At 46.8% G+C, this 121,896-nt stretch overlaps 4 protein-coding genes and 2 long non-coding RNA genes across 12 annotated transcripts; 2 read left to right on the top strand and 4 right to left on the bottom strand.

Annotated features, from left to right (window-relative positions):
* Positions 1 to 5,258: 5,258 nt before the first annotated feature.
* MYH9 (myosin heavy chain 9) lies at positions 5,259 to 74,632 on the bottom strand. 5 transcript variants are annotated; one of them, XM_040544782.1, is made up of 42 exons: positions 74,494 to 74,629; positions 69,735 to 69,998; positions 59,442 to 59,794; positions 53,950 to 54,106; positions 43,548 to 43,575; positions 42,690 to 42,783; positions 37,382 to 37,474; positions 36,645 to 36,708; positions 36,009 to 36,107; positions 35,014 to 35,157; positions 32,911 to 33,006; positions 31,851 to 31,969; positions 30,591 to 30,743; positions 28,619 to 28,792; positions 28,150 to 28,323; positions 27,465 to 27,579; positions 24,873 to 25,066; positions 24,644 to 24,765; positions 24,197 to 24,266; positions 23,068 to 23,228; positions 22,234 to 22,342; positions 21,127 to 21,258; positions 20,262 to 20,468; positions 19,609 to 19,746; positions 18,996 to 19,119; positions 18,013 to 18,184; positions 17,224 to 17,436; positions 16,622 to 16,766; positions 15,859 to 16,065; positions 14,883 to 14,987; positions 13,442 to 13,594; positions 12,832 to 13,080; positions 12,213 to 12,425; positions 11,312 to 11,524; positions 10,829 to 10,990; positions 10,012 to 10,140; positions 9,571 to 9,659; positions 9,245 to 9,368; positions 7,986 to 8,194; positions 7,437 to 7,545; positions 6,961 to 7,133; positions 5,259 to 6,787 (listed from the first exon to the last, which is right to left on the bottom strand). In XM_040544782.1, exons 3-42 carry the CDS (start codon positions 59,772 to 59,774, stop codon positions 6,667 to 6,669), a joined length of 5,886 nt encoding a protein of 1,961 aa, XP_040400716.1. In that variant the 5' UTR covers positions 59,775 to 59,794; positions 69,735 to 69,998; positions 74,494 to 74,629; the 3' UTR covers positions 5,259 to 6,666. The 5 variants fall into 5 exon arrangements, with proteins under 5 accessions (XP_040400716.1, XP_040400715.1, XP_040400717.1 ...); XM_040544781.1 differs by lacking the exon at positions 69,735 to 69,998 and having other exon boundaries at positions 74,494 to 74,632; XM_040544783.1 differs by lacking the exon at positions 69,735 to 69,998 and having other exon boundaries at positions 74,065 to 74,593.
* A 14,283-nt stretch (positions 74,633 to 88,915) lies between these two features.
* Positions 88,916 to 95,188, top strand: LOC121063929. Its single transcript, XR_005816224.1, has 2 exons — positions 88,916 to 92,073; positions 92,224 to 95,188. It is a non-coding gene; the product is annotated as an uncharacterized LOC121063929 (long non-coding RNA).
* TXN2 (thioredoxin 2) lies at positions 94,657 to 102,424 on the bottom strand. Its single transcript, XM_040544883.1, has 4 exons — positions 102,280 to 102,424; positions 102,018 to 102,178; positions 100,818 to 100,941; positions 94,657 to 95,406 (listed from the first exon to the last, which is right to left on the bottom strand). Exons 2-4 carry the CDS (start codon positions 102,176 to 102,178, stop codon positions 95,290 to 95,292), a joined length of 402 nt encoding a protein of 133 aa, XP_040400817.1. The 5' UTR covers positions 102,280 to 102,424; the 3' UTR covers positions 94,657 to 95,289.
* Positions 102,425 to 103,155: 731 nt separating this feature from the next.
* FOXRED2 (FAD dependent oxidoreductase domain containing 2) lies at positions 103,156 to 110,647 on the bottom strand. Its single transcript, XM_040544800.1, has 9 exons — positions 110,524 to 110,647; positions 109,707 to 110,234; positions 107,945 to 108,196; positions 106,974 to 107,243; positions 106,075 to 106,241; positions 105,258 to 105,423; positions 104,501 to 104,742; positions 103,971 to 104,141; positions 103,156 to 103,709 (listed from the first exon to the last, which is right to left on the bottom strand). Exons 2-9 carry the CDS (start codon positions 110,219 to 110,221, stop codon positions 103,459 to 103,461), a joined length of 2,034 nt encoding a protein of 677 aa, XP_040400734.1. The 5' UTR covers positions 110,222 to 110,234; positions 110,524 to 110,647; the 3' UTR covers positions 103,156 to 103,458.
* A 130-nt stretch (positions 110,648 to 110,777) lies between these two features.
* On the bottom strand, positions 110,778 to 118,391 carry EIF3D (eukaryotic translation initiation factor 3 subunit D). 3 transcript variants are annotated; one of them, XM_040544811.1, is made up of 15 exons: positions 118,254 to 118,391; positions 117,889 to 118,023; positions 117,551 to 117,596; positions 117,023 to 117,159; positions 116,836 to 116,921; positions 116,260 to 116,332; positions 116,014 to 116,129; positions 115,662 to 115,794; positions 114,904 to 115,051; positions 114,501 to 114,631; positions 113,929 to 114,014; positions 113,623 to 113,752; positions 113,017 to 113,159; positions 111,766 to 112,046; positions 110,778 to 110,898 (listed from the first exon to the last, which is right to left on the bottom strand). In XM_040544811.1, the coding sequence occupies exons 2-15, from the start codon at positions 118,009 to 118,011 to the stop codon at positions 110,885 to 110,887; spliced, it is 1,647 nt and encodes a 548-aa protein (XP_040400745.1). In that variant the 5' UTR covers positions 118,012 to 118,023; positions 118,254 to 118,391; the 3' UTR covers positions 110,778 to 110,884. The 3 variants fall into 3 exon arrangements, with proteins under 3 accessions (XP_040400745.1, XP_040400746.1, XP_040400748.1); XM_040544812.1 differs by having other exon boundaries at positions 116,014 to 116,126; XM_040544814.1 differs by lacking the exons at positions 110,778 to 110,898; positions 111,766 to 112,046; positions 113,017 to 113,159 and adding an exon at positions 113,333 to 113,418 and having other exon boundaries at positions 113,562 to 113,752.
* On the top strand, positions 117,549 to 118,824 carry LOC121063935. Its single transcript, XR_005816231.1, has 2 exons — positions 117,549 to 117,625; positions 118,764 to 118,824. It is a non-coding gene; the product is annotated as an uncharacterized LOC121063935 (long non-coding RNA).
* The last annotated feature ends 3,072 nt before the right edge of the window (positions 118,825 to 121,896 follow it).

The raw sequence follows: 121,896 nt of genomic DNA, 5'->3' as shown, positions 1-121,896 counted from the left end.
ATTCCCTGACTGCGTGGGGGACACCCGAAACCCGCGGCGGGGCTCGGGGCTGCCCCTGCCCGCTCCCCCCGCGGGCTTTATTAATGCTTTATTAATGTACTTCATACGAGTTACGCTCAGATGGGAGCTAGGGTGGGTTGGGTAACGGGCCAAAATGTGGAACAGAGAAATTGCAACAGTCTCCCAAGTCTGCGCTATAAATTCAGGCAATTTAGGGCGGAGGGGAAGGCCGGGAGCAATCCGAGCGCATTCCTCAGCAGTGGGAGCGTGCAGGTAGGGCACCTAAATAAAGGTGCGTGCAGCGCCAGCCCATAACCGTGTCACTCTGAGGGGGTCAATGCTGTTTTAGCACCCAGACGCACTGCTGCTGGTTTTTTGAAGAGGTTTTCTGCCCCCGGTTTCCATTCTGCAGCCGCCGCCAGCTTGTTTGGGTGCCTCAGCTGCACGCCCGCCTTCCCTTTGCGTTTGGCCTCAGCGCTCCTCCTGCAGTGTTTGCTCAGAGGTTAATCACAATACCCGCGTGACGGACTTTGCCCTGGATGATATCCACGCAACGCAAACCTACGTACACGTGCCTGTACGCACGTATATATCCGCTTACATCTAGTCCAGCTGGGGGCCAGCCGGCAGGAAAGCAGCTCGGCTGAAAAGGAGCTGGGGGGCCTGGTGGACACCGGGCTGGACATGAGCCTTCAGCGTGCAATGCCACAAAGGCTCGGGGTATCCCGGGCTGTGTTAAGGAAAGCACGGCCAGCGGAGCAGGGAGGCGCTCATTCCCTCTGCTCGGCGCTGGTGAGGCCGCACTGGGAGCGCTGGGCCCAGCTCCAGGCTCCCAGGGACGTGCTGGGGAGAGGGGACAGCGAAGGGCCAGGAAGGGCCGGGCAGCCTGCGCTGGGTGGCCCTGCTGGAGCAGGGCTTGGTGGCCTCCAGGTCCCTTCCACCTCAGCCACCGCAGTGCTGTGACTCTCACGTGTACGTGTACGCACCCCCAATGCCCCTGTGCACACACGTACCTGTGAGGGTACAAAAAGCCTTGTGAGCTGCCTTCCTTTCTCATCAATGCTCTCTCCTCCTCCTCCTCAAGGCCCAGCGTGGTGCCCACACCTCCAGGCACGCTGCTGGGGCCTGACCGAGCCCTCAGGTGCTGCTCACAGGTGGCTGGGGACATGGGGACACGTCCTCAGCAGCTACCCCCTGGCCAGGGGCGATGGAAACCCCCGCCCAGACGTGTGGGTGGTGGTGTCGGGCTGCTGCAGGCCCCTCAACAACATCCCTGTGTCTGCTGCAGGGGGATGGCCCCCTGGAGGCGGCACCCCTCGCCTATCCGCTTGTTATTTTTCCCTTCCCTTTTCCTGCAGCAGGAACTTTCCCCTGGGAGCCATTAGTAGGAGAAGGGCCACGAGGAGAAACGGGAGCCAGGGGCTCAGCTCACAAACAGGCACAAATTCACCCCTCCGCTGCCAGAACCTCATCAAACAGCCCCGTGCTGCTTCTCGGCTGCCACGGGGGCCGAAGCAGCCCTTTGTGTGGTGCTCCTGCAGGCCGTAAGGCAGCGCATTACCAAAAGCAGGTGCCACAGCTCCATCTTTCCCTTACCAACACTCAGATTTGCTCTTTAGATGGGGCTGCGACAGCGAGGAAGAGCGTGCGGATGCCTCCCGCCAAGGCTCTTCCCACAGCTGCGCCTGCTCCAGGCGGTTTCCTTCCTCCGCCCCGCGGCCAGGAAAGGCGTTGGCTGCGGTCCAGCGAGCAGGACCATGAAGGATATCTCCAGACAGCACTGCCTGCTTCCTCTGGATGCCCCCCAACAAGGGCACATGGAGCCAGGGTGGCTGAGTGCCCCAGGAACCCCTCCAGAAGCTCACCTGCCCTGCCCTGGGACCCCATCGGTCCCCAAGAAAAGCTGTGTGATCCCAATCCCGCTGTGCCTGCTCGCAGGTATGCTGGTGGCGGGGCCGGTGCTGCCCTGCGTGGGGACCTGTTACAGCTTCTTCGCCGCAGCGTCCTCGCAGTGGCCTCCCAGGTGACAGAAAGGGCAAGCCGTGCTTCGGGCCAAAGCTGCCTAAGATGTTTTTATCCGTGCCTGACCCACGAGGGCACATCAGCACGAGGCAGCTGGGTGCATCGTGCTGCCAAAACAGATGAGCCAGCGGCACGCAACCACACTGACAGCAGAGGGGATCAAAAGCCCGCACAGCAAATCGGGCTGCCCACTACCTCGCTAAAACCTCTTTGGCTGTGCCAATGCCTCCGCTTCAAAGCCTGCTGCGATTCCTAATGACAACTTCAGCGCTTCCTGCGCGAGCCGAGCGCCTCGCCTGGCGCGGGGCCGCTCTGTCCTCCCGAGCTGAGCTCCTCGCACGTGCGCTGCATCTCAGCAAATCTCGCCCAGAGCCCCAGCAGCCCCCTTCAATGGGGCTTTGTCCCCACTGGGACTTTTTACGTCCAGAAAGCCCTGCTTTAGCGTGGTCTTGTGTGAGATCAGGGTGTGGAGCGATGGCTCCCTCCCTGTAAAAAGGCTTTAAGAGAGCAATCCGTTTACCCTGAGTGATAGACCCTGCCATAACACCCTTTCTTCCAGGGGGTTTCACACAGTTTCCATCAAAAGTCAATTAAGGCTGTGCTGAATGAAGCCACCCACAGCACAACTCCAGATTAATTAGCAGCACAAAACTAAATTATGTGTAACAGAACGGCGAGGCCAGCCGCTCCATCATCATCACTTCTGTCTCCATTTTTACTGGCTCAACACGGCAGCAAGGTCTGGAGCATCACAAATTTAGGAGTGGAGGTTTGGTGTGTTTTTTTTTTTTTTTTTTTCCCCCTCCTTTTCCTTCTGCTTTCATTTTAATTATTGGCATCAGGGGAAGGAAAAAAATGGTCCAGACAGACAGCGAGCTGTGTTAGCTGTCTGTCCAGGAGCTGGGAACGCTGCCTCCAGCTGTGTGTGAGGACGAGGTTCAGCAGAAGGTGCCCCAGGCAAATTTCACATCCAGGGCTCTTCGGGGAGGCGGCACAGCTGGGTCTTGCCAGCAGGGCTGGGACGAGGCATCTCCAGCACAGGTACCTGAGGCAGCCTGGGGAGGAAATGGAAGAGGACAAAAATGGAGCAGGACAAAATCCCTGCCCTAAACCTGGCAGGTGGCTGCAGCCGGGGCTCGGGGAGCCCAGCTGGAGGCTGTAGGCAACACTCAGCTCCCCTGGGTGCAGGATGAGATGCTGCACGTTTAGCAACTCGCCTCCAGCACCCCAAGGCTGTTTGTCCTGCCCGCTCCGCCACCTCTCTGTTCTGCTGTTACAACAAGCAGGTGCTGTAACCCGCATCGCCACAAGTGCTATTTTTAGCCAGGGTTATTATATTTAATCATCTGGTTTACAGCATGGGCCCACAAACCTTTGTGCCGGCACAGCAGTCCGGTGCGGGAACAGGAATGCTTGAAAATAATTTTACCACCAGCCCCTCTGTCTTCTCAAACCACACCCAGGTGAGTACAGTTTCATTCAGCCCCTTTCCGATGCCCGCTGTGGTCAACCCTGAGGTTGGATCACGCAGGCAAGAGCTCCAGCACCAGCTTTCAGGAACAACCCTTTTGCAGGGCCAACTTAAATCTCTTGGCTATTGTGGCATTTGTAACCACTGAGCTGCTCAGCCCATCCCCAGAATCTCAGGAAAGCCTGTGAGGGGTATTTTAAGCTTTGGAGAGCCACAGAAGAGCAACTAACCGGGGCCCAAGAGAACTTACTAGCTCAAGGCTGCACTCCACCAAGCAGAAAATGTTGTGGAAGACTGACTTCTGCCCTTCCATGGGGATGCACAGAGGTGGAAAGCTGAAGGAAAGTACTGTGCCAGTGGGAAAAAAAAAGCACACGTGCATCCTTTTCCATCTCGCATAGGACAGGGCAGCACCCAAGCAGCACCCCGAGTCACGCACAGCTACACAAAGGACACGAGAAGCAGCCCGAGCTTGTAAGGATCAGCAGGCTGTCAGCACACAGGTGTGCAGGCGGCTCTGGTCTGCATCACAGCAGCGCCTGGCGTTATGTCAAGAGGAGCCTATGATGCAAAAGCAATTCCAATGTGATTTGAAGGGCACGCTGTTCACAAAGCTGGATGTTTCTGCAAAATACTTTGGAAGGAGACCAGAGAAAAGTATCTGAACGAGTAAAATTTAAGTAACTCAAGTCCTGGTTTTGACAGTGTCTGTCAGTGCAGCAGTGCCTGTGTTCCACGAGCCGTGACCACCCCTGTCCCTTTATTCTGTTGCTTTACAGGGCCCCAAGAACCGCACCTCATGGGCCGCTGCTTGATGGTTTGGTTCTCAGTGAGACTTTTTCCCCTTCTCAGCATTTGCTGAGACCAATGCACCCTCTGGGGGCAGCAGACTTCTGTGCTCGCCCGAGCTGGTGAACACCAGCAGCCTTTCCCCTCTGGCTGTTGCTCAGGCTTGGATTTTCTCACCAAGGCTTAAATCTCTGCCAGCTGGGGACGATTTCAGGCCCATGGGTGAGCTGTAAGCCCAGGTCTTAGCCCAGCTACAGGTGTGATGCTGCAGACACAGCGGTCAGGGCCCCAGAAGCTGCTCCAGCATCCTCAAGCTTCAGCGCAGCCTTGAATGAGGAGGTCACAGGGGCAGGTGCTGGTGCCACACGCTAGGTTTTTATGCCTTTCTATACCAAAATTCAGGGGTATCTGGGGCAGTTTAAGGGGCCTTGAACCAGAAGACGAATACAGCCACACGTTCCTTACTCAATTCTAGCCAAAATGTTATAAAATTCAAATTTCTGCTGGAAACAGGCTGGAAGATGAATGAAAGGCAATTTTGCCAAACCATTGATGCAACATACTTCTAGACATCTATCACCTCCTCCACTAACTTCAACTTCCAGTTAGTCCAGAGATATAAAAGGAAACAAAAACAGGAGAATTTGTTTGTAGTTGTTAGTTACTGAATCAAAAATACCGTCTTCAGCTCAAGAACCAGCTCAGCCCAAGTTTGCAGCCTCATGTTTTGAACAGTTAACTCCGAAAGCACACCCCCAAGGCGAGTTATCTTCCTCCGAAATCCCCGGTATTGGCCACTGCCAGCTGCTGAGGTAGTACACCAAGGACACGGTGACATCCCATTTCAGCATCAGGCAATCCTGCAGCTCTGCTGCCCGGACAGGCTGCTGCTCTGACGCCACGACCTTTGGGCAGCTGTGCACACGATTTTCACGGCATCTAGAGAAGGAGGGAACGGCAACACAGGCACACAGACTGCAGCACATGGATAATCTTTATTGGTAACATCAGTGGAGCACCAGTAATCCATTACTGACTGTAGTGGTGACACACAGCTGAGGCACATGCTAAGGCACTTGTACTATATAAAAAAAAAAAACATTTTTTAATTTTTTTTTGTGACAGCAATTGGGACATGAGGCTCCTGCATTTAGAGCGCTTCAGGCATACAGTATGGCGCTTCATATTTAATTATTTTTACTTTGCTCCTAAGTAGGTCTAAATGCAGCATATACAATACGGTTAGGAATACACGTAAAATCCAGCAACCAGTGTACGGTGTAGAAAAGTAAAGACTATCTATATATAACCATGGTCCCAATAGAAAGGCAGTGATAAAGACCTTTATTTTTTTCTTAATTACTTATTACGAGAGATACAAAGGCCTTACATATATCTGTGCAGATTAAAGTTTTTTTTTTAATATACTCTTAGTCAATGGTGCACAATAACTAATCCCAACCCCTGGTTATAGAGCAGGTGCAAGAGGCTTGGACATGTCAATAAAAGAGGGATTTCCCTCCCCTCATCCCCACCCCTCTGCCCACTACCCTATTAAATTCCCCTAGATTCTATTACCATTAAATATATTTGGTCCCCCAGAGATTCTCAGACAAGCACAAGGACACTGTTCTGCTTCCCCAGCCTGTCATTAACTACTGGTCCACACTACCTTAGATGAAACCGCTCAGAGGCAGAGACACTAACAGGACATCATTGCACTTCAGAGATCTGTCCAGACAGTAAAATGAGGAGAAAGGAAGGGAGGAGTTAAAAAAAAAAAAAAAAAAAAAGACAACTTTGGCAAGTCTGCCAGGGAGACTTGTCCCAAGAGGAGCTTCCCTCTTCACCTCTCCCTGGAATCATGTGAAAGAAGGGTGAATTGCCATGGCCAAAGCACACCGTTTTTCCTGAAACTGCTCCCAAACCATGTGGGTGGGCAGATTAAAAGTCTGAGGTCACTGAACATGATTGCCGAAAGCAAAGAGGGAGGGGAAAGAATACAGGAAGGAGCTTCCCTGCAGCTAAGATCTGAAAACAAAAAGGAGATTTACAGCAAAAATCTTTCCCTCACCCCGCTCCCTCCAAATCGTGTAAGGATTCACCAGCAGACATGGCACAGACAGTTCTAGAGGACTTTGCAGTTGCCAAACTGCTGGTCAGATTTCAGAGCACTGACTCTTTGGCATTAAATACAAAGAGGATTAGGAAACTGGAAAGAGGAGGAAACTAGGAACACAGACGCCCAATGGCTCCAGATACAAAGAGCTGGGCTTACTCTGCTGATCCCTGGCCAATTAAAGAGGGTTTGCAGAAAGTCCAATGAAAGAGGGGAGGGTGGATGGGTCACTCCATCATGCGTAACTTGGGTAAAATGAGAGGACTTATTCAGTAGCTTTGGCATCACCAGCATCTGCCTTGCCATCCACTTCCTCATCGGAGCACTCCCCTGCTGTACCCTTCCTGACAATTCGACGTGTCACAACAAACGGCAGGTCCCCACGCCTAGGGAAGGACAGACAGCATGTCAGTAAAACGAGATTTCACTGAACTTACCAGACATGGCAGGCTTTGGAAAAACTAGAGGAAGTCCCCGGCTGCACCGCTTACTGTGGACAGCTAGAGCAAGCCTGTGCTGCGCTGGCTGCCACGGTATCGCACAAAACGCTCTGCCTTACCTGAGTTTGCTCTTGAGGGAGCTGACCTCTCTATTCATCGCATCAGCTGTTTCAGTGGCATCCTCCAGTTCACGCTGCAGCTTTCTGCGGGATGCGTTGGCTCGCTGGGCCTCCTCCTCTGCTTCCTCAAGCTGGCGTTTCAGCTGTTTCAAGCGCATGTTCGCCTTGTCCGCCTGAGGACATATGGGAAAAGAGATCAGCATTTAACCAGAGTTACAGCATAGTAGTTACACAGCAAAATAGCAGAGTTTCCCAAGCCTCCCCTCCCTTCCTGAAGGCAGCTGCCTAAAACTCCACAGCTCCAAGCTTTTCCTTAAAAGCATTACATTTTCATCTTATTATAGTGAGGGAGAAAGAAGAGAAACCCATCAGAAGGTTAATGCTAGAACCCTCTTAAATACAGACGATGCCTCGATCATAGAAGGAAAATCTTCCCACCAGAAGAGTCAACAACGCTGCAAGGTAACTATACGCACCTGATCTTTGAATTGCTCAGCGTTACGCCTCTCATCATCCACCTGCAGCAATATATCTTTCAGCTTCTTCTCGGCACGGCGCACCTGCTTGCTGGCAGCCTGGCGCTCCCTGCACAGAAATACAGTGACAGCTCAGACAAGAACTTTCTCCTCTTGTGCCCAACCAGAAGACATGGGTAAGTTAAAAAAAAAAAAAAAAAAAAAAAAAAAGAGAGCAGAATTCTATCGTAGAAAAGAAAAAACTAAAAAAGAGGATGGGAGGCAATTTTTCCTAGAGATGACAAAAAATTCTGATGTCACAAGACACGACTTGATACTGAAGCTACAGAGGAACAGCAAGAACGTATCACAGCTGCACCTTTACAAGTTTGGTCAAAGCTAAAAGTCTCTGTAGTGAGAAACAAGGAAGGTTTGTCAAGATCTTACTTCTGCACTACCCAGTACCTACGATGAAGCCCTCGTTCAGACAAATCAGAATTTGTTCAGAAGGGTTTAAAATCCCAGAGGGGAAGGAGACTCAAAACAACTGGAGTTTCCGCTAGGACATACTTTGTCTCCATGTCCAACTGCTCTTCCAGCTGCACTATCTTGGCTTCCAAGGCTGTGATGGTAGCCTTGTACTTGGACTTCACTGCGCTCTCCATCTCCTGCAGTTTAAGCTTAAGCTCCTTGTTCTGGCGCTCCATCTGCTGGCGAGCGTTCTCATTCTTCTGTGCATTGCTACGCTCAGCATTCAGGTCGGCATTCATCTGGTCAATCTGTGGAGAGAAGTAGTACTTAGCATATCGAGTGCTCCAGCCTGAAAGCAGGATTTATTGCTCAGACACATGCTGACATGCAAAGGAAAAGAACCCTCAGGGTGAGCTGAATATGTAGAATAACTCTGCTACAGAAGGAGCTGTCTGTAAACAAGAGATACAGACTACATCTTAAAATATCTTATTCAGATTTTCAAAGTAATTACTTGAAAAACAAGCTTATCAACCTCGTCTTAGGACTAAATTTGCCAACCTTGTACAATGCCCTCTTGGATGAAGGCCATGGTTTGGCACTTAACACAGTAATTACCAGTCCCAGTGAATTGCATCCATCCTGAAGGCAAGTGGATTCAATAAACGTGCTTTCCTAATTTATCACTTATTTGCTCTGTTTACTTTGACTACAAAGAAGCAGCCTAAAACTGCTGACTTTCAAAGGTGAAAGGGCAAGAACTCAATCCACTTCCAATCCAGGACTCTGGCTGACAGTCAGTCAAGTAGAGGACTATGCTCTCTGGTGCAAACAAGCCATTTGGAAAACCATCAGCCTAGCTCCCTGGCTTTAGAGAGCTAACAGAACAACACGCCTGACCCTCAAAGTTGGACAGATAAAATAGAGCAGAGAACAGGCAGATTAAGATCATGGTTTCTATAGCAGCCTAACAAATTCCATATGGTTAGTCCGTTTGAAAAAGCATAGAACTGGCAGAAAAGTCACTTTCCAAACACATTGTGGCACTTTTCAGCACGCCAAGTTGGAAAAGCATACTTCAGATCATATTTCTCATAACTCCTTTAAAAAAAAAGAGGCAGGGGTGGCGTCTGGGAATTCCTGATAAACTCTGAAGATGGTTCCAGCTACCAAAATCATTTAATACTCCACAATCAAAATCAGTGAGTTAACATTACTCTGACTGCCCATCCTATTTGCTCTATTGTGGTATTCAGGTGTTTCACCTTGCTCACGTCTGTGGACATTTTTCAGAGCACATTTTGGCAATTTACACAGATCAGTGAGCCTCTGCTCACACAGCCAGCCTGAGCAGGTACCTGAAGATTTGCCTTCTTGAGCCGGTCATTGATTATCTCAGTGTTGCCCTGTTCCTCTTCCAGCTCCTCCTCCAGCTGTGCTATCCGGGCCTCCAGGCGTCTCTTTTCCTCCATGGCCAGTGCTCTGTAAGACACACAGACATTAAAGTGATGTTGGCAGAATTGATGCCTTGGGGGAAAACCTGCTGCTTTTAATTTTATAAAATGAAGTCTGTCTTTCAAAAGCACAGAGAATACAGCCATGCTTCAGTCTGCAGAAAAATAACAGCCTGCGAAGTATTTTCTTAAACCAGCTCCTCCACCCTTGAGCAGGGAACATTACTCACCCTTTACCACTGTTGTTGGCAATCTCATCAGCCAGCTCATCCCTTTCTTGCTGGGCCTGGCGCTTGGCACGCTCGGCAGCTGCAAGTTCCTGGAATGAAAACGAGACGGTCAGTGATGCAATGGGAAGCGACCAACTAATGCAGCCTAGGAAAAAGTAGTTACTGGTAATGGGTGGTACAGTCTCTAGCTAGATCCAGACTTAATTAAAAGACAGTTTCCCTTCCACCCCACAACTTCCTTTGTTTTGCATCACTCCTATTGCTGCTGTCAAGAAAGGGCCAAATTCTGCAATTGGAAGGGGACCCTGTACTTGAGCAGAGCAAAAAATAACGCAAGAGAAAGGAAAAGAAAGGAAATAACCACTCGAGCTTAGACTGCCACACTTAGTTCTTGGCCAAAGAAAACGAACAAACCCTCGAGCTGCATGCATATTCCATTACCTCCTGCAATTGGATCATCTCTGCCTCCATGCTCTTCAACTTCTTCTCGTTTTCTTTGGCCTGTGCCAAGATCTCTTCTCTGGAGGTGCGCGTGTCCTCCAGCTCCCGCATGTAATCCTTCATTTGTGCCTAAAAAGGGAGAACAAAAAAGGATGGATTTCCAAGTCTGTGCACGAACAAATTCAATTTATCTTACAGGAAACATGGGCAGGAAAAGTAGAAAGAGGGACTTCATTAGTCTTCAGCAACCTAAAAGGCTGCTGTAAAAAGAAAAAGAATCATCCATTTTTCATTTGATAAGAAATGAGGAGATGCAATAATGGAAGCAAACAGGGCCGCTTTTTTTTTTGTAAGGGGAAAAGAAGCCTTGTTAGACTGGGGGTGGTGATGGTACAGGAAGCTTTCCAGTGAAGCAGCGGAATGGATAGCCTAAGGGAGGATTTGACATTTTTCCCAAGAACAGATCAGACAAATGCCAGTAGGAATTAGAAAGGTATAACAGAACTGTCTTGGGGCAGAAGGCCTACATCATCTTTTTAAGTCCCTCTAGCTTCGCGACTCCATAATCCTTTCCAGAAACACTGATATGAGGCAAGCACTAGAGTGGACTTTCCCTACAGCTTGTCTCCTATGGAGATAAAAAGGCAGACGAGGGTTAGAAGGGTATTTGAAATGCCAATAAATCTTTCCTGGTAAATTGCTACAAGGTTGCTGCTCTTGTGACACTGATGCATGGTTCTCATGAGGTGAAATCTTGTATCCCATTTCCCGGGGTAAAAGCTTGAAATGGATTGCTAAAACAATTGCAGCTCCTCACCTGCAGTTTGCGGAGCTGCTTGATGGCTTCCTCACGGTTCTTGTTAGCAGTGTCTATATGGCTTTCCAAATCCTTCAGGTCCAGCTCTAGTTTCTTCCTGGCAGCCATAGCAATGGAACGCTGTTTTCGCTCGTCTTCTAATTCCACCTCCATCTCCCGCACCTGTACAGAGAAATTCAGGCATTCAGCTCCTCAATTTCCCAAAAGCCATTTTTCACATCCCCCTTACAACCTGTACCCAAGTACAAGCACGTGACTTGTTTTCGTTCCTCCTGGCAGGGGGACGGGGCTAATATTCCCCACTAATACATCAACATGAATTCTGTAGGTAGACAAAGGCTGTTTGAACAATCATGCACACAGGGAAAAGCTTCTCGCAGCTTTGCAGAGCTGCCTGCAGAATCACCATTAACAATGATCTGTGGATCATTGGACAGAAGTGCCTTCGCAGAACACTTTGAGGATTTACAAAGCAGTTCTTACTTGTCTAATCAGCTGTTTCCTCTTCTCTTCGTTCTGTTCATCACGGCCCTGAAGGTCCCGATCAAACTGAGCCTTCATGGCCTGTTGGTTCACTTCTAGCCGCAGTTTGGCATCCTCTGTGGCCTGAAGCTCATCCTCCAGCTCCTCCAGCTGTGTCTTCATCTCCTCCACTTGCTGCTCCAGGGCTCGCTTGGCCTTCTCCAGCTCATGGACCTACGACACAGCACCACACATGAGGTTTCCTCAAAAAGTACAATTTCACCTGTACTAAGAGTAAAAAGTCTGACAACAGCCACTCACAACAGAATACAAGGACACTGTCTGTCCCCCTTATAACACAGGGATATCCCTCAGTGCCAGTTGCTCACATATCCACAAGCTGCCAACTTAAATCATGATTACCTCTTAGTGCTAGTCATATATGCTTGGTGGTGGAGAGAAGGAGAAAAGTATTTGTTAGCTCAAACCTGACCAACTTACCTGAGGTGGATATCTCTGCTTCTGACAGAATTCAAGAAAGTACTTTTTAGCCTCCGATTTTTTTCTTTTCCTTCCTGCTTATCACCACCTTTCCTGTCTTGAAATATTTGGGTTACTATGTCCCATTGCCTAGCTACTCCCTGCATTTTCCACTCCAGGCTCACATCGTACTTTCTCTGCCACAACAATACTAGACAAGTCTCTGTTAACCACTACCTCGTTCGGGTCATTTCCAGGCTCTCCCAATCCATCTTTCCTGCCTACTAACATAATGCAAATATAACGTTCACAAACTTACTATGTGCTCAGTTTGCTCTACTACATTCACCTGTGTTCACACTAGCATAACTTTTTGCAGTATTAAACTAACAGGATCACCCACGTGCCATTTCCTGCCCAGACATTTTAACTTCATACTTACGCTTTTCCCAACATCATCCTTGGAACTCATCAGGTCTTCCATCTCTGTGCGGAACTGCTTATTGACTCGTTCCAGCTCAGCTTTCTGCTCTATGGCTTCTTCAAGGGCCCTCGCCAGGGATAGGGCCTTAGTCTCCTTCTCACGGGCTTCAGCCTCAGCACGGTCCCTTTCTTCTGCATATTTGGCAGAGATGTTCTTCTCCTCTGCCAGTAGCTAAAAGAGAACAGCATTGGGATTTTGAGAATTTACTCACAATTTTTACGAGGGTAAACATACATCTTTTCTCTTTGTGCCTTCTAAGTAGCATTCTGCCATGGACAAGAGGAATCAAGAAAACATAGCTTTAGTGAATGAAGCGTGCCACCTCACCTTTAATAAATAACTGTGCTGACCCCAAGTGAACAACCTTCTGATTCCCTAGGCCTTCAAGCTATTGTTTCCATCTATGCCTCAAAAATGAGTACTATACCTCTATGAAAAAATATATTTCTGCACTCAATATGCTATGCTCGGTTCAGAAAGAAATACGCATTCTCCAAGCAGCACTGCTTAGATACTCTTAGAGGTCAACTTGGCAAGTCAGATGTACCTAGTCAATGGCCTGAGACAGAAGTCATACCTGATCAAACTTCTTCTGCTTCTTCTCTAGGTTGGAAACTGTCTGTCGCTGATGATCCAGATCCACAGTGATGTCATCCAGCTCTTGCTGCAGGCGAGTCTTCGTTTTTTCCAGCTTGTCATATGCAGCTATCTTCTCCTCATAACGCTGGTTTAAGCTCTCCAAGTCCTTTTGCAGCTTCTTCTTGGCTTCTTCTGCTGACTCAAGGCAGCCCAGACCATCATCCATCTTCTTCCTTGCATCTATTGCCTGAAGGACAGAAAAGATTGCAAGTGAAGCCTCAACACAGATAACACTATATGTGGCTTACTGACACCAGAGGAGTTGAGGAAATAAGTTTGCTCACTTCTGAAGGAATCATCTATACCCAATAATACCATATCAATGAATTCCAAAGGAATTCCTAGGTAGAAATCTACAAGCAGTTCATATGATTATTGTCAGAGGCCTCAGTTTCCTCTCAGTCAAGTCAGCAGGAAATCCCTTGCCCATGAAAGGTTCTGTTACTAGATGTCAATCCTGCATTGAGATTTTACTTCCTTCAAGTCAGACTTGCACTTACATTTCCTCTCCTCTCAAAAGTGTTTGGTTTATGGGATGGGGACTGTACCTGTTGCTGAAGAATAGAGATTTGTTTCTCCAGGTTTTTCTTTGCCTCCTCCTCTTCTTCCAGTTGCTCTCTCAAAGCGTTCTTCTCATCCTCTGTTTGCTTCAGTCTGGTGCTGAAGCTCAGTTTTAGGCGAGTCTCCTCCTGCAGCAGCTCCTACAAAGGAAACACCACAGTAGAACTCAGGACCTCTCCTTGGATTTAAAGGCTCACTGTCTTTACCTGTTCTGTGCAGGGTGAGTACTTTTGAAGTTGAGTTTAAGTACACAATTTATTTCACAGATAAGACAATCGAAGACAGAATTTAAATAACTGTCTTCCAGTGAGTCAGTATAAAAACAATATCAAGAAGGGTCCTATTCTCTCATACACTCTCATGATTAAAGTATACTTTGCCATACAAGAACTGTCTCCCGCTTTTCTCCACAGTCAACTGCAGTCCCTTCTGGAGTCGTCCAAGTAGCATATAAAGCATTAAAAAGCTTTCCCAACAACAGCATGACTGCGTTCTCCTACGTGACTCTCTCATACTCAAATATCAAAGAAACAGAGAACAGGCTAAAGTGATTTAGCATGGTTAAAGACAACTTTGCTCTTAGCAGAATTCTAAGACGGTGGCCATTTACCAATTTAGGGCACCAGCAACATTTGTTAACTTTTACTGCCAGTACTTGAGCTGAGTGACCTGTAGAGACCAATCTTCAAACCAGTGTATAATTGTCATACTGTGCACTATGTCTTTGAGTCTGTTTTTCAAAAAGAATCCAAAGTAGAGAGAACACCAATGGCAGTTCAAGGGTACTTAGTATCTAAGGTTTGGCACACTCTTCCTTTCCTTCCCAACCTTCTGCTTGGTACTCCATGCTTTGCCAAAAGACTTGTATTCTAGTAACAGTAAGCTATTTTTTAATTTTATCCCGAAGTATAAGATTATGTATGGTTTTTCCTAGAAAAAATACTAAAATATTTGAATCTATCACTTTCCCATTATCTATTGGGAAATAGAGTATTCTATTTAACTTTACAGTTAACTTAACTTTAAATTTACTGGAAATCACACACAGAAAACCAAAACAAAAACCAAAACCCTGTCAAACTTTATGAAGATCTAAGACAAGAATTTAGCATTGCAGTTCAGTTCTAGCAATAAAGAACTCTCAAGCAGAAAGGTGAAGGAAGAATCTTGAGGAATCTTAATCCTAAGATATGGAACGTTGCATGCGTTCCACGTACTAAGGAAGCAGAAGGAAGATAAACAGCTTGTGTCTGTAGAAATGCTCTCAATACCATGCAGTACAGCCCCTTAGCAAAAAAGCGTGACCCAATCTTTTGAAGTGCCATATATCCAGTATTTCACGGTGTCCAGGGTGCTTTCTCACTTTATGCATTTGTAACAGACAGTGGATGCAACGCATACAGATGCCTTGGCTTCCCAAGCTCTCACCTGTGTATCCTGAAGCTGTGATTCCAGGGCAGAGAAGTCCTTTGCTAATTTGATTGACTTGCTGTCAGACTGGTTCAAAAGGCCTGTGACATTGTCCAGTTCCACCTGAAGGAGAGATCAGAGTACCAGCTTAGTGCATCATCAAGAACAAAGCCAGGTATGGCTACGAGACCTGAAAGTGAAAACTGAGGCACTTCTCAACAGTAAGGGATGTGTATCGTTTCTCAGGAGAACGAATGTGTCATTTCCCAAGTCCCAGGGATGAAATACGAAGAGTCCAAAAGAGATTTTTACTTGGGATCACCTCTGTTGCAACAGCCTTCTGTCTTTAAATTGCTTTATACGATTTGCTTCAGGACTGTATTTAGATACTCCAAAATACATTTTCATACTCCAGAAGAGTGTGCATGCACCAGCAATGCTAAATGTCTAATGACAGCCTTCAAAAAGAAGGCAGAAGACAACGCTTGATGCGAATCAAAGGGATTTGTTGTTTCTCTTCAGGAGTGTATGAGAAAACCCTGAATTTCAACATCGTCCTTCAGCCCTTCATCACCATCAACCACATTATAAAGCATCAAGATGGGTTCTTCCAAATCAGTCACATATCACCAGACCGTTTGTGTCATGCTAGGTTCACAAGCAGCTGAAAGGTTACACAACTGCTGCATACTGAAGGGGACCAGACATGCTCATACTCCAAGGCTTAAAAAACTCAAATGGCAGCTGGTTACTACACCTTTTCAGGGCTGCTCATGGTAGAGTGACATCAATCATGATGGCCTGCCCTGGCAATGAGTTAAGGAGTTTGCTCAGTCCTTGGGAAGCAAACTGTGGATGTGCTTTTTGTAGGAACTTCATCTCCTGGAGGAACAAGAGATTTTTGAACTATTCATAGGGAGGTACCACCCTACAACCTTCTTTTCTCTCTAGCCCTGGACTGCAACAGAAGCTAAGGAAAACCCATGCCACTCACCTGCAACTTGTTAACCTTCTCAGCCAGTTCTGTCTTCACTCTTTCACCTTCTGTAAATTTCACCTGCAGTTCTTGGAGCTGAGCATCTACTTTTTTCCGCTTGTGCTCAGCATCCCCTTTGCCCTGCAGAAGCACTTTCACCTCATTGGACAGTTCAGCCCTTTCGCTTTCCAGAGCTTGTTTTGCTTTTTCAAGATTTGCTTTCACCTGGAGGGGAGGAAAAATAAAACATAGCAAAACACTTCAGACTGAAGATACAGCAGAATCCTTCCACTGAGTTTTTTTTTCCCCTCCATGATATTCCAGCAAGCAAGCTAATATTGCGTGTTTAACAGCTAGCCTGAGACTGCTTACTCAGAAAAAAACAGTTTGAACACCTTGTCACTGATAAGCAGGAAACAATTTAACAGTCAGAGCAGACAACAATAAAGGAGATAGTCTTGCGCCATCAGATTTCCAAATTAAAGGTTGCACAGCTCAACAAGTGCTAGCAGTGAAAAGAACTAGACAACATATTGGCTAATCAGTATAACATGTCTGATGAAAAAAGTAACAACTGCAACTATTTAAAACAACTGCATATATGCTTCGTAGTGCAAAATGATCTACCAACGTAAGAAAAGCACATGCATCAGAAACCTAGTATCATGAACACTTAATGTCCTTCTGCAGCATTAAGACATTGTTCCAGAGCAGCTATCACTTCAAACACTTCAGAGAGATTGAATGATTTATTTGGTCTTGAGCTTCCTGTTCCACTTACCCGTTTGGTTTGTTCTAACTGTTCTGCCAGCTCTTCAATGGCTTGTGAATGTTTCTGTCTCATCTCTTGGATTTGAGCCTCATGAGTCTTTGCCTCATCCTCAAGGGTCTTCTTCAAAACCGTTACTTCTTGTTCTCTCTTTGACCTGCAAAATTCACAGCCTTCATTTAGATGCCAAGGAACGAATCAAACAGACGTGCATATCCACAAACAGTATCTAATACAGAAAAACACCAAGGTTTGGTTAACCCTTGAAGCTATAAAGACACTTTTCAAAGTTAGAACTTAGCTTTGTAAACCTTTAAATACAATCTCGCAACATTATTTTCAGCCTAAGATGTAATGGTCTGAAAGCATGAATGTTTCAGGGTATCACTACCATTAGGGTTAGGGATCAAATTAACTTTCTTGCATCATACCAGAGAATGCAGTCTCGTACTACAGCTTGCACACTACCTCTTTCTGTAGTCACTGAGGCTGCTAACCAGCCTGCTCTGATAAAGAAAAAGACTTGCTTTAGTGAGAGACTGAATGCATGAACTTTCATTATAAAAGTCAAACTCAAAACTAGACAAGACAGCACAGCCACATGTTGGAGTTACCTGAGCTCCTGCTGAGCAGCTGTAGAATCTAAGGTGTCTTCTAGCTCTGTTTTCAATGCCTCCAGCTCCTCTCCCAGGTCCCGCTTCTGTTTTTCAGCTTTATTCCTGAATGCTCTCTCTGATTCCAGGTCTTCCTGTAGCTCGGTGATCTGGGATTCGAGTTCCCTGATTTTTTTCAGGGCCATGTTCTTCTGAGCTGCCTCTTCTTCCACCCTGTGTTCAACATAGGGTTCTGGTCAGAGCCAGATTTAAACCATACATAAATGAAAACCACCTGTCCTACCAAGAACAATCAAGAAAAAAACTGGTATTGGTCAGCTCTATGTGATTACATTCAAACTTTGATCCATACATCATCTACAAATTCTAAGTTCTAACTCCCAATACTTGAGAGAGCACAATTACTTACCTTAAAGAAGGGGACAGAGAAAGACTGACAACAGAAGAAAGCAGAAGAGAAAGCACCATTTACATTGGAAATTGGACACTTTACTGAATAGATGAATATAACTACCACAGAGAGATAACATGTTGCCACTACTTTTTAAGCCCCTCTGAAATCCTACTGCTCCAGTGAAACATGCACAGCACACACTGCATTCATAGACTAGCTCTGTAAAGACAGTGTGGCAGTAAACAGCAGCCAAAGAATTCTGATGCCAACGACACAGATCTTAACAGTCTGCAGACTAAAATACGCAGATTTCACTTACTCCCAGTTCCAAAGTAGCACAAGACAAGAAGAAATACTTCCTAATAATCTGGCAGGCCCACAGGTCAGGTTCTCACCTAGCTAAGGCTGCCTGTAGCTCCTCTTCCTTCTTGGCCAGCTGCATTTTGAGTTCTGCAATCTGAGCCTGCAGCTCAGCAATCTGGTCATGCAGATCAGTGGAGTCTCCTTCAAGCTTTCGACGAGTCTTTTCCAATTCTTGCCTCTGCTTTTCTTCACGTCGCAGGCGTTCTGATGGAGATGGAGACACAGTAAGTTGCATAGACAACACACAGTCATTCAAAGAACATTGTACAAGGCAGAGAAAAAGCTATTTAAGCAAGTATCTTTTCCAGTTATAAAACCATACAAACTAGCTTCAGTGCACTATTCTGTTAGGATCTATACACGCAGATGGCTCACATATCTTGTACTTAAAACATACCTGCACAATTTTCCTCTCCCTATTCTTACATTCAAATTTCCTTCCCCACTTCATTGTAATAAACAACTAGCACAAAGCCAGTCTCTCCCAACACCCACACTACACAGGCACTCAATAAGTGATGCTGAACACACGGTCCACTCTCCCCTTACTGCAACTGAATCAGCTGTCTCCTGCTGTGTTAACCTAACCAGCCCTGTGATAAAAGGTGCCTCTAGCTTGAACTCTGAAGAACTTGCACAAACAGAGTATCAAAACCCACACTAACCCTGACAGATTGATGCTGCCGGAAGGAGAAAGGTAGAGACACTTCCACAGCAGGAGAAGAAAGAGAACCAGCCTCTCTTCTCCATTGGCCTGCTGCTTTGGAGAGAATTTTTATTTAGACCAAGGGCTCAGCTGACAAGGCATATAACCTTCAGCCAGCCACCGAACAGCTCTGTCAAACTGATCAATAGCATGCACACTACAGACTAGTTTTTAACCCCTCAAAAACTGTAGTGAGACTAAAGCTCTGGAAATGAAACTGAAATTCCACAGATTTTTAACAAGAAACCACCTACAACTGAACAAGCAAGTCCTCTGCAGGATATGTCTTATTAAATAAAAAAGTACTACCTTCCAGGTCTGTGATCATGGCCTCATGTTTGTTCTTGAGTTTGGCTAAGCTCTTGGATTTCTCCTCTTCCTCTGTTAGGTTTGTTGTAAATTCAGACATTCTGTCTTCCAACAGTTTCTTTTCCTGCAGAATTGAGAAGCCAGTGTCAAGGTGGTTGCTGGAATTACAGGAGGCTTTCCAGAGTTGACTGTGCTTAAAGATGTTAGTGTCATTAGTGCCTACTCCTGCTACAAGGAAACTTGGAAGGAAATAAATCCTTTAAGGATTACAGATAGTATCCCAATAAATGGTGATGTACAGATTTGTATCTGACAGCCCTTTCAAAGCTTAAAGGGAAGTCTGTTTATGAAATAACTGAATAGTATTTGGCATAATGCAAGAGAAAAATATTTCCTCACTTTTGTTAGTTAGTCAAGGCTATTTAAGTATCATAACAATACCTGTAAAGAACACAGGCAGCTAGTTTCATAAATGCAGGTCAGATCTGCCAATCACCAGACTGAATTCATTCTTAAGCTTCCCATAAAAAGAGGAAGGTCAGCCTTTGGTGGGTAGCTCCAGGAGAGACATCAAAACATCTTTAGCCTGCATAGGAAGCAGCAGAAGTCTTACCTTGGCCAATTTGAGATTCTGATCTTCCAGAACTATCATATGTTCTTCCAGTTTCTTCAATTTGGCCTCTGTGGTCACTTTTTCTAGCTGCAACTTCTGCCTTGTGCTTTCCTCTTCTTCAAGCTGCTCCTCTAGTTCCTTCACAACACCCATAGAAAAGCAAAGAATTTGTCAGTGCTGCTCACTGGTCAATAAAACCAGCACAGTGACGATACTAGAACTTTGAGTGTTTCTTTACCCTTCCCTTCAAGGTAATATTAATGCTTTCCGGAAGTGACTTCTATCATGACTTGATGCAACATATGGTATTCTAGTAAACAAATTTTATAGCAGAATAAACAAAACTATTTTTCAAAGAATAAAGCTATTGTTCTCAAAAAACCTGGTTAAAGCAAAGACTTGCCCAGTTATTTGACAAGTAGGTATAACCTTCATCTTCAAGAATGGAAGAGCACATTCCAGCTGACTGTCTGAACGCCCCAGGCTCAGCAACAGAATTGCTCTGCCCTGTTAATTCCATGGATAGAATTTTCTATGCTACTTCTTTTATTATTGTTCTCTCTCTCCTGATTCCCTCCAAATGAAGACAAAATAACCACTCTAACCCTTATTATCCTCTTTCCTGACAAGAGATGGCATTCTTAGTGTATTACCTGAATGTTCTGCTGCATTTTCTTCTTTTCAGCCTGCAGATGTTGACACCGTTCTTCCTCTTCCTCTACCCTTGCTTCCAGGTCATGACATATCTCTTCTAGTTCTTGTTTCTTGGCTGTCAGGCGGGCTCTTATCTCCTCAGCTTCAGCACAGAGTTCAGTTTCTGCTTGCAACTGTTCTTGCAGTTGCATCTTCTCTGCCATTAGCTAGGCACAAGCCAGAAATGACCGTAAGACAAGCTCCAATTTACCAAATCACTAAGCAATCTGTATTAATTGAAGTTATGTGGTCCTGTGTTCTGCAGTTATATCTTAATGATAACTGGCAGCTGTCTTCTGCTGCTATTCTAAGGTTAAATGTCAAAATATAGTTTTTAAGTGTTTGGTCGTCTTCACAAACCATGCACAGCAGCCACATATTATTACATTAGCCTTAACAAACTTCTAGAGACTGTGCCCATTTGAAATAAGGAGATTGTTTAGTTTTTCCCTGCAAGAATAGCATAAACATCATCCCTACAGAAAAACAACCTTGCTGCCACCACCTGGGTTCCAAACAAAAAGGATTCCATTAATAATGAGGTTGAATTCAACCAGCCTGCTATAATACTCAGCCAAAGGCGATTTTTCTTCACATAATGGCTGTAGCAGAACAATAGTTATTCATTGTACAAAACGATATGCCAGAGGAACAGAGCTGGAGAGAAGGGCAGGGGACATCGAACAAGATGGCAGCTAAGTCACATATTTCAACTAGCAGGAATCCTGAAGCTTGACCATCAGACCAGTAAAGCAAAGAAGGAGCTCTTAAAGCAGTTGACCCGGTGGAGGGAATGAGGTTTACACATGACATTTGCAAACTCACCTGGGCCTGGAAGGTCTCCATCTCACTCAGTCTATTTTCTGCAGCTAGCTGCTTCTCCTTAACCTTTATTAGTTCTTCTTCCTTGGCCATCATCTCTTCTTCCTGCCTGCTTACTTGCAAAAGGGGCTTCACCTGAAAGGGAAACCAAGGGAATGAGATGTATTTCATGAACATAGAAAACATGAAGAAATGCTCTTGTACTTGATGAGCATCCTATTAAACAACATTTTTTGTACGTGTCGTGTCTGAAGGACTGACCAACTGTTTTGTCATGAACAATGGAAGACTCACAGAGGACTAGATACCATCTGTTTTGCCAGTAACACCCCCTCCTCCTGCCCAACCTTTCCTCCAGGATGGGATGCATCAGGAAAGGCATGGGTAAATTCCATGACCCCCAAGGACTAAGTAATAACAGCAGGATATCGATAAAGTTGCCATGCAGGGGAGCAATCCACAGCTCACAGGTAGGTCAATATAAACAATATACAAACACCACCCATCTCTGCAATCCCCCATCAAATAACATTAGAAGTCATTTCACAGGAAGAAGCAACCTCTGCTCTCAACTCTGATATAGCTGCAAACTCTCCATATTTAAAAAGTAAGAAATCCCATAAATCTAAATTAAATTAAAAGATAATTTCTTCACATGTTCATTGTCTTTATCAAGATAAAATACATACAAGTCTAACAGCAAGATCAGATCTCAGTGCTTTCATTTTACTTTTACAACTCTAGAGAAAGAGACTGCAAACCACTCCCCCCTAACAATTTTTGACTAGTCAAATTGATTACCAAGTAGTAAGGAACTCGTTGAAGTTGTATACCACCAAAGAAAGCAATCCTCTTCTAGGCATAAAATATCAAAAGATGACTTCTGCTTTCCTACAACATTACTTGCACATAGCCTTGCACTTGGTTTATGCAGGCATACTGCACAGATATAAAATTTGTTATGATATTCTCCCCCTAAATTAATCAAGGTGTAGTTGCAAGCCAGCCCAATTGTAATGGAAATGGTTTTTTTGCTCTGGTTCAACCTGAGAAGCTTAAATCACAACCATAACCTCTTGCCAAAATTACAAACGAAAAAAAATATATTACCTTGGTGAACAACCTCCACCATTGCCAGTTCCGCAGTTTCAAGTAGGCAGCACAGTTCCTCTGAAGCACTTTCATAGCTGTCAATTGCTGCTGGCGCTTGGCAAAGGCTCTGCAAGAAAAGTGGAGGTCAGACCACAAAGGAACCCACAATGGCATGCAATTCTCTCAACCAAGACCTCTCACAGATACCTCTAGATTATATTTTTAGAAGGTTCTCTCCTAAAAAAAGCAAAAAAAAATTTGCAGTGAACTTCCCCTAGCTTTTTAAGTCTTCTTCTGCTTAGGTAAGACTGATAATCTTTTCCTTTATTCAATTTTCTCTTTATTTAATAAAGTTTTTCTCCAGGGCCTTCTAATCTTAAAAGCCTCATTATTTTCACTTCACACAAGGAGAAGTGAAACAGAGGTGTGTTTTCCTGACAGGTATTACTCTTGTTTTTAGAACTGTACCATTTGCAGACCTATCTAACAGCTTAAGAGAAATCCCTGTACCTCCTGGATCAGTACTGTGCTAAGACCTTTTCATTATCACATCTGTAGCTTGCAGCTCTTCCACTAAACGTTGCCTGCTGTATAGTGATCCTACAGAGGGGAACAGACTTTACTGCTCTAGTAGTACGTAAGATAGTAGCACATATAGTTTCTTGCAGGTGCTAGAAGTCAAGCATTACAGGGATTGGAAAACTGTAAACCAACTATCAGCTGTTACATAAATCCAAAAATAATGGCTCTTCTGACCAAAAAATTAATTGGTAGTCTGTTTTTGAGGAGAAACTTGTACCTGAATAAGACAAGCACATGTTTACAATGTACTTTATAACATATGGTCCTTACTTCCTAGCCAGATAGCCTCTGCAACATGCTTGGAAACCAATAATAACATCTGTGATCTTCAGGTCTCTCTCTTCCTCAAGATGAGCAAGGACTCCAGCTCTGAAAAACACTTTGCTCTGTCCAATTCGGTAAAGGTTGGAATCCAGCTCTAATGCTTTGATCTAAAATGAGAAAAAGAGAAGAATATATCTATTGCACAGACTGCTTCACGTAAAACATCATAGAATACATGCCTCTCTCCACTGTCAAATACCCCTTCTTCCCCACAATAAGCCACTCTGGCCAGCCAAAGCTGCTAGCTCCTCAAAAGCCCTGTTCCAATTACGGGATTTGGAGCTCAGCCAAGCACAGCATGAAAGAGAGGCAACAAAAGACAGAAAGTACGATAGAAGGCATTGTTTAATACAACAGCACATCTAGTATCCAGAACTACAAGGATGCAGTGAGGAACATACGCCTCATCCCAAGGGTACTCTTCTTTTCCTAAAGGGAACACATCTGTTGATCCTTCCTATTTAATTTTTCCCAGTCCTAATTTTAAAGGAACCCCAACCAACTCTCCCTTCCTTTAAAGGATTTATTGTCCATGCTTATACTAGTTAAGAGGAAGAAAGTATATTCCTTTGAGACAGAATAAAAGGGAATCCCTTATAGTCAAATCCAATTCAGTGTCCCCTAGTCATCAGGCTACAAAGCCAAAGCTTTCCCTTTGAAGCAGGCAGTTCTGCAGAAATTAATGACAGACTTCACTGAAAGCACTTGTCAGCAGCAGGCCATTACAAAAAGTTTGTTGAAGCTTGTACTTAAAGTCCATGTCTAAAGATAACAATGCTTCTAAACATTTTGATTCCATGAACACTGTTGGCATCTCAAAGTATATACATCTGTGGAAACAAAAGGATCCACTTTGCCTATGATTATTAAATCCCATGCTAGTCAAGAGCCTCCAACTGTGAAGCCAAGACACAGCTTTCTGCACCCTCCTTCTCTCAGACAAAACATTTGTCTTTAGACTTTTGGTCTGTGAGTAGAAGACACATTTAACATGCCTATGGAATGCACAACTCCAATTTCCCCACCACATGCATAAAGCTTATTCTATTCAAGTAGAGTTCATAGAATGTCTTACCATCAGAACACAAGCCTGCTTTCCATCCATAAATCCTTTGGGAATTGCATTTGGAGTTAAGATTTCGTATCTGAAGAGTAAAAAGTATCAGATTAGTTACACAAATATTTGAAAAATAAAAAGTGTCAGTAATGAGTTCCTATGGCATTTTGAGTTTGACAGCTTATGGTCTTGTCAAAATTCAAAAAAATGCACATCTAGACAACAGAATATGAAGCAGTAGTCTCAGATGGGGTCCTCTACGCCTCACCTTAACTACATGCTTAGTAAAGAAGACAAAGATGCTTTGGGGAGGCTTTGTGCCAGGAAATAGCAAGGGGCAGATGTTCTCTGCCACTGTTTTGAAAGGCAGTAACAATCTAGTTGCAATAAAGTACTTCAGTTTTCAAACTTATATCTTAACTTTGTCAAGGTAAAGACTAATTTAGGTTCTTTTCCAGTCTTTACCTTTGCCTGAATTCCTGGAATACAACTCTGTTGGGGAAACCCTGGCGACAAATACGGATTCCCTCCAGCACTCCATTGCAGCGAAGTTGATCGAGTACCAAGTGGGGGTCTAGTTTTCCAGCCTAGTGAGGGGAAGGAAAAAAAATTATAAATACCATTAGGGCTTTACAAAAGGGACTTAACACCTCACTTCCCTCCCCCCCCCCTTTTTTTTAATATTCTCCTTTACCTTTTTCTCGTGATTGGGAATAATGCAACGGACGAAGTTGGGGTTGGTGTTCCTCAGGGTAGCCATCAGTTTAGCCAGCTGTTCTTTGTAAAGCTGTCCCACAGTTCGGAACATACCCTTCCTGGTCTTAAAGGCTCCTGGCAACGCTGTTTCTGACATACCAGCTACCTGATCCAGCCCAACAATACGGTCAACTAGAGAGAGCACAAGAAAGTGCATTAAGTTCTGCCACAACCAAAGAAAACATTGGAATGTACAAAGAACATCTGGGTAGAACAGGATAAATGAGAGGAGCTGCAGGATCCTTTTTGCTTCATCTCTACACAGATGTTGACTCCTGTACAGAACTTGTGCAGGGATAGGAGCAGGAAGGAAAAAAAGCAACAGCTCACTATAGGAATTTTGAGTGATGGAATCAAACTTATTCCCAAACAGTCTACTGATGCTCTGGAGGGCAGATCTGGAAGAGCAATCTAGAAGTGTGTTTCAGATGCTTCCACTTGCTTAGGTTATAATGAAAAACCAACAACAAACGAAGAGTTCCAGCTGCTAGCCAAGCAGAGTCAATTATTAGTTAACTCTGATCCAGAAGGGGCCACAGCTAGAGAAACAGCTCAATTTGATTCTTTAGTCACAGGCAGAACCGCCGTGACTGGTGATCAGAAAAGCCACATCTACTTGTCAACTGAGCAAACATGGTAAAACACATGAGAAACACCAAACCTCAAGATACCACTGTTTGAGTTATTTTGGAATACAAGTATTCTATGACTTACAGGCATGAATAATACCACTAGGAGAAAGTCACAACTCCCTGCCCCAACAGTTTCTCCACTATGCCACCATGACATCCAAGCACTGATGAAGCACTATCGTCTCGATGGGTGGACTGCAAGATCCTTTTTTTTTTTTCAATAGAAGCCATCTAGATCTGAGAGTAGCATGGGACAGAACAAACTAAAGCATTCCTTTTTCCCATTGCTCTACGACACTGAGATAAATATTCACCTACCCAACCAAAACCAATTGTATCACTATAAATTCCCACACCCTCAAGTATATTTTCTTAATGGCTTCAAGCTACTAGCTCACTTTACTTTCAGTGGTTGGCTGATGGCCACACTCAGGCTCCCAATCTTCACTTCGGAAAATATATAACTTGTGCTCAATTGGCTTCTGATTAAAAAAAACTGTCAAGAGAAATCCCCACAAGTGAAGAAATAAGAAAGGATAGATGCTCTCATTTACAGCTAATGTTAGTTTACTATTGCTCACTTCTAGATCAGCTATTGGAATAGGGTCAAGGTTGACTTAGAAAGAAAAGAAGGTTATGTTACTAGATGACATCACAGGGAAATCCACAGAAGACTGTCCCAGATTCTGTCTGGAACAATCCTCTTAAAAACTTGAGCCCTGCAATCTACATCAAGATAGCAAAAAGGACGGTCACTTGCAACAGAAGATCCAACTGAGAATAATAAATGAGAACTGATCAGCTGTGGTTCAGTTGACATTTCAGTTCCAAAAGGCATGCGTGTCAACCTCACACAGCAAAGGCCTTGCTAGGCACAAGTTGCTGATGGCCATTTTTCATGCAGTACAAATGCCTTTGCCAAACTAACTTTTCTTTGAATAATCAGCAGCTGAAGTCAAATCCCAGCACCACAATCAATATTAAACTGAATTTCAGTTTAAACACAGTCTCAGAAATCTTCCTTCCAAATCCTGCAATGAAATACAGCCTTGCTGGCTCTATGTTCAAACAGCTGACAGGGATTTGGTTTTTAGTTGTTCCTATGCAAGACTTGCAGGAGCACCTTTAAGCACCTGAATGTGTCCAGCTGTCTTGTATCCACTTGCAAAGTGAGAGTTTTGCTTTAGTTTTACGTCCGTGAGGAGCTACTAGCACAAAGCGAAGGAAATGAACAAGAAAGACAAGCAGGTATGACAAAGGGACAAAGATAAGTTAATGGAAGCATTTCTTGCATGGCTCTAGGATGGCATTACACACGACACAACAGCTGGGTTTCTCAGTCACCTGGTTCTAGATGAAGAATAGGAAAGTGTTGATAGAAATAGGCTCTCTGAACGTTCTGCATCTCTGCAACAGACAGAGACGTCAAAGAAAACCCATGACAGAAAGTGACAGCAACAGTAAGACTCAAAAGCAGATAAACCCAGAGAAGATAGAGTAAAATACTGAACAACACTGCAGCAAGAACACACTAGTTGCAGGACTGAAAACCTAGATTCAACCTCAGATCTTATGTTTGAGTATTGCAGCTAAGCAAACTACTGGGACACATTAGCGCGTTCATATTTTATCCTAGCATTCTTGATTTGGAAAAATAATTGCTATATACACAGTAAGCTTAGTGCAAGTTGATGTATGTGAGCCCTTCTCTTGAGTTAGAGTGATTCTTTAATGCGATATCATGGTATAAGCAAAGGATGTACCAGATAACTCTCATGTTGGTGGCTTAGTCTTCAAGGAAAAAAGCAACATGGGTCGCAACAGATTTTTGGTGATCCGAAAACTCTTCCATGTAAAAACGGAAGAGAAAACATATAAGATTAATTTTAATTACATACCATCTTTCCACAACTCAGACACAAACTTATCCGACGACTGGTGGAGAAGAGTAGCTATGTTATCATTCAGTGGATCCATGTTCTTCATCAGCCACTCATCTGCTTTATAATCCACCTGCAGAAGATAAACATGTCAAGAAACTTTCTGCAGCACAGGATGCACTACGTCATGCAAAGTCTAAAAAAGCAGCATCAAGGTTTGCATAATCGACAGATGACTTAATCATTCTTGGATTTGTCATCTGAGCAAGCACACCTACAAATTCCAAACCCTAACAAACTGCTGAATGTTCTGTTCTGTCAGTAAAGGGAATGGATTTGCAATACCAGTGTGCATCACCCTGAGCGTGAATCAAAACACAACTGTATCACCATTTTTGGTGATGAAGTCTTGATGCAAGGTTTATAAAAAGTATCTCCAATCTCAACAAGTCAAAGAGAACATACTTAAATTGTTGTCAGTTTGTTGTGTCTTCAGCTACACATATATAACTTGCAGGCAAATCTCTTTAGGCTCTGTAAGGTCCACAGCTATGGGACAGCTTTGTGAGGTTCCCCAGTGGTTTCCCATGTTCTCCCATACTTAGCCACTTTGGTAAGTAGCCATTTCTAAGAAACAGTAGCTAAGCAGTGGAAAATACAGCAGATATTATTTGTGTTCACATTTTAGCTACAAATTCTTTACCTTGCCAGCATAATGTATGATACAGAAGTCAGCTTTGTCTTTCAGCTGTTTTGGCTTCTGAAATTTGGGGTGGGTGCCTTGTTCTTGTACAACTTTTTCCACAAAGCTTTTGTCTGTTGCTTTTGGGAACCAGCACTCTTCATCCAGCAGGGCCAGTATACCAGGTGGGCCAGCCTTAAAAGGAGGAAAATATCAACTCATCATTAAATACTTGACTACATCAATGATTAACAACTTTGAATGGCTAGAAAAAAAAAAGGACACTTATACTTGATTCCTATCACATTCACCTGTTCTGTGGTATCAGAACAGCTACTGTCATACTAATAGAAATTATTAATAATATCTCAAGATCCTCATCTGAAATCTGATCATCTTTATAGAAGGTCTCTTTCATGACATTTGTCCCAGTGACACAACTACTGCAGCCATTTCTTGCTGCTCAAGAGTAAGAGAACAAGCTTCTTACCGGCTTCTCTATGAGGTCAATGCAGGGCTGCAGATCCAGGCCAAAGTCAATGAAATTCCACTCTATGCCCTCCCTCTGGTACTCCTCTTGCTCCAGAATGAACATGGTGTGGTTAAAGAGCTGCTGCAACTTTTCATTTGTGTAGTTGATACACAACTGCTCAAAGGAGTTCAGCTAATGGAGAAAAAAGGTAGAAAGAAATTTGAACCGTTGCTTTTGAGGAGGCATCTACTATTCCCTTAGCAATAAAGATCACATCTAGAGTTCAGCAACTCTAAGCTAGTGTTCTGTCAAATCTCTGGGGTGGACAGCCCTTTGGCAATAACCCCTCTTGCTTATGAACTGTATTTCCTGTCACATGCTGCTGCATCACTGTGTCGATCCCCAGGGAAATTCTCAGACACTGTTCCTCATTCTTCGCAGAAGAATGTTCAGTTGTAAACAGCAGCAGAATTACTGCAGCTACTTAACCCAGGAGCAGAAAAGCCTCCGCTTTTCTCACAAACTTAGAGCTGGAGCATCCTCTTCATATCATGAGGAGGCAATGGAAGCCTGAGGACAGATTCGTAACAGTGTATGGACTGGAAAGTCTTTTTTTAATCCTCACATATAAAATCAGAATGAGAAAAGTGAAGGAAACTTCTTCAACACATCCTGATTTCTTCAAACTGTATGGATATGGTTAATAACCAAGGATGTATTTTCATGTTAGACCATACTTAATCTAATGCAGCTGCTGGACAGAATGGTTCTCTTCTACTTCCTCCATCTTCCAGTAATCCCTAACCATGCATTTCCACTCCCTTCACATTTTTATGAGATCCAGCAAACCATTAAACCAAAGGTAGAGTTAGATCAACAACCTGATCAGAGAGAAACAAAGCAACTTTCCTGTGGCTTAGTTTTCCACTTCATGAATAAATTGGTCCAATTAACCTTGCAGCTGCACATGAGCTAGATTCAGCAAAATCAGGTCGACAGGAGTTGCCTGGCTGGGATAATGGGGATGGCAGGACAGATCTTTTCTGGTGGCAGCCTGTGATTACTCCAGATTAAGCATAATGCAACGCCACATTCTGAAATTGTAGTTTCATAGACAATGATTTGGCCTAACAGTTCACTGCTACCTATAGAGGGAGCTCTCACTTCCCCTTTTCCACCTGTCCCTCAACTTTCCTTCAGCTGTTCCTCTGCCACATTTATCTTGCATCAACTTTTGTGCTCAGATCCCCCTTTACAGACTGACTCAATTATAAGCCACCCTAAGAAAAAAATAAATTTCTGCAGTGCTACAGAGGTGAACAGTACGAGAAAGTGCAGCCAGGAACAGGAGAGTGGAAAAGGTGAAAGATCACCCGTTTTCTTCAAGAAACTGTTACATCAGTTTAGCTGTATGTGAAAAAAAAAATCTGATCCCCAATTTTCACACTTCTCACAGAATGGAGAATACACAGGTCAGAATATGTTGATTATGTTTTGGTCTACCCTGTCTTTGTCTTTCCAAAGCTCAGCAGCAGGAAGAATTTCTAACAATTATTTATGATGCCAATAGGTTTCAGTGGATTATCTTTTAAATGTTTTGGGACAGACTAATAGGACAAAACTTTAAGTCCAGTGGTGATCCATAACTCTGTGACATGTTTAAAGACTTTTTTTATAGGTTAGCAACCTCTTACTTAGTAATTTTGTTCTAGAGAGAATCATGAACATCTGAAACTATGAAGTTAAAATAATTGTGATGCGCATGACAAATATAAAGTAATGAGATAAAATATTTGCAGAATATGCAAAATAAGAAAGAACACATTATTAAGTAACCTGACAATTCATATTGGCAGGGATCTCAAATAAAAGCAAAATATACATTCTTTCCAAAACTATCGTATTTTCTTCCAGTTTTAAAGCAATTTCCCTCAGTGGTCCTTGTTCTGTGGTAAACTGTGCTGAGTGCAAGGACCTGACATCTGCTTACCTCAAAAATCTCAAAGCCAGCAATGTCCAGAATCCCAATGAAGGATGCACCCTGTCGCTTGGTCTTATCCAATGCCTTGTTGATACGCATAACCAGCCACCGGAACATACGTTCATAAGTGGCTTTAGCCAGAGCCTCAATGGCAAAGTCAGCCTAAGCAGAACAAAGACAAAGATCACAAGTTGCATTATTATCCAAAGGTGCAGATTACATTGTTTTGACATATAATTGCCTAACTGTAGTCTGAGATCATCTCTCCACTACTGAACTCACTGAAGAAAGCTCATTTCATAGATTATTCCCAATAAAAAGCAGATGGCACAGCGATACTCCACGAACAGGCGTGAAGAATTTCTCATTAAATTAGCATGTCAAAGACACCTTTCAGGACCCTGTCTATTGGAAAAAACAAAGCCTAGTATTCAAGAAAGAAAAAGTGACACCCAGTCCCTTCCAAACTAATACAGCACATTTACGTATGACCAAAGAAAAGCATTAGAATTATTTTGCAATTTAGGATTTGTGAAATTTACTTCCCCCCCTCAACGCTGCTACCCTATGATTGACACAAAAAATACAATATACAGTAAATGTCAAAACAGAAGGGCAGTTAGTGACTATTTCTACATTTCACTCTCTTCCCAATCCCTTTCATGTTATGGCGGCATATTTATATACACTGAAAATAATGATGTTTTCAAATAATGATGCGTTCAAATAATGATGCGTTTATGAAAAAGCCATGCAGGGAGTAAGCACAGAGGTTTTGCTCCTTTTAGGAAGCTACTCGTTCCTAGTTCAGGTTTCATTTAGAACAAGCAGCACAGTCTGATTCAAGACTATTAAGAAACATACAATCAGTTTCAAGGGTGAGCCACAAGTTCTTCCACCCTAGCAGTTGACCTATTCAAAAATGATGTTTTCTATATTACAGCAACTTGAAAATGTCATCCTTGCATAGAGCACTGAAGCAGCTTACTCCCCTGGGACAGCCAGTTACTAAAATTATGGGAATTGCACTCTCATTTTTTCCTCAGATGAGAAAGAGCGCTACAGGGGCAGGGTGACTTCTATTTTTATACAGATCAAGAGAGCTAATACTAGAAGTAATGCAGATGTTACTTCACTCAAGTATGGTTGCCATACATTGCAGCCATGAAGATGACTATTAAATGCTATGGAAACTTCTTACGCATTTGTTAGCTTTGCGGCAGCAAAATTAAAGACAAAAGTACTCATTCACTTATACAGAATGCGTACCTGTTCTTTGGTCTGAGCTTTCTGGACATAATCTCGTCCCACTTTGATACGAGGAGTCAGGATACCTCTGGTGAAATCCGTCACATTGATACCCAAAAGATGAGACACTTTCTGAGCAGCTAAAGAGAGGAAGAGGAAACAACAAAGATATTAACTTTCTTGTTGTTATTGCTTTTCTTAAAGAAAAAGAGAAAGAAAATCATTCCTGCAACTGTATTCCCAAGAGAGTCATGAAATTGCTTTTAAAAAGCCATTAAGTGAAGAGCAGGTTAATGAGACAAAGAAAGTTATCTTCAAGAAGAAAATCTCCCCTAAAAACTCTTGCTACCCATACTAGAGGTTAATGAGTTTCTTTGGAAACCACAGGAGTAAATTTGACACAGTATTCTCATAGTGCTAAGTCATAACCTGGAAGCTTCAGAAAGTTCAGTCTACAATCAATTTAAAGATACCACAAGTGACTGACTTCTTAATCAAGCTAATTGCATTGTCTTCATCTACTAATTAGTTTTTGAGGCAACTCTTTCTATTTCAGATTACAACTCTACTTCAGATTAAAGAGCCAGAGAAATCAAATAGCTTACTCTCCTCCCCAAGATGCCAGTTAAAGCATGTTTTCTATAATAGTCCAAAATATAAACACTTGAAGAGCAATTAGCCACCTCTTACACTTCTGCAGTACATCTACAATGATACTCTAAGATAAGTCTACACTCTACATATTCCAGTAGAGTAATCCTTTTCATCTGGTCACCATCAAGTGTACTTCCTGCCTATGCTTGTCACAAGAACAGTGCCACATTCCTGCCCATGGGTGGCTGCAAACCCATGCATGGTAAAACAATATGTTGGTTGGTTTTTTTTTTTTTTTTTTTTTTTTTTTTTTTTTTTAATATTTGTATGAAGGAGAATGTCAGCTCCTTTGACAAATAATTCACCTGCAGAAAAATAGGACTGCAGCATTCCTTACAAACTATAATTTATTTTTCTACTTGCAAGAACTTCCTGTAGGCTTTTTTCTATGGGGCTTTCTTTGGGGTGAGGACAGGAGATAGGTTACCTGTATTGTCTGGCATAGAGGCTTGGTCTGTGTTGCGCTCCTTCTTGAAGACGATGTTGCCAAGTTGAAGAACACCTGAGATAACCTTCAGCAGACCTTTTGAAACAATAATAGCTCAGTGTCAGACAGCAGCAAAAGCCCTGATATGACCTAGTTAACCATGTCAAAAGGCAAGAGGCTTCTCTCAAAGATCAATTTGGAATTGGGAAAAAAACACCACACGTAAGTAATTTGTCTATGACTCCCATTCCGGGCACAGGACTTTCCCTGTCCCTCCAATGCAAGACTATGCAGCCTGGGAACTTAACCATTCTCAACTTCACTACAGCAAAGCTGGAGACAAGATCCAGGGCCATGCCCCATCTTATAACATTCACATTTTTTGTGAAGATGTTTGTTCTGTTAAACGCAGGAAAGAAACAGTTACGAGTACAAACCAATTAAGGGAAGGAAGATTATGTTCCTTGAACCTCATATTACTTTAAGCTACCTGACCAAGGTCTGTAGTCCATACAGACATACATTACAGTTACAATATATGAAGGGCAGCAGGATGTGAGCAAAAGTGCCCATGCCATAATTATTGCTAATCACATGCTGAATCATCCCTTCCTTTGTTACATGATGTATTCATGTTCTTTGATCACTGCACATCACAAAAGCAGCATCAGATGCTGGGACAGGAAAAAGAATTTCAGTGTCACAGCATCAATTCAATTTTTACCATATATCAATCAAAGCTCATTGCATAGCAGCTTCTAGTTGCCTTGAGCAGAGTAAACTGCCAGTCACTTGCAAAGAGATCTTGGGCCAGTGATTTTTTAATCCCCTAATTTCTACCTATTACAGAAACAGCTCCTTTAAAACAGTATCATTTTGATGGCAGAGCAAACAAAGGCTCCACAGATTCTGTATCAGGACTAACAAAAGAGAAGCATATATGCTCCTAGTGATGTATTTTGAAATCCAGTGTTTTGGCAGCTGAAACTGGAGTCCTGGCACTTGGACATACACCTTGTTTTGATGGTGTCTCATAGATGAAGATAGATAGCATTTAGAGGCTACATCAAAACTAAGCAAGCTTACTGGCCAGCCAGTTACTCCATGTATTTTTGTTTTCAGCCTAAAGGAACATTAGTGCACTTCACACCTTGAACGGCAAGAACAAAATACTAAAGTTATCTTTGCTGCAGTGGTTGGAACCAATAGCTCATCCATGTGGCAGCAAAGACATACCCTAGAGCATACATAAAAAGAAACTCAAAAAACAGAGCGTAGCAGGTCATCTGAATGAGAAATTGGGCTGCCAATTATTTAATTCTGTTTAGGCAAACATGTCTTCACCTCCATATAGCAGTTTCAGTCTCAGATGACTCAGGATTTCAAGAATAGTATTAAGTTATGAATAACAAAAGAATGGATTTATAGCAGACTGGACTGTGAAGAGCAATAGCTAAGGCATAGGCACATATCCCCTACAGTCACAAGAGCTACAGCATCCAGCAAAAGAAGCAGTGACCTTTAAAAAAAACGGATGCTTGCAATATATGGGAAAAAAGTCCTATTTTATAAGATCTTATACATTTAGAAACTGAGATTGGGCAGAACACTGGTTCCCAACCAGTAAGGAAGGTTATAAATGACTGGTGAGTAAGCATCCCTGCATTTTGTGCTGGCTGCATAAAAGGCACTATAACCAGGCCATTCTCAAAGTACTAATCCAGCACCGGCTGGATTTGATACTTAAAAGGCATTATTTAGGAAGTGGGGGAGCACTCATATCTTGGAAGTATTATTCATAAACTGGATAGACAGCCCTCAAACTGGGAACAAAAACAGCAAACAGAAGTTCGTTTTTGTTGGCTGTTTCACTTCTAAGATTAACTGTGTTGGTACATCCTGAGGTGGGTCACTACAAAGCTACTAAGTTCATCGCTTGCACGCTGTTCACACTTTGTAGTGGGGGGAGAGTTAGGAGGAGGGGGAAACCAAGCAACAACAACAAAAAAAAAACCACCCAAGAATGAAACCAAACCAAAAATAAAGCTCCAGAAAAATGCAATCTGTTCCCTCCTTCATTTCCTCCCTTCAGAGGACTCATACCTATCTGCTCTTCATCTGGGATGCCCATGATCCTCATTGCTTCCATGGTCTCCTGAAACATATCTTTGTCTTGCTGACCCGGGATTGTAACGTGCCCATTGGACAGGAAGCGATATTTGTTGTAAGGCTCCAGGAGCAGATCAGCTTAGGAAAAAAAGGAGAAAGAAGTTACTACGGCTTTTTTTTTTAATATATATATATAAATAGACAAGCTACCACTGAGAGCAAATTTCTGCCTTGCACATGCTAGCAGATGCTGGAGGAATCGGAGATTAAGATCAGTTTTACTAACAGATGAACATTTTTCTGCTTTATTTCTTTCAATTCCCTCTTCTAGAATACTCCACCAAAGAAGTGCCAATCATCATTATGCCCTAAGTGCATAAAAAGCACAGATAACTTGAAAATAAATTTGCCTTCATTTTCAGATACCTCATTTGTTTCAAGTCACAGGAAGGTTAGTATATAGCTCTTGAAGTAGTAGCAACTATGAGAAAAGTCTTCTCCTTCTGTTGTTCCTCCAGATCAATTTGCTGCTCTCATACAACATGGACTCCAACTACTAAAGAACAGATTAGGCTGAGGCTTTAAAACTAGGTGCATCCTAGACTTCTAGATTGCTTAAGCGCCAGACACTTTGCTCCATTCAATTAAACACTGAGTACATCACTGTAGGACCATTCCTGCACTAGAAGGGTTTACATCATACAAGACGAGACTAAACACAGGACAGTGATTTAGATAAGGAAGGGTGTAGAGTCATTGCTGGCAAGGAAACAAGTACAGGAATGAACCAGAGAAGCAAGTTTTCAGGAACTGGGAAGTGTAGTGAGAAGGTAAAGGGATATGTGCACGTGCAGAAGAGGAGGAAGAGTGACCATACCTAAAAGGGAGAGGCAAGAAACTATGAAGGAACAGGTGCTAGCATACAAGTGTTTTGGACCCTCTGCCACAGTGCTGAGGAACCCCATAATTAAAACAACAATCAAACTTACTCTTCAGATGTTCCCCTGCCCCAGACAGCAGGTAGTAAAAGATGTGGAAGGTTCTCTCCTCCTTGGCTTGACGGATTGCACGTGACTTCTCCAGGAGATCTTCTGAGAGTCAAGGCATATGGCAGGACGTACAAATCACTTCCTATTCTATGGCAGGAGAAAAACTAGCAGTACCTGATGTTCTTGTGCCCATTAACAGGGGTATTGATTTAGCAATCATTATCAGCCAACAACCCACTGAGCTTCTGGCCTCAGTTCCCTGAACCTCTGACTGATGGCTATGATACGAGAAACTAAACTGATAAACAGAGAAATAGTGGCCAACTATCCGTACTTGCCCTGCACAAAAGTGAGAATGGCATGTGAAATTCCAAAGCTATTCATCTTATCACGGTTTGTTGCTATCTCAGCCTCCTATGATTAGAACTCATTCACTCAGAAGAGATTTCCACCACAGTCACAAAATGCGATATGAAGAGACGGGAGACTACAACAGTAATCTTGCTAGCATAAATTAAAGTGCCTCCTGCCACATTCTCAACCTGGCAAACACAAGTAAGGTCTGATGAGATTGCTAAACATTATTACTGCCACACTCTATAGCCTGTAACTTTTAAGTGGCTACAGAAAGGATACAGGTCTCAATATTGGCTCCAACAATGTAGCCGTTGACATCAAAGTTGATTCTGATGAACTTGCCCTGAGAGGAAGATATTAGTAATAACATTAGCATTCACTCTGTGCATAACAGCAGTGAGCAGCAAAGGCAAATCTGGTGTTTTTAATCCAGGAAAGGAAATATAGAACAGGTCAGGCAAGTTTTATGCAAAACATAAGGTCAGCCAGTAAGCAATGCCTGCTGATCATGACAACGATTTAACAAACAAGACACCAAATACTTACCTGTAAATAAAGACAGGCAGCCTACAATTCAGCTTAATTATGGTTTGACCTAGGTTTCCCACAACCAGAGCATTTTCAGTTTCATGCACTATACATTTTGGATAGTTCTCCCTCCCTCAACCAGCATCAACCATTTCCATTTAGCTCCAGCTCTGGCTTTTAATTTTTCTCTCTGCCACTGTCTACCTCTCCAGATCATACAAAATAAAGATCCCTGTTTGCTTGACAGGATAAAACTGACCGTAATAAATTTAGAATAAAAATTGGTGCAGATGACTTCTCCATACTAGAAACCTACCAGCAGCATTTTCTGGATAATGCACTGAATGAAATTCTCTTCCCAGATTAATTTGAGGTAAGTCTCACAGACAGTTGCCCTATCCCAGGATAGCAATTCACCCAAAAGCATAACAAGTCCTTCCCCTGGAAAATTAAGGATATTGGCAACCATGCTGGATAGTAATACTCACAAATCTGGACGAGTTGTCATTCTTTACTGTCTTGGCATTTCCAAAGGCCTCCAAGATGGGATTAGCCTGGAGTAACTGTCTTTCTAGTTCTCCCTGGAGGGAAATCAGAAACGAATCAAGTAGGTAGCAGTCTGCTGCATTATGCCTGGGTCAAACCAGCACTGGAGTTTCAATTCACACTAGCTTGGCATGTTGTAGAGAAGCCATTTTAAACCTTAGGAGACGATCCCTTAAACCTTCAAAAGGAGACTCATCAGTTATCTGGGTAAAACACGCATTTGCAAAAACACTTTATTCCCTTCTTCAACACACGGGTGTCCCAGTGCTGTCTTTCTGTTAAAAGGCAGCCTTTTAAAGCCACTTGGCCACAGCATCCCACAGACTTCCCAGGATCAAAAACATCATTCCATCCAAGATCAGGCCCCCATCGCAGAAATGTCTTGCCATCTAGGCAGGAAGAGTGAAAAAAAAAAATGCTTTCTTGCTACTGTGCGACAGCTCTGAACTCTGCTACTAGTAGGTTAAGAAGTTAGTCTGAAAAGATCTAGTGTTTGCAAAAAAACAAAACAAAAACAACAACAACAAAATTGCACGAGGAGTCTAGGTCTTCCACAATACAAACAAGCAAAAACCTCCTTTGTAAGGAGGCACACAAAAAAAGGAGAATTAGTGGTATCCCACAAACTGCATGATCGCTTGCATTCTACTGCCATATTTGCACACTCCTCCTACCCTCCAGGAACACAAAATGCTGGAGCTGCAGGAAAAAAAAAAATCAGAACCTTTATCCCTGCCAAGTGCTAGATCACTGGAGCATATACACCTTTCCCTTCAGGCTCTAGATGCCTCTCTCTTTGCTTTTAAAATCACATGTCCTCTGTGTTAAGGGTGTGGAGCATATTTCAAGACTAGCTGAAAAACTTCTAGAAACAGCAAACGATGGTTTAGATTAATGTTTCTCTTTTTAGCAGTTATCGCTAAATACTCAAGACTTTCTGTGCATGAGAGATGGAAACTGAGTTTGATCTGTGAAAACTGGAATGGCAGGGACAAAAATAGTTAAGGGTATGTGTAAAGGAAAATTGTTACAATTCATTTTTAAAGTGTTTTATAGAACAGGTCGGTCCTTACACTGTCCCTCTAAAAATACATATTAAAAAAAACCAGCACTTTTTATTGCATAAATATAAAAAGGGAGTACAACAGAAACCAAAGAAAGAACTAAACTGTTTCTAACTTCCACAATCACCTCACTTCATGCCTGCAAAGTGCAGCACCAAACAAGACTGAGTCCCTGAAGAACTGCAGACATACAGAAGAGGCAGCTGCTGCAAACACTTTCATTCAGAGTGGAAGTATACATAACAAGGGGGTTAGCCCTGGGAAGGCAACCTAAGCTAGGACATCTGCCCTCTCACAACAGAGCCAGTGTGTAGTTTTGTAAAGAGAACACCCTGAAACCAGGGTTCAGTCCTTGAAATTGGGTAGCAGCCACATTTCCCCCTCCTATTCTGGCACATGTACTGATGACAGAACACTCTTCCCTCACCCACTTCTTCCTCTCCACCCTGCAGTGAAGTCCCTGCCCTCTCTTTGTGACTTTGATCTGTTGCTGTGCAAGTGAGAAGTTTCAACAACCTAACATTTAAACCCAACTAACAAACAAAAGGGAAGAAGATCAAAAAGCTCATTTTTTCTCTAAACAGAAGTCAGGCTGAAATCTGTTTTAATAAGTTGGCTAAAAATAAAACTAAGGTCATGCTTAGCTACACGAAGATCAAAAGTTTATAGAAATTTTCACTAATGAACCTCCTGTTAATAACTCCGCAAGAGAATGTTATTAGTGTCAAGTAGGTATCGATAAACCATAGTTCAGAAGTGATTAGGTCTCTTGAACTACCATGATAGCAACAGGTGTAAGACAATGCCAGCTCAGAACACATGGCAATACAGAGCTGTAAGGAAAGGAGCAGGCTAAAGAGTCAGTCACATCGTTACTTCTCAAGACTTGCCTTAGCCCTGTGATACAGTAGGGAGACCAAGTTCTTAGCGTGCCCTGGCAATTGCACATAAGATGAAGTGCTTGGAATTACTGTGATGTATCCATTGGTGTGCACTGTACGTTGTCTTTGCTTAAAAATACAACCCCATTACGTTTAAAATTCTATAGAAGTTTGTGTTTTGGTTGTTTTTTAAACTTAAATGTTGACAGTCACCTTTCATTGAAGAGACTTCTTTATCATTATACAATGGGTAGTTTTCAAAGCAAAAACTGAGTACAACAAAGCTGTCTAGAACAAGCTCTCTAGAAATTAATATTCCTATCTGCTGCTAATTTTCTGACACCTGTAATTGCTAATCTTTGACCTGAAACATTTTTTTTTAACACCTGGCATACATTTGAAGTATATAGAATATTCCTCATGAAAGCAGAATCAATAACAGCCACTGGCTGCTAGTTTTCCAACTGGCGGTTGAGCAGCTCACACTCTTTGGTATGCTCTGTTTTCACTGCTCCGAAGTTACAACACCTATTTAAAGCAATTAAAATCCTTGACATCTATCTTGTACTCTGAATTTCTTTTTTCTCACCTCATACAATTTTTGGAAATATTTCTGTGCAAGAGAGAAGTTTTGCCAACTATTTCTTCTTCAGAATGTACAGAGACAAGCATCCAGAAATCACAGCTACCTTTCACAGCATGAAATTTCTATCCAAAAAAAGTTAAAGGTGTTGTTTCCCTTACTTTTTTTTTTTTTCCAGTTATTTGCTTTTAAACACTTCAGGGATTTGCTTTTGCATTCTTCTCCACAAACACAAGAGATTCTCAAATAACTGGATCCCAATAATACGGGGTTGGTTGGGGAATGAAGAAAGATCATCGATAACCCAACCTTCATTACAAAGATTTAAGCATTTGCAAACACTATGCATGAATTCATGATCAGCTGTGAACGTTCTCATCTTGAAAAGACTACTACGTGATTTAGCAAGTCAGTAGAGGAACAGAGACTAAAAAATGGGAAATCATGAATCCTAACTTCCATAAATAAAGTCTGACTAAGTGAAAAAGTATTTATATAATTCAATTCAGTAGGCTCCAAAAGCAACTTTAACGTGCTTAATATTCACACCATGCAGCTAAAAGCTATTAAGCTGAATATACTAATGCATTGGGATTAGTGGAAGCAGCCACTGCCTCCAAAACAAAAGCATTGGAAATAAAGGATATGCTTTATATAAATCAGATTTTGCTCAGATACTTGAAAAACAGGAGCTTACGCTCAAAACTTCTGTTAGAAGACAGTCAAGAAACCTTCCTGGCAAAAAAAGCTCCACTACTTCCTATACCGTCACTAACAAAGTTCCATGCTTAGTCTTGCTAATCAGTGCCAGCAGTGGGTTTTCTGTCTTGCAGCATAAAGGCTTGACACTGTTATATTCTATCCCAAAGAATAAATCTGCTGTGACCCGAGATCCTCAAAAAACATTAACGCATAATGCCTCGTAATCTGGTTCCATGCTTAAAGTTTGTAAAGAATTGTTGCACAGAGCACTCATTACCACTTAACATTTAAGGATCCAGATCTAAGTCCTCTCTGGTACGGCCAGTGCTACTGTTTAACCACAAAAGTGAAGTAACACATGAGCTGCAGGACTTCTCAGAAGAACCTTTGAAAAATCAAACTAGAGCAAATCACCAGCAAGCCCAACTCAGGACTGTTTTGTTCTCCTATGCAGATCTTTGTCCTGCTTAGGTAGTAGAAATTTTGCGCAAGGATGCACAGTGGAAGAATACTTAGCTCAAGCCCATGATTCTATTTTCCACAGTTTAAAAAAAGAAAAAGAAAAAAGGAGAATGTTGCTAAATACAGCTACTGACAGACCATGGAAAAAGCCTTCATATGTCTGAAAGTCTGGCACGTAGAAAGGTTTTTTTTTGGTTGCATTCCAGAAGTTACTTATTAGAATGTGTGCACACAAACATAGTATGCCTGCGCATAGGGATGCCTTCTTATTCATATACTCTACACACATAAAATATGCCTACACATTAAGCTACTACAGAAAAACTTTTATGTAGAGATACAGTGGATGCACTTGGCATCTGGCTTTTATTACATGGCTCACCAGTGAACATTTCCAATGTGTTCAGCACTGGCTAACAAGCTCACTGTCTTGAAACACCCCGTCTGGAGGGCAGCCTTCCTCACCGACCTCTCTCTGCAACCTACAGCCACATCTCACTGCTGGGAATAGAAAGCTAAATGCCAAGCTACATATATCTTACTAGGAACACCACACATGCTAGATATTCATGGTTCTAGGAAAGCCTGGTCCAGTCATACTGCCCTGGAGGAATACTTTTCCAGATAAATTGTTCATGAAGTCCTGCGAGAAAAGTCTTAAAATGCAAACCAGTATTGAACACAGAACACAAGTATTCATTATAGTACTTTAGTCTCCGATCGAACATCCTGATAAAAAGATTACTGTGCACCACACAAAAAAAAAATTGTGAATTGTCTATGGGTTTGGTTTAGCTGCAGAAAGTGATATTGGTGTGGAGTGAAAAGCTGCTCAAAAAAAAAAAATCACACAATGGGACAGAAAACGCATTCCTGGTGCAGAACGTGCAGTAAACGTGCAGCTCACCTACGAGGATACAACTGATGAATTCGGCAATAGTCCATCGGGGGAGAGGGAGGGGAAAAAAATATAAGTGAGACATCTTCAAAGTCCTCCCACCATCACCACCACCCTCCTTTCATATGCTGCTACACCTGGCTCTTTTCCACCCATTTCATGTTTTCCTACAATTTTCCAGTTCTCAGCTGAGGTTCACTGACTATCCCTGTGTTCTCCAATTTTGAATCAGTATCTATAATAGCTAGACCTAACGTATAAATGTGCAGAAAAAAAGAGACAACTCCTCCAGGGAATGATCAGTTCTAAACTACCTGGACTGGTTATAGGCACTATGTCTGCATAAAAAGATCGGTATGGGTGACGCTTCTTTTATAGTGTCTCTTGCCCATGAATCCAAGAGGTTATGGATGAGGTTATTCCCACTGTAGCTCGACTGAATTCAAAGGAGTTACGACTCTGAACAATGTCCCCTGACTCATGGTTTTTGACTAACTTTTATTATTTCTTAATAAACTGTCCTCCTCAGTCCCCTGACAGCTGTTACCATCCAGACTTTTATTGAGCAATATGGTTTTTACCAAGGACAGCCCATACATGTTTATCATCCACACAGCCAGCACAGCAATAAAGCATCATTAAATTAAACCTAGGTCTTACCTGGTCTTTTTTAGACTTGTGTGAGGAAGCAACATGAGCCAGGTACTGAATGACCTTCTTGGTGTTCTCTGTCTTACCAGCTCCTGATTCACCTCTGTAAAGAAAGTCTGCGATTCATTCACAAAAAAGACATAGGGGGACATGTTTCTATCTCTAATTCCCAAAGGGCTACAGAGCTCCTTAAATCCACTCTGGCTCTCAAAGCCAACAAAAACTGAGTGATACTAGAGCGTGGTATCAATGTAGGCTGGGCTGCAGGATAGCCCTCTGCCAGTTTGCCAGTGGGTATGGGTTCTATATGAGGGCACAAAGGACGGAATGCAAACAAAAACTAGGACACGAAACTTGGACACGAAAATTGCTAAGTGGCAGAGGAATAATCCAAAGGCAACTGTAGAGCTAGGGGTGAAAGGAAACAAAATGAATCTTTCAAAAAGAAACCTCCTGACTGGGTGTCAACTGAATTTGTTGTGTCTAGATAAGAAACTGCTGTAAGAAATAAGAGTATCTATTTGTTACTTATCAGCCTCATCAGTGTGAATACTCTTAAATACAAGAGCTACATCAAATCTTAAGGAGTTCTCGAAGCCTTTTCCATTGACAAAGCCTTAATTCTTCAGAAGTTTGGGCACGAAGGTTCTTTCAAAACCTCCTTCCTTCCTGCAGTTCCCATGAAAATTATTCTGTAGAAAGGATTAAATACATATTGGAGGACCTGTAGCGGGGCCTTCCTTAACTCTTTGTTACTACCTGATTTACTGAGCCCACCCCAGGCACTTATTATCAAGAGAGTCCTCCAATCAAGATTTTTAACACAAACCTTTACATCCACACAAGCTGGCAACTGTATATACTCACGTGCAAAGGATGGACTGATCCTCCCGGTCTAGAATAAAATTTGAAACAGTAGTCAGACTAAGACTTGAACAGCAAATTTCTATGACAGATGCATATCAACATCTAAGACGTAAACAGGAACTAGTAAACTCAACGAGCACTGACAGAAATATGGCCAGGTAAACCCTTTTTGGGCAACCACCCTCCCACATCTGCCAAAGTTAAACTGCAATGGTGCCGTTAGGTTTTCTTCATCAAAAAAGAACATAGGTTGCATCAGTTTTTCTACAAACATACAATAACTCTCCCAGTGAATGTTTCTTTACCACAGATATATACCTGGATGTACATCTCCTAGTTATTCACCCCCATATACCTGGATGTACATCTCCTAGTTATTCACCCCCCTCTCCCCTTCAATTATTCTGGACCCATACTGATGTTCAAAAGCAATCAGCAGAGCAGAGAAAACAGAAGGGAGATAGAGGGCAGGTGGACGCAGGACATGAACCATTAAAAATTCCAGAGTACCAAAAGCTCACATCAAACAGAGGCTTTCACCCCAGAAAGAAACACTGGAAGCTCAGTGAGAAATTGTTGTTACTTGCTTTATACAGGATGGGCTTGAAAGCTAGAACACTGAACAGCAGCCTAAGTGCTGTACAGCTGATATATTTGTGGCACCATCCCCTATAGTATTAACTGAGCAGCTGATAATAGTAGAAACCTTTTCTTTTTCATATTGACATGCCACAAAAAACAGGAATGAGGATGTGGTATTGAATGCTAAACAGTAGACATACTAATTCCTGGGTTCATTTCCCAGCTGTGGATGATGAAATCTTTCCAGTCACAGAACTAACTTCCTTCAACCAGCTTATCCACCACTATCTTCTCCAACATCTGTAACCTCCTTTCAGCTTTCACCTATGATTCTACTTTCTCATAAGCAGCCCCGACTAGTCTTTCCACCATGCCTTCATCCTACTGCTCCCCCAGCACTTTGTAAAAACGCTCCCCTACTTCTGCCTTGATTTCACTTTGCATCCACCCTTCCATCCTGCCTCCCCCTCTGACTGCCCCCAGTCTGCATCACATTCTCCTCGATGCCACCAGGAACCAGCTAGGAGCACTGGGCAGATGTGAGAGTGCCTGTGCCTAGCACAGCTTTCATAGCTTCTTGTAGGAATCACAGGAGAGGTGAGACCTGTCCAGACACTGAACCCTGAGGAACTGCAAGTCATGCACATAGTCCTGCATCACACGAGAGCTACTGAGACACTCACAGAACAGACTAAGCCATCAAATGTATTTATTTTACTTAAGAGCAGAGAACTATCAGATCATCCAGACTGAGAGCCTGAGTATCACAGCAGTTTGATTTCATTTCCTTATTGTTCTTTTTACACACTGAGCTCCAATTTTGTGTCAGACTCAACTCTCATCTCTTAAAAGACAGCAAGCCTCAAACATCCACAAGGAGAAAATATCGCTGAATTCCTCCAATAAATTATTGCAGCAATTGGTAGCTTTCATCAGTATGTTTATGAATGTGACTGTCTCCATATTTTAGCTACTGGTCCTTTCTCTTCCTTTCTCCAGTAGCTTAGAGAAAGGAAGTGCACTCAGTATTCTCCTCACCAGACACACACTTGGATGATATAATTGAGTCACCAAGCTCAAGACTTTTTGTGCGAGATAAAGAGACTGAACTCTAATTAGGGAAGGCTTTATAGTTTCAAGTACTTGGGCTCTACATGACTACTTTCCATAGCCTTTAACACTGCCACCGCAAGTGAGTTTAGCATGAATGCCATATTCAACAAGAAAAATCTCCTATAAACTCAGTTTATATAGAGAAAAGCAATCCAGCTTTTGGACACATTTTCATGGAATACAGAAGGCGGGAGAAACTACCAAATTTGAGATTCGGTCTTTTCTTAAATTATTCTGCAGCTGCTAATGGAGACATTAGATTCATACACTACAAATAAGTAATTCCTGCTCTGAACTTTCTTTACTGGAAACTCATTATATGCAGATGAGCACAAAAGTTTAGAGGAAAATAATCTGCTTTACCACAGATAATACCTCTCTCAGAAAGAGCTGATCAGCCCTAAGACTGGAAGTAAACAAGCAGAAGAAAATTGTCACTCAAATAGTTTGGGCCCAGCAAACAACTAAGCATCCAAAACCAGACAATGCAGCTTTGTTAGCACTGTCCATTCATTTTTTTTCAAGTGCTGAATTTTATTCATTGCCTTTAAGGGTACGTATGTACCCCTTTTGCTGAAGGGCAGGTGAAGAGCAGATGTGAGCCAGCCCCAAAGGCCTCACCCATTCAAGGTTCCCAGCGGGTCAATGGCTCAGCAGGCACACGCCAGCCCTCTGTGTGACTGGGCACTTTGAGGGTGGATCGGGGAATAACTAGTGACTCATTTATGGATTGCCTAAGGAAATGTATTCTGCAGTAGTGCGACACCTGGGTGCAATTCTCTACCACAAAGCAGTTATGGTAAAAAGAAAAGATTGTGCCTCTGCATAACATTTGACCTTCGAAAGCTTGACTACAAACAAGCAGCCCATTTGTCCTAGGAAAGCTTGTCTTTGCATTCAGGTACTACAGAGGCTCTTCTAAGCCTATTAGAGAAAAAAAAAAAAAGAAAAAAAAAGAAGAAAAAAAAAGAAGAAAAAGAAAAAAAAAAAAAGGATGTCTCTAAGGATGACACTCCTCACTCCTGGTAGCCAGCTTCGGTGTTGTAATGATGAGCTGGAGCTCCTCATGCAGGCAGTGAAGCCCTAAGTACCTACATACCACATGCCTCCCCCTTCCCTCTCCTCCAAGATAGGATCCTCATTCCAGCAAAATACATTGATAAGCAGGCAGGCAAACCAAGTGCTGAACAGAAAGAGAGATGACCAACATCAGATAACCCTCAGAAGCTCTTTGGCACCGAGCACTCTGGATCACGACAGGTTCTGCTGTAGTTTGCTGAGAAGCTCTTGTAGAGCCTCACTGCAAAGGGAATAAGAGGCACCAGCTCTGTGGAGCTACCCAAGGAAGTCACAAAGGGATGAACACAGGATCTTTCCACACCCCAACACACAGCGAGGTGTTGCAAGTCAGGAAGAGCCACAGACGGCGTTCAAAAGCCCTCTCACATTGGGCTTTCCTCCCCCAGAGCACTCGCCCGGTGGCCTGCTGCAGCTGCGTTAGTCACCTCTGCTGTAGGGCAGCCAGAAGGTACCTGCGAGTGCAGGCAAGCCACCGGCAGCGCGCAGACGCTGCCATAAAAGGCAACATTCCTGTTTGCAATCCGGGGGAAATTCTTTCCCAGGACGGCAAAGCAGCAGTCATTGGGATAGCTGGAATTCTTCTAATTGTGTACAGACAGACAACTGAATAATGTGTTGAGCAACAGGAAATTGGAGCCTACCAAAGGGCCAAAGAGCTAACAAACACAAAAGCATAACTTTTAGACACGCTTCCAATTAAGACCTGCCGTAAATGCCAATATTTATTCTCCATACAATACCGACTTGTGCCGTCATGAATCTGAACGCTATTGCCCAGACAAGAGGCCACCTCCAACTCCCCCCCCACCTTTTTTTTTTTTTTCTTAGGGGATCATTCAACATGGGCGTACTGCACAGCTTCAGTCAGCACTTGCCTTTACTCCATTGTCGGTTGTGCAAGCAACCTACTCAGCAGAAGAGACTGTGCTGGGCACCATAAACTCAGCTGCTTGCAAGAACACAATCAAGGAACGCCTGATTAAAAGAAATCTGCATCTGCTTTTCCATCCTAAACAGAGTCACTTATTAAGAACAATCCAGAATAACAACTCATTAGTTAATTATAGCAACAGCTCTGTATTTCAGACCAGCTGGCAAGGAAAGCTTTTTATCTAGGGCTCCTCTTTAGCTCCCATCACCACAGTATTCAAGTGATCATAAGAAGCAGCAGCCTCAAGCACCCAAAAATTCAGGAAGTCTGACATCCTTCAAATTTAAGCTATACAGCAGTATGGTACAATAAGATCACTAGATTAATTTTACTGTATTTTTAAAAATATGATATGTAACTTATTATCGACTTCCTTCAGCCCTAAAATAAAAGACCTCATTTTAGACTGCTTCCAGGACTTCTTGGCACACATTAAAAATTAAAATTAAAAGCCAAAATTTAAATTAATTAAAAGCCAAAATTTGTTTTGACAAGACAGACATCTCATATATTGGAAGTCCTCAGCCAAAGACTCTAGTGCAAAATAATGTATTGGAGGGAATTCTGAACTGCTGTGGTGGAATATATTGGCATAAATGATAAATGAACAGAGCCCCAGACTCCTGAATTTTGTTTTTGGATGTCTTGGGATGGGAGAAGGAAAAGGTTGCCAGGCTAGAACTGTGCAATGTGGGAAGTTCTGTAACTGAGATGTGTAGCCTAAGAGGCCTTTATCAGCCACTTCCTCCGCCTGAGCGACTGGTTCCAGGCCTGCTCATGGCCATAAAAGGAGAAGTAATATAGCGCGCACGCTGCGCTGACATCATCTCCCCGGCTAAGAGGAAGCCTAGCTGAAAGGCAAAGGCTTGGCTTGCGATCCCCTGCCTATAGCTGACTCATTAAGGCTAAGAGCTTAACCATAGCGAGGTGGTACCACCCACCGCCTAACCGCCGCGCTCTGGCGCAGCGGAGGAGCCTGGCCCTCTGGGTTTCCGTTACTGCAGCACGCCCCTGAGGGCCCGCGGCCCAGCTGAGGCGTCTGCCTGCTGACCACCTCCGAGTTGACCTGAAGCGAGGAGGAGTCGAAATGTGTGCTCCAGCCATGCTATAGCTTCAGTTCTCGCTCTCCTCAAGCTGCTCTTCTGACCTCAGCGTCGTCTAACAGCCAGCGTCCTTCCCTCAGGGCTCTGGGGCATGAGGAGCTGCAGGCACCTGACACCGCTGCGCTACCCGGAACAACCCCACTGGCATAAAATCAAACATATTCACAGTGGTGCTTTAACCTACATGCTGGTTTGAGTTCCTGACACTGGTTTGAGTGTCAAAAACGCTCCTGGGGAACACCAGAACAGAGCCCGAGAGCTTGCTTTTGCACTGTCATTTAAGGAATGCATTAGAGAAGAGTTTCAAAATGCTAATAACCTATCATTAAGTACAAGGGGAAAAAAATCAAATGAAGGATAAGCATAGCGTATGCAAGACAGCTCTCACAGAGTCGAACTTCTAGATATGAAAAAGGAAAAAGTCATTTGATTTGGCAGGACCACTGCAGTGCCAAGATTCAGCTTTGCTGTATGTGAAGTTTGAGGACAAGCACAAGGAAAAAAAAAGTTTCATTTCAAAAAATGAAACACATCCTACTGGGTCAAATGCAAATATTTATTTCCCCAAGCCATTTCTGGACTAAAGCCCATACCCCTTTCTGTAGCATTCCACAACTGAATCTGGAGATAGCAAAACAGGAAAACAAGTTAGGCTGTAATTTTCGGTTACACAAATGTTTATGAAGTTCTGACAGGAAAGAAAAACTGGTATACGGCCTGCAAAAGCTCAGGCGGCTCACGATACTAGAACAGCGTACAGCAGGGAAACCGACAGAAAGGGCTGAACTATTACATAAGTGACTGCCAGAAGGCTCCTGCTCTGGTTTACAGGAATGAAGCAAAAAGGGTGTGGTAACTACTAAAAAACAAGCGGGCAATGGGACTCTTTTAGCTCCTTGTTCTATTGAAAACCACATTTCAAGACAGATTTTTTTAGAGTTGCATTTAGAAATCTCAAATGATTCAAAGCATGTAAAACATCTCAAGAAAATCAGAAACTACATGCGTTTTCTTGCAATTTGCACACAAACACCATCAAATGAACATCCTCCATATTTAGTATCCAAATTTAATACTGCCCTTTGCATCAGAAATTTGGACAGATCTTGGAAAAAAAATAGTGAAACCACATGCTATTTTCCTTCGGTTTTAGTGGAAACAGAATTTGACCCTTATGTGCAACTTGAAAGAGACACATCCACGCCCCTACCTAATCTGAACAGCTCTCTCAATCGGGTATCCCTCCATTGGTAGGCATGCACAGAGTATTGTAGAGAAAATAAAGACGCATTTTGGGACAGTGTAAAACACAGCGCAGTATAGCAGACAAGTGCTAAGAAGCAACCTGAGAAAGCAGAACCGAGACCCAGAAGTTAGAACAGAAGTCTCTACTAGCTTGGAAACTTAAGAAACATGTAAATGGCTGAGAATTACAAATACTTCAAGATCATGTTCTGCAGGAGCAGATCTAAAGGATGGTTTCTTGTGAAAGTGACAACTGGGTCTGAGGTGCATCTGAAGACCTACAAAAGCAAGCCGTTTGTCTTAAAATAGCTAGCACTGTTTCCTCCCTGAATATAACAAGGCCAGTAAAGATCATGAAGGTGCTATACTTCAGATTTTTTTCTTTTAAACACCAAACCCATAGACTGCCTAAATTCTAAGTGAATACCAGCAAGTTGCTGGCCACATAGGCTCCTTTGCAAACTAATCCATCACAGTCAAGGAGGATTTAATCACTGCACAATGATTTTAAGAGTTTTATTCAGTGAAACATTAGGAGCTCTATACTGACATGTGGAAAAACTGGATGAGAAGTGAGATAGAGTGAATTCACTAGCAACATACAGTCTGTTTTCTCTCCTACCTTTTAGTTGAGCAAGTTGAATAGAAGCTTAAAAAAATGGGCAGAGTACACATACAAGGGAAGAGCTCTTAAGAAAGCATTCCAGAACAACCATACTAATCCAAGCTATTACAAAGAAGTTTCAGGCACTGACAGTAAAATGGCCATCATGCTCCAGACACCAATGAAACTTCTAGCTTATTTCTAGCCTCAGTATTTGACATTAAAAATTCCTTGTGTGCGCTCTGAACAGACAAACAGGTGCTATTTGATAGCTTTAAAATGTTTTTCTTAATAGATCCTCTGGAGAACGCAAATTGAGGTAAAGAATTTACCCCTTCAATGTACATCTGCTGCTTTAGATTAATGATTTGTCTGCTCAAGACACCACTCCACTTACAGGCACTATGCTTCTTCAGTCATCAGTGCCAGAAAAGTAATTCTTCTGAAAGCAGTCAGACCTGAGGCTTCTGGCATCCAGGTTACCCAGGGAACAAAAACATTAAGACAAATGTGTTGTTTTTTTTTTCTCTGAAAACAAAAATGTTTTTATTTTCTTCAGAATTCTGCTCTTGAAACACAAGAAGCATCTCCAAGTACCATTCAGCAAAATAATGTTTTTACCTCATTTCTGAATCTTAATGTCTTTGGTTGGAGAAAGAAGGAAAAAAGAATCAAAAAAATTACTTTTACCACATTCTCCATTATCTTATTGCTTCAAGGAAATGCTTCTGGTGAAGTTTAACAAAAACAATTTGACCTCTTAGGATACATGAATGCCACATGACACTTTTGCAAATGGAATAACCATGGTAAACACAGAAAGAGGACCAAACTTTGTGCATCAGCAGAGATGCCTGAAAAGGGTTAAATAGTTTCTGGATTAGCAGAATTTGGAATAAAACTCTCATCTTCCTCTCCCTTCCCAATTCCTTTCCTGAAGAACCTCCCTTTGAACAGCCTGTTTATTAGAATACCATAAATTGACTGGGGGAAAAAATGTAAAACAGTCCGTATCAATTAATGTGAAAAGCTTTTCCAGTCTGTCAGCTTAAGAGATAACTATACCCCGAGCTGGAAGAAGTTAGTCTCTAGCTTGCTACCCTCCTTCAGACCATGAAGGACTCCTTGTCTTTGGGGCTCTGAAAGTATTGTAGGGAAGGCATCCTAATCCTAAATGCCTCCGGCTCATGTGGAGCACTGGACCCTTTCATGTTCTATTCTCTGTACAGATTCCTGCCATACCGCTGGCTGCTGCATCAAGCCTCCCCCACTGCTAAGCAGAACTGAGAAAGTGGAATAGGAATGTTGCTTTCCATTGCCCTAGAGGCTAGTCAGGGCCGGAGACATTGCAACAACCTACTCACCTTCGCTCCCAGTAGCATACACCAGAATGCTGCTGTTTTCCCTTGAACTAAGGCAGCAAATAACCCTACAGTGATCTCCAGGCATTTTTGATATCAAACACATACATATGAACCAACACACACAGAATTCTACCAAACCTAATTAATTGGTCAAAGCAGGCTACTTCAAAAGATAAGTGGGAATGATTTTCACGTCCAACAAGCATTCCAACCAGACAGCAACAAGGTATCTCAAGCCAGGCAGAGAAGAGCTGAGACAAACCTCTAGATTGTCAGGACTGTTGAGAATATCATGTAGCTAGAACTGTTCTGGAAAAGGTAAACACTCCAAAAGAGCTCATAGCAACTTTCCAGTGCTAGGAAAACAGTGGCAGGGCTGCCACTCTTCAACTTTGTACAACAAAAAATTCAAGACTGGGATTTCTGAGCTTTAGACACCACTCAAGGGGTGGTCTGATGGAGACACCTCTTTTGAAAAGGAGAGGAATTATCCATGTAGACCAACCACTAGCTCTGACCCATTATCAGACAAGTAGATGTCATCTGTTCCTTCTTGCAGAATTGTGGCTGTCCAGATATCCATTGCCACATCCTGATGGTATATGGTAGGGATAAAGGACAAGATGCAAAACTGTGCAGTTCCAAATGGTTTAACTGTTGACTGTGGAAGAAGAAAGACTTATTTGGTCTCTTACAACAATGCCACAGAGCCTGTTTCTGATGCTATGTAGAAAAGATCTTTTTAGGGAACAATAAATTTGGTAGGGTTTAGTCAATACCTCGTTTAAGGAAAATATATGTTGGTACTTCAGCTGACAAGGAGCAGGCAAGAGAGAAGGAAGTAATAAAGGAAGTGAAACACTGATAAGAGGTTTATAGACAATCGTGCTGCTCGGTCTTTGAAGGAAGTGAGGGCATACGCAGATCCAGGTTCAAGGGTCCCCACACACACACTCTGGATACAGCATTCCTTTCAGAGCAACGCTTAAGTAGTATAGGAGTATTTTCTCAAAAGCTGTCATATCTTCCACTAGTTGCCATCAGTACCCTGCCACCGGTCCAACTGCAGCATGTCAGTATGGCTCTCCCCTCCACACCCAAGGCTTTTACCAACACAGCTTAATTTATCCATCACGTTAGCTCTCCGGTGTGCTCTGATCCACATGGCACCACACCTTAGCAGCCTTCTTCAGCGTTGCTCACATGGTAAATTTGTTTAAAGCCATAACTCAGGCAAGTGGAAGAAGTTTTTCTCACTCCCTTTCCACTCTGGATAATCACGTTGTTATAGTTTTCCTATGCTTGGAAGTGCAAGTGGTAGTGAGGGCAGGGAAAATGCAGAACCTTTTAGAACTGAGACTAATTAGAATTGTAAAGCATGTTTATTGTATCTGGCCTTTGTTCAACACCTGAGACTAACGACAGGACATAGAGACACACACCTTAATCATCATTGCTATCTATCAGAAAATACAGGAGTATCTAATTTATACAAACTATGCCAAATCAAACTGTCCTTTAAACGTTACAAAGCGTGCCTCTGCATATAACCTAGCTAAGTACAGGAAGAAAAGCACAGAATACCTCCACACCTGAACACTTTCCAAGTAACCCAAGCACGTTCTCTGTGAAAGACCTCCTCACAGAAGGAGGGATATGCACAGGACCTTCAGAGCTCCATTTTTAAGTTCTCAAGTGACAAACAAGAAGCATGTATTTATGACTTTACTTCCCCATGGTATGCACAGCAGGGTGGCGGGGAAACAGGTCAATCTGCTTACTTTCTTTTATTCTATAAGAAGACAATGGATGTATTTAATATTGCCTGATAGAAAGTTTTATTTTTAACAGAACAAGAATGTAACCAAACAACTCATCATCAGTAAAACTATCACTGATCATCACATTTCAAAATGTAGGGCATACTAAGCTTGTTTCTTCCAACCAAGCTGTATGACTGGGTTTTAATAATTTTGTTAAACGACTCCATCAACCAATACACATACTTGCCCATCTACAGCTATGATTCTGTAAGATCATCACTTAGAGAAGGAAAATTTACTACTTCAGTTCTTCTTGACTACTTCTCTGAACCACATGCATTCATACCATTCTGTCCTTTATGTCCAGTTTAGCTCTTGCTAAAGAATATCAGACCCTTCTTATATTCTGAAGCAAGGTTCTTCAATCCACTGGAACAGGAGAAAGCTATTAAATCACCTGAGCACAAGAGCCAGTACCAAGTAGGTGTCAGGCGCCTGTGAACAAGGAAGTAGCAATGCCTTTTGACAGCAGTGAGCTGTTGTTCTCCTACAGTGTTTTGACTGCAACCTTGATTTGTTATTTCAACAAAAAAGCCATTACCTCAGTCAGCACTTACCTTGCATCATACTCCTGTAGGCTGTGTCTGTGATGGCATAGATATGAGGGGGCATCTCATGTCTCTTTTTGCCTTTGTACATCTCCACTATTTCTTCTGAGTATATGGGCAGGTTCTTGTAAGGATTGATTACCACGCAGAACAGGCCTGAGTATGTCTGGGAAGAAAATGCCCCAAAAATAAAAACAGGAGTTAAAATTTTGTACACTCATGCCTTTTAACAGTGTATTATTTCCAAAAAAAAAGATGCTTTTTAAGTGCTTCTAAGCAATATTAGAATCTCAGCAACACCTGAAGTTATATCGACTTGGATGGTACTCAACCTTTCCAAAGTACACAAAAAGCATCGACTGACACATTAGTCACACTGATAATCAAACTAGCCAACTCCCTAGCTAATTAACAGTCCACTAGGAGTGGCTTTTCTTCATCTCAACATTTTGATATTGAAGTGTCTATTTCATTACATATGATAGGCGCTCAGCTCCTAGAAACATGTATTTTATTATGTTCTGCCTAATGTTTGTCATTCTACTGCATATATTTATCCAGTAATTGCTCAGTTACAACTTAATAAAACTTCACGACAACAAATCAGTTTTCTTACATCCAGAAATGTTACAGATGATGCAGAGACACAGCAAGATATTACAGTAAAGACAATACAGAGATGCATATTCCCTTTCACACATGGCACTCATTAGCAGGATGTACAAGATCTTCTTGCCCATGCTCAACAGTTTTCATATTAACTCATTGCTACTAAACAGGGGAAAGAACAGATAACACAACCCCAAACACTTCCAATGGATGAATGTTACTGGTGGCATCAAACTACTTTGTGAGGTCTTAATGTATTCCTTGAATAGGAGTACAGCTTGCTTATTTTCAGTTATCTCCCTGCTCACTCACACTCGGTGTGCAGTAAGTAGGCAGACGCTGCTCTAGCTGGGAAAGACTAGATGGGTCTCCTTTCTAGAGGGTAGAATTTTACATAGGTTTATTTGAAGAGATGTTGTTCCTCCCTCCTACCCTTTTAATAAAAGCACCATTCCAATGTAGAGAATCAGGCCAAAATAATTCCTAGAGAAAAATAAGACCAGTGTATTCCTTGGAGCTTTTCAAGATCACTGGGCTAGGCTGAATTCAGAGTTGACTCTGCTGTGAATAGGAATATTTCCTAGATTCCTAGATGTTCTAAGAATAGCATTCCAAGACTTGCTCTTGGGGTTTAGAGCTCCCTGATAATTTTAGAGGCAGCTGTTTGAAACATCTGGATATAAGAAGCTTTCTACAGCAACTTGCAATGCTACCAGAAGAGTACATTTGGCACTTTCTGTTGCTACCATCTCTTCTATTGTTTGCTCAATGAAGAGTGCTCTGATGTGGGTAAAGAGTTCTCCACAATGAGCACAGAAAGCAATCAGGTTTAGCCTCTTTAGCTAGATAAAGATAAGGACCAGACTATTGTGATAAGAAGGGTGAAAATAGCATCTACTACACAGTCTTATATCCAGAATTTCTAGGTGCTGGTTTAACCTCAGGCAATTAGCCCACTCTTCTCACACAGCTGATTCAGAATGAAAAAATGATTCACAACAAAAAAATCTGATACAACTTTCACCCTACTTAATGGGCTGTCTTTTTCTTTAATTTTTTTATTTTACTTTTTTTTTTAATGAATTGAGGAAGATTTAAATAACTTAGAGAAAAGCATTTCTTTCCAAAATGGGAAGCTATTAAAGCTGGATGAAACCCTTTCACATAGGACTACAATTCCAGGAAGCTAAACTTCAGTTCAATTCTAGTCGGGTTAGGTTTGAGATAGTGCTGGAAAGGAACTGTTTAAGAAGTTTGCAGAAACAGTCTTGGCAATGCTAGTTCCTTTAACTTCTGCCTCAGTTCTCCAACATAGCAGACCATGCTTTCATAGTACAAAATAGCAGCTGAAAGCCTGGGTCTTTCTTTCCTGATCTTTGACTACACTACTGAAAGACAGGGCACGAACAAGAGGTAGAAAGCGGTCTACTCTAGAGTACCACATTCGCAGTTCATACAATATACCTTTTCCTTATTTTAGGATGGGAATAGCTCACGTTGATAAAACTACAGGTTCTCTTCTAACACTTCATTTGACTCCACAGGAGACTAGATGTGAAAGCAGAAGAAAAGCAGTAGCAAGTGCTGCGGTAATATTCGACATGGAATTTAAAGTCTTTTCATCTGTATTTGTATGACTTTTTTGGCAATGTTTGCTGACAAAGGAGAAATGTCACTTTTCAAATACAAACGGTGTAAGCGTCTGGCAACTGGACTGAAGCAGTCTGCTGGAATAGAGCAACAGTTCAGAAAAAGGAAGGCATTAATTTTGTCAGACTGATGAAGAAGGTTTGGAGGAAAACTCCATCACCTCCTGCCAGCTTCCACTTGCCAGGAGAAACACCTGAGGGAAGTTTCCTTGCAGTACAATGATCTCATCCAGACAGATGCATGAGAATATTTTTGTCCAATAAAGAGACAACTAATCAGCGCTGGGATAGGCAACTGAGGGAGGCCACCGTGTCAAGACAGCTGGTTAAGCACACTGACAGAGCTATGTATAGGAAGCAAATGAGTTACGTTGAGCAGAAGCTGTCGGTCCTACCACGGGGAAGACGAGAGTCATCTTCATCTTATTAAAGCACAAGTAACGGCTTTTGTGCCTAAATACCTGAACTGAACCCAACACTCCAATTGAAAGGCTAATCTATTATAAGCACAGCTGGCTTGGAGATGCGTATTTGTTTCAGACATTACTGGCTCAAAATAGAACTCTGGCATTAACTTAAAACTACTATTTCAAACGACACACTGGAGGGCCAAACAGGAACTACTTTTATTTTAACAGCTAAACTAGCTCTGAAGAGCTGAAAGGACCTTCTTCAGCATGGAACAAAGCTGACAGCATCAGAAAGGATATTTTCTAGCATCTGTTAACTTCAGTGACATAAGTGAAAGACTTAAGTTGAGGTTTGAGTTTCACAGTGAATACCAATAATGCATTCGTGGTAGTTTAATACAGAAGTTGAAAACGATCTTTTGATAAAAGCACTTGGAATGCAAAAGGTTAATATGAAAATCTGCCTATCAGCAAGTCATCTCAGCACGGAACCAATGAGCACACGGAAGTTGCAATTTGGTGTCACATTCGAGTTCTTAGCTCTTGAAATACTTGACCCTCCCTGTGCAAAATTTCTCTGCACCAGCCACAAGATTTCCCCCTTCCTTTGGTAGAATGGGTAGATGGAAAATTTAAATTTGAGGAAAAAAGCACACAGGCCCGCTGGCAAGGAAGGCAGAAAGGCCAAGGACAGAACCCAATTATTCTTATGATCTTTCCATAGACCTTTATACTAGAGATATATCGCATGTACTATTTTCAAGAGGATTAATGATCCACCAACAGCCACTCCAATGAAAGTATTTTAAGCCTTCACGTTAATCCCCCGACTTGCTGAGAACTGCTGACAGGTAAGATCAGTCCGTTTCACAAGTGCACAGTTTTGTGCAACTGTTTTGGCAAGTCTAAGACTCTGTAATAGAGCGTTACTATTGTAAGTTTATATGAGTGGAGGGTGTAGGCTTTTTTTTTTTAATACTTCTTAAAATCTAACTAGAAGAACTCACTTTATTAGAGTCACAAACCATTTCTGAAGTTTTAGAGGATATCTTACAGGATATGTGAAAGTTTATTGCATAGTGTGCAATAAACTTCAAGATGCTGTTGAGTTATTTTCAACTTATTACATAACTTAGCAATGTTTCCTGTTCTAAAAATGTTACACACATAATCTTGCACATCCTATTTCAACACAAGACCAAGATTCTTCCCTCTGACAACAGGTTTTGACCAATAGTCAAGAGTTATTCAGCTACACAGAATAACTAACTGCATCAGCCTCTAATCGTGTTAAGTCTCAAAATTTTGAGATCAGACGGTAACTAAATTTGTATCAGCTTTGCACCTTTCAGATGTTCTCTGATGATTTATGCAGCAGTTGTCTATACGTCCTCATGCACTCTAGAAGAGCAGTGGTCACAGCACTAGACAGAATTTCTTCTAGTTTGTTCGCATGTTCCCTAACTTGGAAGGCAACAGTTCAGAGGTTTCTACCTGAGGGTGAATTCCTGCTATGTGGTGTCACAGATACCACCAGTCTCTGTTAGGGCAGAAGAGATCGTGTACAGCTTGCCTCATAAGATGACTAGGTAAATGACTAGACTCCTTTGGGCAAGATGAAGAAGTAGGCATTCAAAAAAACACCCAAACATACAGAAAGACAGAGCAGAAAGTTTTTATTTATGGTGCCTTTTCCATAGGAAGAAAGAGGCAGCTTTTAGGCTTTGGAATCAAAATGAGGGGAAAAAAACACCTAGACATATTTTCATCTAGGACCTAATTAATATACATGTTTATATATCAAAATCTTTCTCTAATACATCTTATTTTAATAGATTTTCTAATTTACTGTGAAAAACATTTCACAATGCCTTAAAATATTGAATATCCGGCATTTCTACATCCCTCGGGATTTTACTTCAGGCAGATCCGTTTTAATTCTGTAAGCAGTGGGTAGTTCGAAAACAAACAAACCAAGAAACACTGGTTCCTCTTTTAAGCAGCCACTGCATCCAAACTTTGCGTTACCATCAAGCTTATTACTCATTCTATGCCTGCAGAGTATTAATAAAGTAGAGGTTACCAGGACAGACGTCTGAGGCCACCCAAAGAGGAAAATCAGAAGGGAACTGTAGAACCAGTCAAGGTTCCAAGTTCTTCTTCCCCACATTTCCCTACTTATTGCTTTTGGTATGCAGCGAAGCAGTTGTTGCATGCTTTAGAGGGTATGGCCTTTGGGCCCACGCATGGTATCTTTGTCATTTCCATGGCTGTAAGAAAAATCTCTGCTCTTCTCCATTTTGGGTGAAAAAAAATACAGGAAGTATTTCCCATCTGTAAGCTCACATATGCACATATGTCCCTTCTCTAGTAGCACATTCTGAGATCCAGAATTTTTGTAAAAACCAGCTTGGCATTAGCATTCTTTCCCACTGAAGCTCCAGACGTGGGAAAAAGCAACTCAGATGTTAGGTATATTAGGACCATGTTTTTATTATTTGATTCGGTTCAGACTTCCTGTTTACCACTTTCCAACTGCTCTCACTTCTTGGTAAAAGAAAGCTAGATGGCATTCAAAACATTCTGCAAATGAAGACGTTAAAATGTTAAAGACAGATTTACCACAGCATTCCTTGAAAGCTCCAACATTAACTAGAGAGGGATTGGCATAGTTTAGTGAAAAAATTTTAAGTAGAGAGAAGAAGCTAAGTCACATGAGAATTGCGTATAGGGGAAATGAAAGGTTAACACACACTTTAAAAGCAAATTGATTACAGTAAGTTCTCATACTATGTAATCAAGAAGTCTTACCCCCATGGAGAAGATTACTTACATAGATCAGTCCAGAGTAGTATCTCTCCTTCAAGTTGTGAAGCACAGAAGCCTCATTCAGGCACGTCAGCTCTGCCATATCTTCCACTTTAGAGAATTTGGGAGGGTTCATCTTCTGGATGTCATCCTTATTCACCTTCACTTTCTTCCCATTCTCTGCCAACTCCACGATGGCCTCATCTCCTACTTCTTCCTTCAGGCTAGCTGCCTCAAACCCATTCTTCTCTGAGGGAACCCATACCAGCTTCTTAGCTGCCCAGTCAGCCTGAGTCAGGGGGTTATTAATGATGTTTTTGTCCACGTAAAGGTACTTATCTGCATCTCTTTGCGCCATTGTGTTTTAGAATTGGGGACCTGCAACAGGAGAAAAAAAGAAAAAAGTTTTTAAAGCTTCAAGTTGCCTTGCAAATTCCTTGCAGACAGGTACATGCTAAGTACTCTGAGACCCTGGCTGTCAGAGCATGCCTCCCACTCCTTGAGTTTCATGTTAGTAAGCGCACTGGTAAGTTGACCTTATTGGAAGTTTGACAAGGTTTTGCCTGCCAAGAGGATGTGAAAAAACAAACTAGCAAGCAGTTAAAGAAGAAAAAAAACAACAACAAAACACTGACCGTTAAGCATTTGGAAGCCGTTATTTGGCAGAAGAAAGAAAGCACACTAAATGGCAAGCAACAAACAATTCATAAGATGTGCCAAGCATCAGATACTATGTCAGTAACTTTCAGGTAAGATTAGCCCCTCACTGCTCTACTCAGTAGAGCAGAAAAATCACCACAGAAGTTTAATTATCATTTTTACTTCCTTTCGCCTTCTTCTGATAAGCTATGAATCAAAAAATCACAACTTCTTAGAAATGACATATTCCAGTCTAGACAATGCAAGAGAGACACGTTCCTCCTAAAAGACACCACCAGTAATCCTTTTCACCACCAGCTTAGTAGCAACACCCAGCCCACCAGCTGGTATCTCTCTCCTGGTCTACGTTCTGTAGCAAGATAGCTCAAGTCAGTAACAGAAAAAAAAACTGTGGTCAGGAAACTTTACAGCCAAAAATCCTCCACAAAGAGCCTTCCATTTAGTACTTAGAAAGCTGTGGCTGGGTAGAAGATAGAGCTCCATCACCACGTGAAGAATATTTAAGCAGCATACTCAGAAAATGGCACCATAGATTTATTGCTTCATCAAAACCAGAGCACAACTGCCAGGGATTTTCCAGTTAATAAGACAACAACTTTATTGGTGCCATTCAGGAACCCTTTCAATCAAGAGACAGAACTGCGTTGCGTCAAGGCTCATTAACCATGTAACAACAGCCTCTTTACAAGGTCCCATAAACATTACTTCTTGGATCCTTCCTCACAAATATATCAGCATCCTTAATATGTTTTTCATAACTTGGAGAGAAGCTAGAGTTCTTAAGCAAAGAAAGAACAGGAAATTAAAATCTCAATATTTGTGTCATAGAGGGCTGTCAGGAGCTACTGGGGTAACTTTTCTACAGAACATACCCGTATTTACACGCCAGCCTACAAATCAAACAGGTGAAGTCTGTCCATAGATAACTCCAACAAAAAGATATCGAGGGCAGAACAGAAGCAGGTCAACTCCTGAAACGTGTGTGAGAGCAACAATAGGTGTTGGGTCCCAGCATTCACAAGCAATGAAGCCAGAAAAGCATCAGCTGTAATAAAGATGGACACAAAATGCCCACACCAGTCATTTGTAAGCACGCAGGGAAATTCATTTTAACAAACGTATCGCAGTAGGTGGTATGCAACTTTGTGCCAGATGCCATGGACAGCTGTATATTTACAGTCAAAAGTTCTTCAGCAAACAAAGAAAAAAAAACACTCTATAAGTAATTGCTTCCTTTAGCTTGAGTTTAAAATCTTTGTCTTAAGCCTTACAGGAAATGCCAAACAGCTATCCCACACTTTACCTCATCCTTCTTTCCCCAGAGGGTCACTGACACTTCCACCTCCATCACCACAATGGCGATTCTCAGAGCCACTCCACCTCCCTGGCTTTCCACATTTTTATTGAAAAAAATCCAGATTTGGATTGGTACGCATTGAAAAGACTTGCTGCAGGCAGAAGATGTAGCAATCAAGAGCTGATTGAAATGAAAAATCTAATTTGCCAAGAGAACCCCAAAACCAGACTACAGCAGCTAGCCTGACAATGTAAGTAGGAAATAGAGAAGGATAACAATTCAACAAAAGATGTCAAGAGTCCCTGAGAATGCAGAGTATCTTCTGCAGGTTGTGGCCAAAGGGTTAAAAAAAAAAAGAGGAGGAGGAAAAAAAGAAATAAGAATTCAATTGTGTTCAGAGTTGTATCAGGTTTGGCAAGGCAGCAGCTGTGCTCTACCCTCCATTACACAGTTTCCTGCCTATGCAACTCCCAAGAATCTAACCAGTTGCCTTTTTTGGCTATAATCAGGCAGGACACAGAGGCAGCATGCTTCAGCTCAATTCAGTTTCATCATTTCCTGAGGAATCCTAAGTAACCAGCCATCTGAAGTGTCCTGTGTTACACTCAAACACAGTCCTCACCCCCTGGCTGTTAAGAGTCCATGCAGCCAACAAATGTTGGAGATTTGTTCTGGGATAAAGCTCTTTATGGATGTCAAATAAATTAGACCACAAGAAATCTTTCAAGGGGTATCCCCAGCCAGTTCTAGATCCTAAGAACTAAGGAACGATGGTAGCTACAGAGATTAGTCAAATCATTTACAGGAGGAGACCCCCTGAATTATCCCCCTCCTCCCCCCCAAAAAAAACCAACCTGAATTATCTCAAAAACAGTAAGAGAGCATTCTTCACCCCTAAGGGATCACTCTATAGCATCCCCTTTCTTCTTCCCAGGACCGAAAACAACAGCTAGCCAAGTAAGAAGACAAACGGCCTAACATGGCTGTTCTAAGATCTCTGCAAACACTGAGTTTCTTTTAGTGTCAGTGCTACTAAACAGTGAGGAGACTAAAAGAAGGCAGTCTGCACCTCAAACAGACTTGAGAACTACCCTGTGGCACGGCAGCAGAAAACAAGTTTTATTCTCACCACCTCAGACTGGTTTTCTATGCTCCAGGATGGAAGAATCCTCAGGTAGCAGATGTAAGAAGCCGGAGGATCACGCTGAGATAACCTGCTATTAGAGCTATCCTCAAGGCTGACTTCTACCCCACAGGGCCTCTAAACTAGCAATACCACAAACCAACCATTCATTTGCCTCGTCCACAAGATCAGCACCAACAGAGGAATCAGATTCAGCAAGCTCTGTCTCGTGGTCTCCAAAACTTATCCTCCTAGTTTGGGCCACGTGTCACTGGGTACTTCTAAGGACTCCGTAAGCAACAGTTGATCCAGTAAACACCTGCAGCTGACAACAACCCTCTTTTAAATATAAGTTGTTACCATTTTAGGAACAAATTAGGAAGCAATTTGTTTGCCTAGGAGGTTGCATTTTGGGTGTAAATAATTGTATGGGGCAAGGACATTTATCTTCACATGGCTATTGTGCAACCGTCAGATGAGAGTACTGTTAATAATATTATTTTTAATGCAATACCAGCCTACAGGTAGCAGACAAAAAAAATACAGAAGGAAGACAGGTTATCCTTGTTTTGAGTTCAAATGCCTCCTTCCTAGTATTGTTTCCAAAAATGAAATACCAGAGTCACTTCCCTATTAACCCAGTGTGCTCCCTCAGTGTGCTTCCTAGCAGTCTGAAGAACAAGGTGGTCAGGCAGTGCTGCTTTTCCCCCATTTCAGGTGCCCAAAGAGGCAATTAACTAGCTACAGAGTTGCCCCAAAGAAGCCATACAGATGAAGGAAAAGTGATCCATACAGTCATGGATAAGAGGGGGCCAAGGCATTATTTTCTAGTCCACCCTTTAAAAAAAGGAGAGAAACCTTTGCACATGCACTTCCCTGCAGATTCTTTTGAGATGAATAAACTAAATGGTGGCTTTATGTTGAGATGCTATGCATTCCCTTTGAACTAGGCAGAATTACCCCAAACCCTCATTGGAATTCATCATACGAATAGAAGTTTGCTTTAGACTTCCCCACAATTTCATACCTTTAAGGCTCAAATTACGAGACACTTCACACGCTCCTCTCCCTACTTAACGCATCAAGTGCTCCCCAAAAACCTAGAGGCATGCCTTGTCCAGCTTGGAAAGCCCTAAAAGCTGCCTCTGTTAAAGGTCCTCTCCTTTGAGTTAGTGTTTTGCAACTGCTAAAACGTTATCTGTTTGCAATTTAATTTTCCAGAACTATTTGTATTATCTCCCCCCCCCCCCCCTTTGTTTACTCTGTCAGCAGCCATGGAATTGTTGTTTCTGGGACTGAGCCCACTGCTCAATAGGATGAGCTCGTGCTAGGCCAAACTAGCAAGGTAAGGGCTGAAGTGGATGTAGAATTCCTAGTAAGAAGAGCTTTCATGGCAATAATTATAGCATCACGTTTACTAACAGCGTCAGGGCACTAGGCAAGGAAAGGACCTGAAGTTCCCCAAACTGCTGGTGAAGTTGAGATAGCCATGCTGTTCTTTGTAGGTTTCAGACTTTTCTTCAGGTGAGGGTGATGAAAAGAACAAACACTAAATAGCAACGCAAACACATTCGGACTAAACCAAGTGAGCTCTCTTTGTTTACACATCGCACATTTTGAAGCATTTCAAGAACAAAGTCCCCATGTTCTTTTCCATGCTGCCTTACCTTTAGCAGGTTGTGACAGAATAGGCTACAACACAAAAAGCCCTTTCACAGGGTGAAGGAATGTACACCTTTTCTTCGGGCAAGACAAGACTTTTACACTAGGAAACTACAGCATTACCAGTCAGTTACGCTTCCACTTCAGTTACAACTAAACTTTGCTTGGTTGAAGAAGCTTGATTCTTTGTTAACACACAGCATTTTAAAATAATCCGACTTTGAGAAGAGGCTGGTGATTCACGCTAAGTTTGGTCAGGAACATTCATCCGCCAGGAATCCCTGTTAATGTGCAATCCGAAGAGCTAATACTCGCGTTAGTTTTGCGAACTCAACTATTTCACTTTCCCCAGTCAGCTGAACACAGTTCACCAACAGAAACAGTTGCATTAAACGCAACTAGAAAGTACAGCAAGTTGACTTTTTTGGGCCAGGCTGACAGCTGTGAGCACAAACCAACAGCAATAAAAAAAAAAAAAGCCAAATCCCACCCCCGACTCGTTCCCTTGGATTTGCTAGGAAACTGTTCAGTTCTCGCCTGCTTAGGACATAGGAGACAGCCACTTCACAGCTCCCCTTGCCAAGACGTTGGAGGGAAAGGAAACTGTGAAGTTTGCTAGCACCAACTACTCCGCTTGGTAGGTGACTCCTAGACAAAAACCCGAGTCTGAATCACTGCGGGTGAGAAACCAATCTCGGTGGGGAGGAGAGGAAGGGAAGGGGGCACTGAGGGACTGGCGGTATCTGCTCATTTCTCAGTCGCACTGTGACACACCAGAGCCCGATGCTTCTGAAAAAATCCTCGGGGACCATGAATTTCAGCTAGCCCACTGGAGAATACATCAGACAAATTCACGAATTCACAGTTAGCACTCCCTCAGATAGCCCCCTGAGCTGCAGAGGCATTCGGCTACGCTCACCCTTTTTGTTTAGCACGCCGCGCTGCCACACTGACTCATTACTTCTAGTTCAGCTTTAGTTGGGATTGATAATGGTTGCTATTAGGCTTACTGTAGCTCGCTGCTTTCCTCCCGAGTCACATTCTGACGCACAGAATACATTGTTGAAAGACACATTTCACAACTGCAATGCAGATTGCTGGCAATTATTGTTGCACATTCGGTTTGACTGTAGCGCTGCCCAGACTTGCCAGCTCCCGTGTTTATTCCTGTAAGCTGAACACAAGGTAGAGCGCTGAAGCGCTTTCTCTCTAAGCACAGGGCTCCAAGAATGCAGAAAGGAGGAATCCAGGTATCTAAAGCACCAGCGATACCCGTGTTACACAAGAGTGACCTACTGACCAGGCTGCACGTAAGACAGAAGGGAATCGAAGGGGATTCTTTCTTCCAGGTGGCCTAGAGGTAGCTGGCAGATATCAGAACAGCGAACGCAGAATAAACATTTCTCAATTTCTGCACATCCAGTTCTTTTCATCAGCTGTCAAGCACCACTCTCTGGTATGTATGAGGCAGCATTTGCACATTCTGCTATAACAGCTGACACAGGAGGTTTGCTCCGCAAAGCCAGGACTTTTCACGGCAAATTGCAAACACCACAAAGCCACACACAAGGAAGACACGGTCTTTACAAGCCAGCTTAGTCGTTGCCTTTTCTCTCCACCGTTCAAGTGGAGAACAAGATCAGGCCCACATTGCAAACAGGAGCTACCGGTGAAGCGCACAGAGATGTAACACAAATCAATGCTAATCTGAAAAGGCTGGGCTTGGGTACCAAACGTTGGAAATGGGACAGCAGAGGTTTCACCACAGACTATATAAACACAGAAAAGGTCTTGGGCAACTGCACTGCATACTCTAAAGAAATTTAACCACTGCAGGTTATGGGCAAATATGGCCAAGCAAGGCTCCCTAAGTTAATGCTACCTCGCATTTTAATGGCACCTTCTCACTTCAGTGAGGCACTGCCACATTACAAGGTACGTGGCACCAAGAGAGTTAATCAGTTTTAGCTGTTTTAACACCCCAAACGCGGGTTTAGGGAGGGGGAGGGCAGCCTTCTGTTAATTTCAAGTCCAGTCTTTAGCATGACAAAGCTAGGCTGGCTGCCACCCAACCCCATTCACTTTGAATAAATATTCGAAGTTTACAATCCTGCATAATACACTTTCTGCAACTGTTGTTTCTCATTAGCGTGTGTACAGTAAATGCCTTCTCAGCAGAGGAGAGAATTCCTCTTCCAGAGACAGTGTGCCCACAAGGAAAACATTCCAGGGGGAGAACACATTCTTGGTGACCACTCAGCAAAGTAATCCCACTTAAGGAGACAGCTGTAGCTCAGAAGACTGCAGCCCATCCCTGCTGTTCGGGCTGTTTTGCTGGCTGACTTGTTTTCACGAGGCAGAATGGACTGCAAGAAGTTCTGAGCAGGCAGGCAGAATTCCCCAGGGGTGCTGCAGGAGAGAGGGGGGAGAACCTGGAAAGTTTCAGCCCGTCCTTGTTATCTCCAGGTCACATTTCATCCCCTCCCTGATACTCTGATTTAAGGCTAGAAAGATATCTGCCAAGAGCTCTCGGGGGCACAAGGCAGATCCGCCAATGGACGGCTTGATATCAGCTAGCACCCCTATCATCTCTGTCAACTCCAGCTTTCATCACAAGAGGGAACAAGGAATAAAATAATTATATCTAGTTAAAAGACAGGGGAGAAAAATACGGTTTTGGTCCAGTCTTTTGGAGACAAATATTTAGCATGTGTGTGGCTAATACTATCAAGTTATCCTATCAAGCTATTCTAGTTATTCTTGCTTCTTTTAACTAAGAACTCGCTTTGGTCTCAGCATCACTAATCGGAATTTTCTTCCAGCTCATATCAAAAAGAACCAAGAAATACTTCCAACACGCCTAGAAACCATATCAAAAAGGGTTTCTTTCTGGAGAACCAACCTTCCCCAGACACCAACAGCCCAACTTACTGTGCAAAACCATGCCTGTGTACAGACAGCCTTCTGCTATACCTCCTACTTCCTTGTTTCAAAGTCTGCTCCAGCAGTAACAGCAGCTATGGAGGTGGGAGGAGAAACCCTGCCACAGGTAAGTCTTCCACCTCTGCAGGGTCAAAGTTTGACATTCAACTCCTGTCGCTGGCAGGGAGTCATTAATTGGACCCACTTCTGCATACGAAGGCGATCTCGGAGGTGGGAGCAGGAAAACAGTGACTCTTTCTGGACATGAAGACAGCAGCAACTCCCACGCAGCAAGCTGCATAGCCTCAGGCTTCAGGATGGGTAAGGAGGGCAGGCTAAGAACCACCTCGCTGACCCTAACCATCAAGTGGATGGAAAGCTTTGAAACGCTGCGATTGCACCATTTCCCTCTTACAGCCAAGGTCTTGCACAGCTTCGTGGCTCCCTCCTTAGCTTTCCATCATAACCAGCGTCCTAGAGAGAGCCCTCTGAGGCAGCAGAGCGCCCGAGGAGCCCTGCATGCCTCAGCCTCATGCTCATTTTCTGGTTCGTTTGCTCTGTCCCTGACCTGTGCTTTCTTCCCTAAGCGTCAAATGCATCAATCTTTAAAAAGGACCAGTGCTAAGTGCCTCTTATTTTAGAATTCACCCGACTGTGCTCTCCTCCGTGGATCTTCTAAAGCACTGATCTTCGTATTAAAGGGCGAGAAAGGACTTTCATCTTTCTACATGAAGTGAAAGCAAGGGCAATCGAAGCAGGAACCTCATCTGAACTGTTACAATTATGGCTATAAGGAACAAAGATTTCTCCCTTCTGGCATTACGGGAAAATAGTTTTTATAGGAAAAAATTTATCCCATTCTCACTGGAGACTGACATTCATTGACATTCCACTCTCCCAGTACGAGGAGGCGCATAGGGTTTGGAAGCTTCCACCAAAGTTCTGCTTTCTGTTGTAACAGGATAAAAAACAAGATGAGGAAACACCAACCACAGAGTATCAGAACTGTTTCATGCGTTTCCAGCATCATTAGCAACATTGTCCATGACCATACACACTACATACAGTACTGCAGTGGCTCAGGTCAATGCACTACATCCCCTTATCTACACAAGCAGGAGCCGAACCATTACTGCAGTTGCATTTCTTCCCCAATATAACTGGTATCACACCACAGGGTAACATTCATCAGTTAAATCTACATCAAGTTCTAAAAACTCAAATTACAGAACCCAAACATAAGGACTAAGATCTCTATACAGTTCTGCCCATTAAGAAAAACTTAATATTTACCACATTAAAAAGGCCAGCTCCCACTGTGCGGATGAAGATAAACTGATTATGCACATGTACAGCCAGTGTTGTAGGGACAATGCGCGCACTCCTAATTCTTAGAAGTTACGCCACTTTGTCTAACAAACTGACAATCCCACATTTAAAGGGAAACTATGACTACTAATGCATCTTCCTCTGCATGTTTGTGTGTTCTTGTTTTACATTTCCCATCACACACTGCAGTAAACTGCAAGCTCAAGTTCATCTAAGCAAAACTAAGACTGGGGAAGGGCCACTAAAATAACTCAAAATATTTTTACTGTGAAACAAAAGGTCAAAGACTTCAGTATCTGCTATTAACATTCATACTGCAATTTGACCCAGAGGATGAAAGCCGCGTGATCTGGTTTGTCACAAACCCTAAGTCACGGCTCAAGCAGTTTTTGTGCCTGTTGCGTTAAGCCTAGTTCTACCTTATTTTGTACTTATGCTCCTCGTTATGAAAATTCCCTTTGTCAGTAAGATCAGACATGCCTACGTGAAATGTGACAGTGTCAGTTATCTATGTACTTATTATTGTAAATATTCCACCATATACCTGGATCCATATACACATATTCATGTATTTAAACAGTTCTGTAAAGTCTGAATACATTTTACTTTATGTCAGACAGGAGCAGAAACAAAGGCATCTGAACATCTAGGAAGAATAAGATATTAAGTGGTATTTTGCAAATGTATCACATTCCACTTATACCTACAATTGTTTTTCTTGGGCTACTTTAGTTGTTTTTTGCTTGTAAATTTAACTAAAATTGTTTTCTAGACAGATACCCGCAATCAGTGATTTAGGAATTATATTGCCTGTTTCTGGATACCTTCACCATCAACATTCTGGATCTACCAAAATGCATGCCCTCAGATTTCTTTCACTAATTGAACAGTAAAACACACCACCAACACCCCAAAAAATGTACATAACCTCCTCTACATTTTAAACTATGAACAACTTAGCCAGAGCTGAAGCCAGAGTATTTTTCTTCATCCGCAGAATAAAACTGTTAAAAGTCAATTTACCTCATCAAGTGCTTAGCTAACAACTTCTATATCCAGTTCATTCATACGACTTCAGATTTACATTCAGTACTTCTTGTCGAGTTCTCAAATTAAAGCAGCGTATACTTAATCAAATATACTTAAGTGCTAATACAGACTATCAATTAAAATAATATGAAAAATGTTTGTACTCATGCTTTTCTTATAATAATCGATTGCATTGATTCTGAGCACAGCAAGACTGAAATCTCTTGCATTAAATGGCAGGTAGACCTACAGTGTAACAGTCCCTGCCAAAAAGAGCTTACTGTCTAAAGAGTTACCTACAAATTAACAAGCACGTTGTTTTAAGTCACATTTGGAGAAAGAGACTGAAACCATTGAAATTAAGCTTTTGGTTGAAGTTTTGCTGTAGGTTCAACTGGGTGTTTCCAATTTTTTTTCTCGGATGTTTAGATCAAGCCTACATATGTCAGTAAGATTAGTGTTGAGTGTTGGACACATTTGACTTTGGTTAAAGTCAAATCTTCTATGCCTCCAACGTTGACTGAGGAGCCTAAATTCAAGTAAACTGGCGAAGTCTTGACCTTAAAAGAAAAACAGAGACAAATGTACTCTGATCACTACAAACAATAAAACGGGAAGTAAACTATTACAAGAGCATGCTTTAAATCTTATATTTTAAACAGGAAGCTGCCCAACAGAAAAAAAGAGATCTAACTGCACAGGACTATCAAAGTTAAGCTGTAAAATTTCTCTAAACCTCTTTTTTTTTTTTCTTAAACAAGTTTGAACATCTACTTTGCTTTCATTCGAATCAGAACTCCAGTTCAGCGTTGAGGCATATATCTCAATGGATTTCCTGCCGAGACTCATTAAAATGGTAGCTCTTGATGAATAGAAGTATTCATCAGTTACAGAGACTTTGATACACATTTCCAAGTTCAGTTTCCCTCCACATATATTGATTATTAGCTTGAGTTTGCTGAAATCACTCATCCATGTGGTTTTATTTACTACCCTCAGTAGAGTTAGTACACACGCATTAAGAGAAATTTAAACTTGTAGTCATGAAGACAAGAAGAATCCAAACCCGATGTACAAAACTCCAGAGGTATAAGTTTCATAAAGAGGTCACAGAGTCAAACCACAGTATGCAGAGTTATATTTCATTATTACTCTCTGCATCCAACAGCAATACATTTGTAGTACTTGTAAAAGAAATAACTTGCAGTAGACAAGTATGCTAGATCAATTTTACAGTTTCCTCTTTGCCATGTCTAAAAAGGACGTGACTTCACAGAGCTCGCTCCCGATGTACCATACAATGAATTCATGCATAGTTTCATTACTGGAAAACTGTAGACACTACTATTTCTTCAGACTTTTTAGGATGCTCAGAGAGGTGGGATACTGTTCCAAACACCAACGGACTGAATGGCCATTACCACAGGGACTAAACGCATTATATTGAATGAGACTGGGTTGGAGGCCGGTAAGAAGATGTTAAAGTGCTACAGTAACCTAGCACAGCGAGACGAATCTCAGCTTTGAGATTATTACTTTAAGTACTCGGAACAAGTTCTCACAGCTGCAAAAAAAAAAAAAGTAAAGGGGATAAACCATAATTAAACACTGGCATGAAATTAAGATGAACTTGTAAACCAATGCATTTCATTTAGTTGGACAACACCCATTTGCATTAGCTTCCAGGGCAGGAGTTGCATTTGTTTTTTTTTTGTCTCATCATACTCTACTTAAATCAGGTTGCTCATTTCCATATCTTTTTACACTAGAAAACTCAATTAGAATCATGGTGTGCCTTAACTGAAAAGAAATTTAAGGTACAAGTTCACCAAGCCACCACTAAAAGCTAGAGCAATTGCCAGCAAAAACAATGCTGCTGTAGGCAATCCTATGCTATTATAGTTTTGTTCCAACCCACAAAAGACTTAACGTCAGGCACACAATTTCTCTACTTAACATGCAAACAGCTGTGCCTCAATTACTAAGAAAACAAAGACTAAAAAGATATTTATACAAGAAATCAGAATGGATGTTAGAGGGCATTGGGTGCATTTTTCAATCAAACGAACAAAACCGTTCACTCAGGATGAAAGTCCTGGACACCTTTTGGTGGATGTGAACCGACTCTGGGCCTCTAAAATACACTTTAGTCACCAGTATGTTACCCAATAACCTGAGGTTACTAAGCAAGAAAGCAGATGTAGAACACAGGGGTGGGGGATAACACAACCTTAGCTTCGACTTCCCCTTTCAGTAAACGTTGCGTTAACCAGAAGGGTTCCTGTAGCTCCAGTAGGTCCACTTACAACCTCCCCCTATCACAGCCACACCAATAGGTCAGCGACATAAATCTGGGCAAGACACGGGGCCTAGGGGTGGAAGCCAAAGATTCAGCCGATTTCCAAACCCTAAGGTACCAAGTAATTCCTTCCACCCAAAACAAAAGCAGAACTCCAGCATCAGCTGGGAAATCACAACGCTTCTGACAGTGCCCTCTCCCAGCTGCTCAGCACCCTGGGAGCAACAGGACAAAACCTGAACTTTGGGGTATTGGCAGACTACTTTCATCTCACGGAGCAACCGAAGTACTTTTTCATGTAGTTAGTAGCAGCCATGTCTATAAACATACTCTCCCTTGTACCTGAACGTGACTAACCTGTGAATTATTCATTATAACGCACATTTAGTACAGCATTTTTTAAGACCTGCCAAGGCAATAACGGTTCAAGTTCTCAAGACAGCTTATTGCAGTACTAAACGTAAGTCTCAGCATTTGTACTAGAAATATTTGCAGTGCCAAATACTGCTGAGAAAAGTTTTAAGCACGTGTGGCATCTGACTCCTGTAGACACGGTTTTCAGCTCTAAAGCGAGTATTTGAGTCACCACCTGCTACACAGCTGAACACACCTTCACCCTCTGACAACTACAATCATTATCTTATCACTCATTTAATACTGATTCACTTAAATTTGGGTATAGTTCTCTCAACTTAATGGCCCCAGAATTTTGTAAAACATAACCATCTAGAGAAAATAATGGGGGGGGGGGGGGGGGAGAACAGATTATTCTTTCTTCTTCTCTTAGGATGAAGATACCATCCTGGCATATTTTTTTTCTTGGGGGGATAACTTGGGGGGGAAAAAAAAAGAAAACCCGGAACCATGGTAGAAATATTCTAATAACCTTTGCAAACAAAGTCCAATAAAAGGCATTCAGTTTCTACACCCATTCTTCTGAGACTGCCATAACGCAACAATTCAGTCATCCTGTTTATACAGAAACAGCCACGAGCTACCTGACTGAGCAAACTTCAGGGTCGAAGTCTTGAGACTCCAGGGAACTTCCAAAATCAGATCCTAACAATACAAATCAATCATCCAAGAGATGACGCCGTATTACAAGAACCACCACAAACTTCACCAGCTCGGTGCTGGTCATACTCACTTTGAGGTGCTAAGCCAGGAAATACGACAAGATCTGATCACTACCAGTTTTGCAGTTATGTTAAAGCTACTGAAAATGTTGCCCGTCCACCTCCAGAAAGATAGCACATGCTGTGAATAAGCACGACCAATAAAGCCATAAGGAAGGGGTACACATCAATTTAAACAGTCCCACCTGACATGGAGCTTCATGGAGTCATGGCGTGATTTCACCTCGTTGTTATTTTTACAAGGTCAGATTAGCAATACAATCTTTATGCGTTTATACCGTTTTGGTGGTTGTGATCAACAGCTTCAAAACCTCTTTGTGCTACGAGCAGTTTCAGTAACATTTATCAATTGCTCCCCTCCCCATTATAACTTTCAAGTTAACAAAAATATTTGCTTATCTCATTCCAGCTTCAGGAAGGAGAGCTACAGTTGCAGACAGTGCATCTGTGAGTCAATAAATATCTGCACCATGGTTTGCCATTTTTACTGGAATGCCACGGATAAGTGAACTTAGTCACATTGTTACCTAGTGACTAATTTCAAAAGCATCTTTACACAAGCAGTAACTGATTAGAGCGCTGTTATTTTGGAGTTAAAACTTTACCATATCGAGGCTTCCGGACAGAAGACATATACGAGAGTTAAGGACTTGCAATTTAACCTTTCAAGCCGTGGCTGAACAGCCTCCATGCAAATTACCTTATATTTCTTTATAGCATAGGGCAGAGGCACGGAAACCGGTCTGCAGAGCAAAGTCCATCTACTACAATCTCTCTCCAAGGATGAAGCGCAAGTTTCCTATGTATTACTTTGTAGATTACTCAGTTTCAAGCAGAGCTTTTCACTCAGGAAAAAAAGCTTACACTCTTGCAGAGGGATACAGAAGAAAAATTCGTGGAAGAGCAAGGTTGAGGGGTAGAAATAGCGATTCTGGAGAAAACCAAGAGGACAGGGGTTGTAAGGAGGAAAAGGAAAGTGAGTTTAGCTTTGAATGCACAGGGAGCTTCTGAAGCAACGCAGTTTGCTTGTGGGATATCCCACTTGGTTCCCAGAAGCACGGCGTTGCTTCCAATCTCCTTTCACCCCAATTTAGGGGGACGAGGGGCAGACGAGGAGCAGCTCCGAGCGACGAAACCCGTGGGGTCCCCACCGCCCTGGTGGCAGCCCAGGGACCCTGGGGCTTTCCCCACCTTGCAGCCAGGTCTCGTAGGGCCCCCGGGACGAGGCGAGGGACCGCTCCCGGGGCCTTTCGGAGGCTGTGCCCAGGAACACGAGCTGCCTGCGAGCCCTTCTGCTGCAAGCTTCGTCTTGCCCTGTCACTCCCTCCTGCCCCGCGCAGAGGAAGAGGAGGGCTGGGGCGGAAGCCTGTCAGCCCTGACAGCTGCCCGGCGGCCCCATGTCCCCTGCCCGCTACCTCACCGAGATGGGGAAAATGGAGGGAGGGAGGGAGGGAGGGAGGGAGGGAAGGGGGGGGGGAAGGGAAAAAGGCGACCGGAGGATAGGGCGGTGGGGATGGGGAAGGGGCATGCGGGGTGCCCGGGCGGACAAAGGGGGCACCGGGAGGGAAGGGGAAGGCGGAGGGGAGGGGAAGGAAGGGGAAGGGAGCCCCCGTGCTTCACCTGAGGCAGGCGGAGTGCGGCAGGCGCCGAGGGAGTGTCGCGCTGCTGGCGCTGCCCGGCTGCTCCCGCAGGCACCGCGACCGCCGCTGGCTCAGCGGCACTGCCAGCCGCCCGCCCGCCGGGAGCCGCCCGCCGCGCCGCGGCACCGCCCCCGCCGCGGCTTCTAGCCAATCGGCCAGCCGGCAGCGGGGAACTGACGGCGGGCCCGGCCAATAGGAGCCGCCCGCGGGGCGGAGGCTGCGGAGCCGTTGCGGGAGGGGATGGCGGCCTCGCGCCTTCGTGCAACGTTAGCGGAGGCGCACCCGGCGCGGCGCCGCCCTGAGGGGCGGGGGGGGGCCCGGCACGGCCCGGCACGGCCCCGCTGCCCCCTCGCCGCCTCCCTTCGCCTCCTGCCGGGCCGAGCCGTGCCAGGCCGGCCCCACAATGCCCCGCAACGGCGCCGGGCTGGGCCCCGGCGGAAGCCGTGCCTCGCTGGCGCTGCCCTGTGCCCGCCCCGGGCCGGCGGCCTGGCGCTGAGGGGGCCGTGCCCGGCGGCCTCACGGGGAAATGAGGAGGGGGGGGCGTAATCCAGGCACCGAGAATATAATCCTGAGGCCGCAGGGGCTCGGCACGGCCTGAAAATGCGAGGGGAAGGGCAGAGGCACGGCGTGGCCGGGCCCGGGTGCTGAAGTGAGCCTGGAGGGGGTCGGGGGAGGCCTGCCAGAACGGGAGAGGTGTGAAGGCACAAAGCTGAGCTCATGCTTCCTCTCTACATGTGCTGCAGGCTCCAGGAGCTTCAGGCAGAGCGCAGGGGAAAGGAGGAAGCCAGAGCCAAGACGTGAGACGAAAGTCTTCCAAAAGTGAGCGCGGCATATACGAGTCCAGATGTCAGATCCAGCTGTAAAGATGAGCTTTATTGCTTATTTACAAGCACCCAGAAATGCAAGGCTGCCTCCCTTCAGGGCTTCCTACCTTCGATAAGGAGGGCAGGTTTGCAGACGTAGGTGCCAATGACAGAAAATACAGGGTGAAGTTTACCAATGTCGACTAATATCAAAGTTAAAGTGAAGCAGGCTTGAATCAAGAGAGACAGAGATGTTAGCAGAGAATTGTCTTGAGTAAGCATCTCTTGTCCAAGTGAAACGCTTTTGGCTCAGATTTATTGCGGCAGTTTGGAAACAACGCTAGACGTGTATGTCTCAAGACACAAAAGGCAGTGGGTGAAATCTCTGAAAGCAGTGAAAGATTTGTAGAGCTGAGTATCAGGCATACAAAGGTGTCATTGTTAAAGGCAGAGGTGAGAGGTGTAAATATAGGTACAATAAGAATTTAATTTGGCAGTGGGAAGAGAACATACAGCATAGGTCTTCGCTAGTACATTAAGACAGAGAATGAAAGGAAGCTGGAACTGTGACAAGAAGCAACCAAAGATACCTACATAATCAGGTGCCTTAAATGGGGACCTAAGTCCCCATTTAAGTGTCCAATAACTCATTCTGATCCATCAAAAAGTGACAAAAAAGATATTTACTGGTTGAAAGGCAGGGTTTTAAATTCTCCCATAAAAATGAGACGGAATGGAAATAGTGGAGATTACTACATACATCAAAGAAAAAAAGAGAAACTGTGTCTTCAGCCAAGTGGCTAAGAAAGGTAAACAAAAGCAAGCAGACAGTATCAGGTCTAAGTAAAGTTTTTGAAGGAGAAAAGTAGCAGAGCTTAGCTGGGCAAGGAAATAGAAAAGGCAAAAAATTGACTGACAACAGTAGTCATGTGGGAAATAAAAGGTAACGACTGCAAGTATGAAATGCAGACATTAAAAGGCTGTCAGTCATTTTTAAGGTCTGCATGGTACAGGGCATTTCAAATTTTCTTACTCTCGTCTGCCTCTCATACTTTCATAGGTACTCTGCACTTCCCAAGACTTAAGTCTAAGGTCAGGCTGTACTGTCTTTCTCAGGTTTGTCTTTCTCTATTTGTTTTTCTTTAATTAAGACATTTGAGAAGTTGGTTCCACTCCTGTTTAATCAATGGCAAAACTTCCCTGATGACTTCAGCAGTAAAGTATCAAAAATGAGCTCAAAGCAAAGATAGCTGCAGTTTTCTACCAACCTCTCCCTTACCAAAAAGTATCCCACTTCTTTTGAAAACTCTGCATGTTTCCCTAATGCTCAGCTTGGTAGGTGCATGGTAGTTGAGGCAAGTCAGATTTGAATTGTCTGTTTTCTGTAGCTCGACTATTCTAAAAATAAGTGCAAAGGGTTTTTGTGTTGGTCTGATGGCAGGAAGTTACCCAGGAAAGGAGACACGCCTCTGAAAGAAGTATGAGTAAAAAAGCTATCATATTAATTTTGTACATCCGTTACTTTCTTCAAATTCGTATGATGTTTATTTGATCCTTCTGGTCAACTTCACTCACATTTTCCATCGATGCTTGCAAGCTAGCATCCATTGTAAGAGCAAACTTGTAATGGTCATTGAATTCTGAAAAACAGCATCTCAAGCACCTCAACAGCAGCCAGATTTACCAGAGAAAGAAAAAGAAAATGAAACACCAAGCATCCAGAGGTTACTCTTCGATTTGCCAGCCTTCACAACAGACCACACCAATGCTCACTTTGCTGAACTACGCTGTTTTCCCCTACACTGGCCTAATCCAAGACAATTGGGCTTAAGTTTATTGGCAAGCTGCAGTCCGTGGGAGAAGCCTGCACGTCTGCCACGAACACTAAACATAGGCACGTTTCATTTCTGTTTCTCACAAACAGGTAAGGTGGCTAAATTCATGTCGACAAATCATTTCCAAATGCCTTGCGAAGCAGAAGAAATCTCTTCCAAAACAAGTTTCTTCCAGGCTGAAAGAAGAGTGACAGGAGACAAAAGGTGTTTACTTTATCAGAGAAGTCACATTGCTAAACGCTAACCACAGTGACTTTAGACAGAAACCGCACACATGCAGATCTGGAGAATGTCACAATCTGTTATTGCTAAGAAGCCTCAACTCTGCTTTTGCAGAAGCCTGAAACATCAGTAGTTTCTGTGCAGACTCATAATTGGAATTAATATAAAAAAAAAAGCAGCTGTGGAGTCACTTTGATATATACACCCAGCTATAAATGCAGATGAGAACTTACAAGGTTTTTACACCCTGTAACAGAAGGAAAGGGCTCTTTGGAGCAAAGGAGGAGAAAGCAACACATTTTGGTGGACTTCACCATTTACTGCCCATGTCCTCTGAACAACGTGAAATTTGCCTGGAATTTAGGCACCGTTTATTAGCACAGCTTCCTTTTCCCCTTGTGCCAATTCTTTATTGTTCTGCTCCCATAACAAATGCCGAATCCGAACTGTGATGGCACAGAAGGTGGAAAACCATGAACTTAAGATGTGGAAGGAGTGAAAGCAAGTGGTGTTACCACTGGAGCATCAGAGTTTACAAATTTAAGCCTAAATTCTAGCTCTGTTCATCCAAATTATAACAGGAGCAGCTGATGTAAAAGAGCTGGGACCACACTAAGGCAAACGTGGCCCAGTAACCTGTCTCAGAAGCAGCAAGCAGCAGATACTAGGAAGCATATAAGGCCTTTCCTTACCGAGAGAGGTTACCCTTAGCATGCCTACCCAACTTCTGGTGTGGCTGTGTTTTCATTGCTTCATTGTCTTGTTTTCGTGTGTCAGGGTGCGATTCCATAATGCTCTCTTCATCAGCAAAACTGGCTTGAGACGTCATCTGTTCTCCCCCCAGTCGCTTGGTCCTAGTGCTGTGTCACAGCCACCGCTGCCTCAGTGGTGCTGATGCAGACGTTTCAAGAGCCATACTGTAAACTGGATCACTGGAGTTAAAAAAGAAGGTTAAGAAGAAAAGAGCAGTTCGCTGATCTAGTTTATAGGCCCACAGAGAGACAGAGGCATCAGCACGACTGAAGAGATTGAACCACGGGACTGCGACAGGAGTCTTTCACGCTGACTTTGCTGATGGAGAAAATAGGAGGGAACCATACCTGCACCCCAAGGCTGGCAGAAGGGCAGGAGCTGCACCTGGCACGCTGTAGTATTTAAAACAGTTATTCTCCCCCTTTCCACCTCTCCCCAACCATCCACCCACGCAGTCTTGTGCGAACAGCCTGCTGAACTCCTGCTTCATTGTGGTTCTTGCTTCAGCTTCAGTAAAAGAGGAACACGTCTTTACTTTCTTCACACATTAGTGACAAGATCTGCAGCTAGAAAACAAAACATTTGCACACGACGTCTCTGCTCAGTTCGGGTACGATTTAGAGGCATAAATCTCTATCTATCAGTTAGGTAGCACAATAAGCAAATTTACTTTGTGCTAGAGACCCTCCCTGCAATACAATGGGAGTGACACTACGTTGTAAAAGTATGTACGTATCCCAGTTGGATAAGCAGGTTGTCAAACAGCTGTGCTCTGACTGAAGTCATGGGACGTGTCCTCAGAAACACACCTAAATGAAAAATTATATCTTGCGCAGAGGAAAGCTCTCCTTGGAGCTTGTGAGTTCGTCCAAGCCCTGAGATGGGATTGCCACTCCATTATGCATGGTTGCAGACACCGCATTCCTGATCTGACATACCAAGAACAATGGCCCAGAGCTCTTTACCTCCAAGGAATTCAAATATAATCATCACTGCCATCTAAATGCGAGCACAGTGCTAAGCAACATACATTTTTTGGTTCAGTATATCCGCTTCCTAACCTTGTTTCCTCTAGCCCTGTTCTCTTGCTGCTAGCTATTTTCTATCCAGCTTTAAATGCTGAGAAAGCTGGCGTCCAGCACAACTATAAAAAAAAAGGATTTATACACCAGGAATAGAAGCCATCCAGCAAAAGTATCCTTGCCCCCAAACCAACATTTGGGACCTGAGTTTTCTACCTCAGGCCTACCCCAGCTTATCCAAAATTCCAGCAGAGCACGTCCTGTTACCTGCCTTAAATAAGCATGGCGATTTCTTGCTGCAGAAAACAAACTGGGCATTTTCACACAACCCATTGTGGTTTAGCCCCTTTAGTGATAATTCAATCGGAACCAGGCACGTAATTTTTGGGCTTGTCTGTCCTGGCCTTACAGCTCTGTGGTTCAGCAATTGCTAAGGGTCCTTTATTACCATCTCAAATACCTCCTTGTCCTTCTCCCTTTCTCAGGGGGTTAAGAAATGCTTCAGATTCCTGAGTTCAGAAGGGCTTGGGGGCATTCTTTTTACTCAACAGAGGATAAGCTGAAAGGGGAATAAACATCCCTGTCGCCCCGCAGCCATCGTATGCTTGTGACACTCAGGTAGCAAATATACTTGCCAGGCGTGGAACAGATATTGACAAAGGAAAAATACTTGCAAGAGATTGCCAAAGCCATCTAAACACTGTTTTCCTGCTTAGGTGGGGCTGTGGAGAGCTTTACACCGTCTTTGCTTCTCTTTTCCTTCTTAGGTCTCAGGCTGGGCCTCATTTTCACAGAACCAAAAACTGAGTACCAGGGTGATTTTGCCATTTGGAAAACAGGACCAAGTTCAGAGAATTCACCAAGGTGAATGGTGGTTTGCTACTTCACAACATTCACCTTTTTTAAAGTGCATTTCAGCATCTGTCACCTTTAAGAGACCTCTAAACAAAAGGCATCTAGCTGGATGTTTGCTTCCCTCTTCCTCTCCCCAAGCATCTTCTTCCTCCAGCAGGAATTGAGTCTCCCTTCTTTCCTCCCTGCCAAACACGAGAGCACCTCAGCTTTCCGCCTGCTGCCTTTCCTGAGGTTACTACGTGAGCTTTCACTAATGGTGCCTCTCAGCTTACCTCACATTTGCTGTTTGGTTTTGGGTTCAGCCTGCAATAGTAATCAAGGCCAATATTTGCTCACATGAAGTGGCTCTGTGCTTCTCATTCCAGTGAGCTGGCCGAGGCCAAAGTGAAACTAGCTTGAAATATTCTAGTATGCCCAAGAGATGCTCGGAACAAGGGATTTTTCCAGCGCTGTAGAAAGTCATCCAGATTCTCATTGCAGCTTTGTTGTGGGAACTGCAGGGGAACTAACTAGTTAATAGCCTGCCACAATTAAAGATACTGCTTTTGCCTGCCAGAAACCAAAGTCAGTCCGGTCAAAGCCTAGCTTTGGGTCCATTCTGCTGGGCGAGAGCTCCACAGCCAGAAAGAAGACTGGACGTGAAGTCTTGCAAGTATTCACCCTCTTCTGCGAGCCTGAAGCCCACATTTTTCTGATAAGAGGAGGCTACATCCTTTGTGCATGCAAGTCAGCGGCAGGTCTTATAAACACACCCACAGATTCTCAGTGTAACATATTGCAAGCTCTGTGCGGCTGGAGCCAGCGCGTGCTTTGCTCAACAACCCCCCCTTTCATTTCTGCCAAGATTCCCTCCCACATTTGGGACTTTTTCTTTCCCCTACTCCCTTGAGAGCCTCCTCAATTCTCCCAGCTTCTCTGGCCTCCCACTGCCAGCATGGTCCGTTCTGTATGATTTTGCCAGCTTGCACAGCCTTTGGAAACATATGGGGCAGCGCAGGAAGCTGGGTGCGTCGCCCTTATTTTCAGCCCCCCTGTTCGGGTTGGACAGATGGAACAGAAGGCCAAACTGACAGTGCTGGCACAGAAGGCAGAAAATGAGCCCTGGGGACTTCCTGAGGCATTATCTTTGTAGGATGTGAGAAAATACTGAGATACATGAGGTGTCATCAAGGTGGGAAATGACTTTTTAGGCAAGGTGCAGGCAAGAGCCTCATGTAACGCAGACATCTTCTTTCCCCTTTGTCAGAGCATCGTTTCCTGGGATTATTCTGCAACAAAGAAAACAACTCATGGGGCACCCTGTGTTTGTGTAACAAATTCCTGTCAAAAATCAATACCTCACTGCAGAGCAGCAGGCTGGTGGGCTGTCAAACCTCAGGCTAGCACCTGCTCTGCTGTATTTCTCAGCTATCGAGAGGCAAAAAAAGTGTTAGAGGAACCAAACCCATGGAACAGAGATGTTTTCAGGGGGGGTTGTGAAATCCCTCTGTGTGAGGTAGCAGCTTTTGTCAGTCTGGGATGGAAGGAGTCCTGCAGACACTCATGCCTTATGCACCAAGGGATATAAAAGGGGGTTCACGGAGAGAATATTTGGACTTGGAGTTAGAGACCCAAGCACGATACAGATCTAAAGCACAAAATAAGATAGCTCCACTCTCATTAACTTATGATAAATCCTGTCCACTCCCTCCTTGTATTTTCTGTTCCCACACAAAGCAGAAGCACCCTTGCTGTTGTCCTGATTACTGCTGCACTGAAATTTAAGCGCACACCTGTATACGCACTTGCGGCTGGTAGCGAGACAGCACAGAGGCCTGTAACTCTTTGACTCTTTATAGGGGAATGTACATGTATAAAAGCCTTTTGAATTTTCATAAGCCGACCCTTAGATGTGGGATAGTGAAATACAAAAAGATGAAAACAAGATGCTCACCCGATGATTCAGCTTTCCTGCAAAGCTTCTTCTAGCAGCCATCATAACCCTGAAAATAATCACCCCAGTCCCTTTTTCCTGTGGGTTAAAAACACATCAGCCATGAGGATCATAATGATAAGTTTTTTGTTGTTACTCAGAAACCATGAGAAGGGGTTTTGCATTACATGAAGAGAAAATGCATACAGGAAAAGAAGGTATGCGTATTCTTGTTATTATTTTTGTTACTTGAGGAATGCTAAATCAGGTTTGGCTTTGCTAGGGGACATGCCAGCTGTCTCCAAGCCCTTTTTATTTTGATCTCTCTTGTACCTTAATTGGAAAAGCAGGGTGTGGAGCCTCCAACAAAGGCTCCCCTTTGTAGTGTGTTAATTAGGCACAGGAGTTAACAAAACCCCTCGGTTATAAACAATTACCTTTCCCCAGGCTTACTTTCATTTTCATGCTACCACGTTTTTACTAATTTTCTATTAGTTTTCCAGAGTGGACAAAAGTAATTTCTAAAAATTAGTCCTCTAATTAGCAAGGAGGGGAAAAAAAAATCCCAAGCAGGAAAATATGTAAAGCAGGAGGGAAAAAAAAAAAAAGTATAATTAGGAGCACTTAAAGATGCCTTATTTGTGCTTCTTCAGGATACAAGGTCTCTTTGGGTCACTGTAAAGTCTCTTTTAAAACTGAAAATCTAGACTGTGGTTCCCTGGAGGTGACTGTGGGTGGAAATGCCCAGGGCAGGGAAGAATCAGGTGTGGGCTCCTGTGTCCTGAAGTGGGTGCTACCCTCACCCCAGGGAGCAAGAAGCGCTCCTCCTGTCCCTCTGCTGTGATTCCATTTGCAAAGCACAGTTTGCCTGGAGCAGGGCCCCGCCTGGCCTGCGGGACATCTTTTTGTATGTCCTGGCTGCTGGTGCACACCGAACAGCTGCGAAGGGAGAGGCCTCTGCCTCATCCCGATAAAAACAACCTCGCCCGCAGCCACCCTGGAACTGGTTGGTACCTCTCTTCCTCTTCCTCCTGCAAGGGGAAGGATGGAACCGAGGGGCTGGGGGTCTTTCTGCTTCCAGCTTTGAGAAACTGGAAGAGGCAATCCCCGTGATGGGAAACCGTGGTGTAAGGACAGCTGTGGTCTCAACGCTAAAGGTTTTATGTCCTGTGATGGCACAAAACTTCATGCTGCTGCTCCCTGATCTTGTTTTCTGTTGAGCTTCTGGAGAAAGGTGGAGTGGGGCACTTTAACCCAGAGACCTGGGAGAAGCACGTTATGATTCAGAATCCAGGTGAAGTCAGTGTCGCCACCTGTGATAGTGCTGTTTCCTTAAGACTTTTGCAGCACAGAGGGCACCCACATGCATCAGCACAGATGAGGGGCTCCCCCGTGTTCCCCAGAGGTTGCCTTTGTGCCCGGAGAGTAGGGCAGCAATGTTTACGTGGGACTGGGGAAAGAGTAGCTCAAGTCCATGCAAACCCAGACCCACAATGTGCAGAGCAATGATCTCCCTACAGGTACTAAATCCCAATAGGAACTGCATCTCTGGCCAGCCAGCGGACCTGGAAAAGGCTGTCTGGGGGAAATCTCGTATTTCCCAATGGCAAATTCCCAAGCATAGCAGTTCTCTTTGGAACAAACCTTTCTCTCCTCCCTGGAGGAGACATCTCCTGAAGGCATATCCCCTTTATTGCTGCACATCAAGCCACAGTCCCCCTTTCTCACTGCTCTGCAGTAGCACACATTGCTTCTCAAGCCAAGAGCAGCCCCTGTGCCTTTCCCCAGAGAGCTTTCAAGCCCAAATGGAGCAGGCAAACTCCATGTGAGAGGGCAATCAGAAGTGAAGAAAGGCTGAGGCTGGCCCCAGTGCCCCCCAGCAGGTCCCAGGAGGGATCTGGGGACAGGATCCTGCTCCTGCTGACCAGGCAGGTCCAGGAAGCAAGGGTCCCATGGCAGCACGCAGCCGCTTCATGTACGATGGAAAATGTTTAAACTGCTGTAGCTGGGGCCCACAGGAAACTTTTGGGAAGTGTGTGCTGGGTCTAAGACAGGAACCAAGAGAGTCAGTGTTTAAAATATGCACTGACAATGAATTGCCTCATTACTTAGAGAAAAATTGAGAAGGGGGGAAGGAGTAAAACTCAGCCACATCCGGAGACAGGCAAATAATTGTCTGATGGATACACCACGTCTCCTGACTGCTGGTCTAGGGCGTTGCTGCTGTTCAAGCCCATGGTGTCTTCTTCATCATGGCAAGCTTCTCCCTCCAGGAGACAGCAGGGTCTCCTCTGCATTTGCGTGTTCCCTGCTGGAAGGCACTCCATCTCAGAAAGGCCAACATGCCCTCGGATCATTTTTTTGAAGGGTGGGGGAAGGTGGCCATTTGAAGGCTCACCCCACAGTCTCCCCCTGCGTGCACCCTCTCCTGCAGGATGGAGACCTACCAGGGTCTCACACCCTGCAAAAGCAGCAAAAAATAAAAGGCGGTCGGAGATGTGAACCTCCTCCTGAAGCACTACATAAAGCAAACGAAGACGTCTCAGTGCGGAGGCCTCACAAATCTGGAGCGCCCTGAGGCGAGGCCTCTGGGGTGGGAGCCCCGAGGCCGCGCTGGGCTGGCAGCGAGATCCTGCCTGGGGAGGGAGCCCGCAGCAGGGCAGGTAATGCTCACGCAGCTTTTTATGGCTTTTCGGTTTATTACATTTCTTTTTTTTTTTTTTTTTTCCTGGCCTCTGTGACAACCGCAGCCTTATAAGGGCAGGAGCGCGGCGTTGGAGGCTGAGAGGAGGTGGGGCCTCCCGGGGCTGGAGGCTGCCCGGCCCTGACCTCCTTCCTGGGAAAAACCCTGGGAACCCTCCCTTGGCCCAGCTGCTAAAGCAGCGAAAACTGCACGACGACCCCTCTCCTCTTCCCTTTCTCCCCCGCACCTCCCGGAGGAGCTGCGGTGGAGCCTCCGCTTTCTGCTTTTTGGGATGCGGGGGGGATCTGGGAGCGACGGGTCGCGGGGTCCCCCGCATCCGACATGGGAAACCTATTCCCATCTGGTTGGGGTAGTTCTGAGAACCGGAAGAAAAAAAATAAAAAGAAAGGAAAAACAAACGATCCTCCTCCCAGCGCTGCTGGCGAGTGTGTGAAAAGCCGCAGCTGGCAGGTCTGCTGCGGGATGTCTGCTGCAGACCCCATGGCTCCGTACGTGTTTTGGGATCCCCCCTACATCTCTGGCCAACTGCGTGCATTGGGTTCCTACACGTATCGACCTGGTCTGATCCATCCAGCTCCGCCAACCGGTTACGGCTAAGGCCAAACATAAACATGCTAAAAATGTCACTGTCATCAGATAAGGTCGCTATGCACACAGCATTCCTGACACGGGTTCATTACACCAAGGACGTGGAAAGCTAATCCACCAGATCACATGTGTGTGGTGGCTGGCATGGGGAGGGGGCACGGGGAGCCATAACTCTGCTTTTGAGCCTGCTGCCACCCTGGAGGACATCATCCCTGCGTGACTCAGTTTCTCTCAGCGGGGGAAAAAAGAGGGATGTCACGGCACCCACCTCCTCCTGCGAGCGCTGACGTGTTTCGGGAAGGAGCGGCAGAAGGGGAGGCAGGGGATGAGTGTGCTTGCGAGCCGCAACAGGCTGGCCTTTTGTGCTGACCGCCGGCTCGCAGAGATCTTTACCAAACACGATCATATTTATCACTCCAGGAGGCAGTTACCTCTATTTTGTAGGAAAGGAAGCAGGCACTGAGAGCTTCCTCTGTGATACATTTGTAATCGTGACTGTGTTCAAGTCCCAGCAGCACGGGGCTGAGCAGGCTAGGTGCTCACCATGTTTGTCAGATGCCCAGGTGAACACAGAAGTACACGAGCCGCCAGATCTAATGACCTTCCCTGCCATGAAATGAGTTTTTATAGCTCTCAAACCATGTATTTTAAGAGCTGAGGGGAGCAGGAGCTGTGGCTGGGTCACCAGTGGGAGACCAGTGGGATCATGCTCCCTCTCCTGAGCTTGCCACCACATCCACTCTTTAACTGCTTACAGGCTGTGTCTGGCTCAAGAGAGAGGTTGTGGGGCCTTTCCCTCGGGATGAGTGATTTGGATTAGGTCAGCCAACGAGGGAACATCCTGTTCCTTCTCAGCCTTGGGACTGTCAGGGTTGTGGTTTGAGGACTGCACAAACCAGCCCGAGTCTGGGCAGCCCCCAGAGGAAGAAGCCCCCTTGCCTCCTCTTCCCCTCCGTCCTCCAACCTTCACACTCCCACTGCCAGCCCCAGATCTCACAGTCTGATCCAGCTGGAAAACAGCCTGAACCGAAAGGAAGAGCCGTTTCTTCAGCTTGACCCTTTCCTTGGTGTGGTTGACTGCCTGGGTGCTAGAGAGGCTCTGGAAATGCACAGTCATGGGGAGGACTTTCTGGTGACACACCAGACACAGGCTGGTCAGAAACAAGGAAGGACTCACAGCCCTGGGAGGGCAGAAAGCCTCTTTTCCAGGGATACCATGGATGAATTTACTCCAACTGCACAGCTGGCCATGGGGGTTGTTACAGCATCCCAGATGCAAGTGGTTGTGACCAGTATCTGAATTACACAACATCCATTGCCAAATGTATAGGGTTACCAATCTCAGGGCATCACTCAGTGTAGAAGGTAATTTTGGAGGTCTCCAGCCCACTCGGGGCCATATCCAGCCAGGTTTTGGAAACCCCTGAGGGTGGCAAATCCAGGATCTGTCGTTGCCTCTTGTCCTCTCACCGAGCACCTGCCCTGCAGGTGTTGGCGTGTGCGTTCACACTACCAGCGTGTGTCAGTGCATGTACAGTGAGCATCCCTGCCTCCACCTACCACATTAATATCATCTCGGAAGTTCAGTTCATAAAAATGGGTGCAAATTCACTCAAGACGAGGAAGCTGTGGTAGTTTCTGCAAGCAGTTTTACTGCACGTACGCTATGTGAATGCCTTGTGCGCATGTACTCAGGGATGTCTGGGCACCGTCCTCCTCCTCCTCCAGCGGCTCTGCACTTCGGCAGTCGCAGATCTTCCTCTTCATTGTTATCAGAGAGGATGTTTACAGCCAGGTCTAGATCTGGTCAGGTAGCTTCTCCATTACTCACCTCTCAGCTATTGCTCTGCTCCAGTGGCTGTGAAGCTGAGGGAGACAGGGTGTACCAGGCAGCAGCTAGGGCTGGAAGACAACAGAAATCAGGTTCTGCTCCGGTGATATTGCCGGAGGGCAGTGCATCACTCCTCTGATGTCATACCTGTGAGGCACGGCCTTCAGAGCATTAAAAAAAAGAACACCCATTGCTCAGTGGGCCAGAAGTGATTGAAAAGGAGGCAAGCGAGAAAGGAGACCTCAAAACTTTTACCTGCTTGCTGGCTTGGGGACAACGGTAGGTGAAATGACATACAACTGCTACTCAGTGGTGTCTTATGTGATATCAGGAGCGTGGCGTGATGAGCAATCCCTCTGCAGTCTTCACAGAGGATGGGAAATGGGGAAGGCTGAGATGAGCTCCGGGCTGCGTGTCGGGGAAAGGTGTGAGGTACGAGGCTGACCAAGAGGTCGAGGCCGTGGCCGGGGGGAGGCAGGGACAGGGCACCTCTGCACCCTGACCACCTTCCAGAGCCAAAATCCCCATGAGGAGGGGGCTCTGCACCACCATGTGGAGAGGACCCTGGGCACTTCAGTGCAGGCCGTGCTCTAGCTGGTGCTGCGGAGATGGGACGGGCAGGGCAGGGCTCGACCTGGACCGGCGGCTGCCCTCACCTACAGGCCGGGCAGGAGGCTGTGGCCCAAAGAGAAAGTCTGAGCGTGCCGGGTCTCAGCGTGGGTGAGGTGCTCAGAAGATTATGACAGAAATGCAATAAAACAGGTTTTCACTGACAGCCAAGGACGGGAATCACCGACTGTCGGTGTTACTCGGCTTCTTTTAATCTGAGGCGACTCGAGGGCTGCCTGAGGTGCCACGAGCAAAAGGAGGTTGGGTCAGGTTTGAAAAGCGAAGCTCATTCCAGGGATCAGCCACTCCTGCTGACTCCCTTTGCTCAATCCCAAAGCGAGGCAGGGAGGTAAAATTCAGGCTCAGCTCAGCCTCACCCAGCAGTTCCACCTCTGGACCTACTGGGCCCAGTGGGGATAGGCTGTGAAGCTGCATCTGGTAGAGGCCTGACCCATCCTGCACCACCATCGCTGCTGGATAGGGGTTGGAATCACGTAATCAGAGAGCAGCTTGGGTTGGAGGGGATCTTAAAGACCACCTAATTCCAACCCCCTGCCACGGGCAGGGACACCTCCCACCAGAGCAGGCTGCCCAAAGCCCCATCCAGCCTGGCCTTGAACACCTCCAGGGATGGGGCACCCACAGCTTCTCTGGGCAGCCTGTGCCAGTGCCTCACCACCCTCATAGTAAAGAATTTCTTCCTAATATCTACCCTAAACCTACACTCTTTTAGTATAAAGCCATTCCCCTTCTCCTATCACTACACTGCCTGACAAAGAGTCCCTCCCCAGCTTTCCTGCAGGCCCCCTTTAGGTACTAGAAGGTCGCTATAAGGTCTCCCCAGATCCTTCTGTTCTTAGAGGACCCAGCGCATGTGCGCAGCCACCATAATCCACGGGACTTTGTTCTCAGCCCATCCCTCCCAGCTCTGCCACCCAGCATATCTCACCAGGCTTATCTGGTCGCGTGCCCTCCTCCCTCCCCAGCCGTACCCCGCGGGCCAGATTTCCCTGCTTCACCCCAAAAGCTTATTTTTGTTATTTTAAAACAAACAGAGTTGCATCTGTTTTGATTTCCAGCAGGAGGTTAGAGGGAGGTCAGAGCCGACATCTGGGCTGGAGATAACATTCCCGTCTAATTAGCAAGCCCTGAATAACGAGGGCCTTCCTGTCGTGTCCCCCCCCCCCCCCCCCCCCCGCCCCGCCCCAGCCCAGTGCAGGAGAGGGCAGCGCAGTGGGGCTGGGGCAGAGCCAGGGCACCCAGCTGGGAGAAGCAGCCCCGTCGGGTGATGTTTTATTTCCCCTGTCCTCCTCCATCTCCACGTGGGCAGTGTTCGCAGGCACCCAGCCTTCACGACCTAAGTGTGGTCCCGGTGCAAGCTGTTGATTTTAACGCTGTCCCTGCTGCCATACTGTGCATCGAGAGAAGACACCAAGGGACTTGACACTTGCGGGACACATAAATGATCTCCGCTTTCTCACATCCTCTGCTCTCTCCTCAGCCGAATATTGGCAGCCCTGACCCTGTTTTTGGGAATTGTGCTGTTTATTGGGGTGACAAAATGCAGCTGTCAAATCGAGCACAGCGACGCCGCAGCGAAGGAGCAGCCACGGCTGGAGCCAGCTCCGGGACAGGAGGGCACACACAGCGGCTGCTGGGTGGCAGTGACAGGACACGGGAGCAGGCTGAGCTGCAGCCTGGTGCGATGACAGCACCAGGCACTTCTGCCCCATGCAAAACCCCACTGCCAGCTGGCACCTGCAGCAAAACTGCGGTGGGTTTACTGAGGGAAGCTGCCGGCATCAGAAAAGCCGCAGCTGGTCAGTTCCTCAGAGGGGATGCAACATTTGCTCCTGGCCTTGGTGGAAATCCTACAGGAAGGAGAAGGCAGGGGGCAGGCTCGGGGCTGAGCACTGACAGAGCTTGGCTTGAAGGGACAAGGCTGGAAACTCGGGTCAGCATCAAGGGCAGGCACAGAACAGCAGGAGAGCGGCAGCAGCTGGAGATGGCATCAACCTACAGAGCTTGCTTGTGGACACAGCCACATCCAAGACCCCAGAGGGGTCTCTCCTGCTCCTGCATCCCTGAATCCCAAGGGTGCTCCCCCCTGCACCATGCCAGATGGGGATGACTCTGAGCGTACTTCCTCTGAGTGTTACCAAGGAAACCTGAATCAGGAACAGAGTTGAGCTCCAGGGAAAGGGGAAGGGGAAGCAAAGTCCCAGACAGGTACCCAGGGCTGGCGTGCTGGGCGACCGCACAGTCTAGCGCTAGAAATGCAGTGGCAGGCTTGAGAGCAGCACCATTTAATGATGCCCGGGCTCTAGGGAAAAGCCCAGTGGTTGAAACCCGTCACACCCAGGCAGGCTGGCAGGGGAAAGCTGGGTGTCCTCGGTGGCGAGCCCCCAAGGAGCCAAACCGAAGGCTCAGCCCCTGGAGAGAGAATCTGGCGCAGGAGGAAGAAGAACTTGAGGGTTTTTTGTCTCGCCGCTTCCTGCCGAAAGCTGGCACGGCTGTAAAATCGCAAGCCCAGAACAATGAGGTCTCCTGTCCCAGCAGCTGCTAAAGCAGTCACCTGGGGAGCTTCCTGCCATCAGCCAGGGGCAGGACGAGAAGTTGCTCCCGCACGCTTTCCTGCAATCCGCCACACGCCTGATTTATGCTCGGCTACGTCCCTGCCACCCCCTCCCCCAGAGCCGGGCGTCTCACGCTCGGAGAAGAGGATGTGGTTGCTGAGACCAACCTCTGACAGGGAGCAGGCTCATCTTTCAGCCCTGCTTCCCCACGCAGCAGGAGGTGCTTTTCTTTGTGACTTTTGAGCCACCCCATAGCTCCCCACAGGCAGTGGAGACAGTGCAGGCACTCCCTGGACATCCCCTGTACCCGGCGCCCTTGCTGCTGTGCCCCAAAGCACCCTGCGAATGCTCTGTGGCTGACACACGCTGCAAATCCACTGCTTGCAGTCACCAAAGAGCTGGCACCACGCTGCCACTGGCTTCCTCTCAGGCCATCACGCCTTTCCAAAGCATTAGTCTGCTGGTCTGAGCCACGCCGGATCTCGCCTCACGGGTGAGTATTTTTAGAAAGTTGGAGCTAAGACCATGCAGTCACTCCTGAGCTATGCCAGGATGAAAAGAAAACAACCACTTCTGCCCGAACAATGCAGCCTTGGAACAAAAAGCCGCTGCAAATGGCATTTTTCAGCATCACTCACAACTGGCCGAGCTTTGAAAGACGAAACTTGCAGTCAAAAAAAAAAAAAAAAAAAAAAAAAAAGAAAAAGAGAGGTTCCCATTGAACAGAAAGGGCCTCGACAATTTACTTAAAAAGCCAGATTAAAGCAAAACGGTGTTATATAAATACTGGAAGGCATGCCGCGGCTTGCACGCGGTGCAACCCTGCGTTTGCATCAGCTGCTGCTGCTGGCTGCGTGGCGCGGCCCCGTGCTCGCAGCAGCCCAAGGGGATGGAGGTGAGCGAGCCCTGAGCACCCGCGGGCTGCAGCGTCTCTGCCCCGAGGCACAACCGCCCTCCTCGTGCAACGCGAGACCGGCACGAGAAGCAGCACGGAAGGTCCCCGGAAAGCACCAAAATCGCTGGTGCATTTTGTACCCGCTGGACGACTCGGAGGGGGTGTTTCTGAGGGCTCTGGCTGCAAAAATTTCCTGTTTTTCTGTATTGCTCAAGCACTCGTCTGCTGAGACGGAGGATGCAGCTGGGGTGCCCGCAGGGGAGCAGCGGTGCGCACCAGGAGCTCGGCAAAGAGGCCGGCTCCGGTCCCCTTCTGCTGGCAGCAGGTGTCCCCTGCTGCTGTCACCTCCTCCCTTCCCTGGAGCACACCCAGGCTCGCGCAGCACCCACGGGATGAAGCCGCCCGTCCCTGTCCCCGTGCACAGCCTGAGGCAGGGCCCGGGCGCTGCCAAGCAGGCCCCGCCCTGGCTAACGCGCTGGCGGCCAGCTGCAGCCTCCGGCTTCTGCTCGAGAAAGGCTTCGAGTGGAAAGTGCTGGCAGAGGAACCACAAGGCTCACGAGTGAGCCGAGGGCAGAAAGACAAGCGGCGGAAAGGCCGTGGCGAAGCACTGCTGCCTTTTCCTTCTCCCTGCTCTCGTGCCTGCCCTGCTGGCGGAGGTGGACTTGGGCCTGGGTGGGTTGCAGAGCAGGCGAGGAGGACAGGACGTCTCACCTGTGATCTAATTTGATTTAGGTCCAGGACTCCAACCTTCTGTACTTTGCCTTATCGTTTTATTGCTGAGGATATTGCAGCTGGCCAAGCTACGAGCAACTTGCAATTTAACCTGCAGAAAACTGAAACCAACGATGAGTGCTCAGCACGACTCAGCAAGGCTTCGGAACGCCGCTGAGCTGAACGCTGCTGCTAATGGCCTGCCCGGGTTCGAGATCCGAGTTGCCAAATCCGTGCGAATCCTGTAATTAGTTGAGAAAAATGGGGGGGGGGGGGGAGGAGATAAAAAACAAAGCCGAGAGCAGCCAGGCTGGGTTGGCAACTGGCCCTGCCGAGGGCAGCGTTAGCGGCGGCTGCTCTTGTTGACATGGGCCCGATGCTTGCTTTGTTGTAGGACTCACCGCCTGCGGAGCCAGCTGGAGCCAAACGTGGCCACAGCTGGCCCTGTCCACGCTCACAGCCCCCGTGTGCTGCGCATCAGGCAACCTGAGTTTCCCATCCCCTACCGGCACGTCGTGGGGGCTCGGCGCAGCACGCCGGGCACGGCAGCAGCGCGGCTCTCACCCTGCGAGGTTTCAGCAGACGGAGCCGAACGGCTCAGGAAAGCAGCAGCTGCTGCTCTTGGGTTCGATGCAAGCCAGCAGAAAGGGATGAAAAAGCTCTGCTTGCTGCGAACCGGGTGCCTTCAACCAGACTGCGCGGGTGGAGGCGCCGCATGTGAATCGTGTTGGGGGGGGAAATCTCAGCGCTGGGTTCAGAGCGCAGCCGGGCAGTGAGCATCGGGGTCAGCTCGGCTTCGCTCCCCTTGGAGAGGCAGCGACCGCCACACGTTCCTAAAATAGCAACCGGGAACATGAGAAGCAGAGAGCACTGCTGTAATGCTTGGGCGGGAGAGAGTAAATGTTTAACAGATCAGGGGAACGTTGGATGTGTTTAACTCCGAAAGGGAGGAACAACGGCATCCTTGCCCGAGTGAGAACAGAGACATTTTCTCAACTGACATGTACAAAACAGCTGTTTCTGAGAAACAACCTACTGCCTTGGCTCCCTGCTCTCAGGAAAGACCAAGATCACATTCAGCTGGCATGAAAATTGCTGTGCAACCCCTCTTTTAACCGCTACATAAACACGCTCCTTGCAGTGCTTCCTGCTTGCACCTCCCGAAGCCTCCCTAGCCGTCGCCAGCCAGGGATTCGAGTTCAGATCCTGCTGCAGAAAACATCGCTGTGCTTTGAGGCCTGCGCTGTGGTGAAAACCATGCAAAGCATCACGGTGCCCCCAACCTCCTCCTCTTCCTCTCTGCCAGCCAGGCAGTTTCTGGAGGATTTCTCCCTGTGTACGTGGGTCTCTGGTGTTTATCTCACAGAAACAGTTGTGGCTTTCATATAATGCACCCTAAAGCACGCTGGTGCTTTAATAGCCGACCGGCACATTAGCTCCACTTTTCCTCAGAAGGAAGTGATAAAATAGCTAATTTATACTGTCTCTTAAACGCACAATGCAAAGTCACTGTGTTTTTTCCTGTTCTGTGGGATGGTGAAGCATAAAAGTTGGCTATTGTTGGGTACGTGACGCTGTTCCCCTACTTTTCCTGCACATGCAGGAAAGTGGAGACAGTCTTTACTAGAAGTGTTTACAGAGCAGCCAAGAACACCGAGGCGCACCAAAAAGGCAGGGCGAACCGCTCGGCCCGAAACAGGAGCGGGACACCAGCAGCACAGCTCCTGCGGTCTCCGCCGTAAAGCCGAATACCATTTCTCTCTGCTCACAGCTTCCCAAATTACATCCAAGTGACATCACCGCATGCAGCGCACCGCGCGGGCGGCACGCCAGGCCGTGAGCTCAGCCCTGACGGGAAGGCAGCCCACCTCGGGGCGCCGGCACCGCTTCTCGCTGCTGCCCACGCCCCGCGGTGCCCGGGCGGGTGAGAGCAGGTGGGAACGGCGACGCCTGCAGCGCCGCGGTTGCGGCGGGACGCACGGGACTTGGAGCGCTGCTTCCTCGCTCCTTAAAAGGTCACAGCTCGTTCCTGCGAAGGTGCAGGGAAAAAAAAAAACAAAAACCTAACGACCTGTGCCAGGGAGGCGAAATGGAGCAGAGCCAAGGCAGAGTTAAGACTGATTGAGGGAAACAGAAGCTAGGAAGGGAAAAAAAAAACAACAGCTCTTACATGGTTATTAGGCACGTACAGTGTGCTCACGCGTGAACTGAAGTTAAGCGTTACAGTGGGCACCAGCCCCGATGTCGTACTCTGCCTACCAGCGAAAGAGGAAGCTGGGAGCGGGGCACTGCCAAACTGGAAGTGTTCGGAATTCAGCTTGACTGTAATCAGGTGAATGTGGGGAGGAAGCGCTGGGAAAGGATGGAGGCTGTGTGTGACACGGGCACACAGCTGCCTCCCTTAGTCTAAAGGTCGGGGCAATTACCATCATGATACCGCCTGTTGTCAGGACTCACCCGTGTGAGCAGATCTAATTATTCACACAAGGGACAGGGAGGCTTCAGACTGCTTGGGCAGGGAAGGAGGTGAGAAAAGCATGGTGGGGAGCGAGCACAGGGGAGGCTTCTCACGTGCAATGAGCCACTGCCCCTCTGCGCACGCGAGGTGCCTCCTTCCAGAGGCCTGGGTCCAGCTGCACCCAAAGGGGACACGGGAGCAGCACTGCAAGCCCTGTGAAAGTAATCCACTTGTTTGTTTTTCGGAACATTACCTTTTAGTAGGGATCAAGTCGTAACCTGCTCTCTCCCAACCCATCATTAGAAACCAGCCACTGCTCTGCTGGTACTGCCTCTCACCCCTCTGGACAGACAAGGGACTTCCCTGTGATTTCAGAGAATCAACTTTTATTCTCCAGCTAAACAGAAGTGACAATAAAGTTCTCTTTATTACAGACCTACAAAAAAGGAGATCCATAAAATACTTCTATTTTCTCTTATGAAATTATGAGAGGAGTCTGAGGCTTTGCAGAGCATTTGTACCTGCCCCAGGGACGTGAGGACAGCGGGATAAAAACACAGGTTTCACAGACAAGGCAGAGGCATTCCCAGCTTTAAACAAACCCGCCCAGGGCAGATAGGCACCCACATGTTGTATGGAGCAGCTGCCCTCTGCTCTGGGCTATCAGATGCTAGGCGAAGGAGAGACATTCCTCCTCTTAGCTCAGCAGCAGTTCTACATGTCATCTCTTTGCTGATAAACGTGGGCTCCTAATCCCAGCCACATTCCCCATTTTGAGAAAAAGCAGCCCTGCTCCTCGACACTCTTTACAACTACTGCTGCTCGAGAGAAGGGGGGAGCAGGAAGGAAGGGTTACAACACTGTCCATCTCCTAAGAACCCCCAAACAAAAGAAAACCCCAGGCTGTACAAGGCAGGCAGCCCACGTGCCCCTCAGCTCTCCCAGGCAAGGAATGCACAACATGGACACAGCCGGAGGCAGAGGTACAGCCACCATTTTACTTCAGGCTCCGATGAGTTTCTTGAGGAATGCTTCCAGCTGATCCTCGTCCTTTATCCCCACAAACTTATCCACAACGTCTCCGTTCTTCATAGCCAGCACAGTCGGCACTGCCGACACCTGGGGGCAAGAAAAACACAGAGATGCGCGTAAGCAGAGTCTGCGAGGAGCCCAACTTCACCCAGATCCCAGATGGAGCTCTGTAGCTGTCACCCTGCTCCCGGGGACAGCAAGACAACTACAGCTAGCAAGGGACTGAAAGCTTTTCTCTTAGCTAAAGCTTTGCTTCCAAATTTCAGGGACTTGGCTTTTGGAAGCTGAGGGAATCAGTTTGGAAGCAGCTTCGAGGGCCCTACCTGCAGGTCAAGGAGCTGACCCCACGCTGCTCAAAGCTGACACGTGCCCTACAAGTAACACAATTTAAAAGGCAAAACCAAGCCTAACATAAAAGGAAAAGGCAAAGCTTTTTCCCCTCTCCAGTACAAATTCTGCTTCTCTTTCCCTCTTATCCTATCATAAGCAAACAAACCCAGTCTTTTGTCAGGATACCTCTCACACATGATGATCTTTAGACATTTTATGGCCAGGGCAGTACCAGACTGGAGCCATGTTCTTCTCCAAATAGGACAGGAGCTAGAGCAGGGCTCCCCACCCATCACTGAGCAGGCAGACGTCCTGCTCTGGCCGACCAGAGTAATGACAACCCCAACCCATCTTTCATTTTCTGCCTAAGCTTTTAGCTGTTGAGCTGGATTCCCGATGATCGGGTAAGAAGAGAAGTCCCTCCAGCCGGTGCCAGCAGGCAGCTGCACTGCTCTGGATGCTATTTTTCTGGTCCGAAACAAAAATTGCTGGGAGTTATTGGAGAGAACAGCAGTGGAAATGACGACGCTCCTCAGGGACTTGCTGGGCGTACAGCGACAGAAGAAACCTCGTAGACACGATCACGAGAAGGAGCCATCAGAGCTCAGAGATCTGATCCTGTGTGCTGCTGAACAGACAGCTGGCACGACCACCCTCAGCTCCGGTGCTCTTATCTCTGCAAAGCCTCTCCCCCCAAACACGTCCTGTTCTTATCTCGCTTGCTGCCCATCTGCCAGCCTGCACGGCCTTCCCCCCGTGTGCTCCCAGCTGTCCCAGCCCCGCTGCCAGCAAGGATCTGCCACACTCGCAAATCCTTCCTGCAGGAAACCCTCCAGAGGTCTGGCTTTCCTCCCAGCAGGAGGCTGAGATGAAAGGGACGTTTTGTTCTTCCCTTCCCGCCCCGGCCCAGCGCTGTTCCTGCAGTCTGTCCTCGGGGGCTTTTGTGCAGTCTGATCCGAACGGATGGGAGCGACGGGGCTGCTGCCACCCGGCCGGCGCTGCGGTGACGCAGGTTCTTCAGCTCCTCCTAGTGACCGGCTGGAGCAGGGCTCAGAAACTCAGGCCCCAGAGGTGCTGATGGCGCCAACGACACGTTCCTTCAGGATTTTAGGGGTGAGAAAGGACAAAGCAGCGCGGCATTTCACTGGCCTCCTCCTCTCCCTGATGGGCAACGCTCTGCTGAGCCTCCCCCTGGGTTAGTAACAAGCGCGGTCACCCCAGCTCCTTCCTAAAAAATAGCACATCCAACCAGCACCATTAAGCATCACCCCAGTAAGGGCCAGGAGAGGTCCGGATGACTCTTCAAAGCACTACAGAGGACCAGACAAAAAAAAAAACAAGCAAAAAAAAACACGAGTTACTGGGCTCTGAGCAGCACACCCAGGGGCTTCACGCGCACTTGCTCCCTCCATCTCCTCCCACGCGTCCCCGAGTTGGGCAAAACATCCGTGCTGGGGGCAGCGTGCCAGGGGGCAGCAGCAGGGCCCGGCTCTGCGCTTTCAGGAGTCTCAGAAACACCCCGCAGCCTCCGGGAGAAAAGCACAAAGGCAGTTTTAGACCCGCGCACCTCAAAATTGGAAGCCGTGAGTGGGCCTCGGCTCCCCTTTTTGTGGCAGGGAGGGAATCCTGAGGTTCTTGGGTTTGCTGCTTGCGAAGCAAATGTCCTGGGAATTTCTAGAAGGGAAAGTTTAGATTTCTTTCTTTTTTTTTGGGGGGGTCCAGTCTGCACTGGACCTAAATAAACCCTCCTCTTACTTCAAAGCATTTACGGAGGAAATAGTCAGGCTGCTTTTGACCAGCACTGACCAAGCAGATAAACAAACAAAAGCAGCCATGCGGGCTATTCCTGGCAGCACTCGCACTGAGGGAATTCTCTCCCATCTGAAACTGGGGCTTTTGTACAACCCTGGACACCAGCGGGGGAAGGATTTCACCCGGCTTCAGGGACGAGGCGTAACAGGAACGAGCTCTGTCGATGAGCGATGTCCCCGTGCCCATCAGCTCTTCGGGGCTGCCCACGGCTCACGTGTCCACCCGCAGCAGCAGACGCAGGGGCTGCCCTTTCCCAAGGGGCATGGGCAACGGGCCAAGGCAAAAAAAAAAAAAATAAAAAAAAATGAATTTAAGGAATTTCCAGAGAAAGCAAATTAAACAAAAGTACTCCTCCCTTCCTGCTCTCGGGGCACGAGGTCAAGAGCGGGCTGCGGCAGCAGCAAAAGGCCGCAGCTGGCGCAGAAGGGTGCTAGACAAAAGGAGGAATCCTCAGAGAAAGAACTTCTGTGCTGCGCTAACCAGACAGAGGAGGGTGCCCGGATTTTTCTGGTTGCAGGAAACACGTCTGGGCTTCGTGCTAGCCGGAATTGTTTGGAGCCAAGGGCAGGGAGAAGCAGGCGTGAAGGCATGCAGCGACATTCCTCAGCTCCTCCCGGGGGCTCTCCGTTCTCTCCCCAGGCTGAGGAGCCCGCGGGAGATGACGCCGTGCCATCGGGCAGCGAACTGGGGGCCATGCACGTGGCAGGGGAATAGGAACGGACGGAAGGAGACTTCCTGGCAGTGAGTGGAGGAGCTGTGAGGGTAACACCTACACTGAAACTTGCAAACCAAATCCTTCTCAGCCTGCAGATAACTAATCTCAGTCGGAAAGGCTTTAAAAAAAAATAAAATCCCTCTGGATTCCCTGATCTTTCCCAAATACCACCTCTGGTCTCTCTTTGATCTCGACTCAGCGTCTTCCCATCAGCTCTTGTGCTCCCATCTCCTTAGCTGGCAACTTCCCAGAAGAAGCAGCAAGACCGAGCACGTGCTCAGTGCACGAACCAAGCTTCTGCCTTGAAAAGGATGCCCCAGACTACGAAGATCGAACCAAGCATTTCTCCTTTACCCATTTGCAGCTATCCTACTCGCCAGCACTACCTAGGGTTGGGGTTTAGCCGCAGGCAGAAGGGTCAAGACTGGCTGCAATCATCACTGCAAAATGAAGGGGACGCAGGGATGATCCCCAGGACCTCTTGCAAAACAAAACTTCACTGTGTTTGTGTGGTGAGCTCCAGAAAGAAGCCAGCCCTTGCCTGCTGCTTGAATCCCGCCTCCACCTATGCCACCGGGGCTGTACGACAGGCAGACCCTGCAAATAAATGCCTGCAGCTGCTCGTCCACCACCCAGTGGATGTGCACGCAGTCAGCACCACACTGGAGGAACGAAGGAGCTTTCAGCCTCTTTTTCAAGACCTTTCTTCCCATACACGCACTCTCTTGCCGTTTTCCAGTCATTTGAGATCATCTTCTTGTAAGGTGAGCTAATTGGACCTGCTGGAAGGCTTGGGACAATAGGGGAGTTAAGCCAACAAGCTCTACGCTCTTCTCCTCAGGACAGCTGCTACCAGAACCTTGGCTGCCCCTATCAGGATTTATCTCCTGACCACCACTGAACGAACCTCAGTCTCTTCCACTCGTTCTCACCGGCACCCTCAAGCTGCACAGCCCTCAGGCTTGTAACACACAGCCTTGCTAGTGAGCCAGCACTCGTCCCCCTCAGCCCTGGCATGCCTGGGAGCACGCCACCACCTAAAAAAAGCACGGGAGGCTCTCGTGCTCAGCCTGTGGGAGTTGCAAGTGACATTTGCGGGCAGCAGCCGGGTGCACGCTCCACCACAGCACAGGCAGAAAGTTCTCCCTGGGAAGGAGCGGGAGGGAATGAGCTGGTTCGGCCTCTTCCTCCTTCCAGCACGGCAGGGTTTGGGAACAGGACAGAGCCATCTCCTCCAGGCTTAACACAATGACAGCCTGCTCAGGAGCTGGTTCGGTTTGCTGGGCATCTTGAGAAGCTTCTTGTGCTAGCGTCAGCCCTGGGAGCAGGACTTCACCTGGGAGAGGGAGCAGCTCCATCTGCGTGCTACGCAAGTGAAAATTAAGCACTTTCTTCCCTGTAAAGCACAGCAGCGGGATGCCCTGACTCCACAGACTGACCTGTTGTTTACAAGGAGAAGTAACAGGGGCCAGCACAGTTGTCAAAGGAATTTTTGCATTTCTTAAACTGCCTGATCGCTGACGGGGTAGGAGCAGGGGGAATCACGTAAGCCAAGGCCACGGCCTTCTCCAGTCACTCTGCTCGTTCCTGGGAGCGAGACTGCAGGGATAAACGCAGGGCAAGCGTGTGAAATACTGACATAAGCACCAAGGCCCACGCTTGCCAAGAGTGGGGTGCGTGCTCCTGCTGCACACAGGCGCTCTCCGACCTGTCTTCCACTTGTCCAAACAAAGCCCACGCCATCCCCTTGCGATGCAGCTTAAGGACAGGACACTGTCACCCAGCAAGAAATCCTCAGCGAGGGAGGGAAAGAGAGGACGGGCTGGCTGCCTGGAGAACCGTGTCAAGGAGTGCAACAGCCTGGGGCTTATTACTTCATGTCCCTGCCCTACACCTGAGCAGCCTGCGCACGCAGTAAAATGCTGCACAGAACTACCGGAGTGAGCACGGAGGGCTACCAAGATGATTAGAGGACTGGAGCACCGGTTGGACGAGGACAGGCTGAGAGAGAGCTGGGTCTGCTTAGCCTGGAGGAGAGAAGACTGAGGGGACATCTCATCAATGGTTATAAATATCTGAGGGGAGGGTGTCAAGAGGATGGAGGCGGTCTCTTTTCAGTCGTGCCCAGCAACAGGACGAGCGGAAACAGGCACAAACTGAAGCACGGGAGGTTCTGGCTGAACATGAGGGGGCACTTCTTTACCGTGAGGGTGACAGACCACTGGGACAGGTTGCCCAGAGAGGTTGTGGAGTCTCCTCCTCTAGAGATATTCAAAACCTGCCTGGATGCCATCCTGCAACGTGCTCTAGGTGACCCTGCTTGGTCCAGGGGTTGGACTAGCTGATCTTCAGAGGTCCCTTCCAACCTCGGCCATTCTGTGATACGCTGCGTTTACACTGACAGATTTCTGCACGGCCTAAAGGACACATTTCTGCAGATTTAGAGGTGGGGACGCCGAATATGAGCAGCAGAGCTGGAGGAGGGGCATGCAGTGAAATCCACCCACTGCAGTGACCCAATGGACCAGGCACAGGCAGGCAGCAGCCCTGGGCTTCCCCTCCCTGCGCAGACACCTCTCCCTGGAGAGGGACCTGCTACGGACTACCACCACCGGCGAGCCCGTGCTCTTCCAGCTCCTACCTCGTACTCAATGGCAAGGTCTGTGTGATCATCGATGTCCACTTTGGCCATCACCACCTTCCCCTCCTGCTTGGCCACCATCTTCTCTAACCTGGGGCCTAGGATCTTGCAGGGACCGCACCACCTAAGGAGAGAAAGAGAGCAGGCGTGAGGGGAGGCAAGTGCAGCAGCAGCCGGCACAGAAGGCTGGAACGCCAGTGCCTTTACCACTGTTTTACCTCTCTTGTCTTCAGCCCAACCTCTCTGCTACAGGACGCTGCTGGCATTGAACACCGAGCATAAACATTAACCAGCTCCCCCAGCCCGGGCTGTCCTCTTTCTTCTGCTGCTCAACCGTTCGTCCGTGCCCTGCTCACGTGTTGAACTGTAACCCAGATGACCACAACGCTGCCGTGGTGCAAGTGTTACTGTCAGGCATGGGGGCAGCCACCTGCACACCTATCGGCTCACGCCGATTATCACAGACTTGCCCGTGTACTTACCGCAGAGTTAGCTGCAAAAATTGCAGACATAGCAGCTGTTTAACGCACGAACATGGCAGCCGCGGCAGATTTTGCAAGGCCCCATACAGGGAAAACAGTGCTGCACCTAAACACGCTGGTTAGGGAGCTGTGAACTCCCTCAGGCCAAGGAAAACACAAGGTAAAGCTCTGAGTGCCCTTTTCATGTAAAACATGAGCTCATGTAAAACATAAGTTTTGTGCCTCCTTCCATGTTGGGTTTCAGGCTTTCCATTATTTGTCTTTTTCTCCCTGGATGACCCCAGTTAACGTTGGTTCTGGTTCGTCAGTTTGGTCTGTTTAGTGCAGCTGTTTGGGGGCTGCTCTGTAGCCTGTTTGCCCAGAATCAGCCACAACTCCTATGACAGCGCTACAGGACCGGGAAAACACTTGAAAAAGCAGTATAATCGGTATCGTTAATCCAGCGGGTAACATCCAGGAATATTTTAACTGGCAAGAACACAGCAAGAGTTTTATCGACCACAAACACTGCTTCTGGTACCGTGAGGCTGTCAAGAGCTCTGGCTCAAGAGCGCACGGTGCTAGAGCTGCAAAGACACAGCGTGAGCCTGCGGGAAGGTACAAAACGCGCGTTAACGCCGCTCTGTGTTTTTCTGGGGGACATTTAGCCCTGAGAAGCGACGAAGGGCGTTACCGGAGCCTCGCCGTGCCCCGGGGCTCGGCGCTGCCGGGCACTTACTGCGCGTGGAAGTCCACCACGACGGGCTTGGCGCTGTTGACCACCCGCTCCTGGAAGTCGCCGCCGTCCTGCACGTTGAAGGCGCTCGGGCGGCCCGCGGAGGTGCCCAAGGCCCTGCCGGGGACCGCCAGCAGCCGACGGAGCGCCAACCTCTGCGCCATCTGCGGGGAGAAGAAGGGGGGGGGCGTCAGGACGGAGGGGGCCGGTCGCGATCCCCGTCCCGATCGCGACCCCGCTCCCTATCGCGACCGCGGCCCCGCACCTCGCCCTGCCCGCAGGTGCCCAAACCCGCTTCCGGCCGTCTCTGCGGATGGAGCCGCCCCCCCCTCCCCGCCCCGTTTGCGGGATCTCAGTGGCTGCCGCCGCTGTCATTCGTACCCAGCCGCCGGCTTGGGGCGGAGCGGGCTGCTCCGCGGAGACCTTTTTCGTGCCTCGTGGGGGAGCTTTTTCGCGCACCCCCGAAATTCATTGGGATTTAGGGGACTGCGAGACCGGCCCCGCGTGGAGCCCCCCCGAGGGGACGCACACGAACGCGTGGGGATAACAAACGGGCAGGAAAGTGCAGCCCAGCACCCAGCCAGCCCTTGGGAGAGGGGTTTTGGGGTGAGCGGAGGGGAGAGAAAGAAACAGGACGAGCGTTTTGTCACCAAAGTGCACCTCGAACTTTCTTGCGGGGACGCAGTGCAAACAGGAGGGGTGGCGGACATGCTTTATAAAACAGGGGGGACCTTTTGGGGTGTTTGGTACTGGAGAAGAAAAATGTTCAGACAGCAGGGCCACGCGCAGTATGAGTCTCTCTGCCCTAGGACTGGAGGCAGGCTGCTCAGCCTTGCAGGGCAAAGGGTCTCTTGTAGTGCTCTCCTGGAAATGAGAAATTATCCCAGCCAGACTTAACTAAAAACCCACCACCCCTCTGTGCCCACCTCTGGCACTGCCCTAAATCAAAGGCAGCAAAAATACCGTGCAGTTTGCCCAGAGAACCACTTCTGGATTCGGTACACAAACGGATCTCGAGGCACACGCAGCATCCAGTGAGCAGCGCGCCCGCACCAGGCTGCCCCAGGACACGAGCAAGTCACCTCACAAGAGGGAGGTGACAATGTAAGTCACCCAAACGTCCCTAAAACCTCCCCTTTTCGACCCCTGGATGTCGCTGCAGACGCTGGCCTAGGATATAAACACCACCTTCAGGCAACTCTGAGCACTGCAAGGACAAAGCAGGCGCCTCAGCACCGCCGGATTTCAGGCCCTGCCTTGTCCTTGGGAGCACGTCGGTCCTTTCTGCAACAGCAAGATCTGAGCAGGTCTTTGGCAACTCGTGAACGCTGGAAGAAGGGATGGGGATGGAAGAGGCGCGGGGAGAGGGGAGAGTCCTGCCGGGGATCTCTGTTACAGTACTGTCACAACAGCACCCCTGGGTTCCCGCGCGGCGTGAGAAACGTTAGAGTTCGTCCTTGGCGTTAACGAGATGCTGCAGCGGGCGGACGGGTACGACGTGGTCCTTCAGCAGCTGGTCCCCGTCGGGGAGTTTGTCACCTGAGAAGTCCGCGGCAGCAAAATCCTCCAGCAGGCCAGCTGCTACCGCGTGGCGCCGGAGCCTCTCGCTCCCCGCGAGTCCTTGCATCCTCGCGTAGCCCTGCTGGCAGAAGGGAGGCAGCTTCTGGCGGGTGAGGGCGAAGAGGAAACAGGATTCTGCCAGGGAGAGCACAAAAAAGTAAATGAGACTCACCAGAGACACCCCGTAGAGAACAATTCCCAAAGGCTTTTGGGAACACGCACGCAGCACCAGCACTTTTTACTGTCCGGGGAGCGCATCAGAGGGGTGTGACTGACTGTGAGAGCGCCAACGCATCGCAGGGAGATCTCAGTTATTTGCAGAAGAGCTCGCTCCCGCCCCGTGTCCCTCACATCCCTCCTCCACCTCCTGCCACCTCAACCCGAGGCTCAAATTACCTGCGAAGAAACTGCGCAGGTCGGTGCTGAGGCAGTTCTCCAAGAAACGCCTCAGCGGCAGGATGTGAGCGTTTGGGGCCGTCCAGTCCGTCAGAAAATCCTCCACGATGTGATGGATGGCATCTGGGCGGGGGAGAGGCCAATCTGGGGGACGAACTTTCATCTCACGCTCTGCCAAGAGAGCATTAAGGGAAACTCTCGGAATCAAAATGGAATTAGAAAGAGGAAGCAGAAAGCAGCCACAACAGCTGTCGCAGTTTTTGCCCTGACCTAATCCCTACCTTACTCTCACATTTGCAATCCCCTCTGCTAGCTCTGTCCCGAGGAGCCCTGCCGCCGCAGCATTTCCCATCGTCTCACTCTGGAAGGGACTGCCCATCAGGCTGAACTGTGCTCAAGCTTTAGTGCTGCCACCCACCAAGCCGCCTTCCTTGCAGGTCAGGCTGCCCCCTGAGTTGATCTTTCCAGAGGTGAAGATTCAGTACACACACTTGGCTGGACAGAGGCTTCGCAGCGGCTGGAACGCTCACCTGTTGGGAGGCGTTTGTAGTAGTAAACCACAGGGTGCAAGAAGTTGGACTGCCAGGCATGCTGCGCCTCTCCCACAGCTCGGTTGTAGTAGAAGACATCCTTGTCAGCCCCCGAGAAATTCCTCCCGTACTCCATGACGACGACGAACAGCCCCTCGGGAGCACTCCTCCCTGCCTGTGTTTCCAGCTCAGCCAGGATTCCGACCGGGTACTCTTCCAGGTATTCAAAGGCTGTGGCATTCCTAAGAATTGCAACCACAATCGTAAGGTTTTTCTGCCAGAGAAAAGCCAAGTGGGATCCAACACCCCCGCAGCCGATCGAGGCTAAGGCCAAAGAGCCATCATCAGCTACCAATTATTTTGGTAACTACAGATCTGGGCTGGACTCGATGCAGAGCTTAGGAAGGCTGCACTTACTGTTACAAGACTCCCTTATGTTCCCAGACTCTGTGATCCCTCTATTAGCACTGCTCAAGGAAAACTTTCCTGTGGGGACAGTAAGAGTACTGCACCTCCGAGCCCAGCGGGAACGCCTGGGCCGTTTCAGCCCTTTAAGAGAAGGAAATAATTGGCACAGTTGGGTACAGGGGCACCAGTGGTACAGGTTTTGAGGTGTCTGCCTACGGGACGGCAGCGTCCTTAGGCAGCAATGTAAAGATTTGTGCGGTGGCACCACGGGCAGTGATAGAGAAGAAAAAGGAAGGAGATGATGGAGCGCAGCGCTGGGAATAAATCGCTCGCTCGCTCGCTCACTCACTCTCTCAGCAGTACGATGTCAGCCAGGACACCGAACATCTGGTAGAGGCCCGAGGCCTCGTTCACCCGCTTGATGATGGAATTGGTCAGCTGTGTAACAGGGCGGACTGCGGATGGCCAGGGGACGCCGTGGTGACGGTTCTCCAACAGGCGGTGGACTGCGCGAGCTGAGGCATTAAGAAAAACACAGACGGTTTGTTTAAAAATCCAGGCTTACGTGGAAAAAACCTCATCGCTCTGTTGCGCACGGATCGTGGCAGGGCACGATAAAGAAGCTGAAGAGCCCATCTGTGCGCAGGATCTCCCACCCAGCTCGCCGGTAACTGCAGTGGAGATGCCCTCGGAAAGCTGACGTGATGCTAAGCGGCTGGTGAGGGGGAGAGGGGCCCCAGGGGATGTTTCGTTACTCCTGAGCAGGCCTTGCACGGGAAGGACGGACGCACAGACACAGAAATTCTCCCGACTGCTCAAAGCTGCCGAGTTTTAACACCGCAGCGCAGACCTCTCACCCACAGCCTGTCACCAGGCCGAGTATCTGGCAGGCAGAAATCTATTGTTACGCAAGTAAGAGACAATAGGCAGCACAAGTACACGACAAAACAAGGACAGACAACCACAGGCTTCAGATATGACCCCGAGTCACTTCCACGGCCTCTCCTCCCCTTCAGACTGTGCAGCTGCAGCTTGGCTGCGTTTTGTTTTTCTTGCTGCCAGCGGAGGATGAAGGGTCATCCCTTTCCAGCAGCAAGCTCTGAATTGTTCCTTCCAAGGGAGCGCCGAACCCCAACCTCTGCCCTTCTGTACACCCCAGCACTCACTTGTGTACCGGAAGCCGTGGATGAAACCCCCAGCGGATTTCCTGAAGTCAATGGAGTGGCTAGCGGTACCGAGAACAAAAAGCCCCCGAGTGCCTCTGGACTCGTAGCTGGGTTTGATCTGAGGATATTTGTTTTTGTTCCCTCTTCCCGGCATCATTCTAAGAGATCTGACGTGCAAAAGAGAAAAGCAGGCTCTCAGAAAGGGCAGGGGTGGAAAAATAAAACGGGTTTCTGATATGACATACTTTCCACTGCAGACACAACAAGACACCGCTTCATGTCCCCACTGCCTTCCGCGGGATTCACGAGTCTCCCAAGTGCATGAGGTCACCAAGGACCTTCCGGAAGGCAAGGGCTCATCTCAAGCTTGCTGTGGCCACGATCAAATTCCAGCCTGAGCCACTGGCGATGGACTTCAGAAGACACTGAAGTTAACAATATCATTTTCAGCTGCAGGATGCAGTAGGAGACAAACCAAGGTGGAGCGCAGGTTGCATCCTCAGGAAAAAAAAGCAGACAAAACCTTTCTGTAGCGATCTGCCCATCCTCACCCAAAAACCGCTAACCTTCTCCAGGTGACCCGGCAGCTCAGCGCCTTGGGCTGTAAAGGCACAAACTTCTTCTGCGTCGCCCAAGCCACGGCACTGCCACCTGCTCAGCCCTGCAGCCTGTTGGTCAGAGGGCAGCACACACGCGCTCGCACTGGGACACGAATGCAGCTGCAGGGCCAACACAGCACTGTGCAGCACCAGGAAACCCGGAGCACGTCGAAATCTGGGTGGCGCTGCCAGCAGAGGAGCTTCAACTACCCTGCTTGCCCTTCCCTCCCCTCCCAGGTCAGGCCCTTCAGCGTCTTGCTACAAACACCTGCTTCCCCCGGGGCCCTGGTCGTCCCTCACCCGTTGTAGATAGAGAAGTCAAACTTCCAGCCCAGGCAGCGGATGACACGGTCGTAAGGCGCGCGGGTAGCAAAATTATCCAGCTCGTCCTGGGGGAGGGTGACGGAGTCGATGCCTGCACTCGTGTTCCTGTTCTCCAGGTAGAACCGGAGCGTGATGTGCAGCTTCCCTTTCTTGTCCTTGACGATGGCCAGATCTTCCAGGTCCCCCTCCAGAAGCCCATCCAGAGATTTCAGCTGGTACGTATCCAGCAGGCCGTTGTTAATTGCTCTACGAAGAAAGGGGAAGGTAAGAAAAGCTACAAGAAGGAAGGAGAGGTGGGATCCGGGGCTTGGGGTCAGCTCCTGGCAACGGGACAAGTTTACCAGGAGGGGTTTATCCCTTGTTCCTCACCCCTGTGAGTCGTGCGTGTGCTCCCTGGTGTGCCTGGCACAACTGAGAGGGCAGCTCGGCCTCCTCTGGCCCGCTCCTGAGCGCTCATTAATGCCTTAATTCTCACCGCGTTCCCGCTGGCTGCAGCGGCGCTATTAGCCTCGCTGAACGACGGGGCGGAGAGGCACAGAGCGCGCTCGCAGTCAGCCAAGGAGTCCGCAGCAGAGCAATTAACCACACGTGGGTCTGCCGAGCCCCAGGCTTAATCTCTGATCACAGCGCTGCCCTTGCGCGAGGCATTCAACATCTGAGCGCTCTTCTGTGATTGCAAGCAGGGGAACAACTCGGGAGCCAGCACTTTTCAGTGATGCAAATTCCACAGGAACACTTTCCTGTTTCACGCCGACCTTGAAGAGCTCTCGTAAAGCTCCTGCGTTCAGCAGCTGCAACCTGGGCTGCTTTAAACCAAGGACCTAAAGGTAAAAGGCCCCACGTTCCCTCAGCAAGCCCCAGAACTGCTGAGCCTCCTGGGCACGCAGCCACTCTCATTTGTTCCTATTCCAGCTCCATCAGGAAGAAGAAGAAGAGCAGTTTCCTACCTCAGATCCCCGACGTAGTGCGTGGCCCAGGAGAGGCGCACGCGGGACCGGCTCACCATGTGGATGAAATTCGTGACGCCCAGAATGTTCTCTGCCGTCTCAAAGGCCGAGTTTCCTCGGCCCAAGATCAGCACGGTTTGGCCAGCAAAATCCTCCGGGTTGATGGACACCGTCTCGTAACCCTCCACGTACTCTGAGCCAGGGAAGTTTACCACGTTGGGGACCCACGTGCCAGTGGCAACCAACAAAGAGCTGCAAAAAGAGGGACAGCATTAGGGAACACAGGAACTGCACGAAATCAAAACTGCCTTTCCATACCATTGCTCCTACCACTGGGGACATGTCCCCTCCAGTCACGCTGAGTCGGCTGACAAGGTCGATCGGTGCTACGTATGCTTTGGTTTTGGGAGAAACCTTTCCCAAAACCTCTCCCCAGCTTCACCTAACGACCTGCTCCCACCTTCCCTGGCATTAGGCCAACGAAGAGGACTCCTGATGTCATTACGTATGGCAAAAGTCAGTGCGGATGCAGCACGTGTAAGCTGCACTTGTCTCCTAATCTCCCTCAGTCATCTGTGGATGTGCGGATACTGCTAACGTGTTTCACAGGTCGATGACACGCCGCTTAAAAAATTGCTTTGATTTAAAACGTGCGCTGCGTTTTCATACAATGGAACAAAAGCCGCTCTTAAGAGGGATGGAAAACGGTTTCAAGATTTTAAAATGCAACTCCTATTCATAAAAATATGCCAGCTACAATTCTAACTGTTAACACTAAAAGCAAATACGGTAATCCTTTTATATCCTTCCCTAAGAGCTTTTGCTTAAATATTAGGGAAATCTTTGCAACTTGGAAAGAAGCAGCAGGCAGCCGAGGCTCGCACCAGTGCCTGCCGTCCCAGCCTTGCTTACACAGCTCCCGCGAGGAACTCACTCATGCTGCGTGGGTGTCCGATGCCGCATTCTGTCCCCTCCAAGCCTGCCAGCCAGCGCACCTCCGAGTGACAGCCAGCACGACCTGCTGGCGTAGATCTGAGGCTCTCAGGAGAACTGAGAAATAGGCGCCGTATGTTCACATGAGTAACTCGTAGATGTTTTTGAAGAATGTAATCGAGTAACAGCGCAGGGTGCGTGTGTGTGAGCATGACAAGGGGAAGGGTGATTCGGGGATCCGTAGTAGCCTTGTCTGTGATTTCTCGCAGTCCGCTCCCTCTCTCGTGGCAACCCCACTGTTCCCCCGTTTCCTCCTGCTGGTTCTGTGCCAACTAAGGGCTTCAGCTAACTGGGGCATGCTTCTAAACACTGTTTTTTTCTAAACACATGCAGGTTAACTGAGGTTAGGCATCACAGCACCAATTCACACCATCTTATGCATCAGGCATGGAAATCACGGCAATGGCAGCCAGCTCGTGTCAGCCCTGCCAGCTCCCCAGGTACCTGAAACATAACATTGAGACGCTTTCCCAGGAGCTGTTACTTCCCCCACAAACCCCGCTGAACCCTGTGAAATGTTTTTCACCACGATGGTGGGTAAGGGCTGGGACACAGCCTCTGAGAGGCTGTGAAACCTCCACTCTTGGAGATGTTTATACCTCAACTGGGCAAGGCTTTGAACAACCTGATAGAGCTGGCTCAGCTTTGAGTAAGGGGCGTGGACAAAACGACCTTTAAAGGCCTCTGCCAACCTAACTTATTCCATGAATCTGTTAGTTTAAGAACACCTGTGGAAAGCTGTGTGGCTGGCCCCCAGTTCGCCCACTACCTGCATTTGTAGTTCTGCCTGTTCTGGTCCGTCAGGACAAAGTAGTGGCCGTTCCAGGCCCGCGGATCCTTGTCCAGCGTGACGTGGACAATGGCCGTGTTGTACTGAACCCGCAGCTCCAGCAGGGCGGCGAAGTCCTCTAGGTACCGCACCATCGCATCGGCATGGGGGAAGAACTGGCGGGAGTAGCGGCGGAAGAGCAGCCGGGGGTCGTGGCTGAGGAGCGAGTTCCAGTCGTGGCGGAGGTTAAACTCGCCGTTCGACTTGCCCGTGTACCGCTTGTTGATGCTGATCAGCTTGCGGTGCCGGGGGTAGATGGCGAAGAAGCTGCCAGGCGCGTGGCTGCGCTCGAAGACGAGGTAGTCGCGGCCGGCCCGCTGGAGGAAGTAGGCTGCCTGCAGGCCTGAGGGGCCGGCCCCCAGCACGCAGTAGTCGTGGTAGAGGAAAGCAGCACCACAAGCCGCGCAGAGGGCACTAATAGAGAGGGCGAGGCGCAGGAGGGTGCCACAAGCCATGACGGGGCAGCCGCTGTGGGGAGAGGAGCGGGAGCGTCGTCGGGGGGGCACAGGGACAAGATGGCGCCGCCGCCCAACATGGCGCCTCTGCCTCACAACATGGCGCCGCCACCCCTCAGCGCCTCGCCCCGGCAGGCCCCGCCCCCCTCCGGCCATTAGCCAATAGGGCCGCGGCACTGCTGCCCCCGCGCCCTCCCCCCCCCAATAGCGTGCGGGGCGTGGCCGCCGCCCGCGAGGCGCCGCACGTGACGCGCGCCTCACCTGGCCCCCACCCCCCCGCCCCGCCCCGCCCGCAGCCGCACCTGCAGCGCGCGCCCCTCGCCTGGGGGGGGGGGGGGGGGCGCAGCCGGCGGGAGGCGCGCGCCGGGCCCCGCCGCGCGCGTAGCCTCCACCGCCGCCCGGCGTCACGTGACGCCGCCGCCGCCGCTTCCCGCCGCCGGCAGCAGGGCGCCGCCGCGCGCGGCCGACCACGTGGCCGAGGGGCGGGGAGGGGCGCTTAAAGGGACAGGCGCCCGGAGGGGCGGGGGGGAGGGCGACAGAAGACAGGAGGCTGGCGCAGAGCTCAGTGACTTTATTGCGGGCGTGCGGCCCCTGGGCCCGCTCCTGCAGAGCCCGAGGTGCGGCAGGGTCGTCCGTGGTCCTCCCCGTGCAGCCCCCGCCCGCTCAGCTCTCCTCCTCTGGAAGGGAAGGGAAGGGGTAAGGGAAGAAGGCGGCTGGGTGGGGGAGAGCAAAACGCAAACCCCGACCCCCTGCGGCGCCCTGACCCCACAAACGCTTCGGTTCCCTGCAGCAATGGGCCACCTCCCGCCCCCCAACCCCCACGCGCCACGGCCAGCCTTTAAGCAGCAGCCTACCACTGCTGCAATGAAAGAGGTAAGAGCCCGGGTAATGCTATAGCAAAAAAACAACGAAAAAACCCAGCTGTACGCCGTTTTTCTTATCAAAGACCAGAGGCCGAGGGCAGCTGCCGTCCCCCAGGTGACAGGAAGCGCCCGCAGAGCCCCCCGGCAGGGCTGGCCGCCGGCTCTGTAAGAAGAGCAGCGGCAGCCGCCCGTTCAGGCGGGCGGCTCGAGCGCAGGCGGCAGCCACAGGCTGTACGGGTGGGCGTTTTGCAGTCGCTCCTAAAACTATAGTTAAAAAAAATAATAAAAAAAAATCCCCACAGCAGTTGAACTCAGGGCCTGCTATTGACTGAAATTAATTAACGTCACCCCTAATCCCAGCAGCGCTCAATGAGGCTCTGCGGCAACCTTCGCCCCCCGCAGTGCTCAGGCCCTGCGCTCTGTCCCACCTCCGTTAGCACCAGCACCCACCAGGCACGACCCCTGTGCCTCTTCCTCTCAGCTTTTTACTCTCCGGGCCTTCCATTTCAGTCCCCCGAATGTCCCCAACACCCCCTTTTTCTCCCACCGACTAGAACATGCCCCAGCCTCGTTCCTCTCACCATTATCGCAGCCAGATCCCATCCTTACCGTACGTCACCCTCTCCCTCCAGGGCAGTGGTACATCATTTAAAAACACGCACCACCAACCACGCTACAAACCTTCCTCCTCCTCCTCCTCCTCCTCGTCGTCCTCGTCCTCATCCGAGCTGAAGGTGCCGTCAGGCAAGCTGTAGATTCGGATCACCTGCTTGTTGGGGTCTTTGAGGATGAGGTACTTGCCCTCGTCCAGCTTCATGCAGATGTCGATGACGCAGCGCAGGATGCCCCAGGCGTTCTCTATGCTCAGGTTTATCTGGCTGGCAAACTCATTGGGCTTGAACTGCTGCGTGCCCAGGATCACGTGGCGGGCAGAGTCCTTCACGTGGTAACGGGACACGTACCTAGACAGGAGCAGCAGGAGGTTAATTCCAGCCGCCAGAAGACCACCACCAAGGAAAGCAGAACGATGGGTTTGGCTTTCTTCTCTGGGCTGAGCGGCAAGAGCCATCCTCATCCTGCGACACTAACAGCTAAGAGGAGCTCCTGGCTGCAAGCGTACTCCATCACCGACATACCTGGAATCCTTCCCCTAGCCCAAATCAGATGGGACAGCACAAAAGAATTAGTTTCACAGAAAAAACGTACGCAATTGCATGATTACCAGGGAGTTTGGACTCTAAACAGATGTCCCCATATCCAAAAACAGAATTCTGAGTTGCAGAACCACCAGAACTGAGCCTTTTCCGTTACGCTCGTTACGGATAGGTACCAGCCACATCACCTGTGGTGAAACCTACCGCGGGGAGTCCCAGCTAGGGGCCCACCCGCTGTGCTGTGCGAAGAAACCATCCAACAAGCACTCAGACCAGGGTGCCTGGAAAACTGGATGAGTGGCAGAAGCTAGCACACCAAGCGGTTCATTCGGGCCATCAATAACGGGGCACATTCTCGACTGATTTTAAGCTGACAGCTCCAAATGGGCTGTGGTGATACCTCCTCTCCACCCAATTTCTCAGCAGCGGTGCACCGAGGATTTCAATCAAGCCCCTGACAGGTAGCACGGCCACTGCATTTATTTCCCTTGTCGGCGATCTCAGCAAATAGGCGGAGGCTGCCTGCCTGTCACAGACAGGAGGTCTGCCAAGGTCAGCCGCAACGGAGGGCACATCAATCAGACGCTGAGGAGAAGCAGCTCATGCTAAAGCCTGGGTCACCGGCGGCACCGTTACTGCAAGCTTCCCCCGCTGCCGCTCAAACTGTGAGGCAATTTTATGATTGCTTACATTCTACCGATGCTTCGCTGTGAAACATACCACGTTAAATCATGGAAAACGCACCTGAAAGACGTTTGGTGTGAAAACCCTGCCTTACCCGAGTTTAAGATACTCTGATCCAGCCAGCAGCGCGCAGCACGTCCAGCGGGCTAATTTGTAGCTGTTGTTTTTCAGCTCCGTGGCAATCACAGCTCCTCTCTGCGAGTCAAGCTTCTGGCGCCAGTCTACTCCATTGCAGTACTAAGAGGAGAATCAAAACCAAGGTGAACCTAACAGGCCAGCAGCAGTCACCTCTTCAGCCGCGGCGTAGGGAAGTTTCTTCTATCTACCTTACGATACCACACAAGGGAATGCAGACTGCAACTTGCAGGGCAAGCCCCTGCACTGGGAAGGGAGAAATGTGAACAGCGTGGGTTACGTAGCACTGGTTAGGAGGAAGTTTGCGAGGGAAGAGTTCGTGAGGGCAGCACTGGAACACACTCACTACAGCACACAACACCTGGGGGCAATGACAGGGTTCAAACCAACTTCCTTGCACCTGGAGGAGACTTATCAGCGCTGCTAGCCCACCAAAATGTCTTTGATGGAAGGTAGCAACCCAGGGGACACCACCAGATGTTTGTCTCGTCTTGCCTGCTGTACCTGGCGTGTCAGGCAGCAGTGAAGCAGTTAGAGCTAGCTTTGGGATCTCATCCTTCCTCACCCTGGAATCCCATTCGTTCAGCGTTTTGATGTTGATGAACGACACCTCCCCGTTCGCTCCCGTCATCACTCCGTCGTGCTCACAGCGGACAATGAGATCGATGTCATCTCCCAGCTTCCACCTTCGGTATCTGCAAACACGCAATCCAGCTGGTTATTTCTCAGCCTCGTTCTCTTCCAGATGCAAGAACTCAGCAAGATCCTTTCACCCTCTGTCTGTTCACTAGTTCTGTCTAGTTTTGTCTGCAAACCACGCCGACATCCTGCATCCTCGCCAAAGCTGGGAGTCAGAGAGAAATTCACATACCTATATGCAACAGAAGCTACTTCATTTTTATCCATGTCATCCTCCACAAAAGGGTTTGGGTTGGGAAACTTGTATTTCTCCTTTCCCTGTGAAAGAAAGCAGAAGGGTTTATTAGGGGGATGGAAACAAAAAGAAAAAAAACAACCACAAGAGCTCTCCTATCGGATACTTATGCTATTATAGCAACAATAACTAAACTTCCCCTACGTAGAAAAACACTAAAAAATTAAGACGGCTGACGAGAATGCTCATCTCCACAATGCTTTGCTGTAAACATTACTTCTATCAGCATTTCTGCTTTAATTAGTGTACTCAGAAGCCTGCCTCCTTTACCAATGGGAGTGGGATTTCTTCTTTGGGGGATAAAGGTGAAAATCTTTCTACAAAAAAAGTTGTGCTGCTCACCATAAGTAATCCCACCTCTTTCAAAACTGAAATAACATCAACGTAAAGTATCTTTGTCAATTATAACGCTTTTCTACCGAACTGCTTTATTAAAGAAGTCTGAATAAAGTCTCTTCTCCGGACTCTCCAAAACACAGCCCCTACTAAGCAGGGCTGCTTGGCCTTACCATCCTCAGACACTGCTGGGAGAAGTTATGGTTGATGTAGGTGGCTTCCATGGCAAGGTTGCGGGGAGAATTAAAGGAGTTGCCCTCTTCCTGCGGTGGTTCGTTAGCTGTTTCACTCACTGTCAGGAGGTCTGAGAAGAAAACCAGTCAGAAATGGTTATACTTGGGGAGTAACCACCTCAGCTTCAACAAGTTTCTAGCCCCACACTAAAGCAGACCAGTACTGAAAGTTCCTCAATGTACTGCAGCAGTCAGGTTGTTCCAGGTGTCTCAGTTTGGAGACCGAGACACAGAACCAAATAATAATAATAATAATAATAATAAAAAAATAATAATAATAAAAAAAAGCATAAAGAACAGTGAGACTACCATAACAGAAATTACTTTCAGGACTTTTCCTCACCAAAATCTGAATTGTCCCTCTTGTCAAAGAAAAGCTTGGATCCAACTCTCTGGACAATGATGTCCCAGGAATACACAGAGCGAGTGCAGCTCATCAGGGTGGCCAGGATGGCATCTGTGGCAAACACGTTCCCCTGGGTCTTGGCCAGCTACGGGTACAGAAGGAAAATGCTGCGCTGAAGCAATATTAACTGACATCCCCTTCCCTTTCACAGCCAAGATCAGAAGCGTTGGAAAACCAGGTCATGAATTTCTTCTCCCACACTCGGGAAGCTACACTGGCAGGTACATTACCGACTGCTAGATAAATCATGAGTGCTACCCAGCAATCCCGGCTCAACCTGGATTAGACAAAGGATAAAGTAAGGAACCCATTATCAAGTGGGAATCTGTTGTGAAAAGACTCGGTTCCTTATTGCTGGCAGTCATAAAGGGGAGTCTGAGACTCTCATCTCCAAAGCAGAAATCTCTCAAAGCAGGTCTCTGACACAGAAGTTTCTTTTCCATCATAGCCCGAGTTTGGTTTGCCTGCCCTTACAGAACCACAGCTTTTCCTTGGCCAGTATTCCCAGTATTTCCTTAACCTTGCTCTACTTTAAGAAAAGTAACTATACCAGCAGTATTTTTGTCCTTTGTAAGCTGAGGGACGTGGACTTTTTCTGCTCACCTCTCAACTTTGCTCTGACCGTGCCAGCAGGTCTCAAACAACAGGAAGCAATGAAAAGCACACTGCGGGGTTTGGCAAACCAGTGAGCGTACCTTTCGGATAACTGGGTCATCAGTAGTGGTGACGGTATGGAAGATGCGCTTAATGCTCCTCAGCAGCTTCTCATTCCTTGTTGTAATGCGGTCAAAGGCTTTGTCGTAGTATTCTAGGGCTCCGCAGCACTCTCTACAGAGAGAAAAGGAGAACCATCTCGATACCCTCGCGCAAATACCACCACCCACAAACCACACAGGACTGGGGGGATGGGTGGGTGTTCCACTACCACTCCCCACTTTGGGTACCTCAACTAGAACAACGGGACTAGGCCAGGAGACCCTCGTCCTCCTGCTTGCCAAAAACGGGGTCGTTTCAGGAAGCAAGCCCCTGGCTGCTTTAGGAACTCACATGTCCTGTGGCTCTGACACCTCCAGGTAGCGCATCTTCATCAGCCGAGGGAAATCCATCTCCTCCTTCACCTCCCAGTCACTGCGAACTTCCACAGAGGAGTCACGAGGCTTCTGCTGTGCGGCCAGAGGCGAAACAGAGAGAGAAACAGACACAGCACATCAGGATTGGTGCAGGAGAAGCTTCCCCACGAGCAGAGCAGAGAAACTAAGCCACCACAGGGAGTCAGAAAGCTAGCTAGTTTACCTGTGATTTTTGGTCCCATTTCTGCCTCACTCCAAACTGCTTCTGAAACTTCTTTTGTAGACGCAGACGATCTCTACAGCGATATGTGAAAAGCCATGAAGACAATTTCTCGGTTCCTACATGCCACAATGACTCCTACACTTCCAAATTACCACCAGAGGAACAAGGCTTTTAGGCACCAAGCCACTGACACATTTGCTGAGCGTTCTGTTGATCAAAATGCCTGAGGCACTGAAAGCTGTTCTTCACTCTGAACACTCCAAGTATTTTTATCCTTAATGACTACAACACAGTTTTCAGAAAGGCCACAACCCGCTTTAAATTGTCACGTTTACCTTCCAAATTCAATTCCAAATTTCTTCTGAATTCTTAGGAGATTCTCCTAAGGATTCTCCTGCTTGAAACCCATGCTTATAACTACCAGTCACGTCAGCGAAACACTGGACTCAAAATACCCTGAAATTCTTCTTTGCTGTTAGGTCTAGTGGATTCCGCTGCAGTAACTAAACCAATTTGTCGACAGCACCTTTGCACACTCCAACACAAGCACAGAATGCTCATCTCTGAGGCCCTCACCTCTCCTTCTGCTTGGCACTCTTTGGCAGCGTCTGCATGCTGAACTGCAGCATGTTCCGACGGTCCTTGTCTCTCCGCAGGTTCCTCTGCGGAAATGCAGGAAAAAAAAAAGAGGACATTTTAGTGACGAAGTAATTCTGTATCTCTCAATCTCTCCTTTGAGGCTGTTTCTGAAAACAAGCATTACCTGTGCAAATCGCATACGATTCCTCTGGTATGCAGTTTTCTGCGTCCGGGCTGTGTCCACCAGCTGGAAGCTTGTCTCGTCCTCCTCGTGGAAATACGCATACTGACTCCCGCCACCGAACTGTGACGAGTACTTGTCTAGAAATAAAGAAGTCCATATTGCTTCCAAGCTTCTAGGAAGAAAAACACCTGACACTCCAAGCCCCTGAAATTCCCTCCAAGAGCCTTTGCTCAAGCCTGATGCACAAAGTGGGACTCCTGCCTTACGCCACGCTTCCTCCTTGCTTCAGTCCTCCCGGAGAAGCGTCGGCCATGAGGTAGAACAAACCCCTGAGAAAACCCTAAGGACAGGGAGAGTCCCAGGGAGCTCTCCCAGTGGTGAGACATGCTTCTGAATTTAAGGAGCCTCTTTTGCTGAGGCGTGCGGGAAGCCACTACAGAGCCAGTGCGGAACATGAAAGCAGGAATGACGTTTGAAGGAAGCTTTGCATAAAATAAATGAGAGGGGCAGCCACTGGACAACACGTACTTGTGTATCTCTTATCCTGATACGTGGCTCCAGTCCAATCAGCCACCTGAGGACAAACACAAGAAATCAAAATAAGTAAGTATTAACATTATGTTTTTCTGATTTTATATACGCAGGACTACAAGCAGCAGAAGCAAGCATTGCTGCGGTCTCCAGAAGTAACAACTCCCAGCTCTGCCTGCCAGCCTTACAAACAGTTCACACTTGCCCCAACCGGCACACACCACAGAGCAGCCACGGCACAACGCGAGGCAGGCCAGCAGCGTGCAGGGAGGGCTGTCTGGGGGGGGGGGGGGAGGGCACGGTGCCTGTAATGCCCGACGGAACGAGGCCGGTACCTTCCCCAGGCGGTCTCCTTTGCTGAAGGGCTGGTAGGGCATGTCCCTGAACTGCTCGGGCACGGCGCACGGCCCCCAGCCGGACGGGTTGTCCTGGATCACGGGGGTCACGAACTTGGCCATGGCTTACACCTCCTGTGAGGGGAAACAAACCGGGAAAAAAATCCCCTCAGTTACCGGGCCCTGACGGGAAAGGCCCGGGGAGGGGCTGGGGCCCGGCCCACCGGAACCGGCGGCGGGGCCGGGGCGGGGCCGGGGGTCCCGGTGCCCACAGGGGGGATCCCAGGAGGGTTTCGGGGGGGGTCCTAGGAGGGTTTGGGGCGGATCCCCGAGGGGTTTCGGGGCGGCCCCAGCGCCCCCCTGACCTGCGCGGCCCCGATGGCGGCGGATGGCGGCGAGCAAAGAGGCGGCGGCGGCGCCCGGCCCGCCCTTAGCGCGTCATCGCCACACGACTGTCGCAAAAGGGGAAAGGGAGGGGGGCGCGGCTGCCGTAAAGCGCGGAAGTTGGGGGGTGGGGGGTGGGGGCCGGAGGTGGAGCCGTCATGGCGGCCGGGGGGGGTGGCCTGTCGAGTTGTGTGGTATAAAGTCTTGTAAAGGAAGGATTCCGACCCTGCTGTCAGTAAAATAAACGCTTGAGTTAGTAAAATAGACGCTAATACTGGTAAAATAAACACTTAGTAAAATAAACACTTCACTTTCCATCTTGAAGCCTGGGATAGAAGGATGGGGGCTTGTTTAATCACATTAATGATTTCTAAATAAAAGAATCGTTATTATTAAAGCCAGGAATGGGAGAATGGGGGCTCGCTTAATCGTATTAAAATAGATGTTGCTGAGTGTCTTTGCTCACTACTGTGCAAATTAACCAAAACCAGGAGCCTCGGGGCCCCTCACAGAGGATGTGTCCTGACAAAAATGGGGAACCTGTCTCAAAAACCAGCTGAGACCGACCTTGTGGTTTGGACAAGAGCCAAGGAGCAGCTGAGTCTGTGCAAAGGCAGGGGGTCAACTAGTGGTGATGAAGAAGAGTTACCAGCCTTCGTCCCCACGACCCCCCCGACGACCACCACCAGAAGGCACTGCCCAAGCGCAGATGGGAGGAGTTTATGGAAATGACTTCTTGGAGCTAATTTTAATACAAAGCGGGGATAGGTTATGCATATGCATAGGTGTATTGAGAAACTTCATGCATATGTAACTCTTTACTGCATATAAAACTCTTTACTGCATATAACCAAGGCAAGTTGCCGTGTTGGGGTGCGCATGCCTTTGGGAGCTATCCCGCATGTGCCCGGCGCCGAAATAAGCCACATACCTACTTTATAACTCATTTGCTTTGAGTTGTAGAGTTCTTCCATGAATCAATCTCACATCCCCTCATACCCCTTAGTAAAACCATCTCGCATCCCCCCCGTCTGGTTGTGCCGTGTTGTCCTGCAGACAGGTGGAGGACTCGCCATGAAGTCTGCTGGCCGAAGTCCTGTTTTCACAGATAAATGAGGAGGAGGAAATTAAGAGATGTATGGCTTCGATAGAGAACAGACAGGATGAGGAGTGTATCAGGCCATGTGTCAGGATAGGAAGTGTAATTTCATGCAGTGCCTCTTAATTTTCTCAGACCTGCAGCCTCATGAAATAAAGATATATTCCAAACTATGCAATGCTTTTGTAGGAAAGCAAATACTACCGTTTCACGTTCTTACAACTCACTTTGCGTTTTAGAGGTTGTTACAAAATACTTGACTTTGTGGGGCAAAGATGTGTGAAGAACTGGAACGGTGGTCGTCCTTGTGTTCGCAGCGTGGTGTTCCGTGTTTTGTATTGTCCCTGATGGCTTTCCTCGACCTGCTGGAGGGGAGACGTGGGGCTGGAACGGGGGTTCAGCTCCACAGCTTCTCGAGGAGGCCACGGACAAAGCATTTCATACAGCATGTGCCTCAGATCCCTCTCTCTATAATATGGAAAGTGTTTCTCTCCCTTCCAGGAGAATAAGAACAAAAATCTGTCCATAAATCTCAGCTGTTCATGTCAGAGAGACTGAAAGTTTCTCTACCCTTAAAAAGAGCAGGATCCAGTTTACAGATGTCTTTAGCTCACAGGCTATATAGCCCAACTCTTTAGAGCATTTCAGTGGTCATCTTTCACCTAAGAAGAGTCTGGATCAATATTTTTCAGGCAGAGTGCTGTGCATTTCTTCTTTTATTTACCACTTTTAATTCCTCCTCAAGAAAGAACCGAAGCAGTCTCTGCTTTGCCAGGAGGCTGTGCCATTAATCAAACGTAGGATTATTAAAGCAGTTTTCCCCACTAGCAAAAAAAAAAATCCACTTACAGAAACATGGTTTATAAAATACCATTTGTAACTGTCTCACCCTATACAGCCTTTGCGGAGACAAAAGTTGCCAGTGCTGGAGCAGCCCCGGGGTGGCAGCAGGTGCGGTGCTGGCTCCAGGTAAGCTGGCACTGGGCTCCTGCAGCACCCATCCCTCATCCCCTGTCCTGGACAGGGCTGGCTGGGCACAAAAGGGCCGTGATGGGGAGCAGGAAGTGCCCTGTGTTTCGCTGGGGTGCTCCAGCTCGTGCCCTGTGTGGGACAGATAAATCCATGCTGTCTAACTGGATGCGTTAGACTCAGCCTGAATATGGCTACGTTCATGTCCTGCTTAGGAGATATAAAAGGAGCAGGAACACCCAAAGAGAAAACTGGGCTAGGGAGTGAATGAAGAGAAAGCAAGTAGACTGATAAACAAAAATCCTTTTTTTTCCTCGCTTGGCCGTTCCTTCCCAATCCTGTGTGAGGTGCTAAAAAGCAAGCACAATGCTGCTGCTGTCTTCCGAAGATGAGAGATATTTGCACTTTGGGCCCAGCCCATCAAGCTACCTTTCCTGGGAATGGAGCTGGGTGTAAGCGTGCTTCAGAGGAGAAAACATGCACAGGGAGCAGCCAGTGAGGAAAAAATACTCCTCTGGGCACGGCATAACCCAACAGTTCCTTATCAAGAGGAAAGCTCTTAAGTTCTAAGAAGAACATAGTCTTTAGGAGAGTGAGATTCGATGCCCCATTTAGGTGAGAATTACTAGAAGAGGGGACGGAGTGGCCTTGCTTCACTTTTTTTTAGCACCAGACCTTACCCCGGCATCTCCTGCCCCAGCACGGTTTCTGCAGATGATCTGCAGAAGGGCTTTCATTAACGGCACGTGAGATGCGCAGTTTCCCAGAAAAGTGCTGACTTTGCCCAAAATACACTTGCTTGCAATCACTTAATCTTTGATCCGTAATTTCAGTTAATCAGTTAATTAATCAGTTAATAAGGCTAATCACTTTTCCCTGGAAGATGCTTATGAAACTGCTAGGATAAATTGCTCCCATCTGGTTTTACACTCTTGTTTCCCAGTTCTCTGTTTCTGGAATCTGCGCTGATGTTTGCAGATCCATAAAAGAAGGGGCTTGTTCCACCACTGCTCTGGTCCAAAACCCTCACAGCCATAACCCAGTGCTCTCCCTCTGGAGCTTCTGTATCCCACAGCAACTCGGGGTTTGCCCCTGAGCTGTTGCTCTGTGCTGAGCAGCCGGCTTGTCCTGCTGACTGCAGTACGCAGCTCGGGCAGTTTGCTTCTCATCTTCCATGACTACTCCAAGAGGCAGCCTAGTACTGGAAGACGTATGTTCACATTAAACCACTCTTTTCCAGTAGTTCCTTTCCTAATTCTTACAACAAAAGCACCAAAAATAGCCAATTATTTCTAACCAGACAATAAATGCACGGTATACCTGTACCATATTTAGTCTTCATGGCGCTGAGCTCCTTGACAAGCCCAAAGAAAATAATCTTCAGCCTTGACACCTTCCCATAGCTGAGAAGCCCAACAGCTCTCAAGTCAGATTTCGTTTCTAAAGTCTTTGTATTTAAAGCAGCAAAGCTCACTGCTGGCTCCTGGGTTCTCATTGCAGCCAACCATCCCTGTGTGTGCAGCAGCTCCTGCCGTGGGTTGCCCACTGCCTGGCTG

Source organism: Cygnus olor, chromosome 1 (assembly GCF_009769625.2).
Source record: "Cygnus olor isolate bCygOlo1 chromosome 1, bCygOlo1.pri.v2, whole genome shotgun sequence".
NCBI lineage: Eukaryota > Metazoa > Chordata > Aves > Anseriformes > Anatidae > Cygnus > Cygnus olor.
The sequence above is the reverse complement of the archived record's forward strand: the minus strand, read 5'-3'. Positions and strand labels throughout refer to the sequence as shown.

Coding starts and splice junctions, on each gene's coding strand:
- MYH9 (XM_040544781.1), bottom strand. CDS start 59,774: ATGGCGCAAAGAGATGCAGATAAGTACCTTTACGTGGACAAAAACATC. Junction 35,158..36,008: donor GGCAGGGGAACATCTGAAGA/GTAAGTTTGATT, acceptor TTTTTTCCTAAG/CTGATCTGCTCCTGGAGCCT. Junction 10,141..10,828: donor AGCAGCTCCGCAAACTGCAG/GTGAGGAGCTGC, acceptor CTCCCTTTTTAG/GCACAAATGAAGGATTACAT.
- TXN2 (XM_040544883.1), bottom strand. CDS start 102,178: ATGGCGCAGAGGTTGGCGCTCCGTCGGCTGCTGGCGGTCCCCGGCAGG. Junction 100,942..102,017: donor GTGGTGGACTTCCACGCGCA/GTAAGTGCCCGG, acceptor TTCTCTCCTTAG/GTGGTGCGGTCCCTGCAAGA. Junction 95,407..100,817: donor ACCTTGCCATTGAGTACGAG/GTAGGAGCTGGA, acceptor TCTTGCCCCCAG/GTGTCGGCAGTGCCGACTGT.
- FOXRED2 (XM_040544800.1), bottom strand. CDS start 110,221: ATGGCTTGTGGCACCCTCCTGCGCCTCGCCCTCTCTATTAGTGCCCTC. Junction 106,242..106,973: donor GACTTCTCTATCTACAACGG/GTGAGGGACGAC, acceptor TTTGCACGTCAG/ATCTCTTAGAATGATGCCGG. Junction 104,743..105,257: donor GACATCGTACTGCTGAGAGA/GTGAGTGAGCGA, acceptor TGCAATTCTTAG/GAATGCCACAGCCTTTGAAT.
- EIF3D (XM_040544811.1), bottom strand. CDS start 118,011: ATGGCCAAGTTCGTGACCCCCGTGATCCAGGACAACCCGTCCGGCTGG. Junction 116,922..117,022: donor ATCGTATGCGATTTGCACAG/GTAATGCTTGTT, acceptor GCATTTCCGCAG/AGGAACCTGCGGAGAGACAA. Junction 116,130..116,259: donor AATGGGACCAAAAATCACAG/GTAAACTAGCTA, acceptor CTGGCCGCACAG/CAGAAGCCTCGTGACTCCTC.